The 103908-nt window shown below is 51.6% G+C and overlaps 1 protein-coding gene across 1 annotated transcript; it reads left to right on the forward strand.

Moving 5' to 3' along the window:
* Nucleotides 1–8111: 8111 nt before the first annotated feature.
* LOC141925511 (hydrocephalus-inducing protein homolog) lies at nucleotides 8112–97832 on the forward strand. Its single transcript, XM_074829952.1, is given in 50 exon segments — nucleotides 8112–8231; nucleotides 9383–9508; nucleotides 11529–11648; nucleotides 13904–14038; nucleotides 20867–21066; nucleotides 28044–28168; nucleotides 37822–38023; nucleotides 39507–39518; nucleotides 40676–40847; nucleotides 44195–44294; nucleotides 45464–45582; nucleotides 47590–47813; nucleotides 52132–52199; nucleotides 54155–54390; nucleotides 55216–55316; nucleotides 56569–56704; nucleotides 57205–57369; nucleotides 59697–59849; nucleotides 61123–61361; nucleotides 63525–63780; nucleotides 65641–65784; nucleotides 67530–67673; nucleotides 68527–68840; nucleotides 76403–76595; nucleotides 77591–77707; nucleotides 78411–78620; nucleotides 79480–79617; nucleotides 81302–81479; nucleotides 81994–82121; nucleotides 82795–82928; nucleotides 83959–84095; nucleotides 84944–85071; nucleotides 85190–85381; nucleotides 85772–85921; nucleotides 87002–87241; nucleotides 87460–87628; nucleotides 88136–88286; nucleotides 88288–88322; nucleotides 89000–89170; nucleotides 89812–89985; nucleotides 91137–91345; nucleotides 91808–91957; nucleotides 92259–92442; nucleotides 92920–93061; nucleotides 94341–94506; nucleotides 95264–95869; nucleotides 96361–96573; nucleotides 96979–97181; nucleotides 97362–97544; nucleotides 97764–97832. Coding segments are annotated over 50 exon segments (8316 nt in total). The 3' UTR covers nucleotides 97768–97832.
* The last annotated feature ends 6076 nt before the right edge of the window (nucleotides 97833–103908 follow it).

A 103908-nucleotide genomic window follows, 5' to 3' on the forward strand; every position in this document is an offset into this window, starting at 1 on the left:
TCGGTGCTTCCCAGTTAACTCCCTCCTACCACTGCAGGGAGCTCCGGGTGGCGTTGGGGGACCAGACCTTACCATTCCTATAACGTAGGTGACCCTGACTGAGACTGGGACGTGCCCTGTCTGTGTCACTGCTCCAACCATCACCTTTAGTTTTTCCAGGAAAGGGAAGCACAAAGAGATGTAGCACCAAAAAAATGAAACTCTTCCTCCTGACTTTGTGACTAGAGCCAGTTCAGCCAGAATCACTGACATGCTGCCCTCTCCTCTTCTGGCTGGCACAGGTCTGGCAGCCTGTGTCTCCAAGGGCTTCTTACTGAAAAGGCCCCAGGGCAGACGTTAGCACTTTAAAGTACTTGGAACAGACACAAGTCTGCACCAATTTGTTGCAATCACCCATATTTAAAGGCAAGTGGTACATTTTATTTCCATGGGATTATTGGTCCATGGCACATCTGGCACTCCTGTGCACAAGGTCGATGACCTCCCTGCCTTTCTGCTGTACGCTGGCTTTGGCTTTTATCCTTGGTATGAAGCAACTGGCATTTTGGTCTCAGCAGATGGCTACTTAAAAACAAAAACCCACTCAAACCAGGAGACTTTCTCTTCTTTTCCAGGAGCCAAGGACTTTGAAGGCACATGCTGAGGTTCACTTCCAGAACAAAGGCTGCAGGGTCACAACACACAGTATCTCTTGGAGCCTGTGCTGTAGCTGAGGACAAACGTCTGGTAACTTAAAAGGCAGGTAAAAGTTTATTGTGATCCAGAGAGGTGGGGAATCTCCATCCTGGGAGATATTTCACACTGCTGGACGCATCCCTGCACAATCTGTTTGAGCTTTGAAATTGTCTGTTTTGTGCAGAGGGGTTGGACCAGAGACATCCAAAGTCTCTTCCTCCTAAATTTTTCTGTGTTTCTGTGTCTGATTCTGCGATGACCCATGCAGTCTGCTTTACGAGGAGTGAAGGGAAGAGAAGAAAGCATTAGAAAACATGAAGAAATGTATCAGTATTGCTGTCTGCTGCAAGCTCTGCCAGGGAGCAGACGCTAGCTGCCTTTTCTCTTCTAGATGAATTTATTTGACTGGAAAGACAGCTGCTGTTGCTGTGAAGTGTCCAGATGAACCTGTACATAGACCTGGGGCAAGTGGGAATGTCGAGGGGGGAATTTGAGAAGGCAGGGAGCCCATGCTGGCAGCAGCCCCTGCCCTGCCTGGGGACCAAGCAGAGCTCTGGGAGCGATGTGCTGGGGAGGAGCTCCTTGTACTGCTTCTTTCCTCAAGAGCAGCTGTTTCAGGCTTACCTGGATTATGACCATGATGAGAGAGGGTTTCCTGTTGGGCGTACATCCCCGGGAGGGGTTGCACTTGATATCTGACCTTTGTTTTCATTTCATACCAGGTGTTTCTAGGCCTCGAAATTTTTCTGTGGGCTCAAGGGGACAGTTAAGTCAAGGAGGAGGAGCGTAGGGAGACAGGATGTGTGCAAGGGTTGTGCTTTTGTATCGTAGCTTTTGTGAGAGACAGACAAGCTTTGTGGGCCAAGAACAGCAGGACTAATGATGGGCATTTCTGGAGGGTTGTGTGCCTTCAGAGCTCTCGGCAAATGTCAGCCAGTTTGTCTGCTGCCCTGCAAATGCTGCTCGCTGGGAAGGAGAAATCTGACTGTCCCAAGTGAATGCTTCTCCCCAGCTGCTTTTCAGCTCACTTTGCCAGAGAGACTAAAAAAAGGGCTGCCCTTATGTGCAGGGACTGTGGATTGCACAGAGATACAGCCCAGCAAGCTTGAAATCATGGAGGGGCCAGTCCGACCTCCCCAGGGCCCTCTCCCGAGTTCAGGGCAGGGAGGGACCAGTGTGTCCAACGAGGCAGAAAAGCTCTCTGAGCTGTGGAGAGGAAGGAAGCTAAGCCCAGGGATGGAAGGTGCCATTATAGACTCAGATGTCCTGTCCGAAGGGAGGTTGGCTACCTCATCTGCTGCCTCTGCCTGGGGAGGGAGGGCTTGCATACCAGCAGAGGAGGGAGCTGTGTTGTGCCAGCAGCTGGAGCCTCCCAGAGTCAGCCTGCAAAGCTGTCACTGCTCTTGCTCATGGAGAAGAAGTGTTACTCACAAGCTGCCTTCCTGAGCAGTCTCCTTGCTGGGGTAGTTACCCAGATCTGCTCCATAAGGAGGTTCATCAGCTCCCCTGCAGCCCAGCTATTCCTTGGGAAGGTGTGATGTATCTGGCTTGGTTAATCCCAGATGTATTTTAATGAGATACCATTTGTAAAAGGAGTTCCCAGTGCTGGTGAGACCAGACAGGGCAAAAAAAAGTTTCCAAACAGGTTTGGAAACCTCTGTCTTCTAGTGATAGGAAAATTAAACAGAAGCCATCTTTCTGCGTTCATCCCAGCAACGTACTGTGAACCTGTCTGGGAGAAATCAGCATCTAGTTCCTGATTAAAAAGGTGGGAGCAACAGCCAGGGAGGGTTAAAAGAAGGTCTGTGCCTTGAGGCTGTGCTAAAGGGAAACCCTAGATATTTGTTTCTCAGTCAGAAGTTCAGCTGATGGATGCCTCTAGAAGGTCCTGGTGCCTGGGCATAATTTTACTTGCCCTGCTCTGTTTTTCTTCAGAGATGGAGGGTGCTGAGGGCTGAAGGCACCAGCTGGGTGCTTGGTGCCCTTCCATTTCCCTCTTCAAGGTTTTTAGGTGGGTGGCCAAGGCAGGAGGCAGGCAGCTGTTGATTTGCGGAAACAGACTCTACAACTCAGAGTTATACAGCAGGTATGTTTACTCCGGCGCCGGGGTGCAAGGGGATTTCTCCACAAAGCTTTCACCCCAACAGCACATTTTACCAGAAAATTCTAGAGTGTGGATATACATATTCATTAGATTACATAACACAAATATCCATATGCATAAGTGAGGTTGGGTTAGCTTTTATCTTTTAATTTTTTTATCCTCATTTTTTGTTTTTTAATGTGGCTACTGTCTTGTCTTCTAAAATCCCAGCTGTTTTAAATGATATCAGTGGCTTGGCAGATTCATTCTTTCAGGCCTTTGGTGCTCCCTGCACAGACCGATCAGCGTTTCTGATCAACCGGTCTGATTTCACAAGTGGCTCCACTCCTGCTTTGTGTTTTGAAGGGTTTTCCCCTCTGCTTTTGAGGCCGTATGCTTATTACAGAGCTGTTTTTTCATGAGTGGGAAGGTTTCTCTCAAGGAGAATCTGCAGATGTTTGGGGCTGGTTTTGTTCCTGGCTCTTTGATTCATGGTAGTTCTTGGGATGTGTGAAGGATGGGAAGAGGTTCAAAGGAAGAACCCGAGGAGCTGGTTTAACAGTTCAGCTTGGATGATGTCTATGTTGAAAATGAAAACCTGCCCTTCTGCTCCCACTGCCAAAATGTGATGTGCTGGGAGTCAGCATGCAGACCTCGATCACGTCAAAGCTGTGGAGTCTGACAGTACTTCCACAGCAGAGAGCAGAGGCTCTTTTGTGGGGTGCACTAGGTGCCCTGTTTAAAAATCATAAAGCCCTGGCTTAGGTTCCAGCCCAGGATGGCCTCTGTGTGGCTGTTCTTTAACAAAACGCCCGGTTTTTGTGGCAAAAGACTTTTGGATACAAATGCAGTCAAATATTTGACTAATCCAGCAATTGCTTTGGGATTTTGCTTGAGTTCAAACTCAGCAATTGTGGCTGTTGTGTGGTTGTATTAAGCCTATGAAGGCAACTGCCCAGAGCAGGTAAAGCCACATTCCACTTTGCCTATTTTCTTGATGCCTGCTCACACTGTAACTTCCTCCCCCAGCAGAGCTGGTGCCTTCAGGCTGCCCCAGCACCTCTTGGCACAGCCCGTGTGCTGCAGGGAGCTGCACCCGCTGGCCTGGCAGTGGCAAGGAGACCAGCTTGTCCCTTCAGTGCTTCACAAGGCATAAAGAAAGCAAGCTGCTCCTTTCCCAGAACTGCTTCTGAACATGCTTTGTAGCTGCCGTGACTGTGCCTGGGGCTCCTGTGGGCTGAGGCTGAAATGCATGTCACGGGCTGGGTTTGTCCCTTCCCTGTGTCCCACTTACAGCTCTTGTTTTTTCTAATCTTCCTCTCCTTTACTTCAAATCACAGAACCAGATGTTGGTGTTTGAAAGTGCCCTGCAGGAGAGGTGCTGGACCTGCTGGGGCTTTGGATGACCGATTTGCTGTGAAGCCAGGAGCCAAGGAGACCCGTCCCACTGCAAATGGAGCTGCCAGGTGATGCCAGAAGCTGCAAATGCCAACCAAGCTGTGGTGGACCAGGTAAAGCACATTGGTTTTTTTCTTGTCCTGGAGAAGTTGGAGGGAAGGACCACTTGTGGCATTTAGCGTGGTCCTTGGAGCTGACCATGGGAGGATCTTGCTGGGCTGTGGGTGCTCAGGTATTGCCATGGTTTTAAGTGCATGAGATGTCCAGTGGTAGAGAGCTGCCATGTGCTTGGGCTCTGAAGGAGGCTCTGTGCCCTCCTTGGGTGGAGGAGAGGAGGGCCTGGTGCTCCCCAGCCTGTGGTGCCCCATGGCACTGGGTGGGATGGAGAGTGCCCTGGCAGGACCCTGCCAGCTGAGGAGAAGAGCTGGGTGTGGAGGAGGAGAGACTGACCCCTGCTCTGCCTCTGTGACTGTGAAAGGCCACTAAGCCCTGCTCCTACAGTGCACTGGTACTGCAGCATGTTTCTGCCCTCAATATGGTGGGGACTTAGGTGGGTTTTAGCTGCCAGAGGAAACACAAGGCCAGGAGAGTTGGGATTAAGGTAGAGTGAGCCCCAGAACAACTATCAAAGCATCCTGTAACTGTGTAGGTGATCAGTGCCCTTGACAACTGTCCACTTTCTTGTTTAGGCTGAGATGCCTAAGGGCAGTACCCTGATGAGTCAGGCCTGAACCTCCATCCAGAATGGACCCATCTTCCTGTGGCATTGTCTCCTGGCAGTCACAGCCTCACAGTTACTGCCTTGCTAACCTCCATGTCAGAGATTCCCCTTGAGCTGTGATTAACTTCTTGAGGCTTGTAAATTTTCTTCTGCATTTACACAAAGACAGCTGGCTGGATTTAATGGTTTCATAGTATTACAGAAAAAGAAAAGCTAGGAGGCATTACATTTGTTGGGGCCAAGGACTTTGCTTTGTTTCAAAAAGCAATGGGGAAAAACAAGTTTACTCTTTTTGGATTTCATGGTTGCACCGCTAATGTCAGGGTGTGCAAAATGTAGGCATTTGAGATACTGTCTTGATTTAGAAAAGGAGTAGAGAGCTCAGGGTTTGGAAGTGAGATGTAAAATAAACAGAAAGTGAGGAAAAAAATTGATTCCGAACATGGGAATAAAAAGGGAGAAAGCAAACCCAGGGCTGTGTGTTGAGGTGTGTGCTACCAAAAAAATCAGTGTTCTCCCCTGCAACGTGGGATTGCATTGCTCAGGGGATGGCAGGACAAACATGGCTAAAAGGAGCCAACTTTATTTCCCTTCTTTCTCAGAAGAAAACAAGTACAAACCCTGCTTGGATTAGAGAGGATTATGGACTGCCCGTTGGGGAATTCATGATTGGAACTTCATGATGATGCAGTTGGGTAAGTGATCTCACTGCAGTTATTTGGTAGGAGACCTTTTGATAGCATCTAAAAGGGTTTGAGTCCCTTCGTTGAGCGCTGGAGTTCTTCCTTCATGGGTTAAAACGGGGGAAGGGAATGCTCCCACGGATGGTGTAAGCTGTCTGTGCCAGCACTGCCCTCCTCTTCCTGGGGCCTCACTGCAGCCCTTGTCTTTGCCTTTGCTGCAGCTCTGTGTCCTCTGCAAGACACCAGCTGTGCCCAGTTACTCTGTGGGTTCGATCTGGTGAGTGCAGCACTGATGCCAGGAAAGATGTTTCTGATGTACCTGTGTCACCCGCCAGGGGCTCTGGTCCTGGTGTCCAGAGCTGGGCAGTGCCTGTGCTGGGGCTTTGTCTCGGATCCTGCAGCAGGGCTGCGGGGGGATGCAGGCTGATGGTGCCGTGTCCTTCTGGCACTGCAGCAAGAGAGAGGTTAATAATGCCACACGCCTGCTGCTGCCCTTGGCTGTATGCTCATGTGTTTCTGCAGGAGGATGAGAGCTGTCAGCAGAATTTTCAGGGGATGGGGGAAGGATTTTCAGCCCTGTAGAGCAGCTCCCTGCATGAACCCTGTGCCTCTGAAGAGAGCAGGGCCAGCAGCCTGCTTCGGTCAGACCCTGCTAGGATGGAGGAGGGTGGCTTGTCTGAAGTGCTGAGGGGGCTGGGTTGCTTCTGTGCTGGGCTGTGTGCCAGTGTGATCCCCTCTCCACGCCCTGGGCTGCTCCACATGTGTCCTCTTGGAGTCAGAAATGCAGGCAGCCAGCTGAGAGCCAAGTGTGATTTGGGAATGATGGCTCCAAGATGAGCTTACTGGTGACAGCTGGATATTGTGCAGGAAAGCAGAGGGGAGCTCATAGGGCAGAGAGAGTGTTGGCAAGGGAAGAGGGGCTTGTTGGTCCCTGAGGGAGCAGAGATGGGTATGTCCAACCTCAGGAGTGGAGAGGGGGCAGCAATATAAACTCCGTACGTCCTCGTGGTGATGTTTCACCACCCGTTTCACCTCAGTGGTGAAATTTCAGCTTCTGGGCTCTCTTTTTGAAAGCGTGGGTCTCCCCTGGGGACAGATGGCTGATGCTTCCTTTTGTGGCTGGCTTGCAAGCCTTCTTGGAACCGATAAGCCCGGTTCATTGGGAAGAAACCCGGAAGAGACTTGGGCCTACCTCGACTTCCCTGTCTCAGCTGCACCCGTGTACCTGGGCAGGGAGCTCTGTGAGAGGGGGGGTCTGTCTGAGAACTTTCCATCTCCAGGCATGGTGAGGCCCAGGACTGGGTCAGAAAGTGGAACGAGGTCAGCAAGGGACTGTCTGTAGCCGCTTCCCCGTGCCGGGGTAACGCACCCGGGGCTGCGGCTGTGCTGGAGCCGGGCGGGTGTGCTGGAGGTGGTTTCAGGGCCTGCTTGCTGTGCTCACTGGGTGCTTTGGGCGCTGAGCATCCCTGTCCCCTCTGCCCCCATGTCACAGAGCTGTCCCCCCCGCCCCCCATTGTGTCCTCGCCGTTGCCATGGCAGTGTTGGGGCTGCCCAGTGCCGGGATGCCCAGTTGCCCTGGCAACGGGGACAACAGCCTGTCTGGCATCGGGATCCTCCCGTGAGTGTGTCCCCACAGCCCCTGCAGAGAGGGAGAGGTGGGGGATGCTGGGGAGCGGTGTCTGCGTCCCCTTCCTGGCCGAAAGCCAGAGGGCGGCTCTGGGTGCTGGTGCTGTCAGGTGGCTCAGCCACAGGCAGGCGGGGGGGAGCTTGGGAGCGGGGCGGAGCAGGGACCCGGGCTGCAGAGGAGTTCGGGGGGGGGGGTGACACCCCCTGCCCCACGCCGCAGGGCTGGGGGCATCCCTTGTGCGAGATGGGGGTGCCTGGGGCAGGGGGGTGCCTGGGGTAGGGGGCCCTCGGTCCTGCATTTGAAATCCGTAGGGATTTTCTGAGCAGCAGTTCCTGCGTACATCCAGGGAAAGGAGTGGTGGGCTTGGCAGTGCTAGGTCTACAGTTTCACTTGATGATCTTAAAGGTCTTTTCCAGCCTAAAGGATTCTATGAAATGTGGTCCAGATGCCAGAAAAAGAGTAAATAAAAAAGGACATGCAAAGTTGGCAAGCCAGGATAGCAGAGATCGGATGCTGGGAAGGGGAAAATGGTGCTGTAAATACTTAAGGCAGGAGCCACAGCAGTAAATGATAGTATGTGGAGCTGGGGACTCTCCAGCAGACCCTTGGAAGGGACCCTTGGTGCATCTCACTGTCAGCTGACAGATGAAGTTCATGAAAAGAAATAGTTGTGGCTCGTGGGACTGCACCCACAGCAAAAGGCTTTTTTGGCTCAGGGAATATTTTTATGGAGTTTTACTTCTATGAATCTTAACTCTGCCACTTAAATATGGTCTAATCATGAAACCGTGTGGGGCGGCCTTATGTTCTCCGCTTAGGAAGGATGCCACAGCCTGGAGACACAGGTGTATCCTTTGGGTCTGCTGTGAATGGGATTCTAGATTTTCAAAGTCTCATTGTTACACCTTCCAGGTTTGCCTAGTCATGGCCACTGGGAAGATTCATCGGTCCATGGGATCCTCCAGAATGGCTGATGGACTTCAGAGTAAGGTAGCAGTACGTCGTTATCGGAAGCTGGTCAGAGAGGCAGAGCAGCGTGTGCCTGTAAGTACCTGCTGGGGGCTGGGTAGGAGCTGGGTTAAGGCTGGAAGCTGCCCCTGTCCCTCCTCTGCCTTCCCCTCCTGTTGTCAGGGTGCTGTGGAGCCACACACCACCTCCCCACCTCTTTGCTGCCGTGCTTCTGTTGGAGGGGGCTGTCATGGTGCAGTGGGGGGTGGACTGTGTTGCTTCAGTGTCAGGGTCTTGCCTGAACGTGCCAGTGGAGCCGAGATAAAGGAATTACTGGGCATTGCACGGGAACAGCTGAAGCACAAACGTGCTTCCTTCCGTCCTCTTTGCTGTGTGGGCAGTAACATCTTCTGTCACGTGGGCATACCTGCCAGTGCTGCCCTGGCCACACCGCTGGGCAGCTGGGCATGTGGTGGGCTGCTCAAACCGCCTGGAGTCTTGACAGGACACGACTGTCCCAGATAGAATAGCTTCCAAAAGAGTTGATTCATAGTATCTCATGTCCTGTGTGGAGCACAGATGCAGCCGTGCAAACAGCAGTGGATTCAGGGCGATTCCTCCTTCCCACCCACAACTGTCCCCTTTGCTGGCTGGAGCTCCCTTCACTGGAGGTGACCCAGTGCTGAGGCTCTGTCAAGGAGACATCTCTGTATCCTTCTGTGGAGGGGTCTGTGAGGCCAGAACAGAGAGAAAACAAGTGCTAATGGAAAAGAAATAACGAAAACTTGGACCCATTCCTCTCCACCTCAGTCTTGGCACAACACTGCTTTTCTGCTTTCCTCTGACTCACCCAGCAGTGCCATCTCCACCTGCGTGTTGGCTGTGAGCACTGTGCAAGGGTGGAGTTAAGGGATTTCTGATAACTCCTCCCCACTCTCTCCAAAGGTCTCTGGCTCAATCCAGCAAAACTCAAGAGGGAACAAATACCCGAAGAGCAGAAATCCCCAAACATGTCACATCACCTCATGAAGGAGAAGCTAATGGGACAGAGCCACTTGCTTAGAGCGTGTGTATTCTGCTCTATATCATTAATTTACTGATGTTAAATATTTCAGCTGGTAATTTACGGGACTTCCAGGACTATCCTAGTGGCTGTGATCACAAATTACTCATCAGTGGCACTTGAACGAGAAAGTCTTTCTGCAGAAAGGCATTTCTGTAGCTCTTGCTGGTGTTTTGCATTTCAGCTGACTCCCTCTGCCTTCCTGAAGGAGATGTCTCTTACCACCAAGCAGAGGCTGGCCAGCACCCGGGAGATGAGGCGGCCCCGGATTACCCAGCTTCTAGACATGGGTGAAGCCTCCCATCACAAGGTAGCCTTTTCCTGCCCTTTTCCTTGCTGCTTGATGTGACATTTGAAGAGGGTGTGTGTTTGTGACAGGTGTGCTTCCGGCTCATCTGAATACCTCAGTGACTAGGGCCTGTTGTCTTTTCAAACTGCTCGTGGTAGTGGAGTTCCTTCTGCTGGGGAAAGGTAGAACGTTTTTCCCTGGTGAGAGGTTGGAAGTCCTGATCTGCACTAAGTCAATATAAATAAACTCTGCTGAAGTTGGTGGGTTTTGCTGGAGTTTAGCTGATACTGGGGGAAGGCTGGGGCAGGCCACAAGGGCTCAAGCTTGCCATTTTCCATCCTCCTGGTGAAATAGCCACCTCGTGCTTTGGTGTAGTCACTGTCCAATGCTTGGGGTCATGGGACTCCCTCAACGGTGGCAGCATTGCCCCTTGAAGGCTGAGGGCCTATAGAAATTACTCGAGATTTAACAAAACCAAGTGCATTAATGTTTTGGGTTGGAACAATGTGTGGGACCTTTACAGGGTGTTAGATTTTGCAGGCTGCCAGATATACAGGGGAATGGCCCTGGGCAGAGGGGAGTGGAAGTGCGTTCTCTGGATCAGTGGTTACTTAGATGTATGTTTAAGCTGCTTTTCTCACAGGACTGCTCACCACAGCACACAGTCCAAACAGGTGGATCACTGAGGTAGGCTGTTGAGTGGAAAATTGCCAGCAAGAGACCTGTAACCAATTGGTTAAGGATTGCCCTAGGCAGCACAGGAGGCTGGGAACGCATCAGATGAGCGCACACATAACTGGCAGCGTGCTGCAGGCACGAGCTGCCGTGTAAGTGTGGCTCCTGTGGAGCAGCAGGAGGCCTGCCTGGGTCTTTTGAGTGGGAACAGTGCAGCTGGGAGAGGGGAGACAAAGCAGGGAGGAATTTTCTCAAGTATTGCCTCTGCTCTGTGAACATTTGCTGTTTGTGTATAGTTTCAGACATGCTTCTGCAGTGGTATTAAATGAAATGTCAATAATGGAATACAATAAAGCATCTATTTAAAGCCTGTGGAAAAAGGAGATACCAAGTCCAGTCTTACTAAGTTGCCCAGTAATGCTGAGAAAAGAGCTAAACCTTATCACTATCCAGCATTCACCTCCTTTGTCTTTTTCCCAACTACTGTGTTACCTTCTTTTTAGCCTTACCTCCTCTGGTAGTGTTGTCTTCTAACTGGTTTCTAGGCTCTTGTGGTGGTTTAGCCCCTGCCGGGGTCTGAGACCACGCGGCCGCTGCTCCTCCCCCACAAAGGGAGTGAAATACAAAGCCCCAAGACTGAAATAAGGAAAGGTTTAATACAACAGTGCAATAGCAACACAACAAGCAACAACAATAACAATAACAGTAATAGTGATAGCAATGAATAGAGCAAAATAGCTACCAAATACAGCAGTGAGAAGCACGATGTACAAAACCACGAGTGCACCGCGCTCCTGCGCCAGGGAAAATGTGACCTGCCAGGATGTGACGTCCGCATGGTATCTGAATAACCCGGCTAGAGCTCCCCCCCACTGCTGGGGAAACTTAACCCTATCCTGGTTAAACCAGGACAGCTCTCTATCAAAAAAGATATTTAGGGATGTGTGGGACTCGGTCTCTCTGTCTCAGAGTAAAGATCATCCCAAAATTGTTTCCCATGGAGTCTCGTGTAAATTCTTGGGTTTCGCCTGCTCCATGAGTGCTCGTGGCTCTTCCAGGAAGTGCTCTGGAGCTGTGTGACCACGTCAGCACAGGGCTCTGCTGGCAGTAAGCGCTGCCTTGCATTCTGGAGAAGGAAACCTGGAGGAACACCCGCCAAAAGAGCTTCTTAGCTTGAGCCTGCTCAGTGTGGTCCAGAAACTTTTGATCAGCTCAGAACACAGGTGGGGGGCTGTTTGCCTAGCATGAGCTGCGTGGACATACTCACCAAGAGACTGTACTCCGCTGGAGATCGGTGTAGGATTCTTTCATGAATCTTTCTCCCAGCAGCTGACCCTCCTCTCACCGCTCTGTCTTGCCTCTCCAGTTCTCAGCAGTTGACCTGGAACAGAGCTTGTTTCAGCCTTTTCCTTCAGAGGTGGTATTTCAGAACTACGTCCCCTTCGAGGTCTACGAAGTGCCACTGATTCTGAGGAACACTGACAAGGTAAGTGGTGGGATGCGGAGGTTTAACACTGTGCTGGAAGAGGAGAGCAGTGTAATTCCCGTGGTTTACAGCATAACAAATTATCTGCTGCAGCACAGCACACCCAGAATAAAATGTCTCACCACCTTTATTCTGCAGGATGGTGGAAATCTTCCCATGCTGGGGATTCTCCCCTTGATTTTGGCCACACATTGGTGGTATCTAACGCAAAGGAGCTTTTCTAGTCAGCGTCCTTCCCCTTGAAAGCCCTGGATTGATGGGAACGTTGAGGGTTGTACAGTTCTTACCTGCTCTCCTGCTTTACCTCGAGTGTGCACCATGTGCTGGTGGCTCCCTGGTTAATCTCGGTTTCTGGCAGGACGCCTCTGCCTCTCACAGCCTGTTTAGCTGCCTCTGTGCAGCTCACTGTCAAGGCCCAGAGCTTGAGCCTTCTCCATGCTGGAGGAAGTTATGGTTAGTGGCATTATCACTCCAGGAAGGGTGTTTTGAAGCAGCAGGGGAAATGGACTGATTTAGCAGAAGCAGTGGGAGGCCTTTAGGTGCCACTTTAGGCTCCTGCTGAGCTTAATGCAGTTCTGCTCAGGTTTTTCTAAGCAACGTGGCTCTCTGCTTTCCCTTTGGAGAACCACAGCACATCCAGAGTAATGTTCTCTTGAAGGTCTCCACCTTTACTTGAAAAAATTGTGATTGTTTTGAGATTTCCCAGGAGAGTTGAGAAGGGAGAAGTTGAAAAATGCCAGCAATGTTGTTGCACTGTAAAGAGGAAAATTGAGACCTTTTGAATTTTGGCAGGGGAAACGTTTGCTTCAATGAGGCATGTGCCAAGAGCAGCTGGTGGGAAAAGGCAGGAGGGAGGAAAGGAGCTGAGTGGGAAAGTGCTCTGGGAGAGAACATTGTACACACAAGGGTTTCTCTTGACATGTAAGAGTAAGTGTGCTGGAAGCAGAGAATGTTCAGAAAAAGAAAGGTGTAATTAAAGATACTGTTCTGTAATGAAGAGTAAGATGTGTACGTGAGAGGAGGGCAGGACGGGCAGAGGGAAGTGTCCCTGAGAGCACGTGAATTAACCCCCCCTCCAAATCTACCAGTCTTGTTGGAGAACAAACAAGTGGACAAAAAAAGCTGTCAGGGCATGTTGCAGGTGGGGGAACAGCAAGAGAAGTCAGAGTATATTCTGAGATAACAGGTTTTGACAGGGACATGGTTGGAAATGGAAGACCCTTTGGCAAAGACAGTTGCAGGGTGGTCCCTCAGTTATTCCTGGAGAGTCCTGCGCCATTCCTGGCCTGGCGTTTAGCTTGGGAATACTGGAAAGAGCAGCGTGGGTGCCCCTGTCCAAGGGATACCATTCATGGGGTCCACGCTGATTCTGGGCCCTGGCAGGATGGATTCCATCCTGGTGTATTAGGTGCATGTACCTCTGTAAGGAACTGAAGGAATTGATGCCTCAAACATTCATCGACAGAGAAAACCTCCAGGACAAGCTGTGGCCTTTGTGATTAGTCTAAGGAATGTCACCCGAGGGAGCAGGAGTGTGTGGAAGGCTGCACCCCCCACTCCCTTGCAGTTGTACTGACAAACTCCTTATGTGGGCCTCAGAGGGGGGAAACTGAGTGGAACCGAAAGTTTCCCCTCAAGCACAAAGACCGCTAATCCCTGGCTGCACTGTGTAAGCCCGGTACTGTGTGGCTCTGTTGTGTAAACCAGACACCGTGCTTGCCTTGCTAACGACTTCTGCCTTCACCGTTGAAGAGGCGACAAGGCCTGACAAGAGGTGAGCATTTCTGCCCCAGAAGCAGAAGAATGTTAATCAGCTGATAAGATGAACTGAAACTTTGCTGTGTGTGCACCCACCGCCCAAGATGGTCGGACCTGAGACAACTCTGGATCCAGGGGTGCTGATCCAGATTTCTTTGACTCTCTTTCTCACCTTTCTACTTCTTTCCTTTCTTTTCTTTCTTATAGATTTATAAGAGATCACATTGCTTATTATCCTTTTCCAAGTTTAAATTGTTTTCTAGTGCAAGTAAAACATTTTAACCGGTCATTTGGTGTCGTTTCACCTTAATTTAACCCAAGGGGATCACGGAACTGTTGTGACTTCCTGGGCTTCCAGCCCGGGTTGTGACAACCTCAAGAGTTAAAAGTGCTTTGGAAAGGTGGTTAACACGGGATGTCCCCAGGGCATGGCCAGGTATTTTCTCCTCATGTTTCCATATGAGTGGCAAAATCATAGTTTCCTGTCTTTCCTGCAGGTTCCTCGGCTGGTGAAGGTTGTCTTGGAGACGTCGCCTTACTTCAAGTTGACCAGCCCCGGTGGTGTGTGCTGTAAGGTAGCACCTGGCATGTGTTCAACTTTCCAAATCCAGTTCACCCCTGAGGAGAACAAGGTGAGACTGGAGGTCCAGAGAGGTTGGTGCCTTCAGTGGAAGCTGAACCTGCAGGGCTGGATTCAGAACAGGGCATCTGCTGTGGGTTTTGAGGACTGTCCTGGTTCCAGTGGGGTTGCCCTGGATCTAGAACCGGGGGAAACTCTTTCCCCATGGTGAAGATTATGCTCTCATAGACTGGAGTCTCTTATGTGTTTCAGACCATTTTTATCGTTCAGTGATGGAACATTTAATGTCATGTCTGCTGGTTTCAGAGATAAGAGAGTCTGCCGTCTGTGGTGGGGCGGCCTCCCAAGGTGTTGGTTTCTGGTATCTGTTCAGTGCTGTGTGATTATGGGTTTGCTCCACTAACGGTAGATACAGAGGTCTGTTTAAAAGTGACCTGTTATTTGGAAGACCCAAAGTGAGCCTGATCAGAGTGGGGACCACCACCTTTGAAAACTGGAGTCACCTTAATGCCTAGTGTGTTGGACACGGTAGCGAGACAGCGGAACATTATGTCTGAAGTCATCGCGGTTTTTATGCACTGGTTATAGCCCGCAGCCTGCTGTGGGGTCTGCTCCAGGCTGTGGTCGGGCAGTCTGCAGCTGGTCCCCTCTTGGCACTGCAGGATGCTGTTAGCTGCTGCAGCAGGGACTGACGGGCTGTGCTTTCCCTCCCTGCGCTTCCTTGAGCGTTCGCGAGGGAAGATGCACGTGGAACAGTAGGAAAATGGCAGGGTGGGCTGTGGATGTTTATCCATCTCTACCCAATGGTAGGGGTTTAATTATTATGGAAAATACTAGAGGAACAAATAGATCCAGAGAGCTTTTCTGTTTCCCATCGGGCAGCCACTTCCCTGCCTCACCCTGGACTGGAGCAAAGATGGTGCTTTTCCATCCCCTCTGTTTTCAAGCCTTGCAGCTGTGCTGTCCCTGAGGACACTTGTCTGTCTGCGATGCAGCTGCGAGGCTGGGGCAGAGGGAGGGCTGTGCAGGTGGCAGGGAGCCAGCCTGGCACAGGCACACTGAGCTCTAGATGTCCCTAACTCAGCAGGAGGTTGTTGGGCTGCAGGTGGCTTTGAGACATCTGCCTGAACGAGCACGTACGGGAATAAACGGGCAGGTACAAGCTGCAGGCAGACACATTACCCAGAGCCTGCGGGGTGGCTGTGTCGTCATGCGTGTTACTGTGATTGCTGTGTCAGCTGGCACCTCTTCCATGCCAAACACGCCGTGCCTTTGCTTAGAGGTTTGCACATCAGTGCTGTGGCCCTGGCAGGTCTGATTCTCAGTGCTGTGATGTGAAGGGTCAGTACTGTTATCTGGAGGCTTGTTAGTACAGAAGAATTTAATACCTGGCATGGAAGGGGGGAAGCATTGCAGGGAAACAAGGACAGGCAGGCTGAGTCCTTCCACCAGCATCCTGCTACCTCTTAGCACTGTTCTTCGCATGACTTTGTTGGAGAGGTGAGGCTAGGGGATAGCTTTGAGCCAGCAGATGTTTCTGCACCCAGCCAGAGGTGCAAGATCTCTTTGGGCGTACCTGCTTTTTCATCTTTCACTTGCTGCTTAGATATAATTTAACACTTTGTCCTATCCTCAAACAGCATGGATATAGAAAACTAAAGAGGAAATGCCCTGTGGTCCCTAGCTCCCCATGCTTGTGAAATAATCTGTTCCTTTGGAGGGACTGAGAAATTATTTAACAACATCAATATTTAGGGTTAAAATTATGTTGTCCTAGGGCAGTTCTCCAAACTACCCAAGTGACACAAGAGCTTAATCTCATTGAAGCAAGTTTTGAAAAGTACACCGGTGCCTTCAAAATGTGATTTATTCATATTAATTAGTGTTCTTTTTGGGGGTGGCAGAGGTAAATTGGTGCCCATGAAGGGCAAAGTGCTGCTCTTCAAGTTTAGAGAGTCAGCAGAGCAACATGTGAACATCACCACAAATACAGGTAGGGTGAGAGAACCCTCAAGAACACCGATGTCCAATACTTTGTCCCTTGTCTTGCCCTTGAACTGGCGAGTGTATGGAGCAGGGAGCTCTGCCAGCGAGAGGTCCTGTGCACAGCTCCAGTGACACTCCGGTGGTTTCTGCTGCACTGGGGGTTGTGCAGGGCATGGGCAGAGGGATGCATGCTGCTCAGCGAGGAGCACGTGGGGATTTATACAGCAGAGTCAGAATTTTGTACAAATCAAACATTTTGTCTCGTACTTGATGGAGTGTGGGCCAGCGAAGCACCAGATTGCTGTAGCTCAGCTAGAAATGCATCAATAGTGCAGTCAGGAGGTGCACGGCACCTTGAAAACCCCTTAGCAAAGAGGCTTTGGGAAATGGCTCTGTAGACTCACCTGCGTTGGGCTTGCAGTGGCTTGCATGCAGAGTACCTGTGTGTAGTTGTGGAAGGCTTACGAGTGCTGCCTTTGAACAGCCTCTGCCCCTCTGCTGCTCCATCATCTGCAGGGATGGTGGATCACCCAGTGAGCTGGGACGCAGGTACAAGCCCCTCTGCCAGGGCTGGGCAGTCCTCCTGCTGTGGAGTTGGTTTGAATCTGTTCTTCCCCGGGGTCAGTCTGACTTCAGCGAAGTCACTCCTGATTCAAGGGAGTAAAATTGCGGCTAAGACCTAAATCAAAGGACCGTGTGAGTTGTTAGTGGCTGAAATGCCATGTGCCATGGAGCGCTTGCTTGAAAAATGAGCAGTTTCCTATTTTCTTGCAGTCATTTGGGAATGTGCCACAGGATTGGACTGTCAGAAAGTAAATAAATAGCTGACATGTCTCTCTGTTTATTGGCACTTGCCTCAGAAATAAGAAATGCTAATTTTTCTGTTGGGCAACGTTTCCAATTAGTTACTCTTGCTGCTTCTGATGTACACATTTCTGTTTTAGGGCTTCAGCTGCACGGTGTGGGTGTTCTCGTGCCACCCTGTGTTCGGGTGTCCTTGCATTATGGTCTGACAGTCTCTGCCTAATTGGAAACCATTGTGGAACTGACTGACAATAGACAGGAATACATTTGTGGGTGTCCTTTGGCTTATTAATAGATTATCTTAAAGGAAGAAGGAAGCAAGAAGCATATAAATACACAGCACAGCTTATTCTGTTTGTCCTCTCGCTCTTTTCGCTGTAGCAATACAATATATTCAAGCAATACAAGTTCAGTCTGTAAGGTTTGCCAAATTCATTACTGATGCTCAGTGGAGACTGAATTAATGCCCATTAATATGAAATATGACAGGCTGATGAGTTATTGCATTACTGAAATTAAAATTCAGTCGGGCGCTGTTAGATGTTTGGTAGCACACAGAAGCTATTCCAAGTATACTTTTAAGATGACTTTTGCGGGGAGGAGAGGGGCAGAAAATCAAGGCAAATGGCCCTGTGCAAAATGAACCTGGAGCAAAGTGACCGATTTCAAAGCCTCCTGTGAATTGGTGGCTGAGGAAGGCAGGAGAAGGGCCACCCCTTCTCATGGGAAGCTGTCTTCACCCTCCAGTCTCTCCTCTCTTTTCATGGCCCTTATTTCCCAGCCTTTATGATATCCTGGTTTCAGCAGGGAGCTTTCCCTGCTTGACTTGCTATGTTGCCTCGTGCTACAAGGATCTCTTCTTTGCAGTTGTCTGCTGCAAGGAGTTCAGTGAAGTGTTTAGGATTGGTTACGCAGCAAAACCGACACCTCGTTTGCTGGTGTACTGGGCAGTTAGGGTTGCTGTCACTGTGACAGCAATTAATGTTAGCCTGAGTTTGCAAAGAGCCTGAAATGACACCTCTGAGACACAAGCAGTTCTTTAATTTCATTGGGTGCGAATTCAAATGCCAGTGGTGATACTTTGCAGGCCAGAGCTTGTAACTTACTGCTTCTGGAAGGTGAATAAGAGAAAAGGAACCATTGTACAGTGGGAGGTGTTTTCCTTGAAACTGGGAGAGGAGTTGTAGGAAGGATGAAATTGTATTTTCATGAAAATTTGTAGACTGAACCTGGTGGGTCTAAAAACAATCTTTAAAGCATGGAAGTGATGCAACCCCTCTCTCACCCAGGCATGCTTATTTAGAAACCTGGTTTGAAACCGTCTAAGGGTTTGCAGTTGCAAAGTAAAACAAGGCTGTAAACTGGTTCCAGCTGTACCCACAGACTGTAAGCAAGTGCCTAGCCGAGCTGGTAACGCAGGGCAGTGCTGCAGTGGAGAACTGCAGCCTGTATCTCCTCCCAAGGGAGGGTGATTCAGCTTGCAAAAGCTCACGGGACTGTGGGTTCACAGCAGCCTGAACAGCCAGCTTCTGCCTCGCACCCCTCTTCCCTTGGCTGTCCCCTCGTTTGGCCTGAGGCTGCGTTCAGCTTGGTGCAAGGTCCCATTCTGGTGGGTCACAGAGTGTGGCTGAAGGGTCAGGGCACTCTGAAGAGCTGAGTCCAGCCTTGTACAGGATGCAGCGTCCCAGGGCGTCCCTGGAGAGGGGGCTCGGCACGCAACGTGCGTGTGCATGAATGGCGAGAGGCAACTTGCTCTCTCAAGGGTCGTGGTTGTCTCTGTGGCCAAATCCTCGTTGCTTTAGCCTTGCCTTCGTGTACCTGGAGAAGTCCCTTTCCTGGGGCAGGCAGTCCCAGTGCCCCTCCCGGCCCCAGAGCTGGGAAGGTGGCATGTGCTTGCTTCTGGGGGGGTTACACCTGGGGGAGGCATTTATTCCTTGGGCTCTTCTGTACATTGCTGTGGATCCACTTGCTCCTTAGCAATGACAGTGACTTGAAAATGGTTTCCTATTATTTTCCTTAAATACTTCCAACTGTTGAAGTTTCTTTTTTCTTTATCTCCCTGCTGATCTGAACTCCTCGCATCATCCTCTGTCAACCTGGCATCTGGGAGAGAGAAGTAAATATGGCATGCCAAGATTTAACAAGGCAGGCAGCTTTCAAGTGGATTTACAGTGCCTTTGTTACAGTAGTGTGGCCACAATAACAACAACAACAACAACACCAAAGTAAATAGGATTCTTCATTTGCTAATGCAGTTCCTGAGGATCTAAATAGTCCAGGATGTGAAGTACCCAGATAGTAGGTGCTTTAAATTCACATGGGCTGCCCGTACCTTTTATTTTAGATGGCTTAGGCTGCAGGATTGAGTACAAAATTGCTAATTCAGAAAGGCTTGCTGAAGATGAAACACTCTCCTGAAATGTGATAATTCAGTTCTGTAGGTCGTTTGCTGCAGTTTCCTTCCTGGTATTTTACTTTCCAAATACGAGAAGCAAAAGCCCTTCTGCAAGGTCCAGTGTGAATATTTGATATGTCTAGAGAGAAAGATCTTTCTTTATTCTTTTTACATCTTGGCTGTGACAACATCTGTTACAGCAACCTTAAACCCCAGCTGGTGGGTAGCGCTGGGTGTTAGTTGTTGTGTTAAAGCAGTAGCTCTGTGTCTGTGCCTCCTCTGGCTGCCATAGGACCCTTCCAGGCTTGGAGGGGGGCAGGTGTGGGAGAGCAAGAAATCCTAAGCACAGAGGAATCTGAATCTGTTCTGGTTAAGAGAGTTTGTTGTGTGCAATTCCTAAATCAAATGATCTGCTTGCTGCTTCAACAATGATAAAAATATCAGAGGACTTCAAAGCACTGAGGAAAAAAGATGAGGACAGCAAGTGAGTGATAAGATGCAGAGCTTCCATCAACTCATGGCTAAGAGAGCTGCTGGAGGTAATGGCTCCTGGCCCTGCTGCAACAGTTTTACTGGTGATTTCAGCAGGGGCAAGGGGTTACTTGCAGCACTGCGATGCCACACTGTCCATCTGGAGATGGATCTGCTCCTCCCTACAGTAAAATGATTTTGGTGATTTGATTTGCCTTCCTACTGCTGAAGGCCAGACAGCTGGGGGGACTGTCTGTCTCTTTTGTGAACAAGCCTATGCTGGGGAGTAGCACAGCTGAGTTTGCTCTGGCAGGGCTGTCCCAGTGTCTCCCATCTGCAGCTCCTGCTACCACCTGCCTCAGGCAGGCATGCTAACAAGGCATCAACCCTGCAGCAGAGAGGAAGCAAAGCTATTTCCCACGTCCCCTGAGGCTAGGTGAGCTGGAAAGGGAAACTGAGATTAGACACAGGAAGAACTCTTAAGTCTAGGGTAGAGCTGGAATAGGCTGCTGAGGGCAGGGGTGGAATTGTTAGTGCTTTTAAGTACTTGTCAGACATCTTGCAAGAATAGTTTGGGTGTAGAGCTGAGCCAGTTCTGGGGTGGGGAGATAGATCAGATAGCTTTTTAAGGGTGTGTGTCCCCAGCCTTGTCCCTATAATGCTCTGGGAAGTGGTGGGAAATACACACTTACCCTGCACTCACCTGACATTAAAACAATTCCTGTGTCCAGCTTGTTAAATATTTCACCGAAGACTGAGTGTTGGTCGAGCATGTGGCAAAGTCCTTTTGAAAATGCACCTGAGCGTCCCCTGGCCAGCGTCAGTGATGTCGCCGCGTTGCTGGGATTGGAGTTAGTGCTGTGGCACAACTGGGTGCTTAGTGGAGCCTTTGATCATCTGTGGTGGTGATCGAAGCGGGTTCTCGTTACTGCTGTAATCCCTTACATGAAATTGCTCTATTTTGGTGCCTCCGAATCAAAGTATCAGATAATTTTGTCTGGTTCTGCCAGCTTGACTGTGAAAGCAGGTGAATCAATGGGATTGTTTCTTCTTTGCAAGTTAACAGCCCTGTTCAAGTCACGCTGCAGGAATGAAAGGTCACTAAGGTAAAAAGTCCTTTGACATTGCTGGATGCTACTGTTAGAGTCACAGAAAACAGCAGTTTTTCTTCTGCCATGGGATGGTACTGAATGCACTGTGCTGAGATTGTTTCTTTCCCTGCAGGATTATTTCTACCAGCTCACCTGCATCACAGAAAGGGAAAAGTTTATTGTGCCAATCCGAGCTATCGGTGCCCGAGCTATCCTGGACTTCCCTGACCAGCTGAACTTCTCCGTCTGTCCAGTCAAGTACAGCTCCCAGAAAACTCTGCTGGTTCGCAACGTCGGTAACCGGGAGGCTCGCTACCGCATCAGCACTGAGAGGTAAAGGAGCTCGTCTTCTTTGTGCAAAACACTGTTGCATGATAACATGGTTGGTAACAACACGGAACCAGAGCATCTGAGCTGCTGTATTGCAGCCGTAGCTGGAAACGGGCAGGACACGTGGGGTTTGCTGTTGCTTATAGTGTTTAAGCGTGACGCAACCTTTGATAAAACTCTGCGTGCTGCAGCGAGGTTTTGTACTGCAGGGGTGTCTCCAACACAGCATCTCGCAAGAGTGGTTCTGTTAGATTGAAAGAGCAAATGAAGGAAGGCAGCCTGGCTGCCCGTGGGCTGTGTAAGATGCTGCGTGGCAGGAGACAGCTCTGGGAGCTCGGTTCCTGTAGACCAAACGCGGTGTCAAGAAATGGGCAAGCTGTGAGCTGGTGAGAGAGACATTTAAGAATTTACCAGCAGCTGTGTCTTTATTTGCAAGTGCCATTAGAGATCGTAGATCAAAGCAATTGGTATTGAGGCCCTGACAAGAACACTGTGTGGTCCAGGAACTTTGTTTTCCAGTAGGTTTGGTCTGGTCCCTGGGACCAAATATTAAGCAGAATGAGCTTTTAGGTGGAGATGAGCAGACACTGGCTTCAAAACTGCACCACAGCCCCAAAGCAGCATGCTAATGAGGGCACAGGCAAAAGATGCAGCAAGTGTCTGGTGCATGGGTTGGGGGCCTTTTCTTCTAGAGCTTTATCTCTCCCAGATTTCCTGGAGAGTGCTCGAATCTGTAGGGATCCAGCTCACAACCTCCTGATCCTGAGTACCTTCTGAAACGGTTACATACCAGTGTCGGCCAAAGACACCCATGCTCTGGGAGGCTGCAAGCACGTGGTGTTCCGGTGGTCCCGAATCAAACGCCTGACATGAGTTGTGTTGTGGACAGCCTGTCCTGCTCCTTTTGGTCTCAGAAGACAGTCACCGGTTTCCCAGTTTGCTGAATGGGAGGGGGTGGTGCAGCTGCAGGGAGACTGGTTCAATTGGCTGATAATTCGTGGTGAGTTGCTGTCGGGGGAGGCAGCGGGTCTGCCTCTAGTCTAACTGAAGAAGAATTTAACCTTGAAGACATTCCAGTGTATCCATGAGAGGCGAGAAAGTCCCGAGAAGTGCCATGTGGTTGCCAACTCACATGCCTCTTTTTGTCCTTTAGAGACCTCATCCAATATTTTCAATCCTACTGCTTGCCATGCACTCACACTGAATGCAGTAACTGTTGTGGCTTCAAAGCCTTGCATCTTACTCCATAGCAAAATCTTTTTCAGGCTTTGTTCTGAGGTTTTAACCCCCTTTCTTTTTAATAGGGCTTTCCAGGTAGACAAAATTGTCTCCTCTTCCTTTGTTAATGACTGCCCCATAATTACAGTCCCATTCCCGGTGGCTCACCTTTTTAGGTGTCGAAATTCAGGTCCGGACCAGGCAGATTCCCTCTGCTCTCAGCTACACCGGGCTCCGTCTCCTTGGCTCTTCCCGCCGCCGTTATACTTCTCCTTTAAATGACCACTTCGCTCTAATCACGTCGCTCTAATCAATCACGTCGGGGTCACCATTTGTCGCAGTTGAGACGGACACGACAAACATCAGATTGTGTGAAAGCGACCAAAATGGCTGCAAAAGCCCCTTTATTGTTCTAACAAGCTTTTTTATAACCTTCCTCAAAGTAGGTGTTCATACAGGATTGGTTTACTTTAGTAACTAACAGTTCACGATTGGGTGATAGTTTCTCGCCTGAATCGTCAGGACAGTTCTTCTTATCTTAGTTCTCTAATCTTGTTTCCATGGCACTTCTTGGGACTTTCTCGCCTCTCATGGATACACTGGAATGTCTTCAAGGTTAAATTCTTCTTCAGTTAGACTAGAGGCAGACCCGCTGCCTCCCCCGACAATTCCCCCTTTTTGTATTTGTGCTAGAAATATTGCAGAAGCAGTCTTCTGCAGGGCCCTTTGCAGAAGACTGACAAGACATGGCAACATCAAAAGCACAGTCACAATTACCAAGATCATGACCCCCACAGTTTTGACCAGAGATATCAACCATCCAGAAAGTCCCCATCCTTTAAACATCCTTGTAAGCCAATGCAATCCGTCTTCTTCAGTTAGACTAGAGGCAGACCCGCTGCCTCCCCCGACAAGTTGCTTGATCCCGGAGGTCTTGGTGTAGGAGCTGAGGTCAAGAATGCAGCAAAGACCAGTGGTCTGACTTGCTGCATCTGAGTTGCTTCAACTTCTTCTCCAGGAAAACAGGGCTCAAAAGGCTGCTCTTTACTTTTCTCTTGTGAAACGTGAGGGTTCAAGAGGAGCTTCCACCAAAGCCTGGCAGGGTATTTAAGCAGGCTTCTAGGATGCTGTTTAAGGAGGCTGCTTCTTTTCCCTGTGGAAACACGTAGACAGGAACTTGTAAATCACTGCACAGTTTTCCTCTGGGATCTCCAGATCTAGTTGTTGCCACCAAAATAAGTACTCAGTAAAAGTCTAGCATATTTTTGCAATGTACTCTCCAGCTCTTCTATTGAGTGATACAGCACATGTCGAATCCTGCTTGATATGGATTTTAAGAGTTTCTGAACTTCAGCAATTAAATATTTCGGTCCTGATTTGCAATAAAGAAATAGGAAGCATTGCAAACGTTTTATTTCAAACTACACAAAAAAATATTCTGAACAACTGGGTTGCACGTGTACAGGGATGGAAAGCTGGTATGATTTCCTTTGTCAGCTGAGGGCATCTGCCATCTCTTCCATTTCATTATGAACTTTTGAAAGCCACTTTGAAATTTCAAACAGATGATTTAAATCTTTGAATATAAGTAGCATTTTATTCTAATTAAGTTGCCCTGATTTTCGTTCAGATTTCTTTTTAAATACTCTTAAAAGAGTATTTAAAAACACATGCTTGCATGTGAGAGGAGGAGGAGGATGATTAGTGGCGTAGAAGGGAGTGAGAGATCTGTCTAAGCTTAGATCCGTCAGGTGACCTCTGTATCCTTTATTCTCTATCTAAACAATTTAAACTTGTGTTTTCTGGCCTGAGCATATTCAGGCTCTTGCCCATTCACAAGTCAGCTGCAGATGCCACCATTTCCTAGTCCATCATGCTGTTCATATCGTGTTTCCTTGCAGCTTTTCTCTGGATTTCCTTGTCTGTGGCACCAAGCATAACCTGTTTGCCTTCACCTTCAGTGCATTTTCCAGCCCATCTCCAATCCTAACCTTTCCCCTCAGTACTGAGAGCTCAGCTCTTGCATCTGGTCACTTCATGATGACGTTCCCTGCCTGTTACTCATTTATCTAAAGGCTTTGATGTTTTCTGTTGTGCATTTCCCTCCAGGGAAGAGCTCTTAAGTGAAGCCATGGGGCCAATTCAGCATCCTTCTGCTGTTCCCCGTTCGGAGCTCTCCCCTGCCATGGTTTCTACCAGAAGCATGGCTGCATTTTGACCACTTTTTCATGAAGGGAGAAAACCACCAAAGCACTCCCCGTTATGCAGTCTGGCTTTGTGCCTCTCCTCCCTCTGCATGTCCATACCCAGCTCTTAACTGCATAGCATGGTAATAAAAAATAAGAATAGTATAAATAGAGAAAGTCTCTTCCTGTTGTCGCATTGTTAAGGCAGAACAATGAGTTTTCTGCTCCATGACATTCACAGATAAATGTCATTCCAGTACATTCCAGTTGAAAATGGTGTCTGGAAGCAGATCTCAGTGCAGCACTGCCTTTTCCTGACATTGCTGACGTGCTATGCCATGCTATGGGGCTAGAGGGGATCAATCCGAGATCAGATCCATTTAGGAATGTCCCCACCAAGCTCTGAAAGCTCAGGAAATTATCCTGCGAGGCACAGTGCCTCGAGCCCCCTTGCATCCCTCCCTGTAGTACCCATACGCTGCATGGAGGCGTGAGATTGGCCAGTTACCATAGGACGTGCAAAGACCATCCAAGGACATGAAAACAGAGCCTAGGTGCAGTGAAAGAGGGAAATACAGAGCTTGTGAGATGCTGACTCCACACAGGATTTCTCAGCACAGAGATGGAGTCTTGGATGCTTTGACTGTAGCAGACTGAGTATACTGGAATAGTTATACTGCTTGACTTTGGCTGTTATACCATTACTAAAAACTAATATATGCTAAGATTAAACGACCTTTGTTTTTTTTCCTGCAATAGATCTTAGTGGACAGAAGAGGCAATTCAATCACCAGTAATTTTACTGTCTTCCTTGGGTTTGGAGGTAGCTTGTAATGAAATCGATTCTCCCAAACTCAAATGATTGTATAATGCACCAGTAGACCAAAGAAAGGTTGGCTGCAGAAGATAAACACGCCACGGCACTTGAAGTGTATTGCAGCCTCCTTGCACACTGCATGTGCCAAAGGTGTGGTTGCAGGAGAACAGGCAGCATGGTGGTTTGAGAGCCTGGGCCACAGAACTGCCAGCTTTGTTCACTTGTCAGTCGTGTTTCTCAATTCTGTCAGGAGTATTTGGCCTTTGGTATCATCATGGGATGCCCAACTGTCAAGATGGTGAAAGTAAGCAAGATGTAAATGCCAAAATATATCATTATGAAATTGCTTACAAATCTAGTGTTGCTTTCTTTCTGAAGGGCAATAACAGGCAAGATCTCGGCAAGTACTGATGGGCAGGTCTCTCCTACATTGGTGTGGCTAGATAAGTTTATACAAGCTGGGGACTGCAAGGTGCCATTGGGAGATCTGGACTTGTGAAAGTTTAGATTTCGTACAACAAAGCAAACCTACAAATGCACGTAGTTAAAAAGCATGTCAGAAGAAAACGAGCTATTAAAAAACCTCCAAACCTTATCTTTCGTGTCTTTCAGGAGCAGTAGTGATTCATTAGAAGGGTAGATCTAACAGGATGAGAATTATCCTAAAGAACAGCTCACACTTAATGGATAAAAAGCCAACGTCTATCCCGCTAGCGTCATCTCTCGGCAGTGGTTTTCATTTGGCTATGACAATGTGTCAGGGATGTCTCCTTAGCATCTCTTCTTATCTGTAGGCTGCAGACAACAGCTTAGTGACGGTGACTGAAATTCAGGGGAGTTAAGTTTAACCATGGAGCTTGCATCTTTGGGTCTTGGAGAACCAGGTCCATGTGAGGAATAACGAGCTCCTGCTACAGCAGTAAGAGAGTTGTCTTGTGGGTACAGCATGGGGTGGGATGTAGGACATGCAGTGTCTGATTTGTGCTCCGTTTCTCAGTCCTGAGAACTGAGTCCTGAACTTGGTTGGATCCTCTTCTTCTGATAATTTGAAGAGATGAAGATATCTTCAGGAGTGTTATTCCCATCCTATCCCATCCATCTGAGGGCAGGAGTATGTAGACATGGGGAAGGAGTAGGAAGGTGATGGGATGGGAGGTAGTGCTGAAGTGTTGCCCGGGATCCCCCTTAACTGGCAGCTTTTCTGTTCTGGCAACATTTCTGAAACAAAAAAAAAAAAAAGGAAAAAACCAAAATCTCTGCCTTTCCCACACCAGGCAATCCCACCCAAGCCCTGGCAGAGACCTGCAGCAGTCCTGGCATAACCATCAGTGCGGATGCAGGACCGTGTAGAACAGCCCAGTTCTGAGGCTGGTGGTGCCTTGTCTTCCCTCCGCTCTCTCCAGAGTCTCAGGTCCAGCACATAAACATTGCAGGCCCCGTGCTTCGGTGGCAATGCTCTCGCTGGTTGTAATGGGAGCAGGTCAGGCCCCTAATTGCAGTGATATCTCCTTAATGAGCAGAAACCCCAGCAATTTCATCAGCTGTCACTACTCACATGAACAAAGTTCAGCTTGCGCATGGCTCCAGTTGTTCTCAATATTTTTGTGTGTGTTGCGTTCTCCAGTCATGGTAAAACTCTCCAGAACATGTTTTTAAGGTGACAAATTGACCACCAGCAAAGCACTAAACCAAATAACTTTTGTTTTCTAAGTGGGGCTGTAGAAGAGCCACGAAGCCCAGCTGCAGAAGCATGTTTCACCTGATTTGTCCCTTTGCATTAAAGCACTGAGTTTTGTGTCTGTCAGCCAAGAGCCGTTCACCCGGTGACAAATCATAATTGCTCATATTAAATCCAAAGTACCCCAAAACATTTTCATAATTATTTCCAACGTATTGCACAGAATTTGCCTGGTGGGCCAAGCAAACAGTTATTGAGCTTGGATTGCAACCCAGAGTCCCAGATTGCAGTGCTTGTGAATACACAGAAAACCTCCTGTTAAACTCGCCTTGATGTGCTCCTGGTAATGGCACTTCATGTAGCTGGGGGTTTAATGGTTCAGGATGTAAATGGGATCCTCCTTCCGTGTCTTGTTTCCATGTCGTTGTATTGCTCTAATCTGCGTTTGCACTTATTCATCTTTTCCTGATTGTTCCTTTTCTTAGAGCAGCTTTCATTGTAATGCCGATGAAACGTGCCCTTTCTTAGGCTAAACTAGGATGTTTTCAAGGTAAAAAAATGAATTCTGCAGATTAAACCATAATTATTCTCCGGTCTTCCAGAAAGACACTTATCCTCCCTGTCTGATTCCTAGGCTGCAGTCTCACTGGGACAGGTAATGCCCTGACATTTGCATCTCTTGAGGTGGAGTTTATAGGTGGCAGGGAAAGACAGATTCCTGAGGAAGTCAGTGTCAAGTTGTGCAGGCAGATAGCTCTCACCATCTCTGTGCTCCTCAAAACCCATCCTCTGGCTGTATTGCTAGCGGTCGGACTCCTGAGCCTCCCTGCAGAGAAGGGGATGCAGAGTATGGGGGAGATGAGGTCGTTTGACACCACAGGATGTTCGGAGAGCTGGATCTCTTCAGAAGTGAGAGTCAGTAGAGCCATTTCTGATCCTCTGTGTTCTGTTTTTTTCTACTGACTGTGGCTTGTTTGCTTCTTGCTTGCACAAGTGAGCTGAAGTGGAGCAGACTGCAAAAGGAGTATAGTCCCCGAATCGCCCACAGTAGCCCTGATGTGTCTCTTTCTCTGCGTTGCAGCCCCTTCTCTGTGGATCCCTCCATCGGGACTCTTGGGATTGGTGATGCCATGCAAGTAACAGTGGAGTTTCACCCGCTGAAGACCGGGGATCATTCCGGTTCCCTGGTAGTTCACTATGACACAGGTAAGTGCTGGGCACTGCGTGGTGCACGCTCTCTGCATCCTTCAGAACAGAGCCCTTTCTAAGCAGAATAATGTTAAACTTGCTTTGCAAACTACTTCTAAAAGCTTTTCTTTCAAAACCTCTGCACGTTTCAGTGCTTAGAAGGGAGCAGATAAGGGGCAAAGGCTGAGTCTGTTCTGTGTGTCCTGTGTGGCTGTGTGCTGGTCCATCCCTGGTGTCAGCACGGTGTTCTCCACCCAGCACGCCCCCCGTGACAGTCATCTACCATCATTTCCTGTTGTCGCAGCCACCTTAATTCCCTCTCCAGGTGTGCCTCCCCTGTCCTTTACCTCAGGGAAAAAGTGACAAATAGTTGGTGTTTAGGGGGTTGTTAAAGTGGATCCCCTCAAGCAGGAATGAGATTTTTGGCAGGCTGTTTTGCTGGGAGTTGCTGAGTGGAGGAAGGAGGAACCTTGATTCTCCATTGCAGTGTGCACATGCAGGTGTGAAGTGTTATTCCTAGACAGTGCTCTGTTTGAAGTGTAACGTGGGGAATGCGTGTCTCTGTCGGACTCTCTCTAAATGCCCCCTGTCTCTTACACACCTCTGTCCCCTGTACTGCTTCTCCGTTGTCTTGCCACAGACCCTTTTTTTATGTTGCCCTCTACCCACCTACATCCCACACTTCACAGCATCAGGACTGAAGCAGCCAGGACTTGAGGGCTCTTGGGGTTTGGCAGGGAGCGCTCGCTGCCTCCCGAGATAGGTATAAAATTTATACTAGGGTACGAGAAGCCAAGCTCAGGCCACAGAAATGCTGTCAGCTTTATAAGTCACTTAAGAGTAAGTGGGAAAAACTCAAGAAAAAGGTGTGATGTTAAAATGCTTCTGTCTGCCTTGGTTCAGCAGAGGTATCTTGTGATGCTGGTCGAGACACTTCCTCAGTTGCCTGAATGCATTTGGTGTGCATTTTCTCTTGCCTGAAAGAGAGGTTTGTTTTGTCCCTGTTCCTGAACTTCGGTCCTGGGAAGTGTGATGTCCTCACCTGGGTGCTGCTGTGATGCTTTAGCCCAGCAATGAGCATTTTATTGTCTTGAGTTTGTAGAAGTTCTAGAAATGCTCCTATATCTTCCAAATGCTCTTTGTAGGCTTCTGAGTTATCACAGCTTTGTTTAATGTTTTTCAGTCAATGACACATTCACAGAGAATGGTTTGTGCTCACTCAGAGAAGCTCATTGGTTTGGGTAGCACTGTCTTGACAGAACTACTGAAATTTCAGAGAACGACAAAAGGTGCCTCATTTGTATGCATATAGGGAACCTATAGGATAAACTTCAGAGGGACAGATCTTTTTCTGGGTTAGATCAGGGCTAACTACCCTAGAGGTTAGGGCTGTGGGGTTTATACCATGTGAAATGAACAGTCCAAGTGAAGAATCCAGGGCCAGGATCTTCACAGCTTGCTTTGAAAACCTGAGTCTTGTTCTTACTGAAACACCTGATTCCTCCATGGTTAATCTTTGCAAAAGTGATTTTCATGGATAGGCCACAGGGACCAAACTATCTGCTGGCTCTGGGATAGGCAACCTCCCCGGAACATGGTGCAGCCACCTGGGAGATGAAGGCAGGATTCGTTCCTGCCTGTCAGTACAGCGCTGCAGTTATTTTTCAATAAACCACAGACTGAGAAGGAGAGCAAGGAATGATTAAGGGATTGTCTCTCAAACTTTGAAGCATACAATTAAGTAAAAGGCTGCTGAGATTAATTGCTGAAGTGAAACCGAAACATTTAATCAGTCTTAAAAGCTGCTTGTTGCAGGTGTAGTGCAGAGCAGCAGACAATGTTGCCCAACCTGGCGGGGCGAGCCCTGGCTGATTTGTCCTGCGCTAAGTCAGACTCCCTGTGACTCGCATACAGAAAGCAGCTGGGTTGCTCTTTCAGAGCCACCAACAGACTGTTTCTTATGAAACAGAGGCACTAAGAGCAAAATATCAGTGTAGGGTGTTGGGAGGCATTTTCCTTGCTTTACTGTGTGTCTGTATTGACTTGCTCACAAGTGGCAGCAGTTCTCAGTGAATCACACTGTTGTTAGTGTGACTGACGCAGGATCAGGTGCATGTTGCGTGGGTTTAGTTTTTGCTGAACTTGAGTCAAATCTGTCCCTAGCATTGCTGAAGCAGACATGGAGCTCTTCCCTTTGCCTGCTATTTGGTTGATTAGAATTGTGTGTCCTTTAGACTGTCCTGGTTAGGAGTACAGGTGTTGTCCCCTGGATAGACTGTCTATGTGGTGGTAGTTGTGTTGCTACAAACTTTACAGGTGAGTGTGAAGAAAATGTCTTTGCTGCTAAGAGCATAATGATTTACAATGAAAATTTGACCTTCACTGCTTTACATGTCCAAACTCCTCCATTTCCCCCATGTACATGGGTCTGGGTGTGAAAAATCCCAGCTCATACTCCAGCTGGGAATGTAAACGTGTCGGGATGCTGAATCCCTTTCTTCGGGAAAAATTGGTGCTGGGTTTGGCTGAACCGGCTTACTTTGGTAAATGAGGCCACCCATGCAAGGGCTTGGCGGTGTGTTAGTGGTCACTGTACACATGCAGGAAACTCATGAAATCCCAGCCCTGGTTGTTTACTGCTGTTTGAGGTTGCATAAGTAACTGTAGCGTGGACGTGCCAGCACCTCTGAACATCTCAGCTACCCACAAGGATAAAGCATCCGAGAAAAGCACTGCCTTGCTGTGATAGTCATCTGTGGTTTTGTGTAGGCTTTGGAGAAAACCACCACCCTTGCAGAGCTCTGTTCTCTTTCCTTTAAGAACCCCCTTTCGACCAAGGGTCTTGTCATCTGTCTTGCAAGGCTGGCATTGCAATCAGTGGCTTCCAGGAACTTGTTTGAAAATGAAATGAAAATCCTCTTGATGTAGTCTCTGGATCAAGCCTTTTCCTTTCTCTTTTTTCTCCTTTGTAAATCCACTGAGGCATGTGGACAGGCAGCAGGGTTTAACTGAGGTTTAGCCCTTGTTGTGCTGCATTTTCCATTCCTGAGATCACTCAAACAAGTTGCTGAGTGTTCTCAATTTGCACTGACTTCAGCCAGAATGGGGGAGGCTCAGTACTTGTCTGAGCAAACTCCCTACCTCGTTACATACTTGAGTCGTCCCTGTATTGTGCAGGATACCAGGGTGGGAATACCGAAAACATTTTCTGGTTTTAATCTTAGTCTTGTGCCAGTGTTTACAGGGGCTCTGACGTTGCCGTGAGCAGCGTTAAGTTACTGTTGAGCTAAATTCATGGCAACAGACCGTGAGCTTCTGCCGTCCACCGCTGTGTGCCACTGCCACTCCAACCTGCAGTTGTTCATCTTCATGCACTTCTCCATTCCTTCCACACCAGGCAGATTTATAGTAGCTGCTCACAAGTGCTAAGAGGTGGGGAAATCTTCCACTTCCTAAGCATCAGCCCCTTTTGAATCCAAAGCTTCCCTGTAGTGCGCTAACCGATGTAATTCTTTTTTATTTGTGTTTAGTGCTGGAGATGGTTAGAAACTTACATTGTTCTGTGAGTTTTTAAAGAAGATCTTGTTTCCCGTGTTATCCCAAGGTGTAAGCCAGACTGATGCTGTACAAGAGGCTTCTTTAGATTTGCCTTGGGCTATCAGGCATTTAAAAACTTTGCAAAGGGATTTTTCTTTCTGCCTGTCGTAGGTGGTGAGTGCACATTGTGCTTTCTTCCCTTCGCTTGTGAGAATTCCCGGCAGTGTAGCTGGTTTCTGTCAGACTTTTATGTTCTTGTACATCTGCTTCAAAGTGAGTGGAGGGAGTCATATATTGTAGGCAAAAGAAGTGTAAATAGGAGTTTGTGCAATTCTATGTTGTCTTTGCATCTTAATAGTAGCAGCACTGCAACAGAGCGAGGATTGGTAACTAATACTTTATACAACTGATTGGTTATAGGCTTTTATAGTTCAAATCACTTAGATTGATGGGTGAGTCTAGTTGGTCTCCAAAGTGTTCGTTTCTGTCAAAACAGCTAATAGGTAACAACTGTTTCCTGTCTTTGTTCCCCTCTTCTAGAACTGCTTGTAATAATGAATTTTTCTTATACTGTTTTAGATAAGGCCATTCTGCTCCTTGCAGAGTATGGCCCCTCTCCAGGGCCTTGTGTTTCAAGAGAGATGATCTGTCACTTTGAGGGTAGATGAAGGGGAATTACGTTTGTGCTTCATTTGCTTGAGGTTTCTTTGCACAGCTTTGTAGCTCCACAACTCCGTAACACCCCTCTGAACAAAAACCCTGCTCAGCAACCCATGGAGTTGACTGTGTGAGCACAGACTGGGGTGTATGTACTAGGAGGGTCACTTGGAAGTTAAAAATCTCCTTCTGGCTGTTTTGTTCATCCTCAGGCATGCACAGAAACAGACTTCTGCGTGACGCTGCATACCCCATTTTTAGCACATGAAAGATTTCTGGAAGAATGTGGTTTTCATCTCTTTGCAGGTCACCCTTGACCGCAGCTTGTCTACTCTATCATCAGTGGAAATCACTGACATGTTCTGAAGTGTCATTACCGGGGGATGTGTTTCAGGGCAGAACTGACCATTCATTAGCCTCCTTTCCTTGTGGATCGATCAGCATCTGCTGAGAAGCAGAAGAGCAGCTTGAAGGGTCACTGATTTATTAGGTGGTCTATTGGGCATGTCTTTGCCAGGCAATCGGAATGAAAGTTCCTGCACCATTTTTCCCATGGCCAAAAGCAATGTTTCAGCCAGTCAGGTACCCCAGCGTATCGTTACTGTAGTAGCAATAATGGTTAAAAATAGCCCGCGGCATCCTGGGTATGCGGCAGTGGTCTTTCATCATCCGACGGTTTCATCATCGTTTTCAATACATTCTGCGAAGCTCCTTCATGCTGGGCAGGACAAAGCCTCCGTGCTGGCTCCCAGATATTCCTGTGCCAGAGTATTTCATCCTGGAACGAGGCAAACAGTTCTTCCTAAGCACAGTGCAGAGGGGTGATGGGGAATGCTGTGGGTGCTCGGTCACAGAAGGAGGCGCAGCGAGAGCCTGACTGCAGAGGAGATGACTTAACGTGCAGGAGAGCTGTCTGAAGAGCCTGCAGCCTGTCCTGTGGAGCACTGCTGGCTGGTCACTGCTTTCCACCTCCCTTTTCATCCCCATCTGTTGTCTTACGGCTCCTTGCAGGGCCTCTGGGGTAGAGACCCTCTTCTTGCACTGTGCTGCGTGGGCTCAGTGGGTGCTTTGCCGAGGCCGGGGCCGTGCTGGGGACTCTGACCGTTACAGCAATACCTGTGGCCACAGTAATGACGAGGATGCTCTGAGCTTTGTAGCCTGGGAATGGTTCTTTGGAAACACCTGTGTTAGCAGCAGCAGTTATTTAGTGGTGAGGTTTATAAACGAGGTCTGGAGTAAATAACGTGATGGTTTAATGATGTCTGAAGGCAGCTCCTGAACACCACCTCGGAGAAGCACTTACAAATGACTGTCGCTGCTCTGCGTTTTGCTCTAGGGCTGGAAATACAAGCGTGGGGACGGACAGACGGCCTTTCTCAGGCCGGCGGAGACTCGGTGCATCTTGTAGGTGAAGCCATTAGCTTCCCAACAGCGAAACAGCTCAGAGCAGTGCTCCTGACTCTGATCTAGTGGTAGCTCTGTGGGAGACGCAGCAAAAAAACACATGGGGGGGGCGGGGGGGGGGCTGGATCAGGCTGTAGGTGACTTCTCCAGCTCTCCATAGATCACTTAGCCTGGTGAAGTGACTCGCTTCTCCGGCGGTGAAGTGGTAACAGAGACCTCTGCACGCTGTTTGAAAAACAAGGATATGTCGGCAGTGCAGGCAGTTGGGTATGATAGTAGCAGGAGCAAAAGAATTACTTATCATAGGTCAATATGGGGGTACAGTAACATCCTTTTGAGTGAAGAGCTCTGCTTTCATTGCTTGCTCGTATTTTCAGTGAAAAAGCAGCAGGACCTGTCTCTCTCCAGCTGCGTTCATAGAAGAGATGAGAGCAAGGCACTGTCTTCTGACAGACTGGGCAAATGAAATTACACTTGCTTTCCATGCTACCTAAATATTCCAAATTTGACTGTCGTTCACTCCTAAAAAGATTTAAAATCCAAATTCAGCAGAGAGGGAGACACAGGGATAGAGGAAGAATATGTCTTGGTGAAGACAAAATGCATCAGGGTGCTGTTTTGTTTCTGTTCAGTCCAATCAATCTGGGTACCAGCTTCCTAATGTTTAGAGCAGTAATCAGTGAAGGAAAGTACCAGCTGTTGAATACTAGGAAAGCGTTCTTCATAAAACCTGAAATTTGTTTTGAAATCTTGTGCAAGGGTTTGCTCATCCATTCATTGAGATATACTTTCAGGCTAAACAAAATCTGTCTTTGTTTAAGAACAGTTTGTACTGCTCTGAAAATTATTCCCCCTTGCACCAGGATGATCATGTAGTATTAGAAGAATTCAGAAAGATGTTTTAGCTGTTCTGTAAATTCTCTCTTTGTCTGTTTCCCTGCACAACAGGAGCCCCACAGAGTATGACCCAATGCTAGATTTCTCACTTCAAGATAGTGAAAAGTTATCATGGTGTGCTCAGATACCTGTGTCCGTAGTCACGCAGATGGATGCTGGGATAAAACACAGTGGTGTTTCTGCTGTGTCAAAGAGCATCGCTCAGGAGTGCACAACCCAAAGCATCTGCTCTACTGCTCTATAAAAAGTCTAGCTTTTAATTTCAAGTTCAGGCATTGCTTTGTTCAGGTTGCAGAGAGAAAGCTGTGTCCTGCCACCTGTAGGAAATGTATCAAAAACATGTAAGAATGAGAGAGTTGACAGCCTGTAATAAACTCATGTTGTGTAAATAACGATAGGGCAGACACATCTAGATTCAGTAGATGTGCTTTCATGGCAGCCAGGCATCCCAAACCACAACCATGGACATTACCCTGTCAAGTGAAATACCTAGTGCTACGTCGCTGTTACAGTACAGAGGGTTTTTTTAAAAAACTTATATATTAAACAGCCAAGAGTCTTAAATGAAATGTCACATCTAATTTGACACCAAGACATGAAGCCTGCAGCCGCCCGTGGCCAACCCTGGCAGGTCCGCTCTCTGTGTCAGCTCATCGGCCTGGCAGACAGATCCGTGGCTTCCTCCTGACTCTCTGGCAGCTGTGCACGCTCTCCTGGACCCAGAGATTTGTGGGTTTATGTATTCAGAACGATGCTGAATGCTCTCTGTGGTAGAAGGTGCTCCGGCAAACCCTCCAGCCTTCAGAAGAGTCCTGAGTGCCTGCAGCCAGGAGCGCAGGGGTGGCTGCGTCCCCAGCTCCTCCCTGGGAGAGCAGCAATAGGGGATGTTTAGCAAATTGTGTAGAAACAGGCAGTGCATATGCTTTCTCCCTCGTGGGCTCTAGAGTTAGCATTTTTCTGTGCTGGAGGCTTTATTCTCATCGCTGCTTAATAGCTTCTGATGGCTTTATCTTCAAAGAATTTGTCCAGTTGCTCTCTGGATTTACAGCTGTTAGCCTCTACAGCCTCCTGTGGCAGTGTGTTCCAAAGGAAGGAATACTCCCTGGAAAAGTACTACCACTTTTGTGTCATTTCTGACTAATAACATTATTTCAGGCCCTCAGGTTCCTGTTTTATGACAAATAGTGACCAATTTTTCCTTATTCATGTTTCCCAGGCCATTCATGCTTTTACAAACCTCTCCCATCTATCTCCCATATGATTTCTAGGATGAGGAGTCCTGTTCAATCTTCTTATAAAAGCTGCTTCATACTTTTAATTGTTCCTTCTGCCCTTCTCTATTTAGCTTCAAATGCTTCAGCTTGTTTTTTGAGATCAGAACTATACCCAGTATTTCAAGACACATGTGGCCATGGGTTTAGACAGTGAGACGATGATAGTTTTCATGGTGTTTATTTTGCAGTAGTTTGTCATCTTGATCGTTGTAGAGCGCTGGCTCATGTTTCCATAAACCCGAGCTCGAAGCATGTGCATGTCTCCCATTTCTTGGCTCCTGGCTCCTTTGCTTGCCAATATATGCCAAGGACTCAGTGGAGGGAGAGGCAATGCTTATAAAGCATACCCACCTCTGTAACCCTCCTGAACATCAGTTATTTCTGTATGCCAAGTTGTCCATTATAGAAAGCAGATTATCCAGTCATTGTAAACATTGCTGCTGTCCTCGCAACGTAACTCATCTCTGGCCACAAATCCCTACCACTCCAGACTCCCTTAAGAGCAGAGAAATTGAGGCTATACAGGCATGAAGGCTGAATTCTCTGTGTGTGGAGATGAGTGAATGACTCTAGAGATCTACTGGTTTAAGGGTGAGTCTTGCTTCATTCCCCAGTGTCCCCCCAAAAGAGGGGACTCCTTTTTTTTTTTTTTTCCCTGGAATGAATGTGATTCTGCTGTGTTGTGTCTGGCTTAGGATTTCAGGAGTCCACCCAGCGCACATCCAGCTCTCTCCCTGTGTTGTTGCACAGTAGCTGTTTAAAGGCAGGTCCGTTCTCTGGCTGCCTTGCTGTGACCTGTGCAGTGAGGAGGAGGCTCTGCCTTTGCATCGGGATGCTCTCCAGGCTATGGCCAGGTTGCTGCACTTGTCCGTGGGGGCTGGCTCTGAGGCTTTAAGCACCACTCCACGGAAATGCCATTTCTAGAGAGCATGTCTGATGTTTGCTGTTTGCATCTCACCTGGGAAACACTTGCCTGCAAGAGGAAGAGTGGGCTTGGTACTGAAGTTTGAGCTCATTTGACTCCCAGGAGTTACTTGGCTGGGAAGAAGGAAGGTTTGAAAGCTCTGGAAATGAGGGAGCCTGTGGTGGGAGTCTGTTCGGGAGGGTGATGTGCTGGCAGGTACTCCAGCAAGGCTCCAGTCGTTAGTCAGTTGATGTGCACAGCCCGGGACACTCTCCTCTTCAGCTGGGTCTGAGGTGGAAAGCAAAGATGCCTTCGCTCTGGTCGTTCAATGGCTTGGGAAGGCGCAGCATAGACTTGCAGACTCAGGCATAAGCAACAGGGTCCCGGCTGAGGAAATGGGCTTGCAGGACTGTAATGGGCAGGTTGGGGTGGGCCGTGCCCCACCAGTCTCGTTTTGACATGTCTTCACAAACGCACAGCAAGTGAGGGTGCTGCTTCTACAACACAGTGAAGCTCTCTTCTGTGTCCCATCCTGCCCTGGGCTGTCACTTGTTCCTCTGAACCTCCATTTCCTGCCCACGTGCCCCCAGGCATCTTTGCTTGTCAGCAACAAGGGGTCAGGAGAGACACAACACTGGGCAAGCCCTGACTGAGGTGGGACTCCTCAGAGTCACCCGAATGACTTGGATGCAGAATTGCCTGTGACTTGATTGGGATGGCAACCCAAAGGCCACCTGGGCACATCTGAAAAATCTCACTGTGACCTTGGGGATAAATCTCTACAAACACACCCAGAAATAAGGTGCTGACGGTGGTGCCCAGGACATCCTCATTCTGTACACGGGCAGCTGTCAGGATGTGATAAATGTGCTGATCTGTGGAACTGCTAATACAGGTAAAAGCTGTAACAATTTCTTCTGTTACTGGTGGCTTGCTTTGTTCCTCGTACTTCCATCAGCAAGTGAGATGAGCAAAGACTCCCCTTTGCTTTTTTCCAGGTGAAGATATTCACACAAGCCTTTATGGAGCAGCTGTAGATGTCAACATCAGGCTGGCCAGGAGCTCCCTGACAGTTGAGAAGACTTACCTCACGCTGTCAAACCACAGATCTGTGGTCATCCACAATCAGAGTGAAATCATAGTCCACTTCCAGTGGAAGGCTTTTGTTACTCAGGAAGAGGAAGATTATCAGAAGCTGAGGTTTGTTTGAAAGATTCATTTCAGTAAGATACACTGCCCAAGGGTAAAACTAACGTATGGCCTCAAGGGGTGTTGGTGCATTGAATGGTTTAGGACAAGTAAACCATCTAGGGCATCAGGTTACGTGTCCCTGGAGCTCAGTGCCTCCCATTCCAGCTCCATCCATACTCCAGCTGAGGATGGTGTTTTGGGGAGGAAAGGCTGATTGCAATGACTGGATTTCCTCAGAGAGCAAATTTGCTTTGTGGGAGCACCAAACCACTGAGGTCCAGAGACCCCTGGCTATGGAGGGTCCATGAGGCTGAGGAGAGTGTCAGCACTCGTTACCTGGGACTGCACTGAGTAGCAGCACTTAACATAGCTGCAGGGAGCATAACTGTTACGATATTCACTGCAGCTTCTTCCACTCCAGCTTTGATAAGGTGTCAGGCTCCTTCTCCAGTAATGTGCGGGTAAAGTGCTTCGTTGGCCCAGCAAGTTGAGGCCATCCTGCTGTAGGATGTTGAATTGCCTTGCACTGTCCCGGGTTCCAGCACAACGAGGTATTTCTACCATTCCTCAGAGACTGGGGAGAATTCGGAGGTGAAGGGTTCTGCAGGGAAGGTAGGGCAGCACAGGACAGAGTGCATTTGGGCTGCAGCAGCCTGTGTCTTCATGGTGCTGAGAGATGGGGCAGGTTCTTCAAAGGGTGTCTGTGGTGAAGCTTTGAAATTCCCGTTTCAGGCAGCAGAGAAACACTTATAGCCCGGGGAGATGAACTGGAAATGACACTTAAAAGTTTGAGTGATTAAGGGAACCCTTGTGGGACTTTTCAGACTTGCATGGATGTAGGTGTATAGGAGTTAGCTCATAGCTGATCAGGAAACTGCCTTAAACTGGAGCACTTTTTAAGGGCTTCTGAGCCAATAAAGATCAACATAATTAGGTCAAAAATGCCTTGAAGGCCAAAACTAGTTTTCCACTGTTGTCTATTTTTAATTACACAGTGTGTGACTTCCATGCAAGCTCAGTGTGTTAAAAGAAAATCTCATTACCTTCTCTGGGCACTTGCCTGGACCATTCCTTTACCGCTCTCCTCTCGCCTGCCTGTCTCAGATTGGACCCTGAGTGATCCTCTTTCCCCTCAGAGGCAACCAGGTTTCCCCACAGTTCACTTCAACCTGATTCTTTTCCAATTACATCTGATCTCATGCCAGATTATGTCCTAGAGTCTGATCAGGATGTTTTTTTCCTCCTACTTGCAACCTCAGGGATGGTCATAGCTCCAAGGCCACTGTCCTGCTGTCAGAGAAGCTTTTGAGATCTCAGAGCAGAGAGGACTTTTTCCATGAGAGGAGGCAGTGCAGGACCCTGCTCTGGGCTGTGACCCCAGAAGACCTGGATCATTAGAAGGTCTATCCAGGGGTTTGCTCTGTCTCCCTCCTGCAGGACTTTCTGGGATGTAATGGTGGAATTATTGTCCGTTGATGCAGGTTGAGTTGAGGGTTGCCCATCGGTGGCTGGAAGCCCTCCTCACGTGCAGCATGGAGAAACATTTCCCACTGCACTGCAGGGGGAGCGAGCCAAAGCAAGTGGTTTTGGTGCTGGTGCCAGCCTTGGCCCGAGGCTCTGTCTGTGTACATCTAGTAACGTCCATGACTGTATTTCCTTTTGAACTGTATTTGAATTTAGCTGGGTGATGATTGCTATCCTGTTTATACTACATTGCCTCGATCTGCTACACATGGAGCCTTCCACTCATCCCCCCAGAGTTGTCACCTGCTGGTTCTTCATGGCCAGGGACTGGAGCATGCAGAGGGGACAGCGATATGCCAGCTAGGAAGCAACTGCTCTGTAGCCGTGCTCCCTTATCTCTTGGTTGTGATCTTTAAACACTAGAATGATTTCTGCTACAGCTACCAAGTAAGGGAGAGATTAACTGTGTCAAAGCCCTACAGAGATGGCCAAAAAGAGGAAAAAGATAAGGTGGTTCAAGGCTAGATGTAAGGGTTTGGATTCAGAGATGCTGGTCCAGACTTCTTTAGTGGGTGATGCTAGGCAAAGTCCCTTCCCCTCTCAGGGCCTCTGTTTCCATGCATATAAAGCCATTGGTTTCACCAAAAGGATGCGATGCCTGAATTCATTGGTTTGCTTTTACAGTGCTCTGGGATCCTCTGGTGGAAGGCAGTATAGGGCACAGAAAGCACATTTAGCTTGCTTATCCCTGCAGGTCCAAAGGGGAAGAAAAGAGTGATGCCAGTAGCCTGCAGCTGAAACCCAGCTGTGTCTCCCCTTGCCAGTGAAGCCCTGCAGTGGGTGCTCCTTCATCTTGATCTGCCTCCCCCAGGCAGCTCTGTGGTAGGAAAAGCCAGTTGGGTTGTTGGTGGATTCTCCATCAGTTGTGGCAGAGACTTTGAGCCAGGAGGCTCTCGAGGGCTGCTGGCTTTCAGAAACCTCTTCTGAGCTTGTAAGCATGGAGTAAAACTACGTGCCGTGCCAGCGAACAGCAAGTGATAATCTGATCCATGTGGACCCCGCGGCTTGGGGTCAGCCCCTTGCTGAGCTGCTGCTGTTCCTCCCCGAGCGCTTTGCTGCCCCTGCGCTCACACGAGTCTCTGCAAATATGTTGCTCATTAAATTATCTGCTTGGTTTATCTCTCCCCGTGGCTGCAGGCTGCAGAGGCAGAAAGAGGACGAGATGGATCGTTGTCTGAGGGAGTGCAAGGTGGAGCCCGCTCTCCGAGAATGCCGTTCTCTTCTCTCCCGCCCCTCCCAGAACCAGCGGGCAAAGGCGCAAGGAGACTCCATGCTTTTCTCCGACGATGTGTTCACCCTTGAGCCGCTGGTAAGCGATAGCTGAGAACCTCCCTTCCTTCTCCTCCCTGGCTGAGGTCCCTGCATCAGCTGGCTTGATGTGCCGAGAGAAAACACCAGGTTTCTAGTGAGGCTGCGAGTTTGTTGCAAAAAGCATTTCTGTGGGCTCCTGACAGAGCGAGAGGCTGCCTAAAGCTGGGCTCTGCTGCAAGGGCTATAAATTAAGGGCACTTCATAAGTGTCCTTACACTGTTGAGAGCTATCGATAATTATGAGTAAGGGCACAGCTTACACGTAGCGTATGGGGGTTAACAAAGGATATCAGAGCACTCTCAGTTCACATATTGACCTGAGAAATGAAATGGTCCTCTGTGGAAAGGAGGCCAAATTCAACCCAAGTTTGATCACAGACATACCAATCTCTTCATATAACCTGGATGGATACCACGGCTGAATCTCCCTTCCAGTGTCACCTGTGAGCCTGGACACAAGGCTGGCAGGTTTAAACGGACTTTTTGAGTTTCATTGCACATAGGTACAGAAATTTTTTTGCTTCTTCTGTTTATGCAAGCAAAACCCCATATCCTTCAATCAGCCAGAGCCCTGGTTCTGAGTATTTGCATGGTCTGAGATGAAGAATGCCCACTGTCCGAGCAATGCAAAATCCCTTTTCATCTTGGAGGAAATCCTAGGATAATCTCAACCTCTTCTTCCTTTTAAAATAGGTGAAACTATTCTTTTTTTTTTCAAGGAAGGGGATCATCTTCTCTTCTCAGTTACTCCTATATCCCATATAAGGCTGAGAGCCACCAATGTTGTCACAGCTGCAGTTTCACACCACTATAGCTGACAGCAGCATGATGTGACCAAGAGGTTGTGTCAGAGTGGTGGGAATATTGTAGAGAGTGGGAGCCGATCAGCTGAGCATTAAGAGCACCCTGTGGTGTGTCAGAGCTGGTTTTGGAGTGTGTCCCAGGGCTCCTGCTGCTTTACAGTCGGACTATGTCTCCACAACTAGCTTAGCCTGCTCTTGAGCCTCTGAAGTGCATTAAGGTGAGGTCCAGAAGTCCGGCTGCCCACAGCGCCGAGTCCTGGTGCTCCATGTAGTGACATACGGACATAAAGTGTAGCCTGGCCTCAACTCTTGAGTGGAAACCTTTCCTGAATGGCTGTGTTAATGTTACACAGTTTGCTCTAGGACTGAATATAAGTGGGCTACTGCATGAGTCTCTCCCCTTCTGTATTGTCCAGCATTATCAACCTTTTGATTTCCATTAATTCCATTATTTATGGAACAGCCAGGTTCACATTCAGTTTTACTCGTGCCTGTCTTTCCCCCTGGCATATGGGTGTCTTTACATCAAATGGTAGTGTTTTCTCCTCTTTATCAAATGTAGAATCTAAAAATCCACTGCTGCTGGCTTCCACAGCCTTCTCTCCAGTGACAGCCCTGTAACTTCTAGCTTGGGCAGACACCCTTCTTGCACTGCCATGTAAATCTGCTGGAGAGGCCCCCCAGAGATGGGACCTTGCTGCCTCAGACCTTCTGGCCAAAAGTGGCTGCTCTCTTCTTCCCACCTCTCACCCGTGATGTGTGGGAGCTCCCCACAGAAATAATGAAACCCTTGTAACAGGTGACTGGAGGAAATAATTGCTTCCAGAGGTTAAGAAGCTGGTGGAGGGAGAGTAATCTTGGAAACGCTTTCTGGGTGGGATGGCTTTGCAGGGTTTGTGCAGAAGCTTTGCTGTGTCAGTGGACCATTAGCTGCCAGTATTTTCAGGTGCTGCAATCTGTAGAAGCTGCAGCAGGTCACTTCAGTCTGTATAGGGTTAACTCGCTGATGAAAATAACAACAAAAAAGAGGAGGCATGATTTTGGAATTACCATGTGACCGAGAACATTTTGAGCAGTTGTCCAAGCCTATGGGAAACAAGCTGATACACAGCTCTGACTTTCTGAGCACATCTCAAATTTGGTTTATTTTTGCATCTACACATGGTATGTCAGCAGAGGCAGCTGTGATGGAGGCCCAGGTGGCTGCCAAAGGACAAAGTCCTTGCTGTTTGCTGCATCCTCCCCGCCACAGCTCGGCTGTAAGTCACATTGCAGACCCGTGGGAGCTGACCCCTTGGAAATGGCAACCAGAGGAGAGGGAGGACGAGGACTTGTTACTGTTACACTGACCTTGACAAGTCATCGCTGTCCTGTCCTTGCCTGGTGGTGACTGCTCAGTGTCACGTGTGAGCTCTGAGTTGATGGAGGTGGTCTTCAAGATGTCCAGGTTACGAAGGTGCTACTGTTGTTGATCCAGAGGTTGGGCCAGGAGGTAACAGTGTTGTTTGTTGCTGCAAATCTGCATCTCAGCTGGGGAACCAAGCTGTTCCCCATCCAGATGAGAGGCTACTGCAGAGCACTTTGGTTTTTGGCGGAAGGCACCATCTCCAGTGGGAGCCGTGGTCCATCCCACAGCTCCCTGTGGGTTCAGTTATTTATGGAAAGAGGCAGATGTTGGCTTTGGCACTGCCTTTCTCCTAAGTGCCCTGAGCTGACAGGATGCACTTTGAGTGTCATTTTAGTACTTCTGTTAACAGCTCTGCCTTTTGTTTCTTTGACTGCTTTGAGCAGTGATTTCCTTCCATTGCCTTCCCCCTCTGCAAAGCAAAGCAGGTGATTTGGCCAGCAGTTGGTGGTGCCCAGCTTTTCAAGACCAGCTTTTTCTTACTCAAACTGGTGGAGATGTAGCAGATTCTCATTATTTAGGGGCTGAGGGAGAAATAGGATCTGCATGTATTTACGGTTGGGCTCTTGCAGAGAGACCATTTGTGTGGCTGTGAGTCACGGTGTGCCATCCCCTCCCGTATCACCTTGCTTTATGCTGTAACAAAGCCAGGGTACGACAGCTGGAGTGGTTGTGCTGTACCATCATACATCCACCGTCTGTATTTTATGCCACCTGCCAGTTGCAGCCTGTCTGAGGCCAGAAGTGTTGCAATACCATGTTCACAGCACTGCGTAGTTTTACATCTGTCCTGGTTACCATCCATGGTGGTTCTCCATGCTCTGACTCAACTGCCATCCTATAGAGAACACGTAGCCCAGGCAGACCGCTGGCTCCTGAGGTGCTACTGGAGTGTGAGCCAGTTTGGTTGCTTCGTTATAGCCCTAATTTAACAAAACGCCTCTACCAGATGCCAGTAAAGGTAAGAGACTTAGAAAGCTTTTTTGCAGCTGCTTCCAAACTCCCATAAATTTTGTTGATAAGTGTTGCTTGTTCCCCGCTCTTCATTGATGCTCTAAACAAAGGCTACAGGGCTGTGGTTGAAAACAAGAAATGTGACGTTTGAAGATAAATGGTTTGCTGTCTCCTTCTGTTTCAGGAGGGAGATATCTGGCCAAATTCCTCAGCTGAAATTAATGTGATCTTTAGACCCCGAGAAGCCAGAGTCTATCAACAAACGGTCTACTGCGACATCTCAGGTACGGCTCCTTTCTCCTGCTTCTGTTGCCCACAGTGGAGGCGCAAGTAGTCTTGCAGCCCACTCGGTTCTCGTGTAGTTGGTAGGAAGGGTCAGTGGTCAGCAGGGTGCTGGCACGTGCCCACTGTCCCTGTGGTTTCCAGGTGGTCTCGTGTCCAAGGCCAGCCCTCAGGATGTGTGGCTACAAGCCTGGGTCACCGATCCCAGAACAACCAAGGCAGTGAAGGGATAAGTTTTCATGCCGTGGGTTTGCCAGCATTTGCTCTGCTGCCAGGTGCCTGTAGAGGCCAAAGAGCTACAGTGGCCAGGATTCAGGCACTTGAGGCTGCTCCAGTGGGTCAGAGCATCCTTCAGACAAAGATCCCACACTGTCATCTTAGCAGGCTTATGGAAGAAAATGAGCATCTTAGAGTTTAGCTATAAGCCCTGCAGTCTCAGTTCCTTTGCAGCAAGGGGTGTGTGTATTAGCAGTATGTTTATGGCTTCTCTGACCTCAGCAGTGAGGTTTTCCATAACTGTTCAGCGTGCTTCAGGTAAGGTGTCTTTACAAAGCTGAGCTCTCGGTATCATGGTGGGCATAGGTGAGTGCTTCTCTCTGGAGATCACAAAGCCCTGTCTAATTTAGGTGCCGCTGCAGGAGGTGAGCCCTGGAGCCCCGGGCACGGAGCTGTGTGTCAGGCACGGGCAGTGGCTGAGACGCTCTGCCTGCTGGAGGCAGCTCTCAGACGTGCATACCGCCGTTAGCAGGGAGCTTCGCCTTGCCTGGGCTCGTACTTCTCGGCTCCTGTGCTCTTGTCTCCGATTGCATCAGTATAGATGGCGTATTTTTATCTTCAGTTCTGTTTCATGAGCTTTGTGCCTTCACTGAATGGATTTCAGAGCTCATCTAAGCACATGGGAAGAAATTCAGAGATTGTGTTTTAAACTCAGCATCGCTTTTTCAGGGTGCAAACTGATGGCTAAATGAGAAACCAGCCCGAGGGGTTGGTTAGAAATTAGAAGCCAGCCCCAAGGCATATCTCTTGAGGGAAGGGAAGAGTCCTGTATCTCCTCCTGGAGCACCTAGAGCTGGTCCCATCCAGCCCCGAGTCAGGGACTAGCACTGAGGCAGCCTGGACAGTCCAGGACAACAGAGGGAATTACTGTACTGAAGTGGAAATCTCTCCCCAGGCCGCGAGACCAGGCTGCCCCTGCGCATCAAAGGGAAAGGCATAGGGCCTCGGCTCCGCTTCAGCTTTGAGCAGCTGGACATCGGGAAGGTTTTTGTTGGATTGGAGCACAGCTATGAGGTGAGCAGTCGGGATTCTGAGGGGCTGGGGGGGATCCTGATGGCTCCCAGGGCAGCAGTGAGCCTCGTGGACCTGTGGGATTTCTGGCAACTCGGGTCATTGTGAGCAGGGAGTATTTGACATACTAGTCAAATTCGGGGGTTTTCCCAGAATCTGGATAGTTCTGATGGGATCTGAAAGGTGCATATGTTGTTTGTGAAGTCTTACTCCCTGCTTTTTGGCAACCTTCCTTGGAGATCAGCTGGGAGGCTTCATGTGAAAAAATACCCCCTTGACACATGAAAGCAGCACTGGGACAAAAAGATAAATATTCAGATGCTTTTGTTCCAGCCCTGGATGCAATGCACCTTTGTACCCGGGCTGTTAAAAAGCAGCTGGAACAAATTTACTGTGTTTGAACTCCAGTCCACTGCAGCCAGTTTTCGGTTAAGTGCGTGCTGCCGGTTCCTGGGAGTTGGAGGAAAGCTGTCCAGCCTCCTGGCTCAGAGCTGTGTCCTGCAACGGGACTGGGAGTGCTTTCCCTTGCTGACCAGTCTCTCGCCACTCTTCAGATTTGCTGCATCTCTATGAAGAGCAAAGCATTTCTGGAAATGAAGCAAAGGAATTTTCTACATATTTGCCTCCCCCTGCCAGTGGTGTCAAGTCTTCTGCAAAAAAATAAGATAGGGCAACTGAAAGAGGTAGAAAATGAGGCAATACTTTCGAAAGCTTGACTGTGGCAGGGAAGGACACATTAAGGTGTTTTCTTACCAAAATATTGTGCTCTCTATGCATTTGTAATGGTGATACTTTATTGATTACCATTTTATTATTTTCATGACTTGAGAAAATGTGACTAAGTAGATGTTAGTGCTGTACTAAGCAGCTAGACTGGAGGTAAACCTCAGCTCAGCGTTGGATCCCTAAGTGCAATTTGTAACTGAGGTGTAAAAGACAAGAGAGGAGAGAGTAGTTTTCAGGTTACCCTTGCAGAGCTTGAATACGTGAATATTTTTAACAGCAGCTGCAAAATTAAAAAATAAGGGACATGTCTCTGCTTCTGTTTCAATTTTTCTACCAGGTTTTACAAGGACAAAAGTTAGGGAAAAGAAATCCAAAGCAGATAGTTAAGTCCATGGAAATGGCAGGATTTCACCCTGCAGCAATCAGAACCTTTACCGCTTTGCTTTGGGTGGGTTTGTTGGTGCCTGACAGCGTGCTGGTACTCGCAGCAGCTGTGGGCATTTCTCGCCCAACATGAGAAGAGCTGACTCTCAACAAGTGCTGCGGGATTGTGTCACTTGATCGAGGCAGTAGATCTCTCAAGTGTTCAACAAAATACGGCTTAGTTCTAAATTTGCAGTTTATTCTGATAATGGTAAAGTCTTAGATGGTGGCTGTGAATATTTAGGAAAGAGAAATTCTTTGGAATAGATGGAGCTGCTGTGCACCACACGCTCATCCTTTCCTGACACGTCTGCTTGAGCAAAGACTAAGAAAGTATCCCATTAAAGAAAAAATGAGAAAACTAAATTACATACCATAGCAGAGTTGGGGAGTGCTTCTGAAGTTGGCTATAGTGCTGCCCTGAGGTGTCTTCTACGTGCAGTAAACTTGTTGGCTGCAACGTGTTCTGCCCTCGGCAGGATCGGACTCGTCGGGAGCAGAATCAGTTGTGTGATGATTCACTAGTAATGCTGCAACTGCCCTTCCTTGCTCTTAGGGACAGGTCTGAATCGACTTGGTGATGCTGAGCAGCTCCTCTGCACTGCAAGTCGAAGTGGGCTGCTCTGTGTCAGTGGAATAAACCCCGAGTGACTATTTCTATGAAGCTGTCACTGCTTTGCATGAAAAACCCAAAGGCAGAACTTGTCCTGTTGCATTTTCTTTGGCTTCTGCCAAGCAGCAGCACACAGCATCATCTTCTGCTTTTTACAGACGTTAATTGCTTAATCAGAAGACAAATCAGCCTTCTGTAAGAAAGGAAGATTCCTTATGTATTTCCATTTTGCTTTCTTGCTGCTGCAGGTGGTGCTGTTTAACAAAGGAGCCATCGACGCTGTCTTCAACTTGGTCCCTCCAGCTACAGCTCTGGGCTCCTGCTTCACCTTCCTCCCCCAGGAGGGCATCATTTTGCCGGATGGGCTGCAAGTCATCCGGATCTCATTCAGTTCCACCATCCTGGGGGAGTTCACAGAAGAATTCAGGTTCAGTGTGAACGGATCCCCTGAGCCTGTGACCTTGACTATCAGGTGAGGAGGGTTATAGGAGCTTGGTGGGCACGTCTGTAGCTGTCTCTGGGTAATCATCTCCCACCTACCTCATTTTAGGATGAAACAGAGAAAAAAAGGTGTTGTCTAAGGTCTTAGTCTTGGCTCGGATCCTAGCATCCCCACACTAAGAGCCAGGGCTTTTTAATCTTAACTTCAGTTTGAACCTTGCAGTTGCAGCAGCAAATGAAGTGTAATTGTCTGTGAGAGGAAATCATAGAATTGTAGAATAGTTTGTGTTGGAAGGGACCTTTAAAGGTCATTTAGTCCAACCCCTCTGCAATGCGCAGGGACGTCATCGACTCGATCAGGTTGTTCAGAGCCCCGTCCAACCTGACCTTGGATGTTTCCAGGGATGGGGCATCTACCACTGCTCTGGGCAACCTGTGCCAGTGTCTTACCACCCTCACTGTAAAATATTTTTTCCTTTATAACTAGTCTGAATCTTCCCTCTTTAAGTTTAAAACCATTACCCCTTCTCTTATTATGACAAGTCCTACTAAAAATCCAGTTCAAATCTTTCTTATAAGCCCCCCTGAAGTATTGAAAGGCCACAGTAAGGTCTCTCCAGAGCCTTCTCTTCCCCAGGATGAACAACCCCAACTCTCTGGGCCTGTCCTCACAGGAAAGGTGTTCCATCCCTCTGATCATTCTTGTGGCCTCCTCTGGACCCGCTCCAACAGGTCCATGTCTTTTGTGTGCTGAGGACCCCAGAGCTGGACACAGCACTGCAGGGGGGGTCTCACCAGAGTGGAGTAGAGGGGCAGGATCAGCTCCCTCGACCTGCTGCCACCTGTGACCATGACTCCTGTGCTCTCAATACCCAGTTTAACTTTCAAAGTCTTGGGTTCCTCTGGGAAGCAGCTTTGCCTTCGTGGTTGAGGTGGGTGGCTCTGTGACTTTCCAGGACGCTGTTTGCACAGAATTTGGCAGCAGTAGGTTCTCACATGTCTCTGTGTGAGGGCCCCGGGGCTTTAAGGGACTACCCATGCTGGAAAACAGTTTGACTGGAGGTGGTACAGGAAAGGTGTGGAGATGCCTGCTGCCCAGTCCGGGTACCCAGGAACTGGAGTGACTCCTTCCTACAGGTAGCTCATTCGCCCTTGGGCCACGGCAGACAGCGGGATGGCATCAGCTTTGGGCGGTAGATGGTCTGGGCCACCGCCCCTGAACACACAGCAAGGCCAGCAGGGCTTTGGGGATGGGCCAGCCTGGGTGACTGCAGAGAGGCAGTGTTTTTAAAATCCTGTTAATAATCCATCCCAAATGGGTAGCAGCAGCCTCAGCATCACCTCTCATGCTCATGGGTTGGGACAAGCTGTCCTCTGTGCAGCCAGCGCTGTGGTACCTCCTCTCTGCAGCCAGAGCAGTGCTGACGCGGGAGACGGGAAGCTCTGTGGCAGGTGCTGTCACACGGACTCGGGCATCATCCCATGGGCTGGTGCCACGGCAAAAGATAATCCTCACCAAGCAAAGGGGAGAAGGGGGAAAAAAAGCTGATGACAGGAGAGGCAAAGCTCACTTCTCAGGACTGCAGCAGCATGCAAACTTGTCCCAGCTGGTCTTTAACGACAGGCTGGTGGGATGACATGGTGTAGGCAGGAAGGCTGGTGCTGGGTGCTCTGGAGCTGTGGGGCTGGCTGTGCCTCCTCGGCAACCAGCTTCCTGGGCTGGTGCTGCTGGGAGGCACTAGACAAAGGCAATAAAGCAATGGGAGGAATCTGCGGTCGACTTTACCAATAAGGTGAGGGAAATGGATAAAAAAGAACAAAAAGGGTATTACTTTGCAAGAGAAGAGTGGTGAGTAGGTCTGTTGACGTCAGTAGAGAAACAATTACGTTGGCTTTGTGTTTGGAGGGAAAGCGCTGCTTTTTTTGGAAATCAAGAGGGAACATTTCACAATCAAATAATTTATTCTTCTCTGTCCCTCCCCCAAATTGGTCACGGGGTGTTATTGCATGAGCAGCTTTCTCCTTGAGCAAGGGCAGGTTTTGCTGGTAAGGCTGCACTTATCACAGGTAGAATACAGTACTGCTGCCTCTGCCCCGCAGTGGCCTTGCTCCTGGGGAAGGAAGGAAGGAGCTGTCAGAGGGACGGTTGTGTTTTGGCTTCCCCACAGCCAAATGAAGTGGTCCTTTTTTCCCCAGTGATGCCCTGGCTCCCAGTGCCCAGCACGCCCTCCCCTTCTCTGTGGCCACTCTCTGCCCTGTTTGGCCAGCACCCCCCTGGGCTCAGTGCAGACCTTCTGTCTCAGTGAAAGAGGATTGCTGGTCCTTTTTTATTTATTTCTTCCCCATCCTTGTACTCCTCCTCCCTGGATGGTGGCTCCTATGCAGCCCATCTGATGGCACCGCAGCACACCCGCCTGCTCCCATGCAGCTGTCCCTCAGCAGCAATTCCCATTGCAGTCCTCTCCTCCCTGAGATGGCATCTGCCTCCTTGAGCTCTGTCTTGCCTTTTTCAAGGATCCCTCTCCAGCCCTTCTGTCATTCTCCAGCCCCACAGCTCAAGCTGTTTGTTTTCAAATGCCCTTGAGATGTCCACCCACCAGCTCCAGCTGAGCCTCCCTCTTCGGAAGGTTTTGTGCACTGGATTTCGTCCTCCATGGAGAAAAGCTTCTGGTTCTTTTGAACAGAGGCGAGCTGGCTGGTGGGACACTGGGCTGCAAAGGAAGGAACGGGGATGAGAGTTCAAGCAGTTCCTCTCCCGCCTTGTGTTATCCTTCCTACTTTGCGAGGACCCTGATCTCCCTTCACGCATGCATTACTTAATGCTACTGTAAAACACAGGTGTTGCCAAAACCACTGCCTTTTCCCCCATTCTCTTGCAAGCTGTACTGTTATCAGCTCTGGGTTGGCTCCTTGGCTGAGCCTTCTGGGCAGTCATTCCAGTTTAACTTCCTAGAGCACAGATCCGGTGCACTCAGCAGATATGGCAGTCATTTCCCCACTTGCCTGGCAAGGCTCATCCTTGGCAGTTTCCTGGTGTCATCCCCAGTCGTGGCTGGTTTGGAGGTAGTTTTCCATCGTCTCCTGGCAAATGCTGTGACGAAAAGCGTGTCTGCTCCCTTTGCTCCGTCTAGAGTAAGATGTTAGGGCTTGGGAGGTCAAGTCTGGTTGTGTGAGGTCCCTGGAGAAGGAACTTCACCATCAGCAGGGATTTGGTACCTGACTCATTCTTAGGAGCTGATTCAGCTGCAAGAATCAAGAAGTAGTGTTGGATTGAAACTCCTGAAAGTCAGTTTTTGAGTGCTCTTTGACTGTGCAGTCAGAAGGTGCCAAGACCACAGGTGATTATTCGTTACTTAGAAACCAACCTTACGAGGTGCTGGATGCTTGTTTCTTTGGTGTTTGGAAAGGGATGCTGGAAATGGGACAGCACGGATGGACGCAGGTCCCTCCTGCGGGATGCTGGGGTCTGTTCATGTGCAGAACATGTGGACAATGACAGTGTCAGTCCTGTGAATAAAATGAGAAGGCACTGTTCACTGTGGCCCTTGATTTTTAACTGAGGCAGAGCTGACATTGATTGTCATCAACCATGAAGTCAATTACTGAATGTTGTGCAGCTTCAAGTACTGATTTCAGTGGATGTGAGTGAGTTTTGGAGTTTGGAGCCTGTCTGCTGAGTTTAAGGATGGGCGAGGTGGTGTGGTGGGTTCAGGACACCCGTGTTCGGCGGTTTAAGACTGTTGCTGTTGGATGTGTCAGCTGGTGCACTGGTGACAAGCTGATACTTCCCTCCAAGATTCAACTGTCCGCTGTGTAGAACTGTTGCTGCTCTTCTCAATGGATGTTGGGGCTCCCCTGGATTCATGCCCCAAAGTCCTGCATGTGTAATGATTGTGTGGATCAGGTCTTCTGAGGAAGGTGTTCATATACTCCATGGAAACACCAGTTCCAGCTAAGAAATACCAAAGCAGGGAACCTGTGGTTGGGAAGGCTGGTTACAATGAGTCCCCTTTTGTGTGGACACCTCTGTCCATCACATTACGGGTGGGCAAACCGAGGCACAGAGCCATCACTTGTTCAGGGACCTTCATGGGGCCAGCAGCAGCGTGGGGGCACACCCTGCCGTGGTGCCCTGAGCCTCAGCAGCAGCTGTTGGCTGCTGACCACTTTGCTTTGGCTGCCTGCTGTCCACATGGGTGCTGTGCTGAGCACAGGGGTGACAGGTTGATTTGAAGCCCACCGTGGTTCCGAGAGCAGCTTTTACCCACCTGAGCGGTAAGGAAAGGTGAACACTTTGCCATTCTCTCTAACCGAGCCAACACCTCCTCTGCCTGTCTTTGTCCTTGCAGGGGCTGTGTCATTGGACCGACTTTTCATTTCGACGTCCCCGCCCTCCACTTCGGTGATGTCTCCTTTGGTGAGTGTGCCCTGGGCTTGGGCCACGGGTTGAGAGCTCCGTGAATTACCAAAATGGAGCACTTTAACATAAGATCATCTGTCACTTGTGTTCCTCCATAGCAGCCTTCAGGGTGTTAAAGCCAGGGCTGCTGGTTGCTTAGGTGGTCTTGTGCCATCGTGAGATCAAATAGGACCAAAGGAATAGAAAGTCAGTAATTTCTGGTGTCCTCGTAGTCTGTTCAGCCCCAATCTCCCAATCCTTGGCAGCAGAATGACTGTGAAAGTCCTTGTCCCAGAAGGGCCATGGGGACAGGACTGCAGCAGAAGGGAGTTTAAGCCACGTACTGGCCTGTAGCTGCTCTGGGTAAATGTTCCTGTTGCAAGGCAAGGATACCATTTACCTGCCTGACCTTCAGTGCGAGATGTTAATTAACGCTGTGAGGGCCCCTCGTTGTCACCCACCAGGTCACATGCCCAAGCAGTAGCTCTGAATCAGTCACTGATGTCCTCGGATCATGGGCTCCTCCTTCCCCACCACAAGCCCAGCTCTGCTGACAGAGCCGGGGGCTGAGCATCCAGAGCGTCTCCATTGAATCGCAGATTCTGGTTCTCCATCTCAGTCTCACAAAAGGCTTTTTACTGAGATGATCTGCAGTTTAAATGTGAAATCAATTGTGGATTGACTGAAGGGCCATTATCATTCTGTGCCCAGGATGCCTCTGTGTTTTCAAGCTGTTCATGGACTTTTTAAGAAGACTCATTACCTTTCCTGAGCCACTTCTCCCCCTCCCTCCATCACCACTCTGCCACTTCTTTATTTTCTTTTGAATAAAACAACAAGAAACACACCAGGCAGAAATGTGGTTATGTAATAGGAGATTCATCCTCCTTAATCTCATTTCATTAATAAGGCCTTTTCAGCTGAAGGCAGCTATTGTATTTTTGCTTCTTTTAACTGTGCTGCTGACTGTTGACCTGTGTCTGGCGACTTTGGTCTTGTTTGGGACTGTGAAGTCTGTGTTTGTCCTTTTTGTGCCCCTCCTGCCTCCCTGCTGGAGTAACTGCTGGAGGTGGGCAGTGGTCACTGTTGTTGGACATGGAGAAACTCTCTGCTGTGGCTGCAGTTGGTTTTCCTCCCCGTCTGTATTCAAACGACGCTTGGTAAGCAGGCCACGGGAGATGTCTCCTTCTCGCAGAGCTGGCCAGCCAAGCCAGATGTCCACGCCAGAGCAGGTCTCTGCAGAACACCCCACCAGGTGTGGTTGTGTCACTGGTTTTCCATGAGGGAAGGCGAGTATCACAGCTAAAGTGATGTCGACCTTTGCGGGCCAGTGTGCAGTGTGGAAGCCATGTCCCATTCGTTAGGGAAGGTGGAACATGGCTCCTGCTGATTTCTGAGCAAGCATCAGGTTTGCCTCCAGTGCGGTGGGCTGGGAGTTGTCATGTGCTCAGTCTGGTAGCCCCAGACAGGAGATGCCTTAAGGATCCTGCCTAGAGAAACTGCGTTAGAGTGCTTTGCATCATGCTGTCGTTCCCAATTTCATCCTTCCTTTCTTTTACCGTAGCTTCTCCTCGATGACTTTATATACTGAAAACTGTAGGAGTGTTGGCAGAGTTCACAGGGCATTTTACGGGTTGAATTTTCAGAATAAATGGTCTGTCTGGATGGACACTCGTAAGTGCGAACTAATTGGTGCTGGTTTGGGGGCAGGTGAGAGAGCTCCTCACAGTTAGAGAGAGAGAAACTTGTGGTGTTCAGCATCGCTAAGAGTGGGCATTTCCAAGGAAGCAATCTCTGTCATCAGCGTAAAAGGGAACTTAAGTGACAATTAATTCCTTGCGTAGCTTCTCAGTTAGCTGTACTTCAGATTGAAAAGAGCTGAACTCCAAACCCAGTTTTATCATAACAGGCTATTCACACCAGAAATCACAGGACAGTTGGTGCATAAATTCATATTTGTGTCATTTTCCCAGGCTTTCCTCACACCTTGTCATGTCGCCTCACTAACACCTCCTTGGTGCCCCTGACCTTCAACCTTCGCATTCCTGGGGACGGCTTGGGAGAGCCCAGTGTCAGCAGTTCTGTTCAGATGTCAGACAACACTTGCCTACGCCGGAGAAAGGGAGCCCAACCTCGCCTCAGGCCAACCGAATTTACCATAAAGCCCCGCAGAGGGACCGTCCGCCCCCTGGGATTCCTGGACATCCAGGTATGGGAAGAGTCCGGCCATACGTGCTCGGCGGGCGGAGCTGGAGCTTCTCTGAGGGATGAGAGGGCTTTAGCACCGCTAGCTTTGAGCGTAACGCGGGTAAGATACCTGCACTAGTGTTAGGCTTTTGTTAGCTGCGTTACTCTGGGGCTTTTCTGAAGGACCACTGCTTTGTTTCCAAAATCGTAAGCTGAAGATCATGTACCATATGGTCAAGGACAGAAGCCATTCATATGTTTTTGAGAGCTGCTTTGAGCAGTTTCTTTGATTTAAAGTGGGCAGAGGAAGGATAAGGACAGAAGGTGGCTGTTAAAAAGAGAGATGTCATTGTATAAAGCAGTTTGCTTTTCTTCCCGGTCTTATTTCTCCTCTCCTGATGAGCAGAATGAGTTGTATTCACTGCGGTGATCTCCAGTGGGGACTGGAAAAGCTCTGGCAGCCATGAACTGCACAGCACCTGCTGGGCTGCATTTTGCCCTCAGCTTCCCAACGTAAAGCTGAATGTTGAAGTCAACAGATTGCCTCTGGATTTACGCTGTTGTAGTTGAGATTAAAAATTAGTCCCTTAATTTTAATACAGTGGTGAGTAGAGCATTAATCTAATGGTGCTTACGTATGCCCTGGTAAGTGCAAGGTGTATTTAACAAAGCAGATTTGTCAGAAGGCTTTTGTTACTCCCAGCAACTGTGCTCTGTACATGGACCAGCAGAAGAGTTAGGGCAAAATCCTCCCTTTCCTGCCCGTGGAACGAGAACCGGAGGACAGCACACGTGGACGATGGCTTTTGGGAGTGATGAAGTGTTTGATGCTCTTCTCTTCCCCCAGGTCACCCTGTGTTCCAACACTGTGAAGAGCTACGAGCTGGCACTGGTGGTGGACGTGTGCGGTGTTGGCAAGGCGGTGTCGGCGCTGCTCCTCACAGCCAGGTATCGGCGCTTTCCTTGCAGCTCGTCGTCTCTCCTCGTGCATCCAGCACCACGCTGCCTTGCACGTGGTTTGCTGGCTGCATCTCCAAATGACAAGTGTTGCTTAATGAGCTAGTTCTGCCCAGCTAGGTGTGAGACCAGCAGTGTTCTGAAAGCAGCACCTGTGCTCCGCGGACAGGCATGGCCCTGAGCCTTTTTCTAAGGGGAACAGTAATTATATTCATTATGGGCCTGTTTTTTGGTGCTTGAGGTGTAATAAATTTCCAAAGGGCCATCTTTCCTCCTTCCTGCAAGTGGTGGGCTTGTGCTGGGTTGCAACCAAACTACAACATTCATTTGGGCCGCAGTGAGCAGCCTGCTGAGAGCTGGTGTCTGGGTCAGTTAACGAAGGTGCATGCGAATGGGAAAGGGGCTTATGGCAGGACTGGTGAGGGAAAGCTCAAAGCACGATCTTATGAAGGGGAAAATAGTCCTTGATGTGGAAGGTGAGCTCAGGTTTCTCTGCTTCCCTCTGGTTCTTTTGAGCATTAATGTTCTCAGACTGAAGCCAAAAGTTGTTCTTGCTGCAGCCAGGTTCAATGCTGTTGTGCTGCAGTGGGTGTCGGTTTAATTACAAGAGGGATGAGTTCACTGTGCTGTTCCCTCTCCCAGGCAGAGTCATCCAGTCAGTGCCTGGGCTGCAGTTTTGTAAAACAAGTGCAAATGGGGACAGACAGTGCATGGAGCCGTGGGGGTGCAGGAGCTGGGAGAGGGTGATCCCCCACTGCCTAAGGCAGGGGGTGGCTTGTGCCCTCCCTCGCTGGGGCAAAGGGCTGAGTTCTCAGGCAGGGCAACAGCGGTGTGGGAGAGGAGGGAGTCGTTTTCACTGAGACACTGGAGTCTTGTGCTCTTTGCGCCTTGGTGAGCGCTGGTCCTCGGTGGGAAGGCTCCCCCAGAGCTCACGCCTTGCTGGGACTGTTGGGAGGGTCCTTGCAAGCCTCCTGGGGCAAAGAGCGGGCAGAGCTGATCAGGCAGCTCTGGGACAGGGCACTATGTGCTACCTGGGCACTTGGCGAGGCTGAGTCCCAGGGTTTTGCCCCACCTTTACAGGAGGTGGTTGAGTCAGAAGAAGTTAAAGGCGATTTATCACTGTAGGGGTATTAAGTGTCTATTTGACAAATGTGTTATGCTCTATTTCACACTACTTGGGGAGTAAACGACCTCTACATTCTCTCGGTATCTCTAATTCCCTCTTGGTCATCTCTTTGCCTAGATGCGTGGTTCCTCCACTGCGAGCGCTCAACCCCGTCGTGATGTTTGGACGGTGCTTTCTAAAATTCCCCTATCAGCAGATGCTGACCCTTGTGAACGACAGCGATCTTCCAGGCTGCTACAGGGTTCTCCCTCAGGTTTGGCATTGCATCCACCTCCTGCCCTCAGATGTTATCAAGGGGTTTATCAGGGAAAAAAAGGGTTTTGGATAAGACCTTGCTGGTTTATATTCAAACCTAAAGGTTGCTGAGAAGAGGAAGCTACCTGAATATAAACTTCAGGAAGCAGTTAAATAGGAACCTACCTGAATATAAACTTCAGGAAGCAGTTTAAACTCTGTAGGAAGCAGTTTGTATTCTAGTCTTTGGGGTGCTTTCATGCAGGAGAACGTAGAGGGTTGTGAAAAGCTGCTTCAAGGAGGCTGCCAGCACAGGAGTGGGTGTTTGTGGGTGCAGCAGCTTTTGGCCCCCCTGAGGACGCTAAGCCCATACAAGTCTTGCATCTTGCTTTGTACCTTTCTGCTTTCTCCTGGGGATTTTTGAAAATGTGTGTGAATTGCCATTGTGTAGATGTTGAGGAGTTCAAAGTTTCCTCAAAGGTCACTCCTGTGTGTTGCATTTGACTCTGTCCCTTACAGGAACACAAGGAGGACGCTTCTGTGTGGTACTCCAGCCCCGTGCCGTGGGGGATTGTCCAGCCTCGCGGCTCAGTGGAGGTCCCATTGACCCTGGAGGCCCAGGTGACAGGAAAGCAGGACACTGTTGCTCATGTTGCAGTGTTTGGGAGTGAAGAATCCCCTCTGGTGAGTTCCAGGGGACGTGGGCCTTTGTGCGACTCATCTTGGTGGGCTGTGAAGCGTAAGGCAGGGTTGCTAATTCCGGGGATCCTTCCCGGGAAAGCAAGAACTTGTAATATATGCTGGTGTGGACAAGGAAAGAAGGGGTTTGTGGCATACGCAACAGCTAATGCCTGTGAAACAAAGAGCTTCACTCCACAGTCAGAACTGAGTATAACTGTTCAGCAGGGATTCTTTATTCGCAGCTGGGCAGCGCTGGGGATCGCTCCACCATGAGTGCCACACTTACTAACAAAACTCTCTGACTAATATACACAAAAAGCATACACATGCATCAGCTTCCTAGAAAAGACAGTCTTGTGCTAATGGGTTCTTAGAATTCATTTACATAGTCTGAGCGTGCGTAGTAAAAATAGAGTGAGGGTCTTCTCCCCCCCTTGGTGGTCCACATCATCTTCCTCACACTGTCTGCTAGCTGAACTTTAGGTTTCCCATGTCCGTACATGGTCATGGAGTGACCTCATCCCTCCTTCGGCTCCTGTTTGTTTTGAGGGGGTTGGTTTAAACCAGCTTCCAGTCGCTTTTCTTGACACTGGCGTCTTCTCAGGCGCTTGTCTTGCATTTTTAGGTCCCTGTTATCAGGGATGTACTCAGGGAGTTTGCCAGACTGTGCAAGGCCTGTTTTATCTCCACTAGACAAGGAGTTACAGGTTTCAAGATGTTTTACAAGTGGGTAAGATGTCAGAGGGTAGGTAGGAAAAGAGTATAAATGAAATTATATACATTGCAGTAAAATACGAGAAAAATAAAAGCTAGTGAAACACAAGTGATGGTTAACGTTAAAACTAAACGTCCTACTTTACTGGTTTCTATACATTAACAAGGTCAGGAGGTCTTGTAATTTCAAGTATACTTGCAGCCACTTCCCTTCACCTAGAGAAGAGGAAGGATGTATCATCCTAGGTGGTAATCTAAGTGTCTGACACAGCATTTAATTACGGTAGGTCAGACGGGATAAGAAGGCCAGTCTGAAGCCCAGAACAACCCCTGGGTCTCGTACTCTGCTGTGCTGTTAGATGAACATCACTGGTGCTTCGTTAGGCCTTTTGTTCAGGAGCACGCAGGGACGTCCCTGAATCCTGATAAAGCAAGCGCTGTGTGAGAGGCCATGCTGAAAGTCAGGCCCATCACTCTGAGAAACATCCATCATACCTCTTTGCCAAGAGCCCCAGCCAAAGACTCATGAGTCTCCGCACCGCTTGCACCTGGAGCACAGAGACTCTTTTTTCTACTAAGTTTGGAAATGGATGAGGCAAAGCATTCCTGGACTAAAGCCTCCTGAAAGATGATGTTCACATTCAGGCATACACAACAGCAGCAATGACAACAAAATGTAGGCAAGAGAATGTTGTCTGTAGTGTCCTGGCTTCATCTAGCTGAAATCGAGAACAAATATAGTTAATTAAACTTTAATTTAAAATGATATCAACTTTTGAAGCAGCTGTTTCAAAACGTCTTCTCCTCTCTCTGGGCATGAAAGAGGATGTCAGAGGGTTCCTGGGAACCTTAAGCTTTCTGTAACAAAGAAAGGCTGACATTTTGAAAGTAGTTACAGGGATTTAGACTTTTAATAAAACAAGTGGAAATGATGCTGCTAAATCTCCTGAATGCCTCCTGAATGTTTTTAATGATGTGAGGAGGTGGTTTAGCCAAGGGATCCACATTCCTCCTCCAATAGTCTGTGCCAGTTCTGCAAGAACAGAACTTTTGGGTCTCAGACTGTCAAAAGAAAACAATACTGCTTGAATGATGTAATTAATAATTAATGCCCATTATCCACATAATACCAGGAATACACGTATGTGCAAATCAGAGGCGACTAACTTGCGTGATCTCTACTCTAAAGGGCCTGCTTTGCCTCTGACTTGTGCTGGCTTTCACAGGTGTAGCTTTGGGACTAAAGTCACTGTCCAAGTGTGCTGTGCAGCAGCAGAAGTCAGGGAGGGTGGTCTGGGGCAAGACTGAGCAGTAAAAGGAGTGGGAGCAGGCACAAGGTAGAGGAAGGAGAGTTAACAGTGTGGAGGAGGTGTGAAAAACCAAACACGGGAAACAGGATTTCTTTATCCCCTGATAACGGGAGCTTGTGGCTTTCAGATGGGATCAGTCCAGATCCCACACTTGCTCCAGGCCTTCTGTTTCGGTTTTACAACACTGAAAAAACTTCAAACAGCCATAATTATCCCCCAGTCTAGGAGTACCCTTAGAGCTGTCTAATCATTTTAAACTTTCTCTGTTGTTTTTTTTTGATCTTTCCTACCCTCTTTCTGGAGCAGAAAATCCATTTAGTGAGCACTGGAGAAGGACCAGTTGTCTATGTGCATCCAAGTAAGATAAATTTTGGCAGTATCCAAGTTATACAAGATGCTTCCCGAACTCTCCGCCTCTCCAATCAGAGTGTCATCCCTGCATCCTTCAGGGCAAAGATGGTAAGTATCTGTGGGGCTATTTTCTAACAAAAATGACTGTCAAGCAACCTGTGACTTGATTTTTATATGCAACATTTGCATACCACTGTATGATTGAGAAAGCAACGTATTCCATCCCAATGCAGCAAGAGGAGCCTGGCTCTGGGGGCAGTTTTAGCTGGGGGACCCCTCAGTAAAACAGAGAATTTGCATAGATGTTTGAGCAGAAATGAGTCTGGATCATTTTTGCAAGTTCTCCCTTTATTTTGTGGAAGGTATCTATCTCTAAGCGTCATGTGTTTGGAGCTCTGAGACCAAGAGAACGCTGTGGCCCTTTGCTCCTGAAAGGGCATGGGTTTCCGCACGGTTTCCCTATTAGATCTGCATTTGCTTTCTGTCGAACTGCTGTTAATGATAGAGACTAGGGTGTGAGGTCTGTCCTCAAACTGCTCGCAGTGAGGTGAGTTTCACACCTCCTGGGGGTCAAACCAGCTGGGTTGTTGCACAAGAATGTACATGTAAGGGTCGTGTACCTACGGTGGACTCTGTCGCATTGCAGAGCACCTCTGGAGACTGGCTGCAGAAAAAGGCTCTTTAATTCATGGAGGCTGCGTAGTGTGAGAAGCTGCATAGCCAAGGGAGGTTGGGTTGCTGCCTGGCAGGGGGAGCAGGGCTGATGCAGCCAGGACAGGCTCGTGTGCTGAGGCTGGGTGGGGTGTGCTCCCCACTGGAGGGGGGATCTGTGAGGGGCTTGAAAACGGGTTCAGAGGAGGTTTGTTCTTCTCCATGCTAGGTGGGTCAGACTTCTGGGGCTGGTTAGCCCAGACCTGGCACTGTGGACTTGGTGTTGTGGATGGAGCATCAGGCAGTGTGTGAGAGTACAGGCTCAGCCTCCTGGGCCAAGGAGGGGGCTGAATTTCCCTCGTGCTGCTTTTCCGGCTGTTTGGGGGATAAATGTAACCTCAAAGTGGGGGATTCCCAGGGCAGCTTGCTTTGATTCCACAATGAAAACCTGCTTTCCATCTCTGCAGAGAGCAAGCCACCTGGGGTGGGTGGTATTGGTGTGTGAATGATGGGGTTTGTGTGCTCATACCAGGCACTGACCTGCAGAGCTGCTCAGGCACTGCTGTCCCGGTCCCTCCCTCCCCGGGCAGCTTGCGGTATACCCAGGGGGCTCACAGGGTATATCGGTCTCTGCATTGCCCCATAACTTTAGTCCTTCCTTTTCCTGCACCCCACAAGAGACCAGGGTCCGTGGTTTCCATGCTAAGTTAGTGTTTGGCTTGTCTTACAGGCTGACAAATGCTCGCGCTGGAGGATTGAACCCAGTGAAGGAGTGATTCCCCCCGAGACAGAGGTGTCTGTGTCTGTCATAGCGAACTTGGATGACACGGAGAAATTCAAGGATGAGGTGAACCTGTTCATAGAGAACAGCCACACCTACGTTATCCCCGTCCGGGCTGTTGGCATTGGCACCACGATTGTCACTGACAAACCCTTTGCGCCGGAGCTCAACTTGGGACCCCACTTCAGGTAGGGGATCTCTCAGCATCCGCTTCTGCCGTGGGCTCAGCAAGAAGGAGTTTTGCTGTAGTCCTTCAGGCTAGTTGTTCTTCAGTGCTCAAGGTCCTGGCTCTGTTTTCCTGAAGCCACAGGGCTTCCTTTAGAAACCTTCTATGGCCATTTGAAAGTTGTTAGATACCCTCAAAAGCCACCAAAATAGAAACCAGCTGTTAAATTGTCACTGACTTGTCTTTAGTTATAATACATATATTTCCTCACTTTTTCAAATAAAGATTTGGAGGAAAACAGCAGGTCCTGGAAGCCTCTGGGTGGAAAATGCTACATTACAAGTATAAACATACTTCCCTTTGCGATAATGTTGCTTGTTTTTCCCTTCACTATGGAGTATCATCTCGCAACAGCGGAAAACCTTGGTGGTAGCTTGTTAGCAGGTCCTTGACTAAATTAATGGTGCTGTTTTGTTTGCCCTCTGCCTGCAGTCCTGGAGGAGCAGCAGAATTTCTTTGCCCCGTACCATCCCTCAGTTTGCTCGCCTTCCCCATCTCCCCTGCCAGGCTGCTCTTTATTAGACACAGTCGCTCTTTCCTCGTTTCTCCCACCTTTCCTCGGTGTCACTGCCACAGCGGCAGCCTGAGGCGCGGGCAGGCGAGGGTGGCTGCAGGACCAGCTCTGAAAGGGAGAGGAGGAGAAGTCCACTGAGTTTGGGTGGGATAAATGGAAAGTGTAATTAAAGAGCTTAGCTCAAAGGAGGGGATTCACTGGTCCTAACGCCTGTGTCTGAAACCAGGCGTGTTCCCGTAAATGGGAGACAAATAAGCCTTTTCAGAGTGCTGCCTGCCTTGTGTGGGAGAGCTCTTGGGACAGGAAGAATAGTCTTCTCGAGGTGTGTGTTCCTTTCCCTGGCTGCAAAGAGGGTCCACGGTGGTCCAATACCTAAATTTTGAGGTAGAAAGAGCAGGTTGATCCTACTCTTTAGGATAGACTTTGGGGGTTCAAATACACATGCACAAGCCACCTACATAAGCAGGGACATTGCAGGGAGGTTGGCGCTTGTCCAGCGTGTCCTGTGCTCTGTGCAGCCACAAATTGGCTACCCAACGGAGCGGACAATGTCAGTGTGATTTGTGTCATCGTCCTCTGCCCCCCTTCCCGTCTTGGTCTGCAGACTCTGGAGTTGTTGCCATTGCTGTCGGCTGCAGAGCTGCCGCCAGGTGAGCTGAGATGGGACCCAGGTAACATCTCAGATGAGTTGGGCTTTCCCAGAGCCACAAATTCTGCATCCACCCAGAGCTTCTCCAGGCTTTCATCTGTGCTGTCCGCCACATAAACCATTTCACACTAAGCTTGTACGCATCATGTTTTGACAGTCTGTTTCAAAGACTGGTTTGTTCTACACTCTCAGGTCTGTATTTAGCTGCTTGTGGCAGACATGCATTTTGTAAGCCGTGTATTCTGTCCTTTTCAAAAAAAACCAGTAACTGTTCCAGGAACAATTCATGTCCTGGTCATGCTCAGATTTATAGAGGGTAAAATAATTACTCCAGACTAGCCTGCAGTTAGTGTTTCTTTACATGAAGAAATCAATTTCCATTGAATATTCATCTTGGTTTATATCTAGCTCTCGTTATTCATCTCTCGTTGTTGCTCTGTCCCCTCGGCAGCCAGACCTGGTCTTGCTGCCATGTTTGTATTGGGGAAACTTCTGTTGATCCTATGTTCTCACAGTGCATTTATCTTCCTAAACCACAAAACCAGCTGCACTGTTCAGGCAAAGGATGACATGTTGGGGGGTGATGAGGGTTGGATGCTCCCTAAGGGATGGGGGGTGAGGGGATAACGTGGGTGCCAGGGCAGGGGCCCCGCCAGCGAGGCAAGGGGTGCCCAGGTTACTGGAGGGTCTCTAGGCTGGTGATGCTCTGTCTGCAGCAGCTGAGATGATGATCTTCATGCAGCTCTTCCTTGCTGTACGCAAACAGAGCAGCTGCTGGATGCTGATAAACTTAGGGGCAACCAAGGTCTGGCTTTTGCTGAAGCTTTGAGCTAGGTCAGCCTTTTTGGAGGTGCTTTTATTGCTGAGTGTGCAGTCAGATAACGCCATCAGGGTGCTGAAGCTGGGTGAGCACTGGGAGATAGCAGCTCCCATGACATTTTCCATCTCTTTTTCTCTTCCAGCCTGGATCCCTGCTGTTACCACTTCAAGATAACAAACAAAGGACGGCGCACCCGTTGGCTCTACTGGTCAACAGAAGGTTTTGGCCAGTTTCACCAGCGCGATCGTGTCCCTGCTGTCAGCACCACCAAGGGCCAAGGTTCCTCCCAGAGCCCCAGACCTGCCTGCCCTGTGTTTAAGGTTCAACCGCAGAGGGTGGAGCTGATGCCGGGCAAGACTATGGAGATGGTGCTGGAAGGCTTCTCCAGCACTCCCCAGGTGAGGTCCCCTCCGAGGGCTGAGCCTTCCCCATCAGGAGCAAGTGCTTTCAAGAGCCACAAGTTACCATGGCAGCACCAGCTGCTTTCCTCCCTGGCCACCATCAGCTCCTAAGGCTTTTTCATGTTTCCATGGCTACCGTAAACCCAACCTGCTGATACCAAAACACGGGCTGAAGGAAACATTGCTAATTCAGGGGCAAATGGCAGGTTACAAGGTGTCATGTGCTGAGGCAGAAAGGAAGGGCAGAGAAAATAAGTTACACTTAGACTAGGAGCACAGGCAGAAAGTAAATAAAAAAGTGCAAAGTAATGTATCTGGGGGAAGCAGTGAGTAAAACAAAACACCTGTGAAGGGAGGGAGTGTCTGGGAGTAGCATCATTTTTCCTCTGTAGACAAACATGGGCAGAGGGCTTGTCTAGGACTGAGTCCTGGAGCAGAAAAATGAACAGTGTGTCAGCTGTAGCGATCGGGGTGATGTTCATCCATGTGGGAAACTGTTCGCAGGGATCATTATAATTGACAGCTTGGCCTTTGTCAATATTTCCATAACAGCTTGCCCCAGTCTCTCAGCCAGTCCCGGGGTCCCAAGGGCAGGCAGGTCTCGCAGCACCCTTGGATGGCAGCTCAGAGGGGGAGATTTCAGCAGGATCACTGGGTGTTCTCCTCCCTGGACCCTTCTTTCCAGGGAAATCCAACTCTGCAGAGAAGCTGCCAGCTAACCCTGGTGTACATTCCCTTTCTCCAAGACCGCTGACCACAGATATTTAGGTGAATGTGGAATAAATCTGCATCAAGCTCCTGCTGATACTTGTGTTTTGAAAGGTGTTTGAAAGGATTGCCTTGGTGGTAGCTTGAGGAATACTCGATTACTCACCTAGCTGACTGCGATGGGACTGTCCCTGTGCAGTTCGTTTTGCTGAAACGGGGAAAAGGTACCAGAAAGGAAATAAAGTGACCAGGGTGCAGGTGAGGCTGTCTTGCCTGGAAAGCCGAAAGGGGATCTGTGAGCTGAGCTGTGGCTACCTGCCTCCTGCAGTCAAAGCCAAGACCCTGGGAGTGGGCTTTCCACCTTCCTCGGGTCTTGAGAACTTAATACTCTTGAGGTTGGTCAGAAGCCCAACTCCCTGCATTGCACACGCAACATGGATGATTTTGAGTCTGTAGACTCCGAGGAGGAGTTGGGTTGTGGTGTTGTATCAGAGGGAAGAGTGAGAAGTGAAGGGAGGAATTTGGGGAACTGAAACCATGAGAAATCAGGAAAAAGTCTTAAGTGTAAGAACATCCAGCTTAAGCAGAGGGTTTTCATGTGAACTGCAAGACATCTCTTTCCTGGGGAGGTTTCTTTTAAAACCAGCTCTAGGAGGGCACAGTACCTGCTAGGAATGAGTGGCCCCCTCTTTACCTGAAGGCCGTCTGGCTATTTGGGTTTTTCCCATGGATCCTGTCCACTAAGCTTCCAAGGGAGGGTTTGCTAGCATTGGCCCTTCTATCACCTGTTTTCCTTAATATAGTTGTATTACTATTTTTTTTTTAAATCAGTTCCTACAGCTTTCTATAAGTATTATGCTTGGCAGTGGTACAAATCAGAACAGTAATCATTTGGGGCAGGGACTATTACAACTGTAGGCAGCACATGACTCACAAGGGCTTTTTGTGGATAGTGGGGTGTAGCATTACGGACGTTTGAGAGCAGAATAGATGGGATGCAGCATAAAAAGAAAAGGGGACTGCTGAGGAGCCCAGTGGCTGTAACTTGATGGCGGTAATACGGTCTCTGGCTGGGTGGGTAGCAAATGCAGTGCGTTTTCGGGACGCCCTGCTGGCCCCCGCTGAGTGACGGGTGACTCCTCCGTGCAGGTGGTAAAGGAGCGGCTGCTGTGCCACGCCGTCGTGGGGAGCAAGGCAGGGAAGGCACAGATAAAGCAAGTGGATGTCACGTGCGAGTTCATTGCTCCCGTCCTGCAGATGTCCTCCAGAGAAATCACTTTCCGGGTGGAGAAGGTAAGTCTCTGGATTTCATCCTGGCATTGAAGAGCATGGCTGATGACTGAAAGCCTGGTGGGGGCGTGTGCTTGTGTTCAAAGGAGGAAGTTAAATGGCTTCTCCAAGTCCGTGGGACTTTGACTATTGAGCTGAGCTGGACCAAGATTTTGCCATTAACACTGAGATCAATATTTCGCTCCTCTGGGATTGGGAGCAGTCCCACCAGCTGTATTCTGCCTTCATGATGTGGAGACAGAATTGAGCTGCTGAGCCAAGGGCACAGGGCGAGATGTGTGGGACCCACGAGAACAGCGTGGGCCTTGCACAGCCACCTCGTGTGCTGGGGCTGCAGGTGGGCGAGCAGAGGGCTGCAGCTGAGCGATGCTAAACCCCCTCCTCACCCGTCCTGAGGTGCTTCATAAAGTAAGTGAAGATGTTTTTAGAGATGGGACTGGTGTTTAACTTCACCCAAGTAAAACTGAGATAACAGCTGCTCTGCCGAGGGGGATCATGGCTACTTCTAGAGAGACACCAGTTCCTGTACTCGGTGTGAAGGGAGGTTTTTGGGGATCCTCCAAGGTGCAGTGATGTCTGAACACTGATCCTGTAGGGAAGCTGAGAAGAACTGAGATTCCTGTCAGCTCCTCAGGCTGATGAGAAAAACCTGTCATCTCTTGTCTCTCTCTGCCTTCTCTGCTGTTGGTATGGATGCTAGCTCTTTGCAATTCCCCAGGCTTCACCTTCTTCAAAGGACCCGCAGACATCCTTCAGCTGCAGTGATGATAACACCAGCACAAAGCAGATGCCCTTTAGCCTCTGGATCCTGACTCCTGCATCACCTTTCCCTCTCCCGCGAGGTGTCTGAAAAAGAGAAGATATTTCATTATTTAGTTTCTGTGTTTTCAGGTCTCTCCTCTGGTTCCCAGGCTTCCAGAGAAGCACAGAATCCTGTGAGCAGGCAGTTCGGGTTTAATTAGAAGCTTTTCAGCTCTCCCTGATGTCTGCCTGTGGTCTGCTTGATGCCATGCGCTCTGGTTTATCGAGTGTTACGACGCTGCAGCTGTTTGATATCGATACATCCAGAACCAGTTTCCCAAACACTGTCTAGTTGATATAAACCATGCAGGAAGCCCAGAGCAATGCATAAACAGGAAGAAATAGCTTAGGCAGAGCTGAGCTTTGAGGCTACAGACAGCTTGTCACTGGAGCAGGGGCATCAGGACACCTGTTGCAGCCCGACTGTTGAGGTTTCTAGCTGGCTGTATGTGCCTGTAGATGTTCAAAGCTAACCTTAGGCTGCTGCAGGCTCTCCACTGTGGGCCAAATCCTGCTCGCTTTTCTCCTCTGACCAGCATCACTGCTTTTATGAGGCTACTAGAGCTGATAAGGTTGTAAGAAATTACTGTATGTGAGTGAAAATCATCTTGTTCCATTCTTCTCGAGGGAGGATACAAAACTGGAGACAAGTGGTCTGGGTTCACTTTCTGCTATTGATCTTGTTCATGCAGCTGCCTCCTCGCGGGGTCCTATTCCCTCCTCTGTATGCAAGAGTGTTTCCCTGTCCCCAGGGGATGCTGTGGTTTCTAAATATGAAAGGCATCAGATATACTTAGAGAAAAACCACCTAGAAGGGTAGAAACTAATAAAAATAGTAAATAGAGGTGTATGCCCTTTGGGGTTGAAAAACTTGAAATGCATCAGAAAGGGAAGGAGTTCCATGGCCACTTCACGTTGTTTTTTTCCCTTGTGTCCTGTTTCTGTAGCAACCCAGTGATGTCCTAACTCTGCAGTACCAGCCTCTTTCTTTAAGAAACGCGTCCTCCCTGCCACTCAGCATTGTCCTGGCCTTAGAGCAGCCCTTCTTAATCTGCGGTGCAGACCAGCAGCCCCTCTCTGCAGACGTTCAGGTGAGCAGCCGTGGGCCTTCCTGCTGGTGGGGTTTGAAGAGGGGGGAGTGTGGTGGTACGTTTCTGTTGGGAGGTCCTCTAGTAGAGAAGTTTATTCTTTAGACTCAGTGGTAGACTGGCCTGAACTAAATCAGATTTGAAACGAGCTGCTGAAGGAAATGAAATATCATCTGAACTGGGGAAATACATCCTGTCTCTAAGACGTGAGGAGAGGGGAGCAGGCAGCTAGGTCTGGGCAAGCCGTGTAGTAAAGGTGTCTCTTGGAGGCCATCGAGCTCTCCAGCAGCCGTTCTCAGATAACCTCAGGAGGAGCTTGCTTTCTTCAAGGGCAGCCCTGCTTTCAGGAAGGCTGAGGAAGCTCCTCCAGCTGCTGCCTGGCCCCTGCCCTGTTGTTGGTGAAGGTGTTGGACATGGGCTCTGCTAAACGCTTGTTGTAGGCACGGCCACCACTTCTGTGCTGCGCCAGTGACTAGCTCCTGCAAGGGTGAGGCTGCAGTGCCATGCTGCTTGTGCCGTGAGGGTAAAGGAGTTCCTCTAGAGCTGGGGCAAAAGGCCCTGGTGTGCCAGAGTGCTGATTTAGTTGTGTATTTAGCACATAGCTTCTGTGGGTCCCAAATTCAGCAGAAGAATATTTATTTTCCTCGTGTATTGATGCAGAGCACAGTGAGATGAGCCTGAGATAGTCTCAGACAAGAGCGTGGTGGGGCTTGCAGTCAGGCGCACACTGTGAAGGAAACGCAGGATGAACTGAGAAGCCTACGCTGGGGTCACACGTTGAACATTTACACGTTTCGTGCTGCCAGACCTTGGGACTTCATCACACTGGTGATTAATACTCTTCATTTCCTTGCAGCCCGTGAAGCTGGAGATAGGGGAGGAACTTCATCTCTCCATCAGATTTAACCCTGCTTATGAAGAGGATTTGTGTAGCCGGGTAGTAGAGAAGGTTCTGAAGATACGATTTCTTGAGCACCCTCATGAGGAGCAGGTCACGGTTCGGGGAGAAGTCTACTTTCCGAATCTCCATATCCAGCCCACGGCCCTGGACTTTGGCTGCATCTTGAACGACACTGAAGGTGTGCGTTACATCGAGATGACCAACCGCAGCCCACTTCTTGTCCAGTACCACTGGGCGTTCCTGATGGACAGCCGCGTGAGCCAGATCAGGTATGTGCCCCTTCGCTCTCTCCTTGCAGCTCTTCTCCTTCCTCGTGTCCTGTTTGTGCTTTGCAAAGACCAAGGCTGTTTGCCTGTGATCTGACAAATTGCTTGCAACTTTCCCTGTGGGAGTAACACCTACCAGCCGTGGTCAGGCTTAGGTGCTCAGGGAATAAGTGATCTCCACCAGTTTGACACTGGGAAGGAGACAACGTTCTCCAGTCAAGCTGGGGCTGTGAGATGCTACCAACACTTTTTGCATTGTCCATAGCCTAGAGTCCTGCTTTATTTCTGGAGCTACAAACCTATACTTAGGCACTGGGACAAGCAGATATATGATTTTTCTTTCCTGCCAACCCTACGTGTTGTCATTTTACACTAAGAACCTACACAGGCACTGCCACCAGAACGATATGCTGCTGCTGCCCCAGTCTCTTGCTGCTGCTTTGCTGTAGCCCCCATACTGGTTCCCCTGGGAAGGAAGGCTGGTATTGGAAAGCTGCTTTCTCAGACCTTTGTGGCCTGAGGCAAACACCACACTGGTGAAGTGAATTTTCATCTGTTAAACTGCTCATCACATTCTCCAAACAGCTATTTAGTGTTTTACAGGGAAACGGCAGGTTCTGCTGCAGCTTTGGGTACAGCTGTAGGTGTTGGTGGGAGCACTTGTCTGAACGTCCATGGGAAGCGGGGCCATCCAGCGCTGGGCTGTGGTTTCCAAGCCCAAGAGCAATCTTGCAGTCGTGCTGGAGCACATTTATAAACACATTTCCAGCAGTTCCTCCTGCTGTGGCCTCTCTGCATAGCACAAAAGTCTAGTCTGGGCAGTTTTAATTACAGTAGCAAATGGTTTTTCCATAATGCCCTAGGAAACTGAGCAAAGTTAACCATTGTGCGTTGAAGTGCTGCCATTACAAATAATAGAGATCATCAATAAACAGGTTTGTTTAGAGAACTGGGATCTGGCTCAGAGGACACAACCTACTGGGAACTGGAGATTAGCTATGGCTATGAGGAGAGCTTGGGGGAGAAGACCTGGGCACTGGGGTAGCCTGTTCACAGCCGGATCTTACCGAGTAACAACCAGTCTTTAGTGTGGCCCTTCTTGATGCACGGCACCTTCAAGAACAGACACTAAAATGCAGAGGAAAGCCCGCAAAAGCAGGTGGAGGGAGGTGGGCAGGGAAGGAGGAGCAGAGCTGTAAGCTCTGCTTGGAGGCCCCATCATCTCCTGGTAAACTAGATTAGGGTTTAATTGCAAGCTAGAGGGAAAATCTAATTTTGATGATAGAACAATGCATATGTTTTATAATAACAGAGAAGCAAGCACGTTACAGCAAAGCCTGTGTGGAATTAATTTCTTCTGGGGCCACTTGCTGGCCAGTTGCCTGTTTATCTTTACTCTTTCCTTTTTTTAGAACCAATTTAGGTTTTTGGAAATGTGAATGCTGAATCAGTTTTCAGCTTTTAATTACCCCGTCTCCACCTGAACTGGCTTAGGACCTGAGCCTGCAGGTGCTTGTTCTTCCAGGGGATGCTGAGTCACCCAACTCTGCTGAGTCGGTAGCAGTTGAGGGTCCTGAGCATCTGGCAGGGTAGCAGCCTCTGCTCCGAAGGGTTTGGCATAGCCCCTTCACTGGCTCGTTAGCACTGGGGACGTTGTGGCAGCTCCCTTTCCTGCTGTGTATGTTAATTAAGCAGAAATGCACTTTCTGTGGGTCCCTCAGCAGACACCATGTGATTCTCCGTGGCAGAGCTGGAAATGAAGATGGTCTCCAAGCTATTAAGACCTCAAGTTGCTCATTAAGAGCCTGGCAGAAGGGCAGCATGTCAGATATTATTTCTGGTCCACATTAAGCACTGTTAGTATTCTAAATTATCAGATCAAAATCACCCGGTCTGACATGGAGGGAATCAAACATCAGGTCTCATGAAGGTGAGATCAATAGAGTTTAACCATCCGTCCATCTGACCTTGCTGGAGCCGATCATCAGAGACTGCCACCATCAATCAGACACACACGTTTATTTTGGCCAGGAGAGAAAAATGTTGTTCCTCTGCCTGGACAAGACTGTGTGCTTAGATCTTTTTTTCTTCTAATTGTTCAACCTATTTTTCCTACTTACCCTTTAATCACTGCTGCTACTTTGAGCAGAGCAATCATATAAGCAACACAGTCCAACCATTGCTGTGTGGTTGGACGTGCCCAACTCACGCCAACCCATGTCCCTTCTCTGGCACTGCTGAGCCATAAATCTCTCATGGTTACTCTTCTTCTAGACCTCTACATGGTTAGAGACAGACTGAGAATACGTTCTCCTCACCCTTTGGGCCTTTGATAGCTCAAAGCTGAGTTAAGCCTTTGCACCAAGATGTTTTCTGCAGCGTTGGAATGGGTCACCAGAGTCACCCAGCAGGAGACAGTAGGTCTGGACTCAAATTCGGACATTTTGTCATATTTCTTACCTTAAAGGTTTCTTCCTGAAAGACTGATTTGTCCCCCTTTCTAAGGGCAGTATCCAGCTCCTCAGCTTTGTTTGGGTTTCCCATCAAAAGGAAGACATTAAATCCCAAAGGATATACAAGGATTTTTTTTGAGACCTGTGACAAAGGCTGCCAAAGGCTCATCCCCAAACTTCGCTGTTCTCTAGAGTTTTCATCCTCTGTTAAGGACCTGTGCCTTGTCATTTACTTTGAGCATGGCTGTTCCTGCATCACCTCTTTGTCCCCTTCACGCGAGACACGTTTCCTCCCTGGGACAGAGCTGACACACACCAATCAGTCCGTGTGCCAGGATGGATCGGCAGGGAGCTCTGCACCTCTGTGGCACATGTCAAACCCCCTCTGTGTATTGATCTGGCATGTCTGGAGAGTGGGAACTTCGTAGCTACAAATCCAGCATAATGCATTGCCAGTAGATTCTTTGGGGAAAGGCTTTGTTGAGCTAAACATGTAGAAAATGACTCCTTTCCATCCAGGATTTTCTCGGCCAATGTGTTTTGAACCAACCAGGAGCCTTTCTCCTCCCAAGTGGATCTTCCTACAGCATTAGTAACTTCTCATTCCTCCGCCCTCTCTCCTTCCATGTCCCCTGGCAGGTTGCAGTGCAGGGACCCTGCGAGCCAGATCCCAGCCTTGTTACTGACCAGAAAACCCCAACTCTCTGTTATATTTGATGGGGTTTCTGCTTTGTTGTTTTTGTAACAAGGAAGAAATGGAAAATGCAGGCAGTGAAAAACAGTGCAAGGCAAAAATCTGACAGCAGTCCTCTGTCAGCCACCGGAGGGGAGAGGTAGCAACAGCAGCAGCGAGCATGTACATCCAAAATGCACCCATCCACCGTGCCCCTGGTGCTGGGGAGTCTCAGATGGGTGACAGTAGACCATACCCCCTCCTCATCCCCCCAGTGCCATCAGCTCCTCGGGGCAGTACGTTTTGGGCTTTGGTAGCCCCATGGGTGCTGCTTTCCCTGCTTAAATCCCGTGGGTAAGGTAGAAAAGGGCTGAGTCGTGATGGAAATGTGCTGCTGAATGCGGCCTTCAGCTCCGTGTGGTTTGGCAGCAGCAGAGAAGCGTTTTGCTTGGTGTAAGGGAGAAGTGGCCTCTTATTTCTTAGAGATGGAGTGTCTGGGAGCAAGGACTGGTGCCAGGCAGGCTTCACCTCTGGGGTGGCAGTGCGGCTGCTGTGAACAGCTGATGGAGAGTCTCCGTGCTTGTGGACAGAGACACTGGGGAGCTGGAGCAAGGGAGACCTGGAAATTTGCTGCCTGTTGCACCCAGAGAGAATGAAAAGTAAATAAAATGATTGCCAGGGAGGGGTTTGGAGCCAGGCGTAAGCGAGCATATGCTGTTACCAAGTCTATCTTAGAGACATAAACCTGCATACTAGGTGTGGCACAGTGATGCTTTATCGGGACAAAGGTTGCGGGGGTGATGATTTTCTGTTTGCAACATGTCTGTAAGCTTCTTTCTTCTCTGCTGTCACCATGCACCCTCCATCTCCGTGCCTTTTCCAGCACAGTGCTGCTCTTTTCCCAGCTCACGTGCTGGCGAGTCAGCCAGCCTGCCCCAGGCCTGGGCATGGCACCTTCTGGTTGTGCTCCTGGGAGCCTGACTGCAGGTTTGAGACAGCTTCTGCTGCCCCAGGGCTTCTGACAGCCCATTACGCTGTCGCACACCTGGAGGACTTTCACCTGGGCCATTGCAGTGGAGGTTGGAGCCCAGAACAGCTGCGTGAGAATTGCTTTAACTATTCCTCTTGGGTTTTCTGAGGCTCAGCCTCCTCCTTTGCACAGGGTGACAGACCCTGAGAGCTGTCCTTCGCCTCGGGGACTGGGGAGCAGCCCCAGGCTGTTGGAGGAGCAGATTGAGGGTAGGGAAGGCGAAGGAGAAAGCATTGGTTGGGTGAAAAGTGCTGCACATCCTACCCAAGGTGCTGTCGGGCAGCTGACTGTCTCAGGACAAAGTGTGGGAGGTGTCCCTGTGTCACCCACGCCCCGAGCAGGCTGTGGTGGGATGGGGGTTGCCTTCTGGTTTTGTAGCCGGTCAGCAAACGCTGTCTGGAAGGTGACGACGTCTTGCTCTGTCAGCGATGTTCAGCTAGCAAACCTGGGGAGCAGCTGACTTCTGTCTTTGCTTTCTGGACATCTTCATTACCCGGGGCACGCAGCGGGAACCCGAGGTATGTTTGCACTGCAAACAGCATCCTTCTCCCTATAAATGATGTTACGCCCGTGCGGCCTGGATGACTCCTCCTTTAATTCCCTCTGGGCAGGAGGCTGCTGCTCAAGGCCGGTCTCTGCAGAGCTTCAATGTTTATGAAACAAAATGTTGATTTTTTTTTTAATTTTTCTGTTGTTCATGGGAACGGCTTGCTGTCATAGCCTGGATGAGGTAGAGCGAGAGCATCGATTCAGGGACTGCTGCTGTTGCTTCCCCATCATCTCTCTGGCAGAGCATTGAGTAGTGAAGCCACCAGATGAAATCTGGGGGGCAGGATGGGCTATTTATAGTCCTCTTTATTTGCTGACCTGCTGTCACTGCATGTGGCAATGAGGAGTACGGTGACAAAATTTTCCAGACCTCGTTTCTTGTAATTTCTCCAGCTGTTTCTCACCCTTCACTCTTTTCCTGCTTCCAGCAAGCTGTGCATCAAACAGCTTTCCTTAAGGGAAAATCCCTCTGAACGCACTGGCGTCGCTCTGCCCAAGAGTGCCGTCTCTAGTATCGCTGTGCTCTTTCCTGGTGCATCCCTGTCTTCAGAGGGTAGGTGAGAAATCTTTAAACTCTTAGGAGAAGAGGCTCAAGCCAAATTTGAATCTAGGTGCCAAATCTTCACATCTTTTTGGGTGTAAATCTGCACAGGGGATTTTTGTGCTGATTCCTTCTAGTCCAAGGTGCTGCCTAGTGCAGAAGTGATGGAGAGCCCAGCTTCCCTGCTGGTCCCATCATCACCCCTGAGCTGGCTGCTGCTGAGACAGAAATTGGCAGCAAAAACCCTTCCAGAGAATGGGGATTTTGTCCTGCATGAGGCTGGACACTCACAAGACGGTGAAACTGGTGCTCATCCTTCTGTACAGCCACTCTTTCTCCCTGAGAGGCTGATATTGGGATGGTGGATGGGCAGGATGGGTTTTGGGTGGGTTTCAGATCTCTTGCTGCTGACTGACTGGTTTAAGGCAGACGAGGAGAATACCAGTCAGGGAGATCATTTCCCAAAACACCATCCTGTATTTGTTTTTCAGAAAGAGTGGGATCTGCCTGGCATGTGCCAGTGCTCTGTTTTCCTCTTGTATCACCGAGGAGACAAGAGACTGTCCCGGCATGGAGCAGAAGCAATGCTTGCTGTTCCTCTAAAAGCCAGAGCCAGTGTTTTGGTCCCACAATGGTTTCTTTGCCAATGTTTTCTTTGGCCACAGCCACCAGCTCCATGTGCTCTAGGTGAGGAGCCACTCCATGCTGTGATAGACTCTGTTAAATGAGCCTGTTATAAAAAAATCTTCTCTTATCCACCTGGTCCATCTCTTCATCCCTGAAAACAGCCACAGTGGGAAGACCTGCTGTTACTACTGCCATTGTAGCTCTGCAGGAGCATTGATTCATAGAATATCTCAAGTTGGAAGGGACCCATAAGGATCATCATTCCTAGATCTCTTGGGGGTTGTGAGGCACAGAGCCTCTAATCCAGAAATGGAAACCAGCCTTAAATGATGAGCTGCAAAGCTAGAGACAAATACTCATTTGGGAGCACGTCGTTAAAGGCACTGAGTTCCCGGCTGGGAATGAAGCACCCACATTGCTGTAAAAGATGGGCCTCGTTTGCCCTCGGGAACACTTGCAGATAGGCGTGGTGACAGGCAGGCATGGTTCCAGTGTGTCCCTCCATGGGGCATCAGAAGGGTGAACAGAGTTACTGTGAGCACCTGCTGCAATTTGAAACAGGGAATGTAGCCTGAGTCACTGGGAATGTTCGAAAATGTTAAACCGAACACTTTTTACTGACACGTGTTGGTCAAACTATCAACTCAGTCCTGTCAGTAAGATGAGCTGTTGAACTGCTTTGCTGAATCATTTGCCAAATTGGTCCTCAAACGGTTTGTGTTTAGAAGCTGCTGGGGAGGTGACCATGCCGTTGGTAAGTGCCACATCGGTTATAGCCTTGTTTCAGCAGAGCTGCTGCCCTTTTAGCGCGAGGTGTGGTTGGAGCCGTTGTTTCACAACCAGGGAATACCGGTGGCACAGCAGGAGCTGAACCTTGTCATCGGCGTTTGCTGTGTATTGATTAAAAATGACCAAAGCTTCCTTCCCCAGAGCACCAGTCGCTGCTGCTTCGGTGCTCCTCAGGGATCAATGGGCTGTTCAGTTGTGAGTCTCTGCCTGGAGTTGCTCAGCGTGTCTTTCCACGCTGCCCCGCGTGTGTGGGGGTGTCCTGTGCCGGGCTCCGTGGGTGCCCCCGCACGGTGCTGGGCTCTGTCGGGTTTCGGGCACAGCAGGCTCCGGGCTCCATCCCTGCTCCTGCCTTACGGCGCTTGGAGAAAGCCTCGGGCATTGCTGCTTGCTTGTGCTGACCTGCAGCTGCGGGTGGGTGTCAGGGGAAATATTCCGCATTAGCACCTGGTGGAGCTGCAGAAGTTCTGGCTTTGGCCCTCTGGGTGGGGGAGGCACAGTCTGCAGCTGTGGGTGCTTTCGGGAGGGCACTGATGGGTCTGCACTGGCTTGTTGCTGTCCGGATCTGCCCCTTTGTGTCTCAGGCTCACCTTTTTGCACAGTTTGTGTGTCTCTTCCTTTCCTGCTGTGCTTTTTACCTCCCTACAAGGCTTTCACCTGTGTCCTCTTCCATTTCTCCTTGCAGCCAGTTGCCAGCTGCCTGCGCCGCCACTATACCAGCGTCATCCCTAGGCAGCCCCATATGCTGACCTGCTCCATCCTGGTTTCGGAGCTGCTGGGTCAGACCTGTTACTGAGTTCACAGCACCAGTGCCCAGCCGGGGGCCGCATCCTGCTGAGGAGCTGTTCATGCAGGCTCCCCTCCCTCCCACTGCAGGTTCACCATCAAAGTTATGTTATTTTCCAGGTTCAGCCCTCCAGTACCTAAATTTTTCATCAAACCCCAACCACCAAAGGAGGAGGGAGCCTGGTCCAAGCGCTCGGTGTCTGCAGGGAGCAGCTGCAGGGGTGGAGGTGTGGAGGAACCAGCCAAAGCCCTGGGAGCCGCAGGGGATCCTGCCCGAGAGCCAGCAGATGCAGATGACTCCCTGGAAGCAAAGGTAGATTTTCTTGTACACCTACCGCTTGCATTGCCTCCCCCAGCTTGCCACCAAAAAGCCATGCTTGTGCCAATCCCCCTTTGTGCTGCCCTGCTGTCATGTGCCCTGAGGGTGGGCTGGGCAGCAGGGCCAGTGGCTGGACACGGGGCTTCCGGGGAGGGAGAAATCAGATAGTTTTGCTTGGAGAAGCCCACTCAGATCCTACGGACCTATGCTGAGTTTGGGTTTTTTTGGCTTGTTTTTACACTGTAAAATGCGGCTTTTATCTGCATCATGATGTGAAGGCCTCCAGTTTCCTTCCTGTATCAAGCTGTGCCAAGTACTGTGATCTCCATGTACCACCTTCTCAACCCCAGCTGGAGCCGCCTGTTTTTATGTCTCTGCCTTCACCCGAGACCTGCAGTATTGCAGAGATGGCCACAGAGCTGTCTTTGATAAAATGAGACTTTGCAAAGTCATTGTCTCTTCCTCCTGGCATGGAAAATGGCCTTTGGTCTGCTGACCTTCCTGGTGAACCTCAGTGCTTTGGAGCTTGACGTCCGTGCTAGTGGGAACTGGCGCTTTGTTCTGCATTGTGTGGGACAGAGGCTGCTCCTGGGGCAAAAAAAAAAGGATGCGGGAAAGCATGGGAACTTCTGAAAGCACTGGCGTTGGCGTTAAGTTCAAGGAGAGGGGTTGCATCTGCTCACATCCAAATATCGGTCATTTTAACATTATAACGGCACATTTTTTCTGAATCAGGAGAAATGATACCCTGTAGACGTAAAGAATAGTGTGGCTGAATGTTCTCGGATAGAAGGGTGGAATCATCTTTATTTCCTGCTTTGTTGCCATGTATGCAGAAATAAACCAAAGAAATTCAAGTAGATATGGCTAAGTAGGATCCAAAAGTGCTTCAAAGGATATGTCTGGATTGCAGCTCATCTTCCTGCAGCAGAGTGGTCTCACCCAGACCAGCCAGCTGCTCACTGCGGCCCACGGTGCTTGTTTTCCAGCTCCTGCCATCCACTGCTGCGGAGCTGGAAGGTGCTGTGGAGACTCAGAGGCTGGTGGGGATCAACAAACTGATGCAGTTTGTGGAGGCAGAGCCCGTCACCTTGGGAATGGAGGAGGTAAGTGGGAATCCATCTTGTGCCACGTTTCCAGTGTGGCAAGCAGTTATGTAGCTCCCCCCCCTCCCACTGGTGGCCCTCGATGCTGCTCGCAGAGTGGCCTCACGTCCCTCCAAGCCCATCGCACAGCGCTGCTGAAGCAACTGGTCACTGGAGAGGCCACGCAGGACATGTCGTAGGGTTGACCTGTGCAGCAGCTATGGAGGGCATTATTCATCTTTTTGCTAATCAAGGGGTCAACAGGAAATTTCTGCAGTAGCTTTTGCTGTAGCATCTTGAGAGAGCGCAACATGCAAATCGGAGAGAGCGAAAAGCATCAGGAGTCAGATGAGCTGGGCTGGAGTCCTCCCCCCCAGCTCTAAGGGCTTTCACCTCCGAATACTGTGTTTTTCTTAAGGCAGTAAAAGGTGCTTTTAAAGGCAAGTTCTGCAGTGAAGAGAATTTCTTGCTGCCAGGAGACAGCCCAAATTACTTTAATATGTAGTGTATTAATTAATGCGTTAATGAGTGAGTATGGGAGAAGATTTTGCCCGTGGCCCCTCCACTGGTAAGTGGAATGGATACAGGATGAGATTAGGGTGATTTTGCCTGTGTTTGAGGAAGAGCCCCCTCCAGCCACATCTGTACTTCACTCCAAGCCGTGGCTGCTCTTCTGCATCAATTTCCATGCTCGACATCTTGATCTCTCCTCGCCTACCTCTAGGTTTTCGATGTCCTGCCACTCTACGGTGTGCTGCAGCCAGGCGAGAGCCAGCGGGTCATGTTCACCTTCTTTGGCCACACAAATATCGTCGCCCGTGTCATGGCGCTGTGCAGGGTGGAGGGAGGCCCGACCTACGAGATCGCGCTGAGTGGGGAGGCTTCGCTCATCAACTACCTCCTAGACGTCACGGAGATCGACTGCGGGCTGCAGGTACTGCACACTTCTCTTGGCAGAGGTCCTTGTCGTGAAACCATCACCGGCGGGTTGCCACCCACCTAGGGCTAGGGCTCTCTCCCCTTCCCAACTACTTTGTTGGCTCTATGGCTTGAAAGTACAACCTTGGAGTGGTATGTCCTGCATTCAAGCTGTTTTTAATGGCCATCTCCACCCCTCTCCAGCTGGGAATTCCTCCTCCTCAAGGTAACTAACACCACCTCCTGGGGCAGGCAGGGTCCCAGTGGTGATCTCCAGAGGGACGTGCCCCAAGACATCCATCTGCTGATCCGCTCCTAAAGCCTGAGGTCCAAGGAGGTGCTCTCTTTTGATGTTCTTGATTAATCAGCAAAATAAACCAGGGAGGAAGTTAACTTGGGCTTCCCAGTCACTGTAGCTGGAAAGAATGTCCTAGAATAATCCCCACTTTACTTCTTTTTGGTTAAAAACCCCACAGATATTTCCAGCCGTTGCCCTATCTCCCATTTTGCTGTCACTGCAGGTGCTTTTTCTTCTGCAATGTCTTGATGCCATCTCCTTTGTTCCAGCTGGGTGTGAGATGACACCATGAGGTGCAGAGAGCTTGTCTCCTCCTTGGTTTCCTTATGACTGATCTCTGTGGTTGGCATTGCCCCTCTGCATGCCGCCATCAGTATCTGTTCCTGTGTAGGGCTAAGGGGTGCCCTGTGGCGGTGGCTTCCCCAGGTTAACCTGGGAGACTCAAGTGCCCGTACCTCCTCTGCCTCTGCTTTTCTCCTGTGTTGAGTTCATTTGCTCGCATCCCAATGAAAGCAGAAGGAGGTTCCCAGTATCAGGCCTGTGCCTTCAGCTTCCCACTCCTCTGTCCTCTCTTCAGCTGTTTAACAAAGTCACCGAAGCAGAGGTCACCCTGCAGAACAGCGGGAAGATGGGATTCACCTACGTGGTGCTAAGGCCCAGCGCGGGCACCGCAGACAGCCCTCTGCCCGGCGTGCCCCTGGTCCTGCCCAGCACGGTGAGTACGGAGGTGGCGCGAGTGATTGACCCTGGCTCTGGGTCAGGCTGCCCAGGAGGGGGTTGTAGGGGAAAAAAACAAAATTAAAAAAAAAGAAAACAACCCACAAAAGCAGACAGGAGAGACAGGGCTGTAAGCAGCTGCTGCTGGGGGGCAGGGAGGGTCAAGCAAGTGCGGTCCTAATCGACGCCTTCACGGCCTTTGCCGGCGGGTGACCCTGCTGTCACACAGCAGCCACCGGCCGGAGGCACCAGCGCTTCGGGGGCTCTGGGGACCCCAACTGCTGAGTGCTCCGGCTGTGCGGGCACTGGGGCTGGACTGTGCCGGCTCTCCTGAGAGTCACCTTTCCCAGGGTGTGTGATTGGACAGGGCTTACTCCTTGTCCCTGCCTGTAGCACACCCTGCCAGCCCCCTGCCAGCACTGAGCGGGACTTAAATGCTCTCACTTGGGCATGAAGCTGCTTTGCCAGAAATTGTAGCAGCCCTTGTACCGGTCCCCCACTCCCCCAGCTTTGCTGCTCCGCAGCAGCTTTGTGGGGCAGTGAGGGGGCCAGGCAGGAGCAGGGCTGGAACAGTGAGGAGAGGAGTGTGCAGCATCCCACCATCCCAACTTCTCAGTCCTGTGTGGCTGTCTTTGGGCTGGAGCAGCATTCCTGTCTAGTCCCTTTTTGTAGTGGGAAGAGGAAGCCAAAGGTGTTCACATTTCCTCATGCCTGTCTCCTACAAGGGGTGACACACTGATGCCCTCTTGCTGAGAGCTTCCAAAGACCCAGCTCTGCTCGGACCCGCGCAGTCAGTTGCTGTGACAGCCCCATTGGCGCTGGCAGCTTGGCAGGGCTGGCTTTCGCTGCAGCTGTGTTCTGCGCTGCACCAGGGGCTCAGGGGACCAAGTGGCAGGATCTGTCCCACTCAGCAGCTTCTCCCTACAGCATGAAGGGGAGTGAGGAGCCGAGGGTCCAGCCCAGTGTGCAGAGGGCAAGCCGAGGAAAGCTGTGGCTGTGTCCCTCACCCAGGGCTCTGTTGCTGTCTGCTTGCATTTGCTCTCAGCCTGGCTGGCGGGAGCCTAGCCTGGGGCTTGGGCAGCCTTTCTGGAAGCCCGGAGAGGAGGTGCCCTTCCTGGCAACACCTTTCCTAGATCTCGTCCTAGTCTCTGCTCCTGCCTTTCCAGAGATGCATGTTTGCAGGTCACCATGAGCCTGGGTAGGCTCACGCACCCCCGGTGTAACTGCACAGGCAGGAGGTGTTTGGCTGGGATCATTATAAGGGGTCAGGCCCTTCAACACCAGCCTGGGAACCGCTGATGTGCTGTGGCAGGAGCTGCTGGCCATGCTGAGAGTGTGGGCACTTCACTTATTTTGCATAGTGGCTGGTAAAAGAGCTTTTATTTCTTCAGTCTGGCTCTTGCTAGCAGAGGGTAAACACCGCTAGGGGCAGAGCTGTGCTCATGCTGAGCAAGGGGTGGTCTGTGGGTCTGTCCTGGGGGAATGCATCCCTATGAGCCCTCTGAAGGACCTGGTGTAGGAGACTTCAGCTTCTGGGTACAAGAAAGCTAGAAGGCGATGTTGTCTGATACTTTCTTATATATGAGAACCTGCCTTCTCTTCTCAGCATATCTGTCGTCTGAGCCATCCCTCCACCAAACCCTCTTTGGTTCATTCCCTCCCTCTTCTCCCACACCCTGCAGGGTTACATTGGACCTGGCCAGGAGCAAGTCCTGAAAGTCTATTACCTGCCAGGAGTGCCTGGAGCCTTCTGCAGGACTTTCCAGATCCAAGTGGGTCACCTAGAACCAGAAGAAATCTCCCTGAAAGGAGAGGGGAGCTTTCCCAGGATCTACTTGGACCTGCCCAGGAACATCAAAGGTGAGCACGGCCTGTCTGCTCCCCAGGAGGGTCCCCTGTTTCTCCCCCATGTCAGATGCCCGTAGGGCAGCTCACACCTGCCTCCATCGAGCCTGGAGGTTTCAGGGCTGTCAGACCAACACTCAACCCCCTGGTTGCTTCCTGAGGCTCTGGCAGATGAGCCTGCGTGGGCTTTGCCCCATGAACCATCCTGCAGAGCTTGCCAGCATGTGTCGGAGTCCTGGGAAGGTGGTGGCTGGACAGAAATGCTCGGGAAAGCTGAGCACAGGCTGGCAGGGATTTTGGCAGGATTGGATTTGGGTCACATTGCAGGGGATGAGATGCTCCTATGTGGGGAGGAAGATGGGTGGGAATGAACATCAGGGTTGATAGAGGAAACGCAGCATCTACTTTCCATACATTGCTTGAGGAGGGTGTTTCTGGGAGAGGCCAGAATCGGGGAAGTGGGGCTTCCCAGCTTAAATGGGAATAGCGCTGTGCCACGCTTCTATTTGTGGATGTTTTCTTCCTTCAGGAAATGAAAAATATGAGAAGGTCCTCAAGGAGGTGATAGAAAAGATGGAAGACAGCCAGAGAGAGGAAGCAGTTGTTCTGGGGGAGGCTGTGGCCACGGAGCCACCCCCAGATCCCTTGGACGCCGTGGTGAGAATGGCTGCTGCCCCGTTTGACGCGTGCCACCCTCCCCCGGTGTCATTTGGTCCCCTGCTGCCCGCAGCAGGCTTCCCGGTGCCCTGCTGGCACTTGGGACCTCCCTGCCCAACCTGCCCATGATCCTGCATCAGCTCAGCATTGCCCCCGGGGCTGCCCCAGGGAGAGATCCTGAAGACCCTGCTCAAGTGATTGAATTTATGGTACTTTGGGATGGAGATGTAGGTCATCACTGGGGTATTTGCTGCTCACAACCCAAGCCCTGCCAGGTTTACAGAGCTTAATAGCAGCAGCCTGACTGTGCCCTGGGACTGTGCTGCCAGGGCTGACCTCTAAGAGACAGCAGCGTTATTGTGGCTCCCTTTACAAGAGAGCTTTTGTCCGAGCTGCTTTGGCACTGGCTGGGGGCAGGCAAAGACTTGGAGCTCTGGAAGGTTCCTGGCTTGTCTGTCTGTTTGTCTGGCCAGATCAGCTTTTGTAACAGTGACTGGGCAGGCGAAGATACTGAAGTTCATTGCCCTTGAGATGAGGCCCTGGCTAAGAGAGCAGGAGGTGTCACAGACACTGAGCAGCGAGACAGAAGGACCCCATCACCCCTCTCAACACAAGCAGGGGGGAGCCTTGGGAAGGACCGTTGCTAACCAGCCTCTGCCTTTCCTTCCCTCAGCTGGACCCTCGGCTGCAGATGCAGATGGAGCAGATGCTGATGGAGGAACATGCCCTGGAGCAGCAGAAAGCTCTCACCTCTGGTCCCCCAGAGGCCACTGCCTTTGACCAGCACGCTCGTCGGAGGCTTCTCAAGTTAGTAGGGCCTCCTGTACCCTATCTCCAGGTGCCCCAAGGGTAACACCCAGCAGTGCACCCCTGCTCCTGAGAGGTCCTTGTGTCTGCAGAGCTGGGGATAGTGGGGACTTCAGAAAGGGCCTGATCCTGGTAGCTTTGACATGCTCCCTGTGAGCAGCTGCGTGTCCTCACTTCCACAGAGCCACCCTGAGCTTTGGAGGTACTCAGCTCCCCACAGGCGCTGGGTCCTGCTCTTAGGGCTGAGGGGGTCCAGTGCAGAGCATCAAGCCCTTCAGAGAGCACCAACACCATCCCTGCTGACCAGCTCTGAAAGAGGCAACTCAAAGCTGGCATCTTTGTTCCAGCTAACAGACCACACTGAGCAAAAAGAGTAGGGAACACCCTTGACAAACCCTAAATCAGGTGGCTTGGATGCTGGTGGGACTGCAGGGCTTGCCTCGGTACCTTCCCTCTGCTCCTTCATGAGGAGGCACGGGCACGGTAGGCTCCAGTTCAGGAAGATGCTCTGCAAAACAGATCACGTATGTGCTTTCCCGAGTGTGATTGCTCTGGAAAAGGACCCTCCCGTGAATCTTGTAGGTGATGATTACTGCATTTGTTGGTGCTGCTTTAGGGACAGATCTGGTTGCAGAGCAGTGAAGATTTCCTGTGCAGGCGAGTCTTATGACAAGGTCCTGAAGCCGTTTCAGGCTGGGGCTGTACACCAGGCTTAGCAGTTTCATTGAGACCAGTGGAGGTCCACTGGACTTACCTACTTTCTGCTTTCTGTAGCAGAGGAGCTGTGACCAATATTCATTTTAAACTACTTTTATTTTAAGGTCCCACTGGTAGCTGATAAATCCTAGGTCCTATGCTCCTCGTGACTTACCAAAGTCTTATTACCAGGTGGTCAGACCTTGGGTTTCATGGGCTTGAGTTGAGTTTTTACAGCAGTGAATCCAGAAATACTCACTTTGTTTGCATCTTCCATGCTCCTGGAAATGTAGCCAGGCTGTGGTTTAAGGACTGTCCTTACTCCTCCTTTCAGAGCTGAGCTGCCCGAGTACCTCCTGGACTTTGGGTACGTGATTCTCGGTAACACCCCCACGCACGTCATGAGGATCACCAACACCGGGCAGTTCCCTGTGTCCTTCCGCGCTGATAGACGGGTCCTGCATGACACAGGTAACCAGTGCTGGAGAGACTTCACGTGGGCTTGAAGGAGCTGTCTCTGACAGATTAGCTTAAGCCACTGGACATGGGGAGTTTTTTTGAGTGCTGTATGTATAACTTTTTCCTCCTTGGGACCCTCTGCCTGGTGCTTTAGAGCCTGAGTTCTCCTGGCCAGCAGTGCTCAGAGACCCGGCCTGCCCGTGCCTGCCCTAACACTTCCCTGCAGGGGCTGGATGGGCTGATCACCTTGGTCACCTCTCAGCATCTTCTGCTCTTGGCTACCATGAGCATCACCTGATGGGCACTCCATGGGCTTGTGTTGCAAACAGATGGACGCTTTGTGGTTTGGAAGTGCTTTGTTTAAAGTTCATAATGCCATTAGCACTTCTGTTCAGCCTCTATAGAGAAGACAGCCTGTGAGGCCCTCTGTTGTATCAAAACAGGCTTTCGAAACAGGCCTTGACGTAAGGCTGCAGTACCAGCAAACGGTGACTCGCTGTGTCTGAAGGGTGATCAGGTGCCTCCTCTAAATTGTTTTTCAGGGAGCACCATGGCATGGGGGAATCTTAGTTGGAAATTCTCCTTTGGAGAGGTCTGTGCATCCTTCCCTGGGATGCCTAGTGAAGGAATGGTTGGAGCTCCTCAACTGAGATGTTTCCTTTTTACCCTGTGGGTCTTGGATTCTGGCTGTGAAAGCCCTTTCTCCTTGTGTGGTGACAAGGGAGAAGGAGTGGCAGTCTTCTCCACAGGTACAAAGGGGTCCTTCGCAGAGCTGCCAGACAGGACATATGGCTTCAACGTGCTTGTGACACGTTCATGTCGATTGTGTATCTCAGCTGCTTTATTTTCATCTGTTCAAGGTTTCAGTGTGGATCTGGACCACGTGAAGCACCTGCTCTGCTGCGAGACCAAGGTGTTTGAAGTGCGCTTCGACCCACAGAGCGCCAACCTGCCCCTGGGAGAGGTGGACGTGCTCCTGCCCATCAAGGTACCTACGGTGTGCTTCCTCACCCCGCTGTGCCCGTGCACCTCTCGGGGCAGGTGGAGAGTCGGTGACAGAGCAGATGTCACCGGGGCTCTCAGCTGGATGCTCTGTCCTTCCCTAGGTAGCAGGAGGCCCCACGTTCCACGTCCGCCTCCATGCCAGCGTGGCCATGCCATCCCTCTGCATCTCCAGGGACAGACTGGAGTTCTCCACTCTCCAGTGTGGGCAGTGCCAGGAAGAAACTGTCCAGCTCCACAATCAGCAACAGGTCCCCTGTAACTGGCTCATCACTATCAATGAGCCTGTTAAGAAGGTAAAGCACAGACAGTGTGTAACACGTAACTTCTCGGTTGGGTTTTCTTTGCCTCTCTTGCCCTTTCTGCCCCTGTGGCTGCGTGAGCACTTGGGCTACAGCTCATCTGAGAAGGCTTCGGGTACAGAGCAAGGCTGGCTCACCTGGACCTGTGCATTAGCTGGTGCTTCACTTCTCTGTCAGGTTCCCCCGTTCCTCCTCTTCTGAGGATGGTGCCTCCCCATCTGCCTGCCCTGCCTGTTCTCCCTCCAGTTCTAGGCCAGAGGTGGCCTCGGCTGGTTTGGCTGTGGGTGCCCTCAGCACCATGACGGTGTCTCAGAGCACTGCAGGAACCGAGGGTCTGTCCTCACAGACCAAGGAGACCTCACACAATTGTTTTTTTGTTCTCAGGTGGACAGACATTGGCTAGCGAGGAGGCGTCAGAAGGTGCCCCAGAAGTTGAAGGCCCAGCCCTGTGTCTTCGAGGTGCTGCCCTCGGCTGGAGCCCTCGCTCCAGGACAGCGCTGCAACGTGCGAGTCAGGTTTTCACCCACAGAAGAGGTGAGATCAGCGAGTGTCACCCCCAAGAGGTCTGGCAGGGCAGTGTGGTAACGAGAGCCCAGCACAGGGAGGAGGAGACGGCGTCTGCCTCCACAGAGAGCTTTCTGCAAGCCCCGTACCCACTGTGCCTCAGTTTCCCCTGCAGCACACTCTTCTGAGAGGGGCTTTGAAATCCCCTGGGGAGCTTGCTTAGCATCAGGGAACGGTGGGGTGGCTGCCTCTCGGCGCATGGGGGGAAATCTGCCTGTTTGCCCTCATCTCCCCCTTGCATGGGCCTGTTTGAGGCTGCAACGCCCTGGTGCAGAGCAGCTGGCGCGCTCGCAGGGGATAACCCTGGAAGGGCCAATCTAGGCAAGTCCTGCTGCTGGTACCAGCAGACAAAACAGCCACCAGGCACCTTCCTGGGCACGGCAGGACAGTCGCCTGGAGTGGTGTGCTGCCAGCAGTCCCTGTGGCTCTGGCCCAGCCTGCCTGCACGTTCCCAGGCAGTCTGGGAGTCAGCTGAAATGATGGGGCGTTCCCAAAGGCAGTTTGCCTGTGGCCACCGTGACTTGGAAACTGGCAGTGGGTAACAGGATGGACACAAGTGCTTCCGTGCCTGGGAACAGTCCCAGGGATGTTTGAATTGCTGTAGAGGTGTAACCATCTTGTGTCTGGCTTTGACCAGAGCCAAACACTGAGCAGAGAAGACGACCCTTATTTCTAGCCAGTGCGAGCTCATCTGCCTCATTCATCGAGCTGATGTTTGCCTGATGCAGCAGTGCCAGGACTGTGTCTGGGCAACATAACCCTGAGGACCTTTCTCATGAGCATCACACTCCCTCGTGACTAGGTCAAAACATCTGATAGTGCATTTTAGATTCATCTGACACCCAAATATCCAGTTACACTTCACACCAGGATTCATCCCAGTTACTCAGAGCCAGCATGCAGATGCTGTAGCCCCTGCTGGAAGTAAATATCTGTTTTCCATTCCCCTTAGAGGTACTGGTGACACCCCTGCCTTGGGGCAAGAGTTGAACTTGAGGCCCTGTCAGCTGGGACTTCATGGAGGAGTTTTCTGTGCTTCTCTCTTTTCAGAAGTCCTACAGAAGTGAGCTGAAGATTAACATTTTCCAGAGCAGCCAGCACCTCCAGCTGCAGGTCTCGGGGCGTGGGCTGGAGCCACAGCTGGAGTTCAGCCCCCCAGTGCTCGAGCTGGGACCGTTGCTGCCATACAGCTGTGGAGCAGAGGGGACGGTGGTGGTGAAGAACCCATGCGAGTTCCCCATCGAGTTTTACTCGCTGGAGTTCGACCAGCAGTACCTTGCTGAGGAGGAGGTGAGAGGGAAGGTCTGGTCCCCATGTGCACGGTCCCGTAGCTTCACAGTGCTCCAGCATTCCTAGGTTCCTGCCAGGGAGATGGAGACAGTCCCCAGGGCAAAGTCTGGTGGCATTTCAGGGTTAGCCAGCTCTGCTGGCAGACTGTGGAGGGGCTTGTATAGTCCGTGTTGTTAGAAACACGTCCTGCATATGGCTTCTCTTCCCTACATGCACAGATCCTGCAGACGCTTAAAGACTATGATTGCCGCAACACCTTATTGCTGCCTCCGCGTGCCCCGGGTGAGAAGCTGCCCCCTGAGGTGCTGGAATATTATCAGGACCAGAAGAGGCTGCAGGATGAGCAGACGAAGTCCAAGACTGGGGAACCAGCAGACCAGGACAACGGTGAGGGTTTGGCATTGGCTGTCCTGAGTGTGTACACAGCGGGGAGTCCAGCCCGCATGCCCCGAGCTCTCCGTGGGAAGCCCAGGCTTTTAGCAGCCACCCATTCCCCAGCTTGGTGGAGGAATTCCAGCGTGAAGGTCTGTGGCTTGTAACACGCATCCCCTACCAGCCCTGAGTGCAGCCAAAGCAAGCTCATATCTGCCTACCATGGACCGGGGAGATAATCATGTTGTCCTCTTGTGTCCCCTAACCACAAAAAGTAGGATTGGATGAGTTCTTCAGCCAGCAGGACCAGGTCTAATACCACCAGCTATCTTATATTTGCTCCTTCCCAGCACCAAAAGCACAAACTCAAAATCCCCCCGAGGGCAGAGACAGCCTGGACAGACTTCTCCTTGGGAAACTTTCCATCTTTTGCACGTGGCCGTGCAAAGTGGCAAATGGCAAAGAACAGATTGCCTGGCCATGTCCACCCTCTTCTTCCCTCCCCGTGTCCTTCCTCCTCAGCAAACTTTGAAGATGTCCAGTCTCTGTCAGATCAAGGAAGAAAGTCCTCTGCTGGGATCATTCACACTGTCTCATCCCAGAGCTCATTCATTTTCCCCTCCGTGTTTGATGAAAGCCAGTCCAACAAGGTGGACTCTAAATCTGAATGTGGAGGAGGAGGAAGGTGTTGAGAAAAGACAGGGGATGGGTAATGTTGCAGACAGGGCAGGGACAAGTGAGAGGCCAGAGAGGTTCTCCCCAGTTTTGCCAAATGAGCACCTTTTCCCCCGGGAGCTGCTGGGATCAGGATGATGCTGTTCCCTTTCCTAGGCAGGGCAGCGCGCTCTCTGTCCTGCGTGACACTGCAAGCCGAGATGGCTTTTGGTGACCTCCTAAGGGCAAAGGTGGGAGCTCTTTGCACATGCTGTTATGGTGAATTCAGAGCCCAGCTACATCTCCTGGTATAATACTCCTAAAGCATCCAGCTTTTGGATAATTGCTTGATCCGCAAATGGAGCCTCTCCCTTGGGACGGTGTAAAATGCCTGGTTCTGCCTGTCCCCCCCTTACTCAGCAGGACCTGGGACCAAACTCTCATGAGGACCATGTTGACAGGGCATGGGAGATTTGGCCCAGTCCTTTTAGGTATTGCCAAATGCTTGCTCTTTCCTCTTTCTGCCACCCCATTTCCTATACTCTGAACAGGCACCTTGACCACCATCTAGGGCAGACCCTGATCTGCACAAGCCTAAAGGAGAGGCATAGTGAGACCTCGGTGTGGTGTTGGTTTCAGCAGAGTCTTCTCTCCCAGGATCTGAGGGGATGGGAAGGATGATCAGGATCATAGGTAGGCAGGAGGCTGACTGTTCTATCTGGTTCTGCACAGCAGAGCATCGGCAGAGCATCACCAGCAGCAAGGCAGCCGCGGGAGAACTGGCCGACAGCCCTGTCTATAGGGCCATCGCCCGCCACCTTGGCATCGATATCTCTGCAGAGGGGCGCGCGGCCCGAAACCGGAGAGGGATCGTTGTCATCATCCATGGGGCACCCCTGACAGGTAGGTGAGCCGCAGCCCGTGGCTGCAAGGAGGGGGGAAGCAGGAGAGACACATCCTGGTGGGCCGTGGTGCTTGGTTGACCTGTTGAAGCAAAGCGAGGTAAGCCGCAGCTCTGCTGGTACATGAAATGGTCCCAGGCCTTCACCAGCTGGGGCAAGGGCTGTGGCTCACCCTGTGTCCACACAGCTAGGCTATCGTTCCCCCACACAGGGTGGCCATGTCCCCGTTGCTTCGTGGGAGCACAGTGCCTAGTGCCCGTGTTGCCTCATGGGAGCAGTCCCTCGCCCACGCTGACCCCCAGACCGTGCCCAGACGTTGTCTGAGGCAGCGCCGGCCAGCACAGGCTGGCGAACGCTCTGAGTGGTGGCGGGACAGGGCTCGAAACAATGTTCTGTCCCAGGGTTGAGGTCACCATGAGGGACAAAGTGCTCAGCTGGATGTGAGGTGGACGTGATCCTCCTGGCTCTAGAGGACAACGCTTCTAGCCATGCTCAACTACCTCCCTCACGGTCTCCCCTAAAGGGGCACTTGATTTCCGACTGTCCTTGAAACTTTGAAATCCTGTCTGGGGACTTTCTAGAGCCTGTCCCTGGAAATGCTTCACGTGCAAGTGTCACCAAGCAGTCTTCCTCTCTCTCAAGGAAAGACAGCGACAGCGGTTGCCCTGTCCAAATATTACGGCGCTGCCTGCTTGTCCATCGACACCGTGGTGAGAGAAGCCATCTCGGACAGGAGAAGCTCAGCAGGGCTGCGCGCCCGGGAGCTGTGCATCAGGGCTGCCATCAAGCAGAGCTGCAAGGAGGCAGAGGATGCTGGTAAGGAGAAACGCTGGACCCAGAGCAGCGCTTCAGAAACCCACCATGACCATCCACTTCTGCTTGCTCCAGAGAGGAAGGCTGACAGACCTTGGGTCTCCTAGGGAACATGAGTGCAGCATGTAGAAATGCAAAGCCATTTCGTAAAGCATCTCATGTTATTAAAAAAATAATCTCTGTTTTAAGGGCTCAGACAGGGGCACTTTTACTGCCTCTGGGCTTCTCAGCCCATACTCCTTTTCCTAGGAGTGGTGAAGCACACCTGTATTTTTCTCAGGGTTTTTTTATATTTCCTCAAAGCTGAATCCAGCTGGCTCCTTGTGGCCATCAGGCAGAACTGCTGCCCACTTTAACAACGAAGCAGCCCTCTGAAGCTGCTCATTAAGTACTAGACAACTGACTCTGAGTGTGGCTTCAGAAACATGAGAGGAAGGGAAGAATAACCTCCCAGAGTTTCAGATGAGACATGCTGCAGATGAGCTCTTTTCTCCAGAGGTTTTCCTATACACACTGTCAGGTCACGCAGCTCGTGCATGTGGTGCTGTTCTCCACCTGAGACCAGAGACTTTTAGAAAACCTGGTTGGGCAGTTGGTGCCCCGCGCTCTGCAGGGTGAGGCAGAGGGTGAGGTGACCTGGTTCTGGTGGGGGAAGTTTTGCATTGCTCAGCTTTGAACCTGGTTGGGTTGGGAGCTGATGGAAGGAAGAAGGATCTGGGCCCCAGGTGGGGTTATCCCATGCAGAGGATTTAGCTCCAGTGGAGATGGGGGATGCAGCTGGGGCAGGGCTGCATGTTACCATCTCCATGTGAGAATGCAGGATGGGTGCAAGGTACAGAAATGATGCTCCTGGATGGTGGAGCCTTGGCTTGATCCATAGGGGAGCTACTGTGCAGTGTCACCTGTGTGCACATTTGTGAGGAGGGACGCAGAGCTGTGCCTTAAGAACTCTCTGGCTTTAAAATCCAGTATCAGATGGTGTGCTTTACCATGCTAATAAGAGAAGCAGGGCAGGAGCTGCTTCTGGAGATGGGTGCTGCTAGTGCCCAGCAGGCTGGGGAACAATGGCCGTGTCCCTGCCAGGGCGCTGGGCTGTGCCCGTTGGGGTGGAAGGTGCCTGCTTGCTCCCCACTGAGCGTCTGTCCCCTCCACAGGTCACAACGCAGATGCGTCCCTCAGCCTGCAGTTCAGCACCAAGGCCAAGCACAGCCTAGACATGAGACGGTCCAGCTCTGTGGGCAAACTCAGCCTGCGGTCCGTCAGGTCCCGAGGCCAGGTGAGCGCTGCGGCGGGCAAGAAGACGACAGATGGCCCCACCCCCCAATCCCAGAAACAGCATCTGATGGATCTGACAGGCTCCCAGGTGAAGCACGATCTGCACTGGTTAATGCCTGGGACCTTTCTGTTGCCTCTGAGAAGTGAAGGAGCCGCTTCCAGTGGAGGCTCTGCATCACCCAGAGCCTGGTGCAGGGGTCTATAGTGCAGAGAGCCAGCTGGGCAGGCTGGGCATGGCTCGGGGTGGGAATGAAACCCTGTGCTCTGGCAGAAAAACTCTGCGGCATCTTAACAGATTGTTGGCAAAGTGCAGTCCTGGCTAACGTGGCTGCAGTGGTGGGCAAAGCTGCGGGATGCTGCGCTGGGGGCTTGCGAGCTTGGGTCTCTGCTGGCCACGGATGCACCCTCCTGCGTGGTTCCCTGGAGCTGCTGGCCTGCAGTTTTGTTCTAGTCTCCTGCTAGTGAGAAACCCCAGCTCCAAGCCCAGCAGTTGGAATTGTTTGGGGGTTTCCAAAGTGGTTGATTTTTCTTGTGGTGTTCAACATTGCAGGGCTCATCAAGTTCTCACCACTCTCCCCTTCCCTGCGTTCCTGCGCAGCGAGAGCTGAGCATCAGTGGCAGCACATCAGGAGAGCTGGGCTTTAGGAGCTGCGTGCTGCCCGAGGACCTGCTGGTGGCCATCCTCTCTGAAAGGCTGCAGGTACGTGGGGTGGGGGCAAATGGTACGTTCTTGCTACAGGGAGACAGGCAGCGAGGTACAATTCAGAGAGGAGGAGGGCTGTGCCTGCTCTTGGAGGAGTCCTGGGCTGCGTGCAGGGATCCGTGGGTGAAGCTGCAGATGACATAAATTGGCAGAGCATGGGGAAAGATCAGAGCTTGTCTGAGCTGCTGCACTTGGAACTGTGATGGCTGGTGATCTCTGACATCAGGCTGTAGTGACTAGCTGAGAGCCCAATGCGTGCGACAGCTGACTTTCTCTTCCTTTTTGACTTTATCTGCAGCTGAGTGACTGCTACCAGGGAGTGGTGTTTGATGGCCTGGAGACCCCCTTTGCACGCAACACAGCATCTGCTCTCCTCTGCCTGCTCAAAGCTGTCAGAAATCGGCCTCACATCTATTTTGTGAACCTGTTCCAGGATTATGCTTCTTGGAAAGCCAGGGAGATGGCCGCAAAAGAGCAGGAAGGTGAGACTCTTCATCTCCGTAACTCTGAAATCTTCTCTCTCAAGCCCTCAGCCTTACCCGTGTGTATCTGGGTTACCAGCAGAACTTGTAAGAGATGTTTTTATTAATCCTTCCACCTTCTGCCTCGGTGTAGCCAGCACTCAGCTCACAGTTGCTTAAAATACAGCAATGCTGAGGCTGACCTCAGTCTCTAACATTAAAGCTTGGGCACAAGTGCAAGCTGTTGTGGCTCAATAACTAATCACTGGCCAGCTGTCCACAGTGCTGGTGCATGTGAGCCAGGCAAGGCATGGGAACTCACTGACCAGCGATAGTTTGGGGCTTATCTGAATTCTGAAGCAGGGATGTGAGCTCGCCAGTATCTCCTGGCAGGATGACAGGCTGGGTCAGGACAGAGTTGTGAATCCTGGCAGCTCACCCAGAGCAGCAAGCTCTGCTTGCAGGCACTGATGGTTTCTTCTCTGGTCTGTGCTGAAGGACGGGAGCGGGAAGAAGCTGCCAGGAGGGAGAAAGCACGTCTCTGGGAGATGGAAGAGGACGAGTATGATGCCCTCACCGAGGAGGAGAAAATTCACTTTGATAACAGTATACTGCAAGTCAAGCGTGAGAGGAAGAAAAGGTCTGTAAGCCTTCTATGGGTGCCTCCCCAGGATAGTGTCCCCAAAGGGTTTCCCTGCTCCGGAGACCTTGATTGTGCTCAGAGGGGTTACCAAGGCCAAAAGCATTAATCACCAGCAGCACAAGGATTGCCAGTTCCACCTCCCTGGTTCCCAGCAGAGGAGGGACCTTCCTCCGGTGAGATGAGAACATCTTCTCTCCGTTTTAGCGGTGAGCCCTTCGGCTTCGACACTGGCTGCAGGGAGCTGGGCTCTGTGCTTCCCTTGCCACTGTGCTTACCAGTGTCTCTAAGTTAATTATGTTCATTCTCATCTTCATCGCCCTTCTTCACCAAACCAGAGGGGTTGTGGTGTGGGTTGGTGTGAGGCGCAGCTGTGCTGGCTTGGTTTGGATCCCAGTCCTGCCGTAGGTGAGGCCCTTGCACTGCTGAGCTCCCAGGGTTTTCCTTACTGAGTGACACCAGCCACAAAATCTGGTGTCTCTTAGGCTCACCTTCAGCTGCAGCAGCAGGTGAGCCTGGGAGAAGCTCTGATCAGCAAAGCAGCCCTGTTCAAGAGGATACACAGGATAAGCTTAAGCATCTATTAACCCCTGCCTGAAACCTGGGGAGGGACTTGCTTAAAGCGAGCCTGTGTTTTAGCACTTCTTTCAGCCCCAGCTGAAGTTTGTTTCCCTGGGAGGAGATCACTAGGGCTGAGTCAGACTGTGATTTCCAGGACAGGCAGCACAAGTTTCCCATGGTCCCAGCTGGGTTCCAGCAGGAAGCCTGGTTGTTTGGAGCCTGTTTTGCAGGAGGGCAGTTACTGCAGCCTTTGCTTTCTGATTGGTATGGCTAGTCTCACTAAGGAGCAGGCTGTGCCCAGGGAGAAGGGCTGCATAAGCCAAGTATTGGTGCAGGGATAAGCAGGTGTTAGTGATTTGTGAGCTGGTTTAGTGATTTGTGAGCTGGATATTGAGAGCTTCAGGCTCCAGTGTGGAGCAATGGTGGATCAGTCTTTGGCAGCATGCTGGAGGTGTCCAGGTGGACCTTATTGGAGAAGTAGTGCAATTTAGACCTTGTGACAGCAAAGCCTAGATTTGGCAGGCCCTGGAGGTCCCCTCCCACTTCCCTCACTTTGGATGTCCCAGCCTCCCCAGGTTGAGGGAAGTCCACAGAGCTGGTCTAACAGTTGTGCCTGGCCTTAGGGTCAGTGAATGAAGTGTGGGACCAGCTGGGATTGCAGCGAGCCCAGATTTCTGGCGGTGACTCTCGGGGATGTTTTCTGTTTGTCTTGCTGAAGGGAGATGGAGCGGCTGGCTCGAGAGCTTGAGGAAAAGCAGCGGTGGGAGCTAGAACGCTTGAGGGATGAAGAATTGCTGAAGAAGTTGTCTAAGTGGGCCAAGAGAAAGCTTGGAAAAGACAAAGAAAATGCTTCAAGGAAGAAAAGCCATCCTGGAGTCAGGCAGGTGGGTGGTTGTGTTTATAGAGATGAGTGAAAGCCCTGGGGACCCTCCTGCTGAGCCGTACCATTCCTGGCGAAGCCAGCAGCCCCCCGCAGTGCTGGGGGTGGGTACCTGGCCGTCAGCAACACACGGGGCTGTGCTGGGAAACAGCAGGCACTGTTTGATCATGCTGCTGCTTCACCAGGGGTATTTTCACATGGGTTTGTTGGGTAGAGCTGTTCTTCTAGGGTCATGCTGCCTTTGAGTCATGGCTTCACATAACTCCAAGCCCTAGATAGTTTTAGTCCAGCATTTCTCCCCATTCTGCATGTGACTTACACCTCTGAGCCATGACCCGCCTGGGATGTGGTGTCTTTTGCTACCTGACTGGCAGGAGATACCACCAGGCCCTTTAGGTATTCATTAGCAGCCAGACTTCCCAAAGTGTCAGCCAGACACAGGGATGGATGCTCAGCACACCAGAAACGTGCCCGGAGGACTGCACAGGAGTAAGGAGGTGTCTTAAGGTCCCTGTCTGGGTTGGGGAAGCTGTTCTGTTTCTCAGCTGGTTTGCAGGACTCCTCATCAGTCTGGCGCTGGGGAGTTTAGTTTCAGTTGAGCTCAACTGGGTACCAGCTGCGTTCTGAATTGGGATTTGTAGAGCACCTAGCACAGGTCTCAGATGAGGCGTGGGGTGCTATTGCAAAGATCGCCGCTGTCCTACAGCATTTGAGTTGGTGCTTTGAAATGCTCACCGCTTTGTCCTGCTCCTCCTGCCCAGAACACGAACGCATCTGCTAGCAACACCAGCGCATCCACCGGCAACCTGTCCGATGTCACCAAGGGGGGAGAGAAGAAGGGATCTGCAAAGGAGCACCCAGACTCTCTTGCAAGTGACAAGGAAGATAAGAGAAAGCAGAGCAAGGCTCCCCCGACAGATGCCTGCCCAGTGGAGGTTGTGCAACCTGCAGACCCAGAACAGGGGGAAACCAAAACCGAGGCGCAGAGTGACAGCGAGAAGAACTTGGCCCTGAGGTTTAAGATCTACGAGGCATCGCAGAGGGATGTCACGCATATTTTGTCATCCTGGGACAGGGCTCAGGGTATCCTGCTGTCCCCTCTGAACCAAGAGGTGGTGCAGCACCAAGTACAAGGCCAGCACCGGCATTTATCCAGGCAGGGGAGCCGGCAGGACAGAGAGAACGAGCATCTGGAAAAACTGAAGGCTCTTGAGGACTCCGAGTTATCTGGGCTGGAAGGGGAAGGTGCGGAAGGGTCAGCCAGAGGCCAGGACGTCGGGGTGCCCTGCTTGGACATCCAGGTGCTGAGCTCTGCAGATGTGACTGGGGCGATCCTGGAGAGCGGCAAGCTGCCAGCGGCAGAGCAGGTAAAGCCCTTGTGAGGCTCAGATGCTGAGCCTGCCGTGGTCTGGGCCCTGGTGCATTGTGTCCCACCAGGTGACAACAGCACATACCCTTGTCCAGGCCACTGATGATGTTCCACGATGGCTTCACAGCAGCCACGTGGCTGGGGAAGTTCTTGCCATCCCCCAGATGGGTGGGAAGAGGGAGGGCTCTCTGTTGGAACATCCTCTCTGTTTGGAGAGTTTCCCAGTCTGGAAATCATTAAAAATGGTCCCAGGGCAGGGCAACTCCTGGTCATTGTTTCCTTCAGCCGAGTCACTCAGAGTTGAGGTTTCTCTCTAGGGCCCACTTGTAGGTCCTGGCACTGCTCTGGAGCCTGCCCACCCCACTGTGCACAAAAAAGCACTGTACTCCATCTAAATAAAAAAACCCATTGCCAAAAGCTGAGTGCCTTTCAGGAAGTGTGAGGATGAAGGCCACGGGAGTATAAACAGGGTTTTCTCTTGTGCTTTAGATCCTGGATGACCTGGGACTGGGTCCCTCGGGGCCTCCCATTCCACCTACTGCTTTTTACTCTGTGATCCGCTACCCGGAGAAGCGGATGGTCCCTGCAGCAGGAGAAGCCCTCGAGCACTTCGCCTTTGTGGTGCCAGAAAGTGCCACTGCAGAAGAAGGAAAGAAGGAAACCAGAAGTTTCTTGGATGTCCCCGTTGTGCCTGCAGTGAAGGTGCCAGGGCAGGGGCCAGGCTGGGTGGGGGCATGGGGGGCAGGTGGGATGGAAGAGGATCACTGTGGAAGGGCAGTGAAGACATGACGGGGCCCCGTGTCTGCAGGCATCCCTCCTGTCTGTTTAAAAGAGACAGCTCTGCTTGAGACATAGGGCAGTTCTGTGAGATGAGAGAAAAGAAAATCAGCTAAAACCTTCAACTTCCCTTGAGGAGAGGGTCCTGGGGAGGGAGGGGTGTTGTTGGCGAAACAAAGTCCCATAAGGAAGACCAAATCCATGGGCAGAGGGGGTTGGTGGTTTATTCTCTCTCCTGTCTGTTACCAAACCTGCAGCTTTCTCTCCAGGATGGGGGTGTCTCGGGGCAGGTCTCACCTCTCTCCCTTTCCTCTCTCCCTTGCTGTGAAGGTGTCAGAGGAGCAGGTCACGCCAAGCGGGGGCCAGTCGGGGAAGGAGAAAGCCGCGGGCAGGCGGAAGGCTGTGAGGCAGAAGCGGAGCTCCAGCCGGGGCAGGAGAGGTCGCCAGGCGCCGGGCACGGGAGCACCCACGCAGCCCCCCGACGCGCACCAAAGCGACGCGGACAGGGTCCCATCCCGGGGGAAATACGTCAGGTGAGCTGTGAGGGAGGAGGTGATCCCTCTGCTTCATGTCCATCTTGCCAAACGGGCTCCATCATCCCCAGCCCCGCAGGGACCCTCTGCCGGTGCCTCCACGGGATGGCGAGTCCATGAGCCTCCTCCTTCTCCCATTTGCTCGTTAGCAATGTCTGAAGCCTCCTCTTTAATTGCCAGGCTGAGCAGCTGCCGGTGGATAGTGCCTGCCCACGGGGAGGTGGAACTGAAGGTCCAGTTCAGCTCCACGGTGCCGGGGCAGTTTGACCAGACGCTGCATTTTGAGGTCCTGGGGACAAAGCGGCTGTACCAGGTGCACTGCAGGGGTACCTGCCTGTATCCCACCGTCAGCCAGGACCCACGGTAAGGCTGGGGCGTGGGAGCCTCCCCCACTGCTCCCCCCTGAGCTCAGAGCCAGGGCTGCCCCTTGTGCCCCAGTGACCTTCTGGCTTGGGCAGAGCACACGGCCTGAGCCGCCCAGCATCTCTTCCATGCTTGGAGCTGGGAACCAGTACTGGTACTATGGGAGACCTCGGCTGGTCTGAGGGATCAGAATGTAAGTTTGATATTGACCTTGAGCAGATAACCACGTACCCTGAAGAGGCGTGAACGTCCTGAGAGGAGCTGCGTAAACAAGAGTAAGGAACTGCCTGACCGCAAGGAGAGGAAGGGTATCGAGGTTGCAGCAGAGAACTCATCCAACCATGAACTGTTAGTCTGTAATTAAACCAATCAGATATGGACACGTACTCTTCATAAAGTTATAAAAAGGCTTGTTAGAACAATAAAGTAGCCACGTTTGCACAATTCGGTGTTTGTCGTGTCCGTCTCAACAACGACAGTGGGGGGCACTGGGATGGTTACTGGGACATACTGCAGGGCACTGGGACATACTGGGATATATTGGGGAGCACTAGAAGAGTCACTGGCACATAGTGGGGGGCACTGGGAGGGTCCCTGAGATGTACTGGGGGGCACTGGGACATACTGGGGCACACTGAGGGGGTTACTGGGATGTATTGCAGGGCACTGGGACATACTGAGATAATTGGGGAGTGCTAGGAGAGTTATTGGGATATACTGGGGGCCACTGGGATGGTTACTGGGACATAGTGCAGGGCAGTGAGACATACTGGGATATACTGGGGAGTGGTAAGATAGTCACTGGGGGCATTGGGAGGGTTACTGGGATGTATTGTAGGGCACTGGGACACACTGGCGCGCACTGGGGTGGTTACTGGGACGTACTGTAGGTTACTGGGACGTACTGGGATATATTAGGGAGTGCTAAGAGGGTCACTGGGACATACTGGGGACACTGGGTGTCGCGGTTGATAGTATTGACACGGTGATGGTTTAGCAGGAAATCTGGATTTATTAATCACTAACAGCAATTTATCATTACAAAATAATTCCGAGATGCTGAAAGAAAGAAAAGCGACTGATTCACAGACTCTGAACTGCCCAGATTCACACTCCCTCCCTCACCGGTGCCTTCCCTGACCCATCGATCCCTGCGCATCCACCCACGGACAGACACCCGGAAACGAGGGTCCGTCCCCCCATGAGCAGAGACCGAGCGGGTGACGGAGCAGCGAGCTCAGAGAACATTTCCCTCCTCTCGAGGGCAGAGCCAATCCTCCCGAGGCCTCGGCATTCCCCCGCGGGCCATCCCTGAGCCCCGAGCGGGGGCACCTCGCCCCGGCCTGCCCTCAGCTCTGGCAGCAGACGACACCTCCAGGGTTTGGTCCCTGCGAGGCTCCAGCTCAGGGCAGATGCTGGTCACAGGCCGCTGGGATCCAGGGGAGCTCCAAGGGTCTCCCTGGGGGGCGCAGTTTAGAGGGTCCAAGATCACTGACTTTTGCCAGGTCCCTTCTGGTGCCGTCCAGCAGCTGCACAAGAACTTGATGAATGTGCAGCTCTGTTCTTGTTCCCATCTGGCCCCACCCCAGGCCCAGGTGTGCCCGGCCCTGAGGAGATGAGGGGCTGTTAGAGCCGATCCCCAGCAGGGGGGAGGGCAGGAGCCAGGCTCGGTGACATTCTCAGTCCTTGTCTCCACAGACGGGGCACAGCTGGGGGAGGTGGGGGGAATCACACCCAGCACCAAGCACCTGACCAGGAGGGGCAGGGAGGGGTGAGAATTGCACCCCCACACCCAGTTATCCCAGTTGTTGAGACAGGAGACAGCAACAATCAGTCACAAACGAGCTGCCGGAGCGTCACAGGAGCTCATGGCACTGGCACCAAGTCCAAGTGCGCTCTCTGCCAGCCCCGTGCCCTGTCCCTGCGCCAGCCCCCCGCTGCAGAGGATTCCCTCGGACCAACGGGATCGAGCAGCTCCCCACCCCTGCCCCTTCCCTGCTCCCAATGAACACCGCCCCAGCACACCCGCTCCTCTGAGCTCCTCACCCAGCGCAGAGCCCAGCCAGTGCCCCAGGAACAGCACTGCGATGGTTCCAGCAGCGTCACCGCCGTCCCTCTGCAGGACGGGCCGTGGCCTTGGGTGAGCCGCGGCTGATGGCACCGAGGGACTCCTGGTGTGGGGCTCTGCCTGGCTTTTGGAAGGACAGAGGGCAAGAGGCTGATCCAGGGTAATTCTAGTGGTGTAACACAGAAGGAAAATAGCCCCCTTCGAACCACATTAACACTTCATATTTAAAGTCACGTGGGTTGTTTGGTTTTAAATTATCCTACTCAGGCCTGAACGCTCAGGCCAGCAAAACCCCTCTGCACCCCACAGCTTGTTCCCCTCAGACAGCACCAGAGCACCTTTCACAGCAATAACTGATTGCCGCGGTTCTCCAGAAGCACTTTTGCTCTGAGGCTCACGACATCACCCTAGACAGTCACTGTAGCTGATAACAAAGGGGTCCCACCGCCCCGCGTACCCGGGGGGGCGGGCAGGGCCGGGCAGCGATCCCCGCTCCAACCATCCGCTGCCCTCCCCGCTCTCTCCTGCAGCGGGGCAAGAAAACCCAACCCCAGCCCGGGAAAGCGCTGCCCGGAGCGGGAGCAGCAGTTCAGTTCCCCCCGGCCCCGAACTCACAGACACGCCCGCAACGAGCTTCGTACTTGTACCCGCCCCCCCGCGGCACCTCCACTCGCGGCCGGCACCGAGGGCACGGACGGGGCGTGCGGCGGCACCGGCACCGGCTGCCCGAGCGTCGGCGGGGCGGGAGGGCCGTGCCGGGGGCGGGGAACAAGCTTCCCCGAGCGCGCTGAGCCCGGCTCCGAGAGCCTCGGCCGGCGCCTCGACGGCCCCAGCCGTCCCAGCGGGCTGCCCCCGACCTCCCCGTGCAGGACGGGCTGCGGCAACGGGGACCGATCCCGGGACAGGCAGCGCCGTCGGGGGTCGGTCCCGGGACGGGCAGCAACACACCGGGGTTCGGTCACAGGGCGGGCAGCGAGGCACCGGGGGCAGTCCCGCGGCGGGCTTGGAGTCACCGGGGACCGGTGCCGGGGCGGGGAGCGCGGCACCGGGGTCCAGAACCGGGGCGGGCAGAGAGGCACCGGGGGCCGGTCGCGGGGCGGGCTGGGAGGCACCGGGAGCGGTCCCGGAGCGGGCAGCGAGGCACCGGGGGCGGTCCCGGGGCGAGCTGGGAGGCACTGGGGTCCGGTCCCGGGGCGGGCATGGAGATACCGGGGGCCGGTGCCAGGAGGGGCTGCGTCGTCGGGTTCCGGTCCCGGGGCGGGCAGCGAGGCACCGGGGTTCGGTCCCGAGGCGGGCAACAAGGCACCGGAGGCCTGTCCCGTGGCGGGCAGCACCGTCGGAGTCCGGTCCCGGGGCGGGCAGGGCCGTCGAGGTCCGGTGCCGGGGCGGGCAGGGAGGCACCGGGGGAGGTTCCTGGGCGGGCAGCGCCGTCGAGGTCCGGTCCCGGCAGTGCGGCATCGGGGTCCGGTCTCGGGGCGGGCTGGGAGGCATCGGGGGCGGTCCCGGGGCGGGCAGCGCGGCACCGGGGGCCAGTTCCGGGGCGGGGAGCGCGACACCGGGGGCCAGAACCGGGGCGGACAGAGAGGAACCGGGGGCGGTCCCGAGACGGGCAGCACGGCACCGGGGGCCGGTCGCGGGGGGGGCTTGGAGGCATCGGGGGCGGTCCCGGGGCAGGCAGCGAGGTACCGGCGGCCGGTTCCGGGGCGCGCAGAGAGGCACCGGGGGCCGGTCCCGGGGCGGCCTGGGAGGCACCGGGAGCGGTGCCGGGGCGGGTAGCGCGGCACCGGGGTCCAGAACCGGGGCGGGCAGAGAGGCAGCGGGGGCGGTCCCGGGGCGGGCTGGGAGGCACCGGGGGCCACTCACGGGGCAGGCAGCGCGGGTACCGGTGTCCGTTCCTGGGGCGTGATGGGAGTCACCGGGGTTCGGTCCCGGGGCGCTCAGGCCCTACTGGGGGCGGTCCCGAGACGGGCAACGCGGCTTCGGAGGCCGGACCCGGGGCGGGCAGCGCGGCACCGGGGTTAGATACCGGGGCGGGCAGCGCGGCACCGGGGGCCGGGCACCCCCCCCACGCCCCGCTCCCCCCTTCAGCAGGTCCTTGCCCACCATCTCGGGCCGCAGCTGCTGCAGACGCACTGGCCGGGCCGCAGCCGGAGCCCGAGGCCACGGACCGCGGCGAGCAGGAGGGCGACCGGGCGGCGGAGGAAGAGCAGGAGTCGTCGTCGGGGTGGGCTGCGGGGGGAGCCGGGCGCGGGCAGGTCCTTGTCCTCCAGCCGCAGAGCAGCAGCGTGTCGCGCTGCCACCCCACGGCCCGGCCCTACCGCATCCCCCGGGCGGCCCCGGGACCCCGCTCCGGGTCTCTGCTCCCAGCGCCGGCAGCGAAAGTTTCTGTTTCCCAGCGGGTGGCCCGGCGGCGCGGGGACCTGCCTCGGCGGCCTCACCCCCCGCGCAAAACCCGCCTGCGCGCCGCGGGAGCGTTATCTCCGGGGAAGGAGGAGGGGGAAAACACAGACGACAACAACGGCAGCGACAAAAAACCGGCGAGACCCCCCCCCTTCGCCTTCCCCGCTTGCCACAGCCTCCCCCGCCTAAACAAAGACCCGACCTACACCGCGGACTGAGCAAACCCGGCGGAGGCGGCGGAGCGCGGGGCCCGCGGGAGCGGTTTGTCCGTCCTGCTGCCGCCCAGAGCCCGAGCGCGCCCCCCCGGAACCGCCACCCCCCGCCCTACAGCGCCCCCGCGGTCCCGCCAGAAAACCTTCCTCATTCAGCTGAAAAAGGAGCATCGGAGCCGCCCGGGGCCCTTCTCCGGAGCCGAAACGGAGCCCGACACCCCCGGGCGGGGCTAATGAACCCCCGCGCCTCGGCCGCGCCGCGGGCAGAGGCTGCTCGGCGCCGGCTGCCCCCAGCTCCCCGCAGAGCCGGGACCATCCCCAGCCGGGGGGGCCGCAGGCTGCTGGCGCCTTCCCCCGCCAGCCCAGCCCTCCCCGCAGAGTTCCCGCACCCCAAACGCTGCTGCTGCTCCCGGCACATCGCGGGGGAATAAAGCAACAGCGGGTCCGTCGCAGGGGCCGTAAATACCCGGGGGCTGCTTCTCTGCGCCTATTTAACTCGCCAGGTGTCTTTAATTAAACTCGCCGTTGTGTTTCCATCTCCCCCCGCCCCCCCTTGTTTCAGCTCCGCCTGACGACAGGTGCGAGACGCGCCGCGGAGCCCCAGGAAAGCAAACGGAGACTGGTCCGTCCGTCCCTAAACACGGTCCGTTTGGGAAAAGGGAATTCTGCTCTCGAGCAGCTGCAGGAAAGGAGAAGCCCCGTGTTCTTCTCCCCCTAAAAGCCCTGATCCTTGTTTCAAATCCTCGGAGCCGATTCTGCAGGACCGTCACTGAGCGAGGGGCGGGGCCGAGCCCCGGGAAATCCGTTTGTCCCGCGCTAAACCCGACCTAAGCCCGGACGGCACTGCGCTGGAGTTTAGTCCTGGCGCCCCCACAGCCGCTGCCACGGCGAGGCAAGCAGGGCTTGGGGCTCTTTTTCTGGCCGCGACCAGGCACGGCGCGACCGCCAGCCCAGCCGCGGCACGGCCCGGCCCGGCGGGCAGAGCGGGGGGGCCGGGGACACCCCCGGACCGTCCGTGACCGGCGGAGCTGCGGCGCCGGAGCGGTCGTCGGTCCCCGGCGGCAGCGCGGAAGACGAGCCCCGGGGGGTGCGGAGCGAAGCGCGGAGGGGGCGGGGGCCAGACCTCGGTAGGTGGGGGAGGGCGCGCTGCGACGGGCGGCAGCTGCGCGGGGTTTCTGGCTCCTCGGTCCTTTTTCCGCGCTGTCAACGAGTCCGTGCGGGGCGTTCGTGCGCGCTTCGCGGAGGCTGCGGGTTCGGTTTCTATCAAATCGCTCCCTTTCCGCACGCCAGCGCCTTTCCGCTCTGAACGACACAGCAGGAGGCGCCGACGAAGTCAGTCCGCGCGTTGTTCTCCGCGGAGATGGCGAGCGCGCAGCAGTAATTCACGGAGCGGCTGTTGGAGGAAAAACAGCGTGCGGGAGGTTTCTCCCCATTTCTTCTTGTTTTCGGAGCCCAGCGGCGGGCACCGCGGCTGCGCTGGCGGCCAGGGGAAGGCGGCCCCCCCGCTGCCCCCCCGCGCCCTGCGGCGGAGCCTCCGCGGCCGCGGAGCAGCTCTGGGGAAGCGCCCGCGCGGTGCGAGGGTCTCTGCGGCGGAGAGGGAAGGGGGTGGGCGGGGGGGGGGGGGGGAGGGGGTGGTGCCACGCTTTGGGGGTGCGGGGCTTGGCTGGGGGCCCCCCGAGGGCTG

Source organism: Strix aluco, chromosome 6 (assembly GCF_031877795.1).
Source record: "Strix aluco isolate bStrAlu1 chromosome 6, bStrAlu1.hap1, whole genome shotgun sequence".
NCBI lineage: Eukaryota > Metazoa > Chordata > Aves > Strigiformes > Strigidae > Strix > Strix aluco.